This window comes from Triturus cristatus, chromosome 1_2 (assembly GCF_964204655.1).
Source record: "Triturus cristatus chromosome 1_2, aTriCri1.1, whole genome shotgun sequence".
Classification (NCBI taxonomy): domain Eukaryota; kingdom Metazoa; phylum Chordata; class Amphibia; order Caudata; family Salamandridae; genus Triturus; species Triturus cristatus.
Window position 1 is genome coordinate 575,728,960 of NC_140580.1, and position 144,179 is coordinate 575,873,138.

The window sequence follows — 144,179 nt, forward strand, 5'->3', positions numbered from 1 at the left end:
TGATAAGATAAATAAGAGCATGCCTATGTCACAAGTTCCCCAGACTACTTGCACAAAATCCTTATAATATGTGAATTTAACAAAGAACCTTTAGAACTGTCCCTGCTGAGTACTCAATGTCATATAATCTCATGAACTGCAGTAAACGCTCACTATTACTAACATGAACATAAACACTTAGGGGCCCATTTCGATGTTGGGCGGAATTGGTTGCATTACGTCTGTAAACCGGCCGTAATACATGTTCCCATAGGGAAATTGGAGGTGTGATTTATTCCCTCCCCCCACCCACGGGGGAGGGGCAGGGATCAACAGGGGGCACCATAGGTGCTCCCTCGGCCCACAATTGGAGGCAGCATGCCCAAAGGGGTCCTGCTGGGGGCCACCAAACACTCTTTCCGACATGGTTTCAATGTCAGACAGGTCGGCATGGAAACTATGCCGGAAACCGAGCATCGTAATCCCAAGGGCGGAAAGGCCCGCCCGTTGGGATTATGAGCCGGTTCCGACTGGCTGACGGGCTCCTTGAGCCCGTCAGAAGCCAGCCAGAATGACCGAACAGTTTCAATTACGACCCGCTGCATCATTATCAGCCGGTTGGAATTGAAACTGACGATGGCAGTCAGAAAACCTCCGACCGCCATCATAATAGGCTCCTTTATAGAAATTTTATCAGAAAGCTGATAAAAAACTGGTAGGAAATGAACTGATGTTGTGCACAGACCCTAATTAAATTAATAGAACTGAACACTCATTGTCATTAACGTGAACATAAAAGCACTTGTTGGACTTGTCAAATCACGAAGTAGATTAAAAAAAAGAGGAAGGAATACTGTTGTGCACGGATCCCCCAAATCCATGACTCGGGCCTATTACTGATACGTGTGTGTGTGTGTGTGTTAGTGTTATATACTAGGTGGTCAATATATGCCTCAGACGCCCAAGAATCTTAGTAAAAACTAGAAAGTGCAAAAATAACCAGAATTCAAATCTGCGCAGAGTTGAGCCCGAAACTCCAGGACATGGCCAAGTGAAATTTCAAGAAAACAATAAACATGGATTACTGACAAATTATTACTAGACTACACAACCAGGTCTAAAGAAAGGAAGGTGCTGGATGGTACTTATTGAGTACAGCAACCAGTTGGAGGTACAAACCGTAATTTGGAGAGTGCATGATTTCTGCCCTTATGAGTCCAGAGGCCCCTGGGACTCACCCTCACTTGCATACTAATAGGAATCGAAGTCTTTGTTCTGATTATCATATCTCGAAGCTTTTAGGAGAGCGCTTCCTACATTGGAAGAGTATACAATATCTTAGGACATTAAAGACATTCCACAAACTACTGAAGAAATAAAGCACCTTAATCAAAAAAACACCAGATATCTTGTTTTATTAGTATGGGCACCCACAGGTTCCAGGGACCAGAAGCGATTCCATTGGACAAACTGAGCTTGAGCAATTTTATTAAATCAGGTATTGATAAATCACTAAGGGTCGTAATCATTGCCCCGGTCTATCTGGGGCATGGCAAGATACCCCTAGAACCACTTTATTGATCTTCATAGGTCAACAAGGGCCAGGTGGTGCATTGGAACGGAGGCCCAGAAGTGGGAGGAGCGTGCTGCCCTCATTGGTTCCTTCCTGTTTCAGGAGAGCAGAAAAGACATTGTATTTCCCCAGGGCAGTGGTGAGTGCTATTTTACTACTGTGTCTGAAGAGTGTGCATGTCTCTTAGTAGGGGTACAGGTAAGGGGAGGATACATCAAAGACAGTAGAGGGACCACAGAGCAACCATTAACCAGCTACGGGAGGGTGCCTGCTGGTGTGAGCTTTCCTCCAAGATAAGGTGCGATGGTGAAGCCTTAGATGGTTCAGAACGGTCCTTGAGTGATGTTGGCCTTTTAAGGTACCAACACTGGGATAATAGCTTGGGGAGTGACGTAGTTGGCACCTTGCAAGATGACACAAGGACAGGAGATGCTGATCTGTAGCTTGGGCTGAAATTGATTCCACTGCACCCAACCTGCAGTGAGGGGATCTTTACAGATCTGGGTGACCTTTCTAGCCATTTGAGACAGCTGTGCTACGTCATGCTACCACCCCAACTACAGTCACTTCTGGATCAAACAGGTAAAAAGGTTTCAGCAGTGCGCTGTTTCATAGGAGTACATACGCAGCGGATAATTTAAGTTTCTTCTAATTGGCTCTGCACTGAGGTCTAAGTCTTCACCAGTCCTTCTCGAGAAACCGCATAGAAGGTGCTGGAGGAGAGTCCTGCTTGTAGCAGCCTTCGCATCTGTGGCTATTCCGTGCTATTTGAGCTGAATAAGAGTTTATTTTGATTAAATTTGAGTTTGTAATCTGGGAGCCTGCGCAGTGAGCATCAGTCGAGGATCGGGAGATGAGAGAGACGGAGCGGACGCAGCGCCAGGTAAGTCGTAATTTTTCATTATTTTTTATATAGTGAATTTTTTAATGTATTAATGTTTGTCCCTCTCTTGCCGCCCTACCTAGTCGCATTGAGAGTTGCCGCCACTGTAGCATTGTCTTTCTGGGGGTGACTAGGCAGCCACTGTATGGACTCCTAAACACCCTGGGTAGAGCAAGGGCATGTAAGGACCAACTCCCATGCCGCCTTAGAATTGTGAACACTTTACAGGCATTACCACAGGAATATTAACAGTGTTGATCAGCCGCTCACCACCTTCCTGCCTTCAGCACATAATTCACGTCTTACAGACCATTCTGTGTAGTAAGCTGGATATAGGACGCTGATAGGCGGGGACTGAAGCATTAACTGCCTGCGGCATGGCTTTTCCCCCATCTTGTCCAAGACCCCAAAAGGCTTAATGGTTCCTCTCAGATCCTTCCTGCCTCCGGCCTCAGGTACATATCCTGTTCTCAGCATCAGCATCGCAGACAGCATGCATCTGTTGCATCTGTGAGCCAGGCAGTGTGTGAGATGCACCGATCCCTTCCGTCTGCATGTGCGTAGACAGCTGGCGATATCTGCTACATGACTTTCAGCCTGCCTTGCTGCAGGGCCCTTTTTAGGTCTCACCTACAAACTGATTTTAGCTGTGTGTTGCCAATGACCTATTGTATATAATACCCAGTGGCGACCGCTCCCGCCACGACCAGCAAATAAAACGATAATAAAACAGGTTTTAAACCCGTTTTATTTTAATCTCCTGGACCTGCCCCCAGGATTCTGATGAGTTTTTAGGGTAGGTCCAGGGGATGACACTGCTGGTGGGGGAGTGGTAGGCACTCCCTTCACTGCGCATGAGGTGTTTGGCCGGCAGTCTCAGGCCAGCCAAACCCTCAATGTCAGTAAAGCTCTCTCCAGCCCCAGCTGCGTTGCTGGGACTTGAGGGAGCAGGCACAGGCTCCCAGTCTGCCTGGGAGCACAAGTTGCTGGTGCTAAGGCCAATCCTGACTCTGCTTTCATGCAGCATCAGGATTGGCCGCAGTGCATTCTGGGACCCTGTGCCAAGAATCAGGAAGAGCGCGATGCGGCGGTGGCATTAAGGCGCGTTTTTAAAAATTTATTTTTTTGTCCCCTGACCTCCCCCCACTCCCTACCTCCCTCCTCCAGCCCACCCCGCCCACCACTTTGGCAGGGGACAGGCCGCTACTGATAATACCAATACTTACAGTGGGCATTGGTCCAACCCATTGTTTACCATTGGTTAGCTTTCTTGTTAATCTCATTGCTTCTACTTATGTTCATGTCATTCCTTCCTCCTCCCCTGTTTGTTCTTCACCTGGACCACAGCTTGTGATTGAATGGTTTGTATCCAGTCACGGCTCATATTCTGAAAACAATTTTTTTCTTTTTATTTCAGCATTCCATAGAAGTGGATATATTTTCTTGCTCTCTCCCTCATGTAATGATTCTCCCTTGATTAGCTGAAAACATGCATGTTCCATGTTGCTCGCCCCTTCCCATTCACAGCTCATTCATTGCGTCCCCCACCCGTCCCTCACGTTCCTTTCCTTTTTATTATTTTTGCCTCCTCACCCTCATCTAAAGCCCTCTCTTCCCCCACTCTCCTCTGCTTCCCCCCACATTGATTTCTCCCCACAGCTGCTCCATCTATGATGCTGTGACCTTGCTGTCATGGTCTGTTTTTTAACATAATCATTTTTGGGAGTGCCAGACAGCTGCCTGCAATTTGCTGCTGGGCTGCTGAATTGTCTAAACATACTTTTGTGTCTAAATTCAGTTTTTTATTTACTGCTTCATGGCTGCCGTCTCCCATTTTGAAACCGACAATAAAAAACATGGCATCCACGTGAAGCATGAGCATGGTTACATCATCACGCTGGCTGCCGGAGCTTAATAACGCACATTCCCACGTGTGCCTACCTCATCACATTTTTCCCCCTTTTTGCTGATGCTGAACAGAATAATAGGTCTGCATTAACAGCTAAAATGCACGAACTCTAGGCTTTGCCAATACTTGTAGTAGCAAGGCTGTCACACTGGCCAGTCACCAAATGAAGCGTACGCATCCATCCTTCAGGAGTCTCTCCACTGTAAGATAATTCAGCTGGCTCTTTTCTCTGAGTTACCCAATTGGACCTTCTCTACGTGTTAGTTACTCAGTAAGTTTCTTTACGTTGTCCAGTGGTTACCAAGCACATGCCTCTGTCCATGAGGTTCAGCTACTCTTGCAACCATTCGTCTGACTGTTCGTTACCTCGGAATTGCTAAATCTGAGCAAGAGGTGACATCTGCATTAGAATTCACTCCTCATGGTTTCATAGTCGACAATTTAGAGGTATAATCACATCTTCTCCCTTCCCACTCAATGGTTGCCCAGAAAACCAATATGTAAAAGCCCTCAATTAGTTGCTTAGATTAATATTTTCAGTCAGTGAAGATACAAATATACATTTTGGCATCAATAAATATTTTCCCAAAAGATTAAATACTTCTTTACAGTAAAATAGCATGGGTTATCGAATTTTTATTTGTAAACAGAGGGATACAAAGTAATCTTTTCTTTCATATACATATAGATCAAATGCGGATTGAAATTCCTGTAAAGGTTTGCCGGACAGATTACTCACAACACTTCACTTGCAGGTTAAAACATCAAAAACTGCAATAATCTGGGCACAACTACGTGTCTCGATAGAAATGGTGGACAAAATATAATGCTGGAAAATAGGTCAACTTGTCCCGAGTGTGTTGCACAGTACAGGTCAATCTAGAATAACGCTGGAAAATAGGTCTACTTCTCCTGAGTGTGCTGCGCGGTACAGATCAATACATAATAACACTGGAGAATAGGTCTACTTATCCTAAGTGTGCTGCGCGGTACAGATCAATACAGAATAACACTGGAGAATAGGTCGACTTCTCCTGAGTGTGCTGCGCGGTACAGATCAATCTAGAATAACGCTGGAAAATAGGTCGACTTATCCTGAGTGTGCTGCGCGGTACAGATCAATACATAATAACACTGGAGAATAGGTCTACTTATCCTAAGTATGCTGCGCGGTACATATCAATACAGAATAACACTGGAGAATAGGTCGACTTATCCTGAGGGTGCTGCGCGCTACAGATCAATACAGAATAACACTGGAAAATAGGTCGTCTTATCCTGAGTGTGCTGCGCGGTACAGATCAATACAGAATAACACTGGAAAATAGGTCTACTTATCCTAAGTGTGCTGCGCGGTACAGATCAATCTAGAATAACGCTGGAAAATAGGTCGACTTATCCTGAGTGTGCTGCGCGGTACAGATCAATACATAATAACACTGGAGAATAGGTCTACTTATCCTAAGTGTGCTGCGCGGTACAGATCAATACAGAATAACACTGGAGAATAGGTCGACTTATCCTGAGGGTGCTGCGCGCTACAGATCAATACAGAATAACACTGGAAAATAGGTCATCTTATCCTGAGTGTGCTGCGCGGTACAGATTAATACAGAAGAACACTGGAAAATAGGTCGTCTTATCCTGAGTGTGCTGCGCGGTACAGATTAATACAGAAGAACACTGGAAAATAGGTCATCTTATCCTGAGTGTGCTGCGCGGTACAGATTAATACAGAAGAACACTGGAAAATAGGTTGTCTTATCCTGAGTGTGTTTTGCGGTACAGGTCAATATAGAGTAATACTGGAAAATAGGTCGTTCTAACATGGTCCAGTTGTGCGGAACAGAATGTTCTGTCATTGAGATATACATTTTAATTTACTGATCTTTGCTGATGTGACTCTGCTGTCAGTCTGTGAAGCTATATTTTATTAGTAAGTGCCCATCTTTTTTTCAGAAATGTACCCGTGTAAGCAGGATTATGAGCACAATCTGACACCATGCTTACATTCCTTTATTTTTAACCAATGTAAATAGTTCCATATTTTACAAAAGTCTTTGAATATGCAAACATTCGAAAGTAAGTGTTGTCTACTATTACTGGTAAGTGCTTTTCAACAAATGCAATAGAACACTGTCTTCTTTTTAGACAGCATAGTTTGGAGGGTATATTGCAAATAGCCTGGATCAGTTGCAGCATTTTGATCGAATGTCGTCATTTACAGCAAAGGCTGTGCTGTTTGGTACTAAAGAAAAGGTTTTCTAGAATCCTTCAGCAATACCAAATTTGTAGGTGCAGTTCAGTTTATCACATTTTTGAGTAGATCACCCCACATAAATAAGGGGATATCCAACTATTTGTATAGCACACTGTTGGCCACCAATAGGGTATCCAGGCACTAGAAGCTAGAACTGATATTCGGCGTATTATTTGGGAAATAGGCAAGTCTTTTTTAGAAACAATACATGGTTAGATAAGAGTTGAAGGTTCTGTAGCACAGAGGTCTAGCTGTTAGCAGCCAAAAAATAAATGATTGACCACCAAGTTAGGACCGTTTGATCTTAGGGTTTTCCAGGAAATTGCAAGAGGTCAGGCACAGTGCTTGATGGGTGTCCACGGCCTAAAAAGAGTGAAGCAGATCTTCATTTTCCACCCTACCTTGGGAAGGGGCAAAGAGAGTTCCCATTCAAGGCGTAGCCGGGGATTGGCTGGGTGTTCCACGTGAGGAGAGAGACAATCAAGCAGGGCTACCACCTCTGCTCCCACCCACTGATGTAATGACGCTGACGATGGTGGGCCCACCTTCTGACACCTTCTTGATGGGCATGGGCACTCTCCTCCCCGCCTTCACAAATGAGCTGGTGGCTCCACTGATCTGAGAGGGTCCACTGGGCACTAATGGAAAATGGCTTCAGCAATAGATCCCTCCTGAATGCCTTGCTAGTAATAACAATGGACATTTGTAGAGGGACGGCTTTGAATGTAGCAATAAGACGCAGATACAAGGCTTAGTCTTACTAAACTCAAAGATACTCAATTATACATTTTAGAAAGATGATGGTCCAGTTTCCCCTGCTGGGAATGAATCAATCCCGCACACCTCAGGTTACAGCTAAGCCCTTTCAGCAGGTGGATTCACTCACTGATCTCTTATACTGGTAATTAAGAACAGATAAGCTCTTGTGAAAGGTTTCGCTTGACTTGTGGAAGGCCAGATCAGGTTGGCCCCTGAGCAAATCTTGTAGTTAGGCCCAGCCCGCCTTGCTCTTAAAAGTCCTCAGTAATATCAAATGATAATACAGTTTTGCTTACTACGTCTATGCAAACACAGCGCTTTGTGAACATATGCAAAGTCATGCGCAATCAATCAATTAACTCTGACAGAAAACAGCGGGACAAGATATTCGTGAAGAAATGTAAATATCCAATCAGCCTTCCCTGGCGGATGAATCTTCGCTGTGAAAGAAACCTGTCACGCCTGATTAGGTCGAAGGTTTGGGGCCAAGACTGTGGTGAAGTCCTCCCACAAAAGCGCCTTGAGATGGGTCTGTTTGTAGTAACGGGGTTAGATGTTTGAAAAGGACCAGTACTCATAATAATAATCTCTGTATAAACAGAACACGCCGCAAAATGAAATGCTGTAGTAACTGGTGTTTTTTTATCCGGCTCAATAGTTCTATGTGTAATTGACATCAGAAGGGTGGGGCACTTACTTGCCCTCACCAGATTAAGAAAAAACTTTTACCATGTAGGTCTTGCCATGCCCAGGTTACCTGTCATAAGGTGCTCCAATACAACAATACATCATCCATTATATTCCACCAGGAATCTCCAAGGACTTTGCACTGAGAGATCGCATAGAATATTTTTATATTTGATAATTGTGTCTTAAATTATAGAGGGGAGCTACATGTATGTAGGTTTTATTTTTTCATTTCCTAACAGCGAATATTTGAATTTCGTTATTAGGAAATCGCAAACACCTATGTACTAACGTCTCTTTGACACATTTTGCGATTCCTAATGGGGTCGCAATTGACCTGCCTTATTAATATTTATGAGGCAGGTCACATTATGCAACGCATTGGAAGTAGCTAAAAATAAAGGCATGGTGGCCTGCTGGGAACAGCAGACCACCATGTCTGTGTTTGCTTTAAAAAAAAACTGTTTGAAAAAAAAATGCAGCTCGTTTCGCTTAAAGGAAAACGTGATGCGTTTCAATAAGAAAAATGAAACTTTTCAGTTTCATTTTTGAGAGTAGGCAGTCGTCCATAGGAGCACTGCCTGCTCTAAACAAACATTTTTGCAGGTATTCACAAAGGGAAAGTGGTCCCCTGGGGACCCCTTCTCATTTGCGAAAGGGTTACCACCTACTTGAAGTAGGCGGTAAAATACAAATGTTTAGCAACTGCATTTCGGTCGCAAAACATTCGTACATAGCACTACGAGTCGCTGTTAGGAAAGGACACCCTTAACACGTCCCTTCCTAATACCGACTTGCTAACTCATTTTGCAATTCGCTAATAGGTTACTGAAACACAAAATGGGTTTGGTACATAGGAAAATTCTTTTTTATGGTCGCAAACAGCCCAATTCGCAGAACCAGGCCACTTGTGACTGGAAAAAACCTACATACATGTGGTCCTTAGACTTTAACTAGCTGCATTGACAAAGGGAATTGGTCAAGTAGTATGTTCCCCAGGAGGGCAATGTTTCTCTTGACGGATGTCTTGGAACAGTCTATTGCTTGTTAAGCTGGAGGCGCCCACCTATTGTCAGTGTCAAGAATTTTAAGGGTCTCGGATTACCACAACCGCCCAGCAGGGTAAGTTATAGCTATCATTTCATCAGGAGGGATTCTAGTTACCTATATAAAGGCCCATACAACTCCATCCTCTCTGAGGCAGCTTTTAGTGTGGGGCAGCAGCGTTTGAGGTGTGAAAGCCAGGACACCTTATTGGCTGTGTTTGGGGAATCACCAGCCCCAGAGCAAACAGAACAAGGTGTGCTAAAATCATTTTTTAGTTTGAAAAGGTTTTTATTTGATGAAAAGATAAAACAATACAATCAGAGAAAAAATATATCTTAAGCATAGAAAAACAATGTTAGATCATATGAGGGGGAATGGGAAAAAGGGGGGTAAGGAGGGAAGAGAAGGGAAGGGAAGGGAAAGGTAAGTAAGAAAATATACTAATACTATAAGCAAAAACATGAATGCATAAATGTTCCTAATGCATTATATTAACATATAACTATAGTATATAGTTATTTAAAAACAACAGTATTTATAATGTCGGTGGGCTTGGACACTTCTTCAGTGTATGGGTTATGTGAAGATGTCTTTTTAGCTGATACATTTAAGAAATCAGTGACAGGTAACCAAAGCGTGATGGGGTGTACATAGGCTCTATCTAATCTATGGTTGAAGCAGACCCCATACCACCATGCCTGAAAAGATACAGCAGATATATCCTTCCAAGACTTAGTAATTTGTTGAAAAGCAACAGCAAGGAGTAGATCAACAATACATATATCAGAAGAATGAGATGACTAACCTCGGAGATGCTTCCTAGAAAAATATGGGAGAAAGAGAAAGGAATATATGTGTGACAAATAGTATTGATTTGTTGCCAGACACGGGTCCAAAAAATATGAATGATCGGGCATTCAGATAACATATGTTTGAGGTCTGCTGGAGAGGCAGTGCAAGACCAAAAAGTAAAGGGGATATCAGGGTCAATGTTGTGTAGTTTAGCTGGGGTGATTAGGAGTCTATAATAAATAAAAAATAAAGTTTGAGTGGTATTTGCTGCTCTAGAAGACCTTTTTATTTTAGACCAGATTTTATTCCATACTGGAATAGGAAAAGATTCCCCCAGATCGGTGTCCCAACTACATTCTGCCTCTAATTTAGTAAGGGGGATATCCGTTAAATTTGTATAGATTTGAGACGATGAAGGAGAGTTACATAAAATCGATCTTCTGGTAGGAGTTGAAGGAGTAAGTGTAGGGTTAAAGGACAGAGCATTATAAGAGATCCGAGCCAACGCAGTTAAGGACATATATTTAGGCTGACATGAAGAGGGAAGAGAAAAGCGGGATTGATTTATTGAAAAGGAAATACAAATGCCATCTTGAAAAAGCTGATGAGTCCATTTAAGGCCGTAAGCTAACCAATCTTTCCAGAAAATAAATTTATTGTTAATTTTGATATGTTTGTTATACCAAATCGGTGAATATAAAAACTGTGTACGATCATCCTGAGCAGATAAGAAAAGTGGCTGGAAGTCTTTACGAGCATTTATAAGAATAGGAAGAGACAATGTTAAAGGAATATGAGAAAGGGAGATATATATTCTTCAAAGGAAAATGGATGAAAAAAGGACTTTTCAACGTCTAACCACAAGGGGCATAGTATAGAGTCATTCCCATTATCAGACAACAGAAAGGAAGACTGTTTAAGAAAAAAACGCAGCGTGATAGGAGTGAAAGTCAGGAAAATTAACTCCTCCCATGTGTTTAGGTTTTTTAAGTTTACAAAGAGACATTCTAGTCTTTTTATTATGCCATAAAAACTTCAATAGAATACTGTATAGCTTCTTGTAGTAAGACTTAGGAATATTAATCAGAATATTGGATAAATAAAACAATATTGCAGGGACTAACATCATTTTTATAGTATCCAGTCTACCCCAACATGATAAATATAGGGGGTGCCATCGCAACGTAGATGCAGTTAATGTTGATTGTAATTCCTCCAGATTAGAAGCGACAGTGTCTTTAATAGAAGCATTGAACCACAGCCCAAGATATTTAATTTTATTTGGGTTCCAGTGAAAAGACGAAAAATCAGCATGAAAACATAGTTTGTTCAATGGAAGGATTTCGCATTTATCAGCATTTATTTTATAACCTGAGACAAGAGCAAAATCGTTCACCTCCAACAGAAACACCGGTAAGGAAGCTTGTGGATTTTAAATAACTAAAAATATGGCATCCGCATATACTGAAAGTTTTAAATGATTGTCACCATATGGGAATCCTTTAATATTTATATTCAGACTAATTTTTATTAAAAAAGGTTCCAGGGCAAGGGCAAGAATAAATAGTAGTGGAGATAACGGGCAACCTTGCCGAACTCTATGAAGGGGAAATGAAGGGGATAGAAGTCCATTGGCTAAAATAAAGGATCTGGGAGAGGAATATAATAGAGAGACATGTTTAATAAATTTTGGGCCCAAACCAAGCAAGCGTTGAGAAAATAAAAGGCCAACTGACTCTATCAAACGCTTTTTATGCATCTAGTGAAATTGATGCCAATGACTTTTTATATGACTTAGATTTATTTAAAACATTGAAAAACAGTCAAGTGTTATCAGATAAATGCCAACCCTTTATGAAGCCACATTGTTCTTTCCCAATCAATTGGGGCAAAAGAGAGTCCAAACGAATGGCAAGTATGTTCGCAAATATTTTATAATCTAAATTGATTAAAGAAATGGGTCTATAATTTTTGCATAATGTATGATCTTTGTTTTCTTTAGGGAGAAGACATATTAGAGCTTCCTGAAAAGATCCCCCCGATTTCTGAGTTGAGTTAAAGTATGAGAATAATCGATGCAATTTGGGAACAAGGATCTTGAAAAAATGTGCATAAAATTCGATAGTGGAGCCATCAGGCCCTGGAGCTTTTCCTTTTTTAATGGATTGAATGGCAGTGAAAATATCACTAATTTGAATATCGTCTTCTAAGGAGGAGAAATCTACATCAGGAGAAGAAGGAGGAGCAATAGAGGATAAATAATGTGTAATATCATACTGTTGAGGAGGAGATTCAGGAGTATAAAGGGTTTGGTAAAAATTTGTAAATTCCAAGAGAATATCTTCATTTTTATGAACTGTAGAATTGGCTGAAGTTAGAATTGAATCCATTTTAGTGCATTCTTTTTTAATCTTAAGATAGTTGGCAAGAGGTTTCCCAGCCTTATTTTGAGCACCATAATATTTAGCACTAGATTTATGCAGATATAAATTAGCGGATTCAGGTGAATTTGGCTTTGGTAAGTTTATCCAAGTCAGATTGGGCTTTAGAAGAATAAAAGGAAAGTTCTAATTGTTTAATATGTGAATTAAGTGATTGTATGTTTTTAAAGGAAGATTTCCGTTTCTGAGCTACAAAAGAAATAATGAGGTCTCTAGAGGCAGCTTTAAAGGTGTCCCAAATAAGTTGAGGAGAGGCATGTGGGGATTTATTTTCTAGAAAGAAAGTGTCTGCAATTTTTTGAAAAGCAGAGGTAAACTTAGGATCCAATAAAAGGGAGTTATTAAATCTCCATCTCCTAACTCCATCAATGGGGGGGGGAGGGGGGAGTAAATCTAAATCCAAGGAGACAGGAGCATGATCTGAAATTAGTATAGACCCTATGTCAGAATGAGAAATAAGTTGTGTAAGGGCTTTGGAAATAAACAAATATTCTACACGAGATTGAGAGGAATGAACAGGAGCGAAATAAGTATATTCTTGAAGAGTAGGGTGACACAGTCTCCAGGCATCAACAAAGGGATCTTTGGGCAATAGTAGATGTAAATTGAGAGTGTATAGAAGAAGGAATACATTTTGAATTAGAGCGTCTAGCAATAAAGAGGTCAACAGCCATATTACAGTCTCCACCAACTATCAGATAATCATCACTATATACCATTAATTTAGATAAAATCTGAGGCCAAAAGAGCTTATTAGGATTAGTGGGTGCATATAAATTAAAACTAGTTAAAGGAATCTTGTTGACTAGTAAAGAAACTGAAACCTATCTACCTTCAGTATCAGCATCTTGATGTACAAGTTGAATATCCAAACGTTTATGACGGAGAACAGCCACACCATTTTGTTTCCCGGAACCAGGAGAGGCAAAAACATGGCCCATCCATTGACGCTGAAGTTTGGATATCTCCTTATGTGTCACATGAATTTCTTGCAATAAGACTATATCACCTTTCAACCCAGCAATGTGCGATAAAACCCGCTGACATTTTATGGGTGAACCCAGACCCTTAACAATCCAAGATATAACTTTTAACAACATCTAAATATGCAAAGCAATTAATAAAACTTGATATGAATAAATGCAGTCAGCAAAATACATTAATGCAATATAAGTAACATTTTCCAATAAGAGGAAAACAATAAAGCAACAGTATAGATAGATAGGATATGAAAAAGAAAAATAACTACAAAAAAATCAAGAAATGGCTGGTACAAGAGGGAAAGGGTGAGGCCAACAAGAGGAAAAGGAAGAGGGAATGGTAGAAAACTTAGAGTAAATGTGAAGAAAAGCGTAAAAAAAATCAGATGAGAAGTATATGATGGAAATTAAGCTCCAAAAGGACAGGACAGAAAGAAAATGAGAGAAAAACAAAAAGACATACCACAAACATATAATGAAAATGGGGGTGTAGCCACATAGGGAAGATGGCACAGCCAAGCGGGAAACCCCAGGACGAAAACGGGAAAGGAGACATCATCTAGGCGAGGTGAGAAATCACATATCGGGGGACCATGAACAATGGCACCTGACAGTAAAAAGAGAATTTGTTATGTATAGGTACAACAAGGCAACTGTAAAACATGACAATATAAGGAGAGTGCAAGTAACGACAACATTAAAAGAGCAGTCAAAATGTCAAAGAACGAGGAACTTCCATATTTTCTTCTTTATAGGTATCCAAGAAACGTTGCAGAAGAACAGGATGCTCATAGTTAGTGTTTTTATTGTTATAAGTCACCCTGAAGAGGCAAGGATGAAACAGACCATATCTAGCATTCAAACTTCGAAGAGTAGGTCTCATGTTCAAACACTTCTTCCGTCGATCTGCTGTCGCTTTGGCATAGTTTTGAGCAAAGATAAGATTGGATCCTTGCCAAGAGACTTTTCCTTTATGTTTGGCAGCTGGTAGGACTTTTAGCAAATTTGTGTATTCCAAAAAAGATAAAATAACACCTTTTGGTTTAGTTGAAGAAGTTAAGGATCGTGCACTTTGCCCCAAGCGATGAGCTCTTTGAATATTCAATGGTGGACATTAAGGAAAACCAAGAAGACTCGAAAGAAAAGACTGAAAGAAGGAGAGAGGGTTTGCACCTTCAAGACCCTTCGCAAGACCATAAATGCGTAAGTTGTTACGTCTATTACGATTTTCCAGGTTTTCCACTTGTTGTTTAAGATGTGAAATCTCCATATGCATAGAGGGCACCTGGCTGGTGACAGCTTGAACAGAGTCAACTCATTTTTCCAAATGGTTAACTTTTTGCTCCATATGTGATCATTTGTCATCGAGACTCTGGAGGCGAATATTTGTTTCTTCCATGTAAGGTTTGAGAGAGCGTATTTCCTCAAGGATTAACTCCAGAGATATTGATGATGGAGAGGTGGTAGGAGAAGGTGGGTCTTTCTTGACTCGTTTACCTGACACAGACGGCAAGACAGCAGTTAAAGGAGAACATATATAGCATCACCAGCTCAGCTATAGCTAATTGCAAGTAGAATCTTTTTACAATTGCGTACAAAGTGTAGCAAGATGGTATAAAAAATGCATAGCATGTAGCAAAAGAACTACATTACTAATTGAAAGGCGCATATTAGTTATAACAAATTAAAAGAGAATCTATAATGTCAATTTACATTACTCAAGCTGGCCACTAAGGACCTGCTGTTGGGCTCACAAATGCTGCATTTTATCCACTCATGGGTGACATCCAGGCATAATGGGGCAGAGTGGGGGCTGCCCATTTATATGTGCAATGCAGACACACTTTTTTGTACAATCTCCAAGCACAAAGCAGGTAACATTCTCTGCCAAAACCATTTATCAAGCTTTCCGTTTCTCTGACAAATTTAGAGATCGCACCGCAGATATCACACTGTGTTCTTTTTTGGATTATTTCCAGTTGAAGAAGCTTTATTCAATATTAATCTTCAAGGGCATCCGCATATTTCAATGTCAATAACTATATTTAAGACAGTCTTACAGAAATCAGATATCAAGGAATGCCACAGCAATATATTTAATCATATTAAATACATAAAATTCCACTTTCATTCAGATACTAATTAGATACGTAAAATGTAATGCGTTAAATATGCAGGTAGCTTGTTCCTAAAATAAAAAAGCAAAGGATCCAAATGTTCTAACCACATATTTGTATGAAGATAACATTAAACAGCACAGTGGTAATAAATAAGATTAAAAACGGTGGTCTGATTTTCAATATTTATATTATTTATTCTGTCCATCACAGTGGCGGAGGACAATGCATCCACCACCCTGACGGACAGAGGACCTCCATATTTAGAGATCACCGCTGGCCCTGCGGTGACGTCTGTGCGTCCACAGGTGCCACTGCCACAGCAACTCCTGCGAAGGCACTGAAAGTTCGGTGAACGGCTATGTTTCAGTCAGCCACTAACCAAATGTTTTTAATTTTTAAAAACAAACTCCTAAAGCAGGAGTTTGTTCCTGAAAATACAATTTACTAATGACTCTGGGACCCTAGGATTTTCCCCTAGAGTGTGGAGATTATTAGTATTTTTTTCTGTTCAGGACAACCAGATTATAAAAAGAAATAGACAGACCGCTTAAATAGGGTAGAAAGTCTAATAGGAGATATAACACTGACGGGCCCTACTTTGCCTGTTCTGACAGTCTGCCTGACTCATAACAGAGCAGAGAATTAAGGGTTTGACGTACAGGGTACTCTACCACGTTTGTGGCAGAGTACCCTGTCCATCAAACTCTAAATTGGGGCCTATATGTCAAAAATATGATATATCTCAAAAAACAGAATGTCAATAATTATTAATGTGCAGGTATGTTTCTGAAGATGATTTCAGGACATCATCATTGCTAGACATGCACCCTATGCCCTTGGGCTCCAATTAGCGTAGGATGATTACCCTGATTCCATCAACATTTTAACCCCCTTTGCAAGTGGTATGCTTCCAGAGATATGGCTGATTAAGTATGCCATAGTACTTTAATCCTAAACACTAGTGTTCGCCACTTGCTGGTGCAAACAAATGTATCTTTAGTTTATCATCGGTCCCACAAGTATCTCGGTCATAAAGAAATTACAAAGACGATCATTCATTTACAGTATGGGTGCCCAACTTGCTTCTTGCGTATGACGTTTATTTCAAGACCAGCAACTTGTCTATTAGAACATCAAGCATCAGTTGAAGCTACGACAAATGGTACCATCTTGTTCCGTGTCTGTTGTTCTCTTTCTCCTCAAATGACAAGATCCTCAGGGACTAAGATAACTGGACCCTGGAAATTCGAGTGGGACTAGTTTCTTCTTTTCTTACCGGAACACCCTTCTTTGCAAGTGTCAATCCAAATGAACTGGAGTTTGATTTATTGAGATGCAGCTTGGACTCAAAAATACTTCCTCCTCTCTTCAAAACAAGAACTAAAGATTAAACTTGGATAAGGGTCAGATCTTAGTGCTCCCAGTAACTCTATAAGAAGCCATACAGATTGATATGATTTAACTTTCAACTTCAACTTTCAACTTTATTTCGGCCACTCGGGCCATAAAAGAATATTATAAAATAAGCATACAAAATAAAATACATATTGCACACCACTTGTTAAAATACATCAGTTAAAAATTACAGTATTGCAATAGGAAAAACTGTTCATTCACCGTGTTTAGATTTTATACACCGATTACGATTTATCCACATAGATGTTAAAAATTTCGCAACTGCAAACACTGTGGGTGCAGATAGATCAGTTTTTAAAATTCTATAGGCTGGTGTATACTGCCTAAAGCCCAGATTTTTTAAGAGTGGAAGGATCCAATATCTCCTTGATCTATGATAAGCTCGACAAAAGAAAATTATGTGCAAGTCAGACTCAGATGGATGGCCAAATGCTGGGCATTGTGATGTTGAATTTGATTGCGACCAAGTGGCAGTATGAGCTCCTAGAGGCAAAGTGCCATAGCGCCATTGTAGGTAAAGTTTCCTAGTTAGCGTTGATTCAATATTATCTAGGACTGATTCCCAGTAATATGTGTCTTTAATTCCAGAAAATGCGCAGTTAAACACCCCGCACTAGCCTTCGTAGATGAAACACGTAAATTGTGCTCATAGTAGGCCTGAGAAATGGATTTGCGGGAGATCATTCGACATGCATTAGCTGGGTCAGACCACAGATCGGGTCTTCCTATTAACTCACAGGAATGTTTGACGTAGAGAAGCCATGGTACTTGGTCAGCTCTTATGAGGCGCAGAATCTCTTGTAACTCCATTCTATAGATCTCAAGCTCTGGGGAACACCATAATTTACGCCAGAACATTAAGGGTTTAAGACCAAGTTCCACCGTTATTGGTCTTAAGCCCATATCCAATCTTTTTTTTTTTTTTTTTTTTTTTTTTGAAACCGTTTATTGCAATCTCAAGAATATACAGGTATGGGCCTACAACCTTCCGGCCGGCCGCTAGAATGACAGGAGCATATGACATACATACAAAAACACTTGGCGTTGCAGAGGAGCAAAATCAGGAGGTATCAGCGTCGTGGGCCACATCACTCTGACCCCACAATACGGTTTCATTTTAAACAAACAACACAAAAAACCACACCCGCAAGGCAACCTGCAATCGACAGTAACAGCACGTGCTCCCCGAATGGGGGACCCCAGCCATCCACAGGAGTCTAAAGAGGGGAAGGGGAACAAATCGAGGACTGTGGGAATTCCGTGCTCGGGGCTAGGAAAGGAGTCAACTAAGGGGACGGGGCTGGTGAGGCCGCAGGCAGCAATGGTGGCGCGCAGATACCCCCGCGGTAGGCGTTCCAGGGGCCCCATACCTTCACCCATGCCCCAGGCTTACCCCTCGCCACATACACCACCTTTTCTCGGAACATGCACCAATCCATGTGTTCTTTCCAGGCCGACACCGCCGGGGGCCTCTGGGATCCCCACAGTTGAGCAATGTCACGCTTAGCTATCATATATCCCAGAGTCACCCATCGCGTCTGCGGAACCGAGTAGTCAGTTGGTTCCCACACATTCAGCAGGCATCTCCTCGCTTCTGGCAGCAGCGCGACATGCGTAACCACTCGCAGGACCTCATGCACACCACGCCGGAATCGCTCCACCTTCGGGCATTCCCACAAAATATGCAAAAAAGTCGCCAAAGCACCACACCCACGCTTACACAACCCATCCTCAGCATAGCCCATACGCAGAAGCCTTGGCCCCATCATGTAAACCCGGTGGAGTATCTTAAGCTGGACGAAGCGGAGGCGAGCCGGTATGGCCACCTCCTTCGGAGAGGCCACCGCGGAGATCCAGTCTTCGTCGTCCAACTCCAGCCCGTCGGCAACCCAAGCCTCGCGGAGGCCAGTCAGCAGGCCCGAGCGGTCATTAATCAATTTTTTGTAAATAAGGGAGATCGTGCTGTCCGGAACGTGGCCATCCAGCACTCTATCCTCCAGGGGGGAAGACTCCGGGATGGAGGCGACGTCTGGGAAGACTGAGCCCGGCGCGTGACGGACCTGCAAGTACCGAAAGTATTCACTGCCCTGCAGCTGAAACTCCGTCTGCAGCGTCTCGAATGCTTTAAATCCCCCTCTCGTCCAGAGGTCCCCCACTTTACTGATGCCGATCGTGTCCCACTTCTCGAAGCCCTTCGAGGTCCACAGGGAGCCCAATCTCTCAGACGCGTACAACGGTGATGCCCGGGTCAAACGGTCCTTCCACCCCATAGCTGCGTTAGCCGCGTGCCATACTCGTACCATGACACGCGTAGGTCCCGTCAGGCGGGGGCCAGGCGCGCCAGAGTAGAGCGCTCGATTATAATCGCCACCAGGCAGGAGCATCTTGTCCATTTCAAATGCCGGGTTTAAGGCGGGCCCGTAAAGGCCATGATTAATTGCAGCCAGCTGGGAGGCCCAGTAATACCGTTTAATATCCGGGAGGGCAATCCCCCCGTCGTACCATGGGAGCGTCAACTTCGCCAGGGCAATACGCGGCCTCCCGTCCCAGAACAGGCGGCGCTGTAGACTCTCCACCTCACGGAAGTAGCGCGCCGGGACTAAATCCATAGTATTCTGGAGAGCGTACAGGAAGCGTGGCAACGACATCATCTTAAACAATGCCGCCCGGCCGAGTGGCGAAAGCGGCAGGCGCCGCCAGCGCGCGACGTCCTCCTTCAAGCGCTGGAGGGGGGGAAGCAAATTCCGCTCGTAGCGGGCCTCCGGGTCCAGAGTAATGTAAACCCCCAGGTACCGAAACCCCTGTGAGGCAATCTGGATCGGACAGCCCCGCGGGAGGACGGGAGCCTCCCCGGAAAGCACATACACACATGATTTAGCCCAGTTGATGACAAGGCCTGAATTGCGGCCGAATGAGCGCAAAACATCAACCAGGACAATCAATGATTTACGCGGGGAGGCTAGGTACAAAAGGATATCGTCAGCGTATAGGGACACGCGGTCCTCATATTCGGGGGTCCAACGGAGACCATGGATGGAAGGGTGCCACCGCAGCCACTCCGCCAGGGGTTCCAAGGCCAGCGCGAACAGGAGCGGCGACAAGGGACAGCCCTGTCGTGTGCCCCGTCCCAGCTCGAATGGGACCGATACTCTTCCATTCACCACCACCTGCGCCAATGGGCCCGAATACAACAATTTGACCCAGCTGATGAACCCCGGGCCAAATCCAAACTTCGCCAGCATGGCCCAGATGTATGGCCACTCGAGCGTGTCAAACGCCATGGTGGCGTCCAAGGACGCCAATATGGCCGGCTCCCGCACAAACGGGACACGCGCGAGCACCCCGTGCAAGCGCCGCAGATTAAGGGCCGTGTTGCGATGGGGAATAAAGCCGGACTGGTCTTGGTGGACCAGGTCGCCCACCACGCCGACCAGCCGGTTGGCTAGCACCTTGGCGAGGATTTTGGGCTCCGCATTCAAGAGCGAGATAGGCCGGTAGGATGTAACCCGGTCTCGAGGTCTCCCCTCCTTGTGGATCACCACGATTGTAGCCAGACGTTGGTCCGGCGGGAGGGAGCCCAGCGAGTGGGCCGCCAGGAACATCGCACGGAGGTGGGGTGCCAGTACATCCGGTCGCAGCTTATACAACTCGATAGGGATGCCGTTCGGGCCCATGGCCTTGCCGGATGCGACCGAGCGTATGGCAAGGGCAATTTCGTCGGCGGTAGGAGCGGCATCTAACGACACCCTATCCTCCACCGAAAGGGAAGGCAGCACGATATCCCTAAGCAGGGCATGGGAATCATCCTCCGAGCAGGGAGAAACCGGGGAATACACCTCGCGAAAATAATCCGCGAAACAAGAGACAATGTCTTCTGGCTCGGTGACACGCACACCATCCATCCTCTCAATCAGCGGGACCACACGACTCGCTCTCTCCTTTTTGTCCAACCATGCAAGCAGTTTACCAGCCTTATCACCCACATCATACAGTCGCCCCTGTTGCTCTCTATAGAGGCCCCTGGCCGCCTCCGTGACGAGGGCCCTGTAGGCCGCCTGCTTAAGTTGTAGGACATGTAGTGCAGCATCCGTCACCCCACCCTCTAGATCACCCTCCAATTCAGCGATTTCGGCCTCCACCCGGGTCACCTCCTCCTGCTCGCGCCTCCGGGCATGGGAAATAAAGGAGAGGGCCTCCCCTCTAAGAACTGTTTTGAAAGCTTCCCACAGGGAGATAGCCGAAGGGACGGACCCCACATTCTCATCGAAATACCGCTGCAAGGATTTAATCAAATCAGCGCGAATGGTGGGGTCGCGCAGGTACCAGGCATTGATTGTAGCTACTCTGCCCTCCCCCCTCGGGAAGACATCAACGTGCAACAGGAGCGGGGAGTGATCTGAAATACCCCGCGCCAAATGGCGCACCTCTCCTACCCTCCCAACATAGGCCGCAGGGACAAGGACATAATCAAGCCGTGAGAGGCTACCATGGGCACCCGAGTGGAAAGTGTACTGCAGCTGCGTGGGATGTTTTAAGCGCCAGCAGTCCACCAATCCCAGTGTATCTAAGAAGCCGGACAGCCACGCCTGCGCCCGGGGGAGGTCCCTAGGGGGGTGACGATCCACGGTCCCAGAAACCACCGCATTGAAGTCCCCCCCAACCACCAGAAGCCCCCCCGGAAGGTCAAGGAGGAGGCGCCCTAGGTCTGCAAAAGTCGTGGACTGTAACCCCGGTGGGACGTACACTGATACAAAGACAACTACTTTACCCTCCATTCTCCCCACTAAGACAGTGTAGCGTCCCCTCTCATCATGGCGCACCTCGTCTATTTCCAACGGGAGCGAGTTCTTCACCATGATGCCCACCCCCCGTGAGCCCGACGTGAAGCCCGAGTGGGCCACCAAACGATAGCCACGCCGATTCATGGCACGAAAGGAATTACCAATAAGGTGTGTCTCCTGCAGAAAGACCACATCTGGCGAAAGTCGTTTCAAATACTGCAGGACCACACCTCGCTTAATCCTATCCCCCAGTCCGTTAACGTTCCAGGACAATAAAGTCAGGTCCCTACCCCCATCACATACAGAAGCCATCATTCGTCCCCCCGAGAGCACCTTAAAAACACAAATACAATAAAGGGTTTGCCTTGCGGTAAAAACAAACAACACCCCACCCCAACCCACCCATCCCAACAGAACTCCCCCCTCCCTGCACCCCTGCATGAGCCCAAATAGCCCCCCCAAAGTGCAGTGTGCCTGTCGCCCCATGAATGATTAAACTAACTAGTCCCCCAGAGGAGGAGGGAGAGCCCCCAAGAGACCCCGTACCACCTCCACAGGAGGGAGACTTAACGAACAGTCAAAAATGACAATGTTGTCCAGAGCAAGGCCTACTATTAATCCCTCAGTCCTGATCCGGCGAGCCCTCCCCTCCAACCGCGCCCCCCCCACCCCCCCGGCCCCGATCCCCGGGCAAGGAGTCCAACCAGTCCCCGGCTGCCTCGGGACGATCAAAAAAGTGCGTGCGGCCACATATCCAATCTTAAGGGTAGTAATGGTGGATATGATTTAAACTAACTGTTCTGTCTGGAACAGTTTCAGGGTTTCCTGGAGACAAGTATGTTTATTTATAGCAGAGTCACTCGGATTTCTCATCATGAAAGTGCACAGGGTACAATATGCCGGATGCAACACCTCCACGGTGGGTGTGACTGAAAGCAGCCACCGTACCATGGTTATATATAAAGTCCATACTAAACTTTATTCATGCATACCAGATACAAGCTGGGAGCAAATGCAAGCTTACAAAGGTGCATAAACAGTCTTCCAGGTTTATATTTCTGCCTCTTAATTGTGGTCATGTAGTCTGACAGTAGGGTATGGATGGGCCAAAGTATTTACATTCAGAGTGAGAGCTAGAAGCAGTAGGATCTGACCTTTATAGACCACTGAGTCTACCATAATGGCCTGCAATACCGAGCATGTCAGGTTCACCACATGATGTGGACAATTGAGATTCTCAACAATTACTCAAACTTTCCTACCTTTTGGGTGGTTAAGACTTTGCCACTACTTCCAGCCTCCTTTCTTTAGATGTCAGGTTTTCAATTGTCTTGCAGATTCTAGACCTCCTAAATAAAGAACATTTCCGTCACTAGCACACAAATTTTATTTTCAGCGATAGGAGGCATCCAAAGTTTCAGCACTCACCAACCTATAACCTACAGAGTCCTGGTCATGTCCAGGTACTTCTTTTCTACTCAAGCCTATTGGCTCCAACTTTTGGAAAGTTTTGACCTATTTTCTCCACCAGAACCTTTGCGTACCCATTCTCAGCCTATCTCTATTTGATTTTTGCAAAGAAAAGTCTCTGGAACAGGGGAAGCTTCTTCTTGTATTGTAATGTACTGCAACGGTATTCCACAGGCCATCTACAAACTAAATTCTGAGTAATGGGCAAGACCGCAATCTGGCATTTATAAGGAGCTTGAGCTCTTAGGTAACATCCCGACGAGTTGGAGAGGATCTATAATCAATCCCACCTTCAAAGATGGGGACTGCACTAATTCGGAAAATTACACGTTAATAGCACTAATAGATGCAAAAGCAAAGTACTAAGCCTTGCTAATCCTGGCTGAAGTTGTGGAGTGGTCCAACAGACACAATCTGGTTCCTGCAAATCAGGCTGGATTTAGAAAAGGATACGGTACGACTACAAACATCCTAACACTCTCCCTGTTTGCGGATAATTGCCAAAAACTGCACTTCTGCTTTGTAGATCTGAAAGCAGCTTTTGACCAAGTTGATTGAGGCATTTTGTTGATAAAACTAAGGAAATGGAACATCCCAGATAAGACACTCCATTCCAAAGAATTATTATATTGGCAAACATGGACACGAGTCAAACTGTGCGATAGCACAAGGATCTCCAGGAAGATTGCCACAAACAAAGGCCTGAAGCAGGGGTGCGTCTTGGCGCCACGTCTTTTAATCTGTTTATGTCAGACTTATCGCCAAGACTAGACCTGCTAAATTCGCACTCACTGAACTTGGACCGCTAATTAGGTCACATCTAGCAAATGCGGATTATGTCATCTACTCAGTTTAACAAAAGCGGGGCTGCAAAGATTAGTGATTGAGGTGACCTACTACACAAATGATAATCAGCTTGAAATCAACACAGTAAAAACAAAAACATTGACTATAATGAACCTATCGGGTCCACAACTCAAAATCATGCTAGACACAACAACATTAGAGGAAGTCAAAGCATAAAGTATTTGGGCATCCACATTGATAGCAAAGCAAATCTTTAGGATCAAAGGCAACAAATGACAGCAAAAGGGAGAGTTCTGACCTTTGCATTCAGAACCCTCGCCAAGAAGCTGGATGGCCCATCTTTTAGGCCATGACTATCAGTAATGGCGGCCAAACTGCTACCGACTGTGGCATATGGAAGGTTCCTCTACACGGATGCCACCCTTTTGAATAGTCTGCAAGTGAGGGCTTTCAAGCAGGCCTTTGGGCTTCCACAAAATGCCTCCCCTGCACAAGTCCATATTTAGGCCAAATGTACCCGGTGTACTTAAAAAGAAAACTGATGGTGATTTGCCTCGGCCAACGCCATTCATTGGCTGATCAACAGCCATGGCAAAACAGGGGCTCCACAGCATGCAGGCTCTGCAGCTCAATGAAGGGGGATTCTTTCATATGGCTTGCCTATGCCCAAACCTGCTAGACGCACGCGTCACTAGCTAACAAGCACTGCAAACGTGAAGGCAGACAAACAATAATAAAAAGCCTGGACCTGTCAAATACTGACAGCATTATGAATAGCAATACAAACTACCACGACCTGACAACCAGAGGGAAATTGCTTGGTTGTGATGACGAATTGACGGCACTTAAACCGTGGATTTGATCTTTCTCATTATGTCACACATCACTTTACAGGATTACTTGTTATGACCTATCTGTGTTTGTACTCCTACAGTATTATTGTCTTAAAATATACCAGGTGGTTTTACTGTTTTTATCATACCTTGGCAGTATTGGACCGCATTCAAATCGTGGCTTTTATCCTTCTTATTACCTCACGAGTCACGGTACAGAATCAATGTTTTTTATCCACCAATGTTTTTATACCTTTATATTATTAACATTTGTACGGTTTTAATTAACTGAACAATAAACTTAAACTGGAAATCTTTGTGCACAAGAGCCAGCAAACACCTCTCTTAGGCCTTCATTACGAGTTGCCCATAGCTGTATTCCAGGGGAAGAAATGGCTCTGAAATAATAGAAGTTTTTGGTTTCTCTGGGCCTAGAATTATCGGGTCTGCAAACTCCAGGTAATTCTAAACCCGGAGGCACATGAGTTTGCTGAAGCATGAGTCGCAGCTGCAGGCAGCAGTACAGCCTGGCCCCTGTCTGATGGCCGCCCCTTGCAGCATCACAGGGACACAGGCAGGCAGAAGCTTGTTGAGAGCCAGCAGCCCTCCTGCCACCGGCCCTCGCTCACACCTCACAGATCTCTTAGTAGGAATACAGGTAAGGAGAGAAGAAATCAGAGACTGCAGAGGGACCACAGAGCAACCACTAACCAGCAACGGGAGGGTTCTGCTGGTGTGAGCCTTCTTCCAATAAGATGAGGGGTGATGGTGAAGCCTTAGATGGTTCAGAACGGTCCTGGAGTGATGTTGGCCTTTTAAGGTACCAACAGTGGGACAGCAGCTTGGGGAGAGACGTAGTTGCCACCTTGCAGGATGACACAAGGACAGGAGATGCTGATCTGTAGCTTGGGCTGAAACTGACTCCACTGCGGCCAACCTGCAGTGACTGGATCTTCACGGATCTGGAGGACCTTTCTTGCCATTAGAGTCAACTGCACTACATCATGCTGCCACCCCCAACTACAGTCACTTCGGGATCGAACGGGTAAAGCGGTTTCAGCAATGCACAAGCTCTTAGGAGTACATACGCAGAGGATAATTTAAGTTTCTTCTAATTGGCTCTGCACTGAGGTCTAAGTCTTCATCAGTCCTTCTCGAGAAACCGCATAGAAGGTGCTGGAGGAGAGTCCTGCTCCGCATAGAAGGTGCTGGAGGAGAGTCCTGCTCCGCATAGAAGGTGCTGGAGGAGAGTCATGCTCCGCATAGAAGGTGCTGGAGGAGAGTCCTGCTCCGCATAGAAGGTGCTGGAGGAGAGTCCTGCTCCGCATAGAAGGTGCTGGAGGAGGGTCCTGCTCCGCATAGAAGGTGCTGGAGGAGAGTCCTGCTCCGCATAGAAGGTGCTGGAGGAGAGTCCTGCTCCGCATAGAAGGTGCTGGAGGAGAGTCCTGCTCCGCATAGAAGGTGCTGGAGGAGAGTCATGCTCCGCATAGAAGGTGCTGGAGGAGAGTCATGCTCCGCATAGAAGGTGCTGGAGGAGAGTCCTGCTCTGCATAGAAGGTGCTGGAGGGGAGGAGAGTCCTGCTCCGCATAGAAGGTGCTGGAGGAGAGTCCTGCTCCGCATAGAAGGTGCTGGAGGAGAGTCCTGCTCCGCATAGAAGGTGCTGTAGGAGAGTCCTGCTCCGCATAGAAGGTGCTGGAGGAGAGTCCTGCTCCGCATAGAAGGTGCTGGAGGAGAGTCATGCTCCGCATAGAAGGTGCTGGAGGAGAGTCCTGCTCCGCATAGAAGGTGCTGGAGGGGAGGAGAGTCCTGCTCCGCAGAGAAGGTGCTGGAGGAGAGTCATGCTCCGCATAGAAGGTGCTGGAGGAGAGTCGTGCTTGAAGCCGCCTACAGACATCTCAGGCTATTCGGTGCTACTTGGGCTGAAAAAGAGTTTACTTCGATGGAATTTGAGTTTGTAGTATCGCTGCCAGCAACAGGTCGACAGTGATGCAAGCTCACGCAGGCTGATAGGGTGGTGCTTTCAGGGACCTTATCAGAGTGTTGAGGTGTGCTCCTCACACAACAGGTGGCAAACCCTAAACACAACGCATGCGAAAATAAAGGCCATATTGCCAATATAACCTCCAGGCCCATACTACCGTATTTGGGTGTTTCCTTTTAATACAAAAGTGCTGCTTGCAAACAAAAGCGGGACAGGGCTAGCCAATCATGTCTCAAGCTGACGCTTCATTTCAGCTTTGGTCGCTGGGTACCACAGCAACACCACTGCAAGGTGGAAACCAGGGGACAAAACCAAAGCAGCTTTTCCACTCAGAATACAGGGCCTGGTGGCCATGGTTCATCACATTCAAACCCAGACCAGGAGCGTGTGCAGACACAAATCTTTAAAACAGGCCAAAAATGTTTTGACCAACGTCAGTTCTTCGGTACCACTTACTGTCTGTGCATAACACCCCAGAAGTAATCAATAGGATGTTTACACCATAACCCATCACTGTGCTCTGTAATCTGCATCAGCAGCTTCAAAGACTTACACAGCTGCTAAGTGGAGAAGTCATACTGTTGACACCAGTACCTGAAATGGAAAAATAAAAGTACAGGTACTCTGTAGCAGAGCACCTGCTTGTTTCTGAGAAGAGCCGGTACTCTCCAATTAGGACCCGGGCCGGGTAGGCAAAGCCGGACCCATTAGAGGCCCGGGCAAAACGCCATCCGGTGGCGGAGGCCCTCCCCCGTCCGCCCTCCTCCTACATTAGCATATGGACTAGGCCAACGGGGGCCAGGATTGGCCCCCATCGGCGTGAACAAGCCCCCCCCCAATCAGGGGGCGAGCATAGGGGCCAGGGGGGGGGATAAAAGGGGGACGCAGGGCCCTATTGGAGTCACACATCCCCCCCCGGGCTTAGGACAAAGGAAGAAGAAATGGCTGGGCATACCTGGAGGCGACCGTCGGGCTTTTTGTTTGGCGCCTAAAACCAGCGCGGCAAGGACTCTGCAGGCTCCAGCGAATTTCCAGCCCACACTTGCCAAGCGACGGCGACTCCAGAGCGCGGGGGGAACCCGTGAGCGAGCACGGACCGGCGACGGCGATCCTTCAGCGGCGGAAGAATGGGGCAGCGTGCACAGGAGGCCACCACCCCCGCCAGCGTGGTCCAAGCTAAAGGGGGCCGAGGCATCTGGTTTCCCTCCAGCGGCAGCGCCTGCAGCGGGCGTCCACAGTGCTTCACAGGGAACCCCCCCACCTTCGCCTTTCCCAGGGGAGCGAGGCATCCGGCCGCCAAGTACCTTCGGCTGCGCACGACGACGCGGTGCCGGAAAAGCACGAGAGGAGTGGAGCTGCCACCGCCGTAGGCAGCTCAAACCGGGAGGCACAAGCTGGGGGCCTACACGTGGCTACATGCACTGTCTGCATTCCGGCAGAAAGAATTCGTTATCGGGTGTGCAGACGCTGAGAGGAAACTTTGTATCCACATTTGCTTTGTAAACTACTTGGTGGCAGTGAACAGCCCAGCTTAAAGCACAGGGCAGGGTTTCTTACCTTCCCCTTTTAAGGTCGATCTTACCTCCTGCCATTGCGCGGCATCGCTGGGGGCCGTGTTTGGAAAGCACGCTTGAGCCCCTGCAAGAGGAACACGAATACGAGCTGCCCGTGACGAGAGCCAGGAATAGGAGCGGGCATCGACGTGGAGGCGACCTCACCGCCCCCGGCAGGAAAAATTTGGCTGTGTCAACAGGACAACCTGGAGGGTGGCCCTTTCATGTGATCGAGGAGCCGAGCGGGCGTGGCCACGTCCCCTCTACCGGCGAGGATGGATGGAAGAAGCAGGATCACTCGCGTTGAATTTACCAGCACCTGTAGCCAGAACGGCAGTGCTCAGAAGAAGAGGGGGCAGGCTTAACGGGGGCACAAGGAGCCAACAGAGCGGCATTGATGAGGGGACAGGTTAACCTGAGCGGGACCTCCCGCATTACCATAAGATGGCGCCCCTGCGCGTGGCATCGAGCCCGCGCTTTGGAATGTGTTTATCGCAGCTGCCAAGACTCAGCGTGTGGAGAGAAAAAGCGCTCTGGTCTGCAGCACAGAGAGACCCCACTGTTCTCAGAACGGCCTCGCCGTTCACAGATTTTCTGATGTATGTGACACACTGCTGTGGGGCAAGAAATGTGGTTTCAATCAAAAAACGGATGACAAGCTGCGGGTTCGTGAAGGAATCATTTATTGTGTGTCGGTGCGGGCGCTGGTGCCCCCGGAACGAGGGATAACATCACGGAGTGAAGGTAAGCACAATAGCAGTGTAGCCAGGGGGCCAATGCTGCGGCGTACCGGGCATAGAGGGTCGGCATGGGAAGAGTCGTTAGAGCACGAGTTGTAACAGGAGGCTCTAAGATTGAAAACCGGGAGAATCTAGCCTGGCATTATAGGCCTCAACGCGGCTGAGAGGGATTACCTAGGCGCTCCTGCCCCGTTTGCTATGGGGTGGAAACGGCGCCGTTGGGTTAAAATAATCTCTCTAAAGTGGCAGGTGAATAGCTGAGAGAAAGGCGACAGTCGGGTATTGTTAGAAAATGGGAGAATTGGTCACAGTATTCATTTGACTTGGGACTCTGGCGAGGTGTGTGTGGTGCGAGAGGAGGCGTTGTGTTTCATGACCTCAAGCAGCTTTCTGGGTTGGTTTCTAATTCTATCCCAGTTCATTTCAGACCTGAAAAAAGACGACATTTTAAAGGACACTGAATACTTGAATAGAATAATGTCAGGATACACCTTTCGTAACCAGCAGGTCAGCCGTTCCGTAACTGCAGTTTCCAAAGCTGTCACCGGAAGCAGAAACACCTACACCACCTGGTCAAGAGCTGATTTTCAGCCAAAATGGTGGCAGTTTCACCCCAAAGCTTTCAATGGCCAAGATTGTCTCATAAGATTCGACTTGGCTGCTTTAGTCAACAAGCACACAAATTGTGAAATTATTTCTAACAATTCATCACACAACAAGCTTATTAGCTCTTTATCACAAGCATGCAGACAGCGTCAGTCTCTTTAAACACTCAGCACCTTGGCTCCTCTGCGATCAGAGCAGAGGGCATTTCCCCTTGGGGAACAGCTTGCCCATAATTAAACAAGACAGTTATTTGTAGCCCTCCCGGTACAACTTACTACCTAATGGGTTCAGAAGAGTATATGATACATAGTGCTTTATTCTATTTATTCTCCAGTGATTGATGCGCACGGAATGTGTTATACTTCCGAAGCAGTGACATGGTGACCGGTCTCGTGAAAAAAAGCTGTATATCAGTGCGGGGTTTGAGTCAGCATAATGTGGACCACATACTGCTAGATCAAGGCTGCTAGCGGCAGTCACCCCCCTCAGCACCCCGGAGCCCTCCCATCCCAGCTTTAGAAACAGGCACTTACCACGCACAATATCCCCGGCCTTCTGAGGTTTATGGCGCAGGTCTTTGCAGGGAATAAATGAGGATGGCAGGACAGTGAACGCCATTTCAATAGTGAGCAACCTCTGAATACTGTTGTTGATTTATTTTCTTACTGGTGCTTTGCAGAGTTACTATTAAACTATTGGGTACAGTAGAGCCGAACAAATCATCGGAGGCGTTATAGGTTAAGGGCACCAACTAAAGTGGTGAGGCGTAGTGGCCAGAGCAGCTGACTTCTCAGCTGAGATAACATGGCCGAGCATCACGGCTCAACAGCCTGCGAGGCCAACCATTAAAATATGCTCGTGGCATGGAAGGTCAATTGGGTAATGCGAATCCTGCGGGTAATTTGCCTTTAGTTGGGTAGGCCTTTGGTCGCTCTGACCGAGGAGAAGAGTGGGACGAGGAAACGTTTTTATTGTTTTCTGCTGATAGTGATATGGAGTAAGGAAGCTGAGGAACCTCTCAAATATAGTAAAGCTGAGGCAGCTAAGAATTAAATAAACTAAGGTGAAGGGGAAAAGGACCAGGTCAGTTGTTGAGATCACGTTCACTTCAAGGCGCAACTCTCCTCAAGGGACGTAATATTATACACATAGTTAAAGAGACAAAATCCCTGTTTGACCTATACCGCTAAGATGGCGCGCATCAGTTTTAAAAAAATAAATGAAAAATTGTACTGCGTGGTGATAAGAGGGGTGAGAAACATGCACGCAAAACAGAGAATGAGAGATGCATGTTACACAAAGTCCTGAGTACACAGAGGCCTATGAAGGTTATTTTATTTGACTGTTTTTCTAACATTGTCATCAAATCACCGAGGGGCCAGAGAGAATTTTAAGTGAGTGGGTATAAGTGCAGCTCAGTGCAGGCTTACGTAACATGGGAGATTGCCCTGTGTACAACAAGTAGATGGAATGAAAGAGAGACGGCATGGAATCCTGCACAGAAGCATGCACACTGTTGCTCCTAGAATGGCAATCGAAGAGAGGCATTTAACCCTCGGACTAGTAAGCAACCCCGCAGAGACAATAGTCCACAGCGAACTCTTTCGGAGCCGGATAAAAATTATGTACATGACAGTAACAGTGATATTGGCGCGCAGAGATCTGACTACCCAAGTCTCGTGGGTCTGCGGTCGGTGACTTAGTTGGCACGCATAAGAACCAGTTCAACAATTGTAGTGTAGTTTGGAGGAAACTGCCTTTCGCATAGAGGTTGGGAAGTTCTGTTAAGGACTGATGGCTTTGCTAAATGGGAAAAGCGAATGCCACACTTTACCTATTTTACAACCACCAGCCAAAAGCATACTTTGGCACGGAGGAAGCGATGAGTTGTTGCGAAGTAAAGGAGAAACAGGCTAAGGTTACGCAGCAAGAATCGGAAGGGGAAGGGTCACTCCATCTTAGTTCTTACCCAGCACCTGCAGCGTGTGATGTTCTGCTGCAACCATTGACGGTCCAGAAAGAAGTGTAGTTGTGTTAAAACCCCAATTCAGGGCAACGGATCTAACAAATTTATTTATTTATTTGCAAAGTTTTATCTAGCGCTGGCTAGACCCGAAGGGATCAGAGCGCTTTACATAATTATCAGCGAGTTACAGGTTACATAGTTACATCAATTACAGGAACCAAGTATAGGCATGGAATGGATAGGTTATGGTCTGAAATTGGCTAAATGGCAATAACTAAGTCGCTTAAATAGGAAATATTTAACAAAGCTGCACATCCGGGAGTTAACTAGTTCATCAGGGCTAAATAAAGGCCAGGTCAGCTGGCAGAGTCGCGAATAAACACAGTTGGAAAACATCAACTTCATTTATAGATAGGAACAAGGATGCTACTGATAAACCCCAAGCAAGAAATTAAACCGGGTCAGGGGCAGCAGGCTTGCTGACATTAGGCACTTTCCAAGCAAATCTTTTATTCATCCTGGCGTCTGCTGCAGCTTAGCCCCTTCGCCGCGGCGGGAATTCCGCCGCGGCGCTGGGGGGGGGGCTTGGGGGCACAGCGGCGGCGCCGTGGTCGTGGCGGAGCCGCTCCGTCATGGGTCACGGTTGGGCTGTGCTCATGGCGGAGTGGTTCCGTCATGACTCCGCCCGCGGCGCTAGTCGCCCGCACAGGCGGGGGATTGGCGCCGCGTGGGCGGAGCGGGCGACAACGGGCGTGGCGGGGCCACTCCATCGTGGGCGCGCGGCGCCCGTGGCTCGTGGCGGAGTGGTTCCGTCATGAGCAGGGAAGGGGTTGAGTTAGCTGCATGGTCTCAATGGAAGATAAACAGACAGGGAGAGGTTGGCAGTAAAACATGCCTTCACCCATGGACAAAGGAGACCAGCCTCCTGCGTCCACTGCTTAATTTGCAATAATTGTAGGGGTACTGGAGCAGAGGGGTTTCCTATAACGGTAGGGCAAGGCAGGGGTCGTTTGGGGGGGAGCTCCCTCTGATCGAGAAACCATAGGGAGCGTGGCGGAGCTAACCTAACTAAATTAGCAAACGAAAGGGAAGAACTCACTAAAAGATAGATGGGAGGCTCTCACAGTGTCCTTGGGATGCCGCACGGCCGGGGCACTGAGGGAGCCAGAGGGCGGCACGCCGCTAGCAAAGATTAGAGATAATGCTATCCCATGACCCTTGGGATGCCTCACGGCAGGGGTTCAGAAGGAGACAAAAGCAAAGGACCCAGTCGCAAGAAAATAGAGTAGATGCTCAAGAAAGGTCCTTGGGATGCCATCCGGCAGGGACCTCTGGGTGAAGGGAGGGCCCACGAAAGGGTACAGGGCGAGCGGGACGGCGCTTGCGGCCCAGACAGGTCCAAACGGAGACCCGCCAAATCGGTAGCAAGCTGAAGCCTAGACCCGAAATCAGAAAACCCAAAAAGGGTTCCCTCCCAGGTGATTGATAAAGCTGGGTCAAGAATACTAATAATGCAACATGTACAGAACCATGAACAATGTGATACAAATGTATAAATTGTTATTATGCGAATAAACTGCGACCTTTTCAGACACCCAATAAAGTTGTCAGTGGTGGTTTAAGGTAGCAGAGCGCAGTTGGATGGAATGAGGGGGGAAGCGGGGAAGGGAGACTCGCCGCCTGGAGGGGGTTAGGACCCGGGCCGGGTAGGCAAAGCCGGACCCATTAGAGGCCCGGGCAAAACGCCATCCGGTGGCGGAGGCCCTCCCCCGTCCGCCCTCCTCCTACATTAGCATATGGACTAGGCCAACGGGGGCCAGGATTGGCCCCCATGGGCGTGAACAAGCCCCCCCCAATCAGGGGGTGAGCATAGGGGCCAGGGGGGGATAAAAGGGGGACGCAGGGCCCTATTGGAGTCACACATCCCCCCCCCCCCCCGGGCTTAGGACAAAGGAAGAAGATAAATAAAAGTACAGGTACTCTGTAGCAGAGCACCTGCTTGTTTCTGAGAAGAGCCGGTACTCTCCAATTAAAAGTATAGCATTTCTTTTGAGAAGTGCCGGTATTCTCCCACTCAAAATGAAAAAGTGCCGGTACTCCGTATCGGACAGTACTGGCTCATTTAAAACACTGGTTGATACCTAAAAATGAAATCTCAATTAACAGACGTCTTCTTTCTCCAGGAGCAAGATATATTAAACACCAACTGAGCAGTTTGCCCAGGATGTGTCGTCATGCCCATTGAGACAGCAGAGGTAACCTCAAGGGCTGGACCTATCTTGGGTTCATCTGATTAGCCTGGAATCCCTTCACTGCTCCTTCAGCTACTGCAGTTGTTGGCTGCCGTGTTCATACCCCTCAGGGCCATGCACGGGGCTTCCCAAGCTCGCATTTCCGACATACAGTTCTGAAATACAGTAGTGGTCCACGGAGGGAGATGTGGCTCACGGATTGTTGAGCGCACATTTCGCCACATGCAGCTGTCAAGCTTGCCGGGTTTAAATGACTGGGTTCGAGTGGCTTTCCTGTATACACCCAGCACAGGGAGAGTTCTATGAAAACAGGGAAATAAAAAGTAGTTTATTTACAAAAGCATATGCACTGTAGCATTGTCTTTCTGGGGTGACTAGGCTGCCACTGTATGGACTCCAAAACACCCCGGGGAGAGCAGGGGCTTGTAAGGAGCAACACCCACACCGCCTTAGAATTGTGAACACTCTACTGACATTAACACAGGAACAATATTAACAGTGTTAATCAGCCACTCACAACCTTCCTGCCTTCAGCACATACTTCACGTGTAGTAAGCTGGATTTAGGACGCTGAACGGCGGGGACTGAAGCATACACTGCCTGCAGCATGGCTGTTTCCCCATCTTGTCCAAGGCCCCAAAAGGCTCAATGGTTCCTCTCAGATCCTCCCTGCTTCCAGTACATGTCCTGGTCTCAGCATCAGCATTGCAGCCAGCATGCATCTGTTGCATCTGTGGGTCACACAGTGTGCAAGGTGCACTGATCCCTTCCCTACACATGTGCCCGTGGACGGCTGGCGAAATCTGCTGCACGACTTTCAGCCTGCCTCGCAAGGCCTTTTTTTTAGGTCTCGCCTAGAGACTGATTTTAGCTGTGTGTTTTCAATGAGCTTTTGCAAATAATACCTATACTTGCAGTGGACGCTGGTCCAACCCATTGCTTCTCATTGATTAGTTTTCTCTCATTGCTTCTACCGTGCATGTCCCTCTCTTGGACCACAGCTTGTGATTGAATGACTTGTATGCAGTCACCGCTAATATTCTGAAAACACTTTTTTTTATTTTTATTTCAGCACTCCATAGAAGTGGATACATTTTATTGCTCTCTCCCTCATGTGCTGCTTCCCCCTTGATTAGCTGCCGACATGCATGTTCCATGTTGTTTGCTCCTTCCCATTCACAGCTCACTGCTTCCCACACCCGTCCCTCACTTTCCTTTGCTTTTTATTATTTTTTCTCCTCACCCTCCTCCAAAGCTCCCTCGCCCCCACTCTCTTCTGCGTCCCCCCACATTGGCTTCTTACCACAGCTGCTTCATCTTTGATCCTGTGACCTTCCTGTCATGTTTTTTTTTATTAAACATAATCATTTTTGTGAGTGCCAGACAGCAGCCTGCAATTTGCTGCAGGGCTGCTCCATTCTCTAAACACACTTTTGTGTTTAAATTCAGATTTTTATTTACGGCTTCATAGTTGGCGTCCCAGTCTTGAAACGGTCTATAAAAAAAATGGTATCCACGTGAAACATGAGCACGCTTACTGCCTGAGCTTAATAACACATATTCTAACATGTGCTCGCGCCTCATCCAGTTTTCTCCCCTTTTTGCTGATGCTAAACAACATGGACAAAAAGCATTGTCAAAAGCAATAGGTCTGCATTAACAGCCAAAAGGAAAGACCTATTGGCTTTGCCCGTACTTGTTATAGCAAGGCTATCACACTGGCAGTCACAAAATGAAGCTTACGCCACCAACCTTCAGCAGTCCCTCTACTGTAAGATAATTCAGCTGGCTCTTTTCTCTGAGTTATCCAATTGGACCTTCTCCACATGTTAGTTACTCAGTAAGTTCCTTTACGTTATCCAGTGGTTACCAAGCACATGCCTCTGTCCACGAGTTTCATCTGCTCTTGTCACCATTCGTCTGACTGTTCGTTACCTCGGAATTACTAAATCTGAGCAAGAGGTGACATCTGCATTAGAACTCACTCCTCATGGTTTCATAGTCGACAATTTAGAGGTATAATCACATCTTCTCCCTTCCCACTCAATGGTTGCCCAGAAAATCAATATGTAAAAGCCCTCAATTCGTTTCTTAGTTTATTATTTTCAGTCAGTGAAAATATATATTTTGACATCAATAAATATTTTTCCAAAGATTAAATACTTCTTTACAGTAAAATAGAATTGGTTATCGAATTCTGATTTGCATTCAAAGGGATACAAAGTAATCTTTTCTTTCATATACATATAGATCAAAGGCAGATTGAAATTCCTGTACATTTTTGCCGAACACAGTGCTCACAACTCTTCACTAGCAGGTTAAAACATTACAAACTGAAACCATCTGGGCACAATTATGTGTCTCGAGAGAAATGGCGGACAGAATATAACGCTGGAAAATAGGTCGACTTATCCTGAGCGTGTTGTATGGTACAGATCAATACTGAATAACACTGGAAAATAGATCGACTTATCCTGAGTGTGCTGCCCAGTACAGATCAATACAGAATAACACTGGAAAATAGATCGACTTATCCTGAGTGTGCTGCCTGTTACAGATCAATACAGAATAACCCTGGAAAATAGATCTACTTATCCTGAGTGTGCTGTGCAGTACAGATGAATACATAATAACACTGGAGAATAGGTCGACTTATCCTGAGTGTGCTGCGCGGTACAGATCAATACAGAATAACACTGGAGAATAGGTCGACTTATCCTGAGGGTGCTGTGCGGTACAGATCAATACAGAATAACACTGGAAAATAGGTCGACTTATCCTGAGGGTGCTGCGCGGTTCAGATCAATACAGATTAACACTGGAAAATAGATCGACTTATCCTGAGTGTGCTGCGCGGTACAGATCAATACATAATAACACTGGAGAATATGTCGACTTATCCTAAGTGTGCTACGCGGTACAGATCAATACAGAATAACACTGGAGAATAGGTCAAACTTATCCTGAGGGTGCTGCGCGATACAGATCAATATAGAATAACACTGGAAAATAGATCGACTTATCCTGAGTGTGCTGCCTGTTACAGATCAATACAGAATAACTCTGGAAAATAGATCGACTTATCCTGAGTGTGCTGCCTGTTACAGATCAATACGGAATAACTCTGGAAAATAGATCTACTTATCCTGAGTGTGCTGTGCAGTACAGATGAATACAGAATAACACTGGAAAATAGGTCGACTTATCCTGAGTGTCCTGTGGAGTAGAGATCAGAACAGAATAACACTAGAAAATACGGTGACTTATCCTGAGTGTGTTGCACAATACAGATCAATCTAGAATAACGCTGGAAAATAGGTCGACTTATCCTGAGTGTGCTGCGCGGTACAGATCAATACATAATAACACTGGAGAATATGTCGACTTATCCTAAGTGTGCTACGCGGTACAGATCAATACAGAATAACACTGGAGAATAGGTCAAACTTATCCTGAGGGTGCTGCGCGATACAGATCAATATAGAATAACACTGGAAAATAGATCGACTTATCCTGAGTGTGCTGCCTGTTACAGATCAATACAGAATAACTCTGGAAAATAGATCGACTTATCCTGAGTGTGCTGCCTGTTACAGATCAATACAGAATAACTCTGGAAAATAGATCTACTTATCCTGAGTGTGCTGTGCAGTACAGATGAATACAGAATAACACTGGAAAATAGGTCGACTTATCCTGAGTGTCCTGTGGAGTAGAGATCAGAACAGAATAACACTAGAAAATACGGTGACTTATCCTGAGTGTGTTGCACAATACAGATCAATCTAGAATAACGCTGGAAAATAGGTCGACTTATCCTGAGTGTGCTGCGCTTTACAGATCAGTACAGAATAACACTGGAAAATAGGTCTACTTATCCTGAGTGTGCTGCGCTTTACAGATCAGTACAGAATAACACTGGAAAATAGGTCGACTTATCCTGAGTGTGCTGTGGGGTAGAGATCAAAACAGAATAACACTGGAAATAGGTTGACTTAACCGGAGTGTGCTGCGCTTTACAGATCAATACAGAATAGCACTGGAAAATAGGTCGTCCTAACGTGGTCCTGCTGTGCGGAACAGAATTTTAATGACTGCTGTCAGTTCGATGCTGTATGCTATTAATAAGTGCACATCTTTTTTTCAGAAGATTACTTGTGTAAGTAGGATTGTGAGCACAATCTGACACAATGCTTTCATTCCTTTAATTTTAGCCAATGTAAATAGTTACATATTTTTAAAAAGTCTTTGAACATGCAAACATTCGAAAAGTGAGTGTTGTCTACTATCACTTGTAGGTGCTTTCCAACAAATGCAATAGAATACTGTCTCTTTTTAGACATCATCGGGGGTATATTGCATACAGCCTGGAGCAACACGGAGCAGTTGCAGCATTTTAATCGAATTCCGCCATTTACTGCAAAGTCTGTGCAGTTTGGTACTAAAGGAAAGGTTTTCTAGAATCCTTCAGCAACACCGAATTTGTAGGTACAGTTCAGTTTTAGCACATTTTTGAGTAGTACACCCAACATAAATAAGGGGATATCCGTAGGCCAGGAGCATTATCCCATTAAGTGAATTAATAAATACATGACAACCATTTGTATAGCACACTGTTGGCCACCAATAGGGTATATAGGTACTAGAAGCTAGAACAGATATGCAGCTAATTATTTGGGAAATAGGCAAGTCTAAATTCTTTTTTAGAAACAACACATGGTTAGATAAGAGTTGAAGGTTCTATAGAACAGAGCTCCAGAGGTTAGGAGCCAAAAAATGAATGATTGATCACCAAGTTAGGACCGTTTGATCTTCAGGTTTTCCAGGAAAGTGGAAGAGGTCAGACACAGTGCTTGATGGTGGACACTGCCTAAAAACAGGGAAGTATCTCTTCATCTTCCACCCTACCTTGGGAAGGGGCAAAGAGAGTTCCTGTTTGAGGAGAGAGACAATGTGGCTGAGGCTACCACCTCTGCTCCCACCCACTGGTGTAATGACGCTAACGATGGTGGGCCCACCTTCTGGCACCTTTTTGATGGGCGTGGGCACTCTCCTCCCCGCCTTCACAAATGAGCTGGTGGCTCCACTGATCTGAGAGGGTCCACTGGGCACTAATGGAAAATGTCTTCAGCAATAGATCCCTCCTGAATGCCTTGCTTGTAATAACAATGGACATTTGTAGAGGGACGGCTTTGAATGTAGCAATAAGACGCAGATACAAGGCTTAGTCTTACTAAACTCAAAGATACTCAATTATACATTTTAGAATGATGATGGTCCAGTTTCCCCTGCTGGGAATGAATCAATCCCGCAAACCTCAGGTTACAGCTAAGCCCTTCTTTCAGCAGGTGGATTCACTCACTGATCTCTTATACTGGTAATTAAGAACAGATAAGCTCTAGTGAAAGGTTTCGCTTGACTTGTGGAAGGACAGATCAGGTTGGCCCCTGAGCAAATCTTGTAGTTAGGCCCAGCCCGCCTTGCTCTTAAAAAGTCCTCAGTGACGTCAAATGACGATGCAGTTTTAGTTACTTCGTCTGTGCAAACACAACACTTTGTTAACATGTGGAAAGCCACGCACAATCAATCAATGAACTCTGACAGAAAACAGCGGGACAAGATATTCATGAAGAAATGTAAATATCCAATCAGCCTTCGCTGGCGGAGGAATCTTCCGGTGTGAAAAAACCCTGTCACGCCTGATTAGATTGAAGTTCTGGGGCCAAGACTGTGGTGAAATCCTCCTACAAAAGAGGCTTGAGATGGGTCTGTTTGTAGTAACGGGGTTAGATGTTTTAAAAGGACCAATACTCATAATAATATTCTCTATATAAACAAAACACGCCGCAAAATGAAATGCTGAAGGCACTTTAGTGACAGGTGTTTTTTATCCAGCTCAATAGTTCTATTTGTAATTGACATCAGGAGGGTGGGGGAGTTACTCGCCTTCGCCAGATGAAAAAAACCCTTTAAACATGTAGTGTTTGACCATGCCCCAGTTACCCGTCATAGGGTGCTGCAATCCAACAGTAAGCAACCATAATACATTATATTACACCAGGAATCTTCCAGCACTTTACACTGAAAGATCACATAGAATAATTATATTTAGAAATTGTACCTTACATTTTAGTGGGCCACGTGTACGTAGGTTTTAGTTTGTGATTTCCCAATAGCGGACTTTTGCATTTTGCTATTGGGAAATCGCAAACACCTATGTACTAATGTGTCTTTGACACATTTATTGATTCCTATTGGGGTCACAATTGAGCTACCTCATTAATATGCATGAGGTAGGTCGCATTTTGTGACCCATTGAGATTTGCTGAAAATAAAGGGATGGTGGCCTGCTGGGGACAGCAGACTACCATGTCTGTGTTTGCTTTTAAATAAAGCAACTTTTTTTATTTAATGCAGCTTGTTTCCCTTGAAGAAAAACATGATGCATTTCAAAAAGATAAATGAAACGTTTCAATTTCATTTTTTAGGAGTAGGCAGTGGTTCTTGGGACCACTGCCTGTTCTGAAATATTTTTTTTGCATGCATTCACAAAGAGGAAGGTGTCCTCTGGGAACCCCTTCCCATTTGCGAATGGGTTACCACTTACTTGAAGAAGGAATTAAAATAAATGTTTTGCGACTAAATTTCGGTCGCAAAACATTCCTGCATAGCACTGCGAGTCGCTAATAGGAAAGGACGCCCTTAACATGCCCCTTACTAATACCATATCGCTAACCCATTTTGCAATTCACTAATAGGTTACCGAGTCGCAAAATGGGTCTGGTATATAGGAAAATGCATTTTACCGACCGCAAACATACCGATTTGAAGAATTGATTTGTTTGTGACCGGAAAAACCTACGTACATGCGGCCCTAAGACTACAACTAGCTGCACTGACAACGGGAAGCGATCAGGTAGCCTGTTCCACAGCAGGGCAAGATGTCTCTTGACGGCTGTCTTGGAACAGTCTATTGCTTGTTAAGCTGGAGGCGCCTGCCTGTTGTCAGGGTCGTGCATTGTGAGAGGTTCGGATTACCAAAACCGCCCAGCAGGGTGTGCTATAGCTTTGATTTCATCAGGAGGGTTTCTAGTTACCCATGTACAGGTCCATACCCCCTTGCTCCTCTTTGAGGTAGCTTGTAGTGTGGGGCAGCAGCCTTGGTGGTGTAATTGCCAGGACACCTTATTGGCTGTGTTTGAGGAATCATGAGCCCCAGATCAAGCGAAACAAGGTGTGCTAAAATCATCATCTCGCTAGTCAGGAAACTGACTTTAGTGCTTTCACTATTACTCCCTAAATTTTGGGGATTGTATTAAAAACTGCTTATATTTATTGTCCAATTACATTGATCAGACACAGGCTACAGAATTCTGAAGTCAACAGCATGGAATATATTTGTTCAATCAATTAAAAAAAGCCTTGGATATAAGCAGGGTAACAATTAAGCAAGATAAACAAAGTCATTGATTTTCAAAACACACCAAAAATCCATCAAGAAATGGCCATTAGCAAAGACCCTGTCACTAACTTTAGAATCAACAATACCAGGCTTCTTCGATTCCCAACTGCAAGAGAATTTATGATGGTTGGTATATGATCTACTATTAACACGATCACATCTTGAACAATCAGTCTTTCGGATAATCCTAGCCATCTATAAAGACAAACACATAAGGATGAAGCTCTACTTAACTTTAGGAATGCTCTGAAGCCCCCGATCTAACTTCCCAACTTTTTTTAGTTATGTCATTAGGAAAGTCATTTATATAGTGTGCAATTCTCTTACCAGTCAGAAGAGGCATGGTTGTGTTGTCAGATTAGAGGAACGTTAAAAAACAGAGAGGTTTTAAACTTAGCTTAAATAAGTTAAAATTGATTCGCTACTGCCGAGAAATACTGACAGTGCTTAATTTTAGCCAGTGCTCGGCACCGGCACCTAATTGTCAACACCAGCATTTATGACAGTATGCCACATGGTGGCGCTGTTTGTCTAATTTAGAGATGAGCCCGACCACAGTTGTTTATTAATGCAATATACATTAAAAATGACTAATGTCAAGAATTCCTGTCATACAAGGGAAACACGCCCTTATGTAAACAGGAGAGCTGTTACATAACTCAAGGGAAACACGCCCTTATGTAAACAGGAGAGCTGTTACATAACTCAAGGGAAACACGCCCTTATGTAAACAGGAGAGCTGTTACATAACTCAAGGGAAACACGCCCTTATGTAAACAGGAGAGCTGTTACATAACTCAAGGGAAACACGCCCTATAAAGGGAGGAACCGGGAGGTACAAGGCTGTCGGATATTGTGTTTACACCGACGTACCTGCTTCGTGAAGAGCAGTGTTCCGGAGTGGTGCTCCAGTAAGGCAAGAACGGAGGTAGGTCGAGTCGTTACTCCCTGGGCCGTGTCTTGCCCCATCATCACCTGTGAAGGACCCGGAAGCTCTACCGGTCAACCATTGAGCTTCGCTTTTTGACTCGGCTGAGTCCAAGCGCAGTGGCGCTTTTGCTGGTTGGAGTCGTAACTCCCAGCCCGACCAGAGACACAGGGACTGCCAGCTGTAACGCACACCAGGAGGTGTTTGCCGCGTTACAGACTCGGAAGTCCACAGGATCGATCGAGCGGCTGCTCTCGGTTCAGTCTTCTTGCTTGTGATTGGGGTATCGGTGACGCATCACCAGGAGGTGACTCCGCGTCCCGGTGCAGTCTGAGGAAGAGGTTGAGCGGCTGCTCCCTTCAGGTAGAGACCCCGGCTGGGTGTTTCCCTGACTCCTCGATTCTCCCCAACACTCTTCGTGCCCCTCACAGCCTACCGATTGGCATTGTCGGCCATTTCATTTCTGCCCTCTGTTGGCATACGCCGGGATCGGCGTATATGCAGAGGACGGTTAGGACCATCCGTGCTGTGGGCTGGTAACGTACTTAGCCTGGAGGATTCCAGTGACTATAACTTTTGTTTGTTCTTTGTATTTTATTTGCCTTCATTAAAAGAACTAACCCTTCACAAGTGGTTGCGTCCTCATTGTCGTGTCTGTTAAACGATCCTGAGACGTTCAGGGCGTTACACTAATACCTGGGTCGAAGTCATTTTTATAGCTTTGGGGAGCTGCAATAGTCTGAAATGTCACACTTGCTGGAGTGTGATAGTAGTTATGCTGGTAATGTCATTGGCAGCGCTGACAGTGGTAATGGGCGGTGCAAGCTGAAGTGGCCTCCTGACAAGGACACTGGCACTTATTCTTTCTTTTACAAAATAGGCACTGGAAATATGTGTTGGAAAGCCTGCCACACAGCCACCTGGTCTCCTCTTCCTAAATAGATGGAATGCTCTAATGGTACTGGGGTCAAACAAAGGGGCTACGAAGAATACATTCTTATAGTTGGCTGAGTAACAGAAATTGTGGTTGCCAGATAAGCATATTTTACCCATATTTAAGCATCATAAAGAAACTTTTAAAGTGAATTCCGGCTTCCCCTGGAGACTGGGGTTGTGATAGGGCTTGATGGTTATGCTAAGCACAGATCCATACATAGATCTTCCGTCCTGACCCTGCTCAGCTGGAGTAAGCTGCAGCCATGTGTTAGCACATAGATGCCTGCATATGGTTTTACTGTCAGACCGTGAAAGCGTAACTCACTGATGATAGCGCTGGGCAGTCTTTTGCTTCTCGAACTGACGTTTCGATCTTTACAGCTTTTCATGACCAGGCACAATCTTGTGATATACGTGTTGGCAGGACTTTTCCATCCCTGTGTCAGCAGAAGTTTTAAACACTCTGATTGTTGGTGTTCAGTAAGACAAGGATCATGGAACATAGTCAATGAACAGCACTCCCTTTACAAGGGATACTGGTTCAATGAATGGAATGAATAGAATTAGTGTATGGAAATGCAACTGCTTTGCTCTTGTCAAGTGATCCAATGCTTTTCAACCCTTGACTATACTTTCAATGTTGCAGCAAATACCATTGTAAAGGGTGTTAATTACTCGCTAAAAGGAAGTTATATCACAATTTTCACAGGTTACAACCCAGTCCACGTAGGTTTGTGCAATCGCTAGTCTCCCACCAAGGGATTCTCACAACAGAGATAACATACAATCAATCCACAAAAAGAGCAACTAAAACTAACAGGAGTCTAAGATTTCTTTTGTTGCTTGTCTTAGAAGTTGGCAAACAATTACTTTGCACTGGATGTAGACAGATGCCCACCATCTTGTATTGTTATTGGGATTTCTGCAGCTGCCGCCCTATTCAAGACCCTTGGGATCTCTTGCTGGCACTGGTGCTGACAGAGTCTTAAAACTCCTGACAGAGGCTCTTCCCCCTTTCTATCTTTCCCGGTGGCTCTGATGTTACAAACCCTGAAGCGCCAACATTCTGAAAACCCCTGGAGTGTGTAGAGATAGTCTGCAGGGTGACTGTGATGCAGTCACTCATGGGATTATAGAAAGACAACATGCAATTCTTTTCCTCAATCATCTGTTGTACAAATAAGGAAAGCATCCTCTTCATACCCATGAAACAATGCCATCAGATGATGTCTTCAGTATATATATAGCCCTGTATCATTCATTGCTCTCCCAATCTCATATTTTACTCACAAAAGTAACAACAAAAGGGCAAATAAAGAATTGTGCAATGAGTCTTTTGCTGGCAATCAAAGAATATCATGTCCCATGGTAGGTATGGCGTTGGCATGGTCTTGCTAGCGCTTTGACTTCTTTTTATTCTTCTTGTCCCGGACTTCCCTATTGTTGTCTGCATCTGTGTCACTGGGTGTTGGCACCCTGCGAATGACTTTCTTTTCAACGATGTACTCCTGCTCGCCCACCATCGGGTCCCCTTTCACTAGATACTCCCCATTCTGGTAAGTAATCATCACGTGTGTCCTGGGGTAGGTGCCATACACTCTACGGAGATCATCCTTCACAAAGTCTGGGAAATCTCTCCTTTGTCCAAAGATCCGCGCCAGCCTCCCCCAATGAAGTTCCCCCTTCAGGGTGAAGCCTTCCGGCCACGCACCTGGATGTAGTTTCTGGGGCCCTGCATATGTAGGGTTGTTGTAATTCATATATGGATTGTACATAGGTAGTGGATTCGGAGGGGGAGTGTACCAATATTGGGCAGATGGTAAGCTGGGGTTCATGCCGTAGAAATGATGGTACTCCACGTGGGCCTGCTCAGGATCTTGCAGATGTGCATCATCTCTGACAACAAAGGTATAAGGCCTGCTGCTATAGTTATGCATTTGGATAGGAGGTAACATCATAGACCTTTGTGGGCTACCAAATCTACCAGGCCTATGAGGTGAATAGCAGAATGGAGGCTGAAACATCATTGAATAATACTCGGGGGGTACAAAACCATAATGGTACATTGCAAGCACTCAGGCCAATGCAGTGCCCCGGTGTTGAAGTCGATTCATGTCAACTCATGGTCCATTCCATTCACACTGACTCTTCTTAATAAACTGCAAAGAAAATAAAACATATGAATTAGCTCTAAAACCAGACTCTATGTTCAGTTTATTTTTGTTTGCAATGGAAAAAGCAGGTTACATACATATAGAAAAACAAGCCTGTCAATAGCAACAAAGCACCCATCTTTGGTGTTAGCGGCATCCATTTGGCTGGTGGCAGTCTACTATCTGTTGGAACTGCTGTGTCTAGGAACTGACGGGCTTCAGAGGCTTAGCTCCTACAAGTGCATGTGGCTGAAACTAGTGCACCATAGATAACTTGTGGTAGTCACCTACTAAAGGGGCTGAGCAGTGCTTCAAATGGGACAATACTCACCGGTACTAAGTACCAGCACAATTCGCGCTGACTGCAATCAAGACGGAAAAGGTAAGTTTGTTTTTCATTTTATTTTTACCTTCATCGCAAACTGACAAGCACTGTATGAAACTCGCATTGCATTCCGCGTTCATTCCAGTATTCTCAGTCATGGCCCGTTAAAAAATCTGTTAGCGAGCCATGATTGAGAGCTTTGGACAACCCGTTAAAAAATCTGTTAACGAGCCATGATTGAGAGCTTTGGAATGTGACCCTAAAGGCATTGTGATTTATAATTGTGCCTGCCATGGGTTTGGCACTGGCTCGACCACTCTCCACTTTTGAGGGTCACCGACCGCTACTGCTTGGAGAAGGAAAAGCTCCGGTACTCAAGGGGAATAAACTGAATCCTCCCCGAGCCTCAGCCCTCTCCAAATCCCGATGCTGCTTTCATGCTGCAGATGAGCAACATGACAGCAGCGCCAGGATTGGATGGAGCGAGCTGCCTCGTCGATCCAGCAGGCACAGGGGACCTGTGCCTGCTCTCCTCCCAGCTGTCTAAGACAGCTAGGTGAAGAGGTTAGACTGCGCATGCCAGGCTGGCCGCCGCAAGACAGCTGGCCAAATAGATACACCAGTTTAAATTGGAGTGAGCACCACTCCCCTGATGCCAGTCAGCAGCAGCCCCGTCCCCAAACTCTGCAGGGTTGGGAGCAGTGAAAAACAAAATGGTAATTCGTTTTATTACTATTTTATTTTTCTCTTTTGCTGCAGTCGCAGTAGAGGGGGGGGGGGGGCGGATGCTTCTGTGACCTAATGGGCGGGCCGCCGCTGTCGCCAAGGAGTGTACCGGTACTCCGGAACATGATGGCAGGATAAGTGGCATGAGGGCGTGCATCAGTGATGCTCTAAGCTGAGCCACTGATGAATAATTAATCAGCAGGTCACTTGTTTTATCAAGCTACTCAGGGATTTGGACAGCTGCACGGTGATTCACAGTACAGGGTCCGTTAACCCTGCGTAGTTGATCACATTGTATGTGTGTGATGTAGGGCCTGTTGCCTATCCCACGAAAACACGGGACAAAAATATCCACAAATTGTGTAAAGTTCGCATTTTGTTTTTGCAGCAGCACTCAGTTGTTTAGTGTTCCAGTCGAGTTTAGAAGGCAAGAGGTAGTGTGAAAAAACACTCGAGTTCAGTGTGGACACAACTTTATAAAGACAAACAATTAAGCTGCATTCAATTTCCTTCAATGCGCTTCCAGAAAGGGAGAGAAAACGAAAGGAGAAAAACAGGTGGGAGAGGAGAAACACAAAGAAAGCAGGTAGAAAGAAAGAGGGGAGAGTGAAGAGAGGGAGTATGAGATAAAGATATAACTGAAAGGGAGTTAGAAACAAATTTCACATTGACGAGATTTGTGAACACTTAATAAGACTCTATTCAATCAAACAATACATCTCTGTAAGATTTCAATTGAGCCCCTCTCCCAGCACAACTTTTTTATTGTCATCTATTAGGAACTTTATACATGTGACATACTTGTGCCTAAGGTAAGCCACGCTCATGCTTTTAATTGGCTCTGCTACAGCATGGTGCATTCAATTCTGTGCCAGTGGTTCTGTCGAGGCAGCACTGGTGATTTATTTTAGGATTTTGAGCAATACAGGGTTGGAAACCAATGGCATGAAATGCATGCACTAGGTGTTTAACCCCTGTGACAAGGCTAATTTTGTTTGCCACTAGATTCTCTGACAGATAGCTCTTTTTGGTATATTATGATCAGTATTACTGTCAGTCCGTGTGAGGGTAACAATTATTGATTGGTTTTCTGGCTGAATTGTCTAATCCTGAGTTTTGCATGTGCACCTCTAGACCATTTGAAAGGAGATGGAGGTATAAAGAAGAGATATAATACATTTGAATGCACTAAAATACATGGAGCAAATATGGGGGGCGTGGCCAGCCAACCTAACATGGCGGACGCTAGTCGCTAGAGCTCCGCTGGAGAACCCCTAATTATCCTGCCAAATCTGATTCTTCCCCGCTGCCCAGGCACACTCAAGCCTCGGAGCTGGACTTATATTGCGGCGCGTCGCCCATACACCCTGTTTCGTGCGGGCGGGCTGCTGCTGGCCGGAGCTACGGACCTCGCCGGTGAGACGTCCCTCAGGTGGTGTATCTCTGCGGCCCAGGCGGGGCCTCTGATCTGCAACCCCGCGCTGCCGGGCCTCTCTGCTGCGGAGCTGCGCCTGGCTCCTTCAGCGGTGGTGTAGCTGCTGCAACTGTGCGTAGGCCTCCGGCCCTGACTGAGACGAGGTGAACGGGTAGTGCGGCCTGACGGGAGAGGCCTTCTGGAGGTGGCACATTGAGGCCTATTGATGCGTGTCGCGCATCCACGTCCTTTATGAGGTACTGTGCCCCGGACTAGTTGCCCCCCACCCTTTTGAGCCCGCCAACGCTGCGCCCCTCAGCCGGAGTCGCATAGAGACCTGCCGGCGCAACTTACCAGCTGCTGGCAGCCCTACATACTGCTGTGGTTGCCGCCACAACTACGGGAAGACTGACGGACACACCGCTGGATCACAGGCTTTTCCCCCTTTCAGCCTGCCACTGACTGCACGACCTTTTCTGGACGGAGACGCAGTTCCCGGGGACGGTGGACTGGCGGCCGCACTCGTGATGTGCGCTCAGGACCCCCAGTGCTGAGAGGAGCGACGGACGCAGGTGAGGGGGAGTTCACGGTGATTGCTGCCCCAGAGAGCTTCCCCCCTAGATAGACCCTATGTGCGTGAGGGCAGGGGGACTCCGTCTTTGCCGTCTGATGCTGAGGGGGAGCAGGGCGGCCTTGCTGTGTCTCGGGCCCGGGGGCCGGATCGGGCCTAGGCCGTAACTGAGTGAACGGTCGAGCTGGAGACCTTGCCTGCTGCCCGCGGGAGGGATTGGACAGTCACTGCGCCCTGTGGAGACCTTTTCGAAGTTCTGCCTGCTGATTTTCCTCAGCGCTGCTCCGCTTTCAGGGGGTCACTTTGCTCCGCTCTGCTTTACCGCCTCGTTTTCCCCCTAACTGCCGGTGAGGTGCTGGGGCTGCACCCCCTCCCACCCTTCTCCCAACTCAAATTGCTGATGGTGACTGCTCTTCACTGCCTGCGCTACATCAAGGGGGGGGGGGGGACTGAGTCCATACGTGGACAGCGGGTCCTCGCTGGAGGGTGATTGATGAACACGCCAGGCCTCAATATCTATACAGATCGGCAGAAAGTTGCATTACTCGCTACCACGCTGCGGAAGAGGCGCTCAGGGGACGCCCACGGACTACTGGTGCGAGCGGGACTACGTGCACATTTGGACAGTTGGTCCTTCCGCTGCCTGTCGACACGAGGTAACACTACCTGAGATAGTCCCCCCCCTTTTTTGCCCTGTTGCAATCCCAAGCACAGATCGGTACTGTACCTCCGGCCACCCGTGTCAACTGGTCACCTCGCTGCCATACAGCAGAAGTCGCGACCCGGAGTTGTGCCACATGGCAGCCGTATCAGTATTGAGACGCGCACCTCGCCCGTACCTCCCCTCTTCCCTCCTCCTGGGCTGACGCAGCTGGGGTGAAGGTGACTGCGCCAGGCATCAGATACCGGGCTCCTCTGGCCGACACTGCAGACCTGTCCCCCCTCCACACGTCAAACTGCTGGGAACGGTCATCAGTTCAACTTGGGCAGAGCCTGCGTTGTGAGATAGCGAAGAGTTGAGCGCGCTGAATTCACCAGGGACCTGCGGGGGACGCACCCGACCACTAGAAAACACTGAGGTTCACCGCAGAAGATATCGCGCCACACTAGAAGAGTACGTACGCGGGAAAGACGGGCATCTGGGTCTGCCCATACAGCCGCATACCAGATGCCAACAGCGCAACAGCAGGCGATGGGTCGCCTACGAACCACCAACCAGCACCTCAATGTGCGCAACAATAGTGCGGATCAGTCAATGACGCAAGGAGGAACAGCAGCTGAAACGCCGCATGCTGCTCTAGCTACCAAGCTAGACTCGGTGCTGGCTGCAGTAGAAAAGATAGGATCCTCATTGGACCAGACCCGCACCTTGCTTGAGTCCAAAATGAATAAAGTCACCTCAGACTTTAACTTGCTGCGTGCCGACCACCAGAAGCTCGGAGACAGGGTGTGCTCACAGAAGCAGTCAATTGCGGAACTGAAACCAATCACTCAAAGCCATGCATGCGGCCGTCTTACAAGACCTTGTTGACCGGGTACATGATCTGGAAGACAAGGTGGAGGATGCAGAAGGGCGCTCCCGCCGCAATAACATCCGCGTGGTGGGGCTGCCGGAGGGCAAGGAGGGGCGAAACCCAGCATAATTCGCAGAAAACTGGATTAAGGAGCTACTCCCTGATGGTACACTATCGGCCCAATTTGTAATTGAAAGAGCTCACCGAGTCCCTGCAGAGAAACCACCGCCAGGCGCCTGCCCTCGCCGCTTCTTATTCAAAGTCCTCAATTACAGAGACAGAGACTCAATTCTCCGGGAAACCCGTAAGCTGGCAGACATAACAGTAGACAATAGCCGCACCATGTTCTTCCCGGACTTTACGGCACAAGTGCAACGCCGCAGAAGTGCGTACACTGCGGTGAAGAAACAGTTGCGTGAGCTGGGTCTCATCTACTCACTCCTTTTTCCAGCCAAATTGCGGGTGGTCGCGAACGGAACAACGCTCTTCTTTGACTCCCCCTCGGACACCTGGGACTGGCTGGAGGAATCGGGCATACTGTCAGGGCCAAGGCCTCCTGGGGGTGACGAACCAAGGATGTCGGACAGGGGACGACGTCGCCGTGGCAGGCGGACCAGATCCCGGATGGGAGTCATGGCAGCCTCCACCTCCCCCAACATGGCGCAGAGGCAGGTTGAGCGACAGGAGGCAATCCACATGGCGGCGTTGCTGGGACCAGCAAGCTCCAGCCCTGCTTGCCTTCACAGTCCGGCGAGGCTCTCCAACACTTGCGACTCCACGTCATCCAGGATGGACAGACCCGAAGACTGTCCAATGCCAGAGGTCACCCCACAAACGGCGGACGAAATTATATGACTTAATGTATACTTGCAGCTTGGACACATTAACCGCAAGTATCTGCAGCGCCAGCACTGTATTGTTCTATGCTTGACACTCTAGTTGGTCACTTACCCCCTACAGGCAGTGGGGGCCATCACGCGCCCTGTGCACATCGCAGCGAGCGGCTACCTCTGCGGCTCGGGCGACGCGTCGCGAGCACTGCTCACACTGCACCGCGTCACACATTGGCACAGGGTATACTGGGTTACACTCTGACACCAAGGGGAAACTCAACACACACCATATGCGTGCCACCAATACCCACACGAGACGTCACTTGACCATTGCGTTTTTCCTCTCTATCTTTAGCCCCTGGTTGGGCCTCACAGTTTGGACGAGCATCACTTCAGTGCTTGCCCCCACAGCGTAAGTTAGCTTGTTTTCCATCTTCCCCCCTGTTTTTAATGTTGCTGGGTTGGAATAAGCGGACACGCCACACACACCAATATGCCCTGCCCCTCCTGCTCAGTCTTGTCTGCCAAACAATTATATCATGGTACAAGTTAATATAATCACATGGAATGTGCGCGGTATACACACACCCACACGCAGATATTCCATTTACGCTTATTTACGGCGCAGAGCTCCGGACATTGCGTTCCTCCAAGAGACACACATGTCGCATATAGAGCTGGGGCGGTTGCGAGGTAGATGGAGAGGTCAGGTATACGGCACAATCTACTCGGCCCATGCGCGGGGTGTACTTATCTGGGTGAGAGCTGGAGTCCCATTTGTAGGTGAACAGACGCTAGTTGATCCGGAGGGCAGATATGCATTTGTTAGCGGGAGACTCAACGGTCAGCTGATTCTCCTGGGTTCTGTCTATGGCCCCAGTGTCAACCAGCCTGCCTTTTTAGACACCCTCACAGGGAAACCTGCCAACTGGAATGGGGTTCCTTGGCTCGTCGGGGGAGACTTTAACTCAGTGTTAGATGTCGAATTGGATAGATCATTTCTGCCACTCACCAAGACCACCGCAGCCCAATGCGCGGGCCCTCGCAGACTGGCTGACGTACTGGGCCCTAATAGACATATGGCGTGCCATAATCCTGATACCCGGATCTACTCGTATTACTCGGCGGTACACAAGTTGCACGTGCGATTAGATAGGATTGTGGGGTCTCAAACACTGCCCCCGCTGATACACCATATCGAGTACTTAGGCCGCACACACTCAGATCACAACCCCCAACTCTTACAGCTTAACTGGGAATCTGGGCGCCCTCCCGCCCCCATCTGGGGATTGCAAACGGCGTCACTCGAGGACCGGCCCTTTCGCTCGTCGTTGGGCACGGCCATTCTTGATTACATTGAACTTAACGAGGGTACCACTGGGGACGAGTTAGTGGAGTGGGAGGCCTTCAAGGTCACAGTGCGTGGACACTGTCTAGGTACGACCTGGAACATACGAAAGACCCTGCAACATGACCTAACTAAAATAGAAACACAACTACTACGATATGATGCGCACGGCGAGGAAGGGGGTGGAGACCACCATCGATTAGAGTCATTACGCGCACAACACTCCGACCTGCTGGAGCGACTCCGCTGCCATAACTACGCAGCGCACACAGCCCGTATGCATGCCACAGCTGACCGCGCAGGGCGACTCTTAGCCTGGCCCATCAGGCAGGAACATACCCACTCGCCAATAAGCGCCCTACAGGCCGACACTGGCCTATTAGTGCATACACAGCGCGAAATCCACACAGCTCTGGCACAACACTATAAGCAACTATACCAGTCCCACAAGATTCAAGACCCATATGCCCTCTCATCCTTCCTCGACCAGATACGGCTGCCCGAGGTATCGCCAGAACATGCAGAGCTCCTAGATGCTAGGATATCCTTAGAGGAAATCAGAGAGGCAATCTCGTCGCTGGCAACGGGCAAAACCCCGGGACCTGATGGCTTCCCGGCGGAATATTATAAAGCGTACCAAGTAACATTAGTGCCGCGCTTGCATGCTCTTTTTGCAGCCTCTGTAGATGCGGGGCATCTTCCCCACTCACTTTGTGAGGCACACGTCATATCGTTGCCTAAACCTGACAGAGACCACATCGACATGGACTCGTACAGACCCCTCGCCATCCTCACCTCCGATTACAAAATACTGGCTAAAATTCTAGCAGACAGACTTGCTCAAGCAGTCCCCTCTTTAGTGCACGCAGATCAAAACGGCTTTGTACCGTCCCGTAGCACCTCACTTAACTTACGCTGCTTCTTTTGGGTAGCGACCTACTCCACACGCGAATGGCTGCGGGCGGGCTGCCTTGTACTTGACCTTGAAAATGCTTTTGACTCCCTCGAGTGGGACTACATGTTTGCGACCCTTGAGCGGTACCAGTTAGGCCCCACGTTTCTGCAGCTGACCCAGCTACTTTACACGAACCCTGTGATGAGAGTGAGGGTGGGCTCCTACATTTATGAGGCCATCCCAGTGCAACGGGGCACGAGGCTGGGCTGTCCGTTGTCCTCTCTCCTCTTCGCGCGGGCGATGGAGCCGCTTGCAGAGTCCTTAAGAACCCAACTACAAGATGGCATCCCACTAGGCGACGAGGTGCACACAGTGTCGTTATACGCCGACGACCTGTTGATATACTGTAGGGACATCAGTCGGATCCCGGAGGGCCTGGCTCGTGTGCTGGGGGAATTCGCAACTGTATCCGGGCTAAAGGTTAATGCCACTAAATCTAAACTATATGCCTTTGGATCGGAGTCTCCGATCCAGGATTTGTACTCAACGGGGTGCGAGTGCAATGGAGCGCAGACACGTTTCGATACTTAGGAATACGAGTCTATCGGCAACCGCAAGCTCTCTTTGACGGCAATCTAGGCAGGGCACTAACAGCCATTCGCTCTCAGATGCGATTCTGGAGCACACTCCCACTGGCAGTCACAGGCAGAGTGGCGCTGGTGAAAATGGTGGCCTTACCAAGGCTCCTGTACTACTTTGTCAACCTACCTAACTGTGTACCAGCCTCCTTCTTTACCCAGCTAGAACAGACAATCAGGGACTTTATCTGGGGCCCCAGCCGGCACAGGGTAGCGATCAAAAAATTATATTTGCCCACAGATCAGGGGGGTCTAGCGGCTCCCTGCTTTGAACACTACTACCTTGCGGCTCAACTCCAGTGGATCGCCAGGTGGTTTGCAGACCGACACCGCAGTGACACTGCATCCACCCGTCCACCATACACTCTACTACAGATCCTCACGCTCTTTCATCCTGGTACACGCACACGCCCCTCGGAACCCTTATATTTGAATGTGGCCTATAGGTGTTATCGACGAAGCCTCTACCTAACAAGACATGCCACACCCTACGCCCCTGCCCTCCCTTTGGAAGGCACCCCTAGAGGACCGACAGTGTGCACAGCCGCTGACCTGCATCATTGGCACGAAGCTGGGATATGGACCTTGGGTGATCTCTATCACAAGGGCTCACTGATTCCTTATGCGACACTAGCAGCAAACGAGGATCTCCCCACATGAAAATTCCTCCTACATTGCTCACTGGTGGCCACCCTTACAGAGAAGTGGGGAGAGCTAGGCACTGAACCACAAATGCACCTCACTATCCAATATCTCCATGTCATGGGACGAGGCAGACACCTGGTACGTTGGTTTGCTGCTTCACTACGTCATCATGCGGCAATCAGCCTAGCTCCCCTCAGATGCAAGTGGGAGCATGACCTGGGACACCAACTCTCAGACAAAGCCTGAGCACAGATATTGGCCAGCCCGACTCATATCCCACGAAATATGCGACTTACAATACAATAGTTCATTACGCAACGTGCATACTTAACGCCAGCTAACATTAACATTAATAGATATTTCCATCGAGCTGACTCTGCCTGTCCCCGCTGCGCGACTCTTGATGCAGACCTAGTGCATATGCTCTGGGGCTGTCCCAACCTCAGCACCTACTGGAGAGAAGTGGCAGATACACACCGTGCCTGTACGGAAAGAGAGCTACCCTTTGAGTGGCAAACATATCTGCTACATGTCTTTCGTAGGACACGCAATACTAAGGTCACCTCCCGGTTCTTAGATTTGGGCATAGCCACTGCCAAACGACTAATCACAAAAAGATGGAAAGCGTCAAGTTCCCCACAAGCGCAGGCTTGGAAACGCTCCACCATTGCGTGGGCCAGAGCAGAAGGCATAGCGATCAAGCGAGAAGAAATAGTGGGTCTCAGGAAAGTACCTATAGCTGAATACTGGGACGCGATCCTGGCAACGCTACAGCAATCTGCAGAACTGCCAACCCAGTCCCTTCAGACACCTGATCTAGACAGCCAACACCGCGCACGCGACCCTCACTCATAGATCACGTTTCTGCAACAGATCATGTGCCACAAAATAAACGTTACTGCTTTGATGCTCTCGCACATCATAACCTTATGGCAATGACATCACTAAGGGGCGCCCTCGGAGGCATAAATACAGCATTCTACATACTCCCACCTGCTTAACCAATCTATCTGCATTGCATTGACTATTTAAGCATAACCAATGCCGCACCATGCACATGTATACTAGATGTATTAATTGTGGGTAAAGGCTGCATCATAAGTAACCTTAGCTTAAAGTACCATATTGAAAGCAGCTTTTGATACCTCACTGATGGATTAAATGTATATTGATGTCCAGTGACGCACATCACCTAATGTCGCTACACACTGTAGAAAAGATGCAATAACTGCTTATGTATTTGTTTACTAAATGCCAATAAAAACAAATTAAAAAAAAAAAAGAAATACATGGAGCAAATATGACAATTAAATGATTCCTAACGCACATGTATGTTATTGAAAGTAGCCATAAACGTGTAGATAAATTACAACGTAACTAATTTGGCAGCATATACTATAAGTGATATTTCAACAATGCGGGTAACTATAAAACATTAATGGAACTAGCTTACTCTAGAAAAAATTATACCATATATGCAGTGTATTTTACACTTTAAACCAGTAGACAAAATTTATTCAACATCACACCAGTTATGGGGACCTACCAGATACTTATAACATAAAACCATATGTTTATTACATTACATATGGCCAAATATATATTCACCCAGCTGGAGACAAAGGACAGACAGTATCACATTATTTAATTAATGTAGTACACTGCAACCAGATGGCCCAAATCAAATTGGATCATTGGAATACAGGAAGTGATAGAAAATGGCTTATATTATCTGTGCAACTACAAAAATGAGAACTTGATCATCGGGCTTGCATGGTTTAATCAAACTAGCGCTACACTAAAATTATTGGGCGTATACTTGTTTGGTTGTTAACCTTCACGTCTGCACAGACTGCATATTATGGTCAAGTAGAGTGAGGGAATGTCTGGCAATATTTTCCCCATTAGGCCAAACCATTTTAAGGTCCAGTTTACACAGAGAGAAACTATGTTATGAAATTAGATGGATAAATGAGTGTGAAGGTGAATTTTTTAAAACGTCCAACTCAAGGATCCCCTACTTTTAAAAAACTCCCCAAGATACATAAAGGGATGATTCCATCTCCTGAAAGACTCATTGTATCAGGGATTAGTTTAATCCTAGAACCACTTTCAGAATTCTGTGATTCTTTTCTTAGTCCAGGTATGGAAGATGCCTGCCTATCTGCAAGAGAACAAAGATGTCTTCATCTTAGAGATACCAAATGTATGACATTTCAAAGAATGCTCTCATCATCCTTCATGTAGAATTGCTATACACTAGCATTCTGCAGGGAGCTGCTCTGGGTGCAATAGAATAGATACCTTCATATTGACCCTAAATACTCCTGTATAACTTGAATGCGCGGAGCTGGCTTTGACCTAATTTTCTTTTAATATGAAGGACTTTGATGGCCACTACCTTCACCTCCAGTCTAGCAAATTGGTACTACATACTTTCAAACAGACCCCAGCCCTGGAAAACACTAGCCCATTTTATAATCATGTGAACCTCTGGCACCGCTACTTCAATGGTGTTTTCATCACCTGGGAAAACACTGAAAACACAGCCCGTGCCTGTCTTGGTTGGTGGAATACACAGAACGGATATTTAAACTTTACAATAGACAGGCACTGAACTAAGATTACATTCCCTGAATTGATTATGGGCACTGAGAATGGCCAATTAGTCGCCAGGATTCATACAAAAACTCATTACTGATGTTTGATAGCTATCATTCTCAAGGCCTTAAAGGACAACCTACCATTTGGCTAATATCTTAGAGTTAGATGGAACTGCTCTGACATTAACATTTATGTTCAACAATTTGTGGCTTTAAACCACATGTCAGAAGACATATTGTATCCAAAGCAACTTCTCAGGCAATCTTGAAAAAGAGCCCATAACAACAACCAAGAAGCACTTCTGGGGAATTCTGCCAGATCACAAAGTCTGGCAAGTGTCACTGCCTTCACCCCAGTCATAAATAGACTCAACAAGGCAATCCTAACACATTGGCCGCTACTTAACATCATCTGAGGAAACTACACTCAGCCTCTTTGCGCTCTTAAAATTGGTCCATGTATGATCAACAGGACCCAAGCACACTAATGACCCTGTGTGTGCTCCAGAGGGTCAAGGGGCTCTATTCTTCTGGTAACTGCACCATGTGTAGCCAAATGAATACTTCATAGTTTAATACAAGCTTTATTAAAACGTAATACAAATGTACAGAATTATCCTTTTGTTCATAATAATTATCCAGATAATGAGATAAAGTGAGTCCAAACCAAAGGGAAGAAAAACCTACTAAAAACAATACCTAATATATAAAGGAAATAAGTTATACAATAAGCTTGATGATAACGTCACAATTCTGCACTTATAAGATTGCCTGTTTTATATTTTTATAATAAAGAGAAGGGCATAAACATTGTTTAAAAAGGAGGAAGAAGATAGAAAGAGGAAGAAGGAAAGGAGGAAGAGGAAAAGGAAAGATAGAAATAAAAAATAAAAGAATATAGTAAATATCTGTAAATGTATATTATCTTATATTCCTACAGCAACTTCATGTCATATAACAGCATATCTTATACAAAGGCAATGGTAAATAACTATAATATTGAAAAGGGAAAGGAAAAACAGTTACCGAGGATGGAAAACAATCGTAGAATCTTTGGAGGGTTTATGGTTTTTTCTTAAGTATACAACAAGCGGAGACCAAAAGAGGTCTTTACTGATTATCTGTAATGCAGATGTAGCTGATGCTGTATCAAGTCTATGGTGAGAACAGAGAAGATTCCACCAACCAGCAACATTAAACATTTTTGGCATTCTTCCAGTTGGATGTAATGACTTGAAATGCAATGGCAAGCGATAGGTCCAGAAATGTACCTAATTTAGAGTGTGCAGGCCAGGCATGCGAGGAGCTTCCCAGAAAGATACACTGAATATCAAACGGGAAATCAATAGAACAAATAGCAGAAATTCTTCTACATACCTGTATCCAAAAAGCTGCTTTTGGCGGACAGTGGAAAAACATATGTAAATATGTTCCAGGGAGGGCGTTGCAAGACCAACACATCTCCGAAACAGATGAATTATATTTATACATAGAGATTGGGGGAATATAAAGCCTATTATAAAAATAATAAAGAGTTTGTGTAGTGCTGGCATTGCATGAGGTATGAAGTATCTTATTCCAGATTGAGCTCCATATCTTTAAAGAAAATGAGTGTTGAAGATCAGATTCCCACATTAGTTCAGTTTTAGTCTTGGAGCGGTTGGGGATAGTGTAATGTAAATACTTATATATATATATATATATATATATATACATATATATGATGCTTTAAGGGATGACGAAAGCTTAATTGGGTCAGGAGGTGAGGAAGCAGTGGGAGACTTTGATTGATTGATCATGAAAATAGTATGCAGAAGAACACATTTGAGGGACTCGTACTTTTTGGCATTGGCAGAAGAAAGATTACATTTGGTTTGGATCTCTGAAAAAGACAGATGAGTCATATAACACAACAATTGTTTGACTTGTATTACACCTTTGAACACCCATTGCTTCCAGAAAATAGTACGATTTGAAATTTTAATGGGAGTTATTATGCCATATAGAGGATTCTATAAATTCCTATATGGGAGGCATAGGTCTTGCAAAAATACTATAAGATACTGTAATAGCATGTTTAGTAGGCGGAGCAGAAAAATCTTGAGGAGGCTTTGAAAAATGTGCTATAGAGTAAAAAGGAAAAGGTGACATAATTGAATCTTCTAATTTACGCCATATACTAGTAGGTGAAGAATCAGTGTCTCTAATATAAGGTAAGATTTGTTTTAAAGCAAAAGCTGCATGATATTGTTGAAAATTTGGAAAGCTTACACCACCCAGTTCTTTAGGTCTGCAGAGGGATGCTAACGAAATATGTGGCTTTTTCCCATTCTATAAAAATACTCTAAGTAACTTATTTAATAATTTAAAAAATGTTAAAGGAAGTTTCATAGGCAACATGGACAGGTAAAAATTAATGACAGGAAGAAACATCATCTTTATAGTGGCCAACCTTCCCCACCAAGACAAATACAAAGGGGACCACTTCACTAATTCACGCGTCATTTGTGAAACCTTATATTGAACCTCCTGTAAATTTATCTGAATTTTTTTTGCTATGGAAGTAGAATATTTAATGCCCAAACATTTGATAAAGTGTGGAGACCATTTAAGCCCAGTGCCATTAAACATATCTTTCATACAGTACTTTTTCTGGGGAAGTACCTCAGATTTTGAAAAATTCTATTTATATTAAGATAACTTGAAGTAAGTACATAATATTGCATTAAAAGCCGGTATTGATGTTTCTGGCTCGGAAACATAAAGTATTACATCATCAGCATAAGCTGTAAATTTAATCTCAGTGTCTTTATGTCGAAAGCCTCGAAATACAGGGGAGTTACATAGTGTATGTAAAAAAGGTTCTAGGGATAAAATTGAAAGTAAAGGAGATAAAGGACATCCCTGTCTAGTACCTCGTAAAAGAGGAAAATATGAGGACTGAATGCCATTTAAAAAAACAGATGTCATCGGAGACAAGTACAGTATAGCTATGTATGTAGTTCAGAAAAGTTGGACTTAAACCATGCCATTTAAGAGTTCTCATCATAAATTTCCAATATACACGGTCGAAGGCCTTTTCAGCATCCAAGGTTATAACAGCCAAAGGCGTATTGTTGGCAGAGGCTGCATGTATGATGTCTAGAAACACTCTGGAGTTTTCAGTCATGTGTCTTCCCTTGACAAATCCTGTTTGTTCAAAACCAACCATATCTGGAATAAAGGGAGACAGACTAATAGATAAAACCTTGGCAAAAAGTGTGCAATCTAAATGTATGAGAGAAATGGGTCTATAGTTGGTACATAGGGAGATATCCTTATCTCTTTGGGGAATTAAACAGATCATAGTTTCCAAAAAAGTACCTATAGCATCATCCTGTGAAATGAAAAACTGATATAAGGTGAGTAAATGTGGGAGTAAAAGATGTGAAAAACAGGAGTAAAATTCAATAGAAAAACCATCAGGACCGGGTGCTTTGTCTTTGAGTAACGCATTAAGAGCTGACTTTAATTCAGAAATCAAAATAGGCTCGTCTAGAAAATAAAGATCCTGTACCTGTTGCTGTTTAGGTGGGTGAGAGTGAAAATATTCATCTAGTTCTTCTTCCATGGAAAAATTATCTGGTGTATAAAGGTTTGTATAATAATCAGAAAAACATTTCAAATTTTCTGTATTTTTAAAGTGAGGAGTACCGCTTTCATCAATAATTTTTATTATTTTGGACTTTTGGGATTTGACTTTCAAATAATTAGCAAGTAATCTGCCGGCCTTATTTCACCCTCCATAAAATTTAGAATGCATTTTTAACAATCTTCCAGCAGCTTCTTCTGTCAACTTTTTGTTGAATTTAAATTTGGAATTAATTATACGGTGTAACGCATTATCCTTCTTGGTTGCGAAACATTCATGTGCTAGTTGTTTTATACATTCAAGCAGTAATAAGGATTCTTTAGCAGCTTTTTTCCTTTTGGCCGTACTATAATTAATTATATGTACGCGAGCAGAAGCTTTAAAGGCATCCCAAACTATATGAAATGGCATGTCAGGTGTGCTATTATAAAAAAAGAACTCTTGTATAAAACTTTCAAAATTCTTTGTCTTTGCCAAATGAATACTCTAAAACCATAGATCTAGGTTGTAACTACCATAGCACAAAATTGTAACTGTAATTGTAATTGCATTTAAATGAAGATCACAAATTGCAACAATGGCCATGTAGTGTATTTCATAAAATGCCCATGCCATGTAGTATATGTAGGCATGAACACCTGCATGCCTGGACATAAAAGTAGCATCCAATGCAACAAACCCACAACCAAATTGGGGACACATTTCACAACACTGGAACACACACCTGAGGATTTGAGATTGACCATTATTGCAGACACACATATTGACATAGATAAAACTACCCATAAAAAACTAAAGAGAGAGCAACAATGTCATTCCACCTTAATGCTATCATCACAGGTCTTAACAACACTACTGACAATGAATCAGAGCCTTAGTTTCATTTTGAGGATTTCCACTTCTTGCCCAGTGACATGAAGAGAAGCATGCATGTACAATTTGTCTTTGCAATGCCGAAGTAGAGATAACTTTTTGTAAACTAGATTCATTATGGAAAAACGTTTTCCAGTCAAAGGAAAGTATTAGATGAAAACCGAACATCCTTGAAATAACAGATAAGCAGCTGAATGAATGCTGTGGTCTGCTTTGAGCACTGAGTTTCTTTTACAAATGACAAGTTTTTTTCTTTTGGTAACCGTACAGTATTGCACATGTATGCTGTTTAGAAAACAAATTGAAATTCTCAGTATGTGAGAAAGGCGATGTAAACAAGATGTTTGCTCTGTGTTTTTTTCAAATAGTATAATTTTTGTGGCAAGAAGGACCTGCTTGAATGAAGGGCCCTGAAAGGTGAGGGGAAATAGCTCCTACTGCCATGCATCTCGCTATGCATGAAATATTAGAGACTCTGGAATGTCAAGTTAAATAGAAAGCAATCGGTACCTGCCGACTAAGATTACTATGTAGATGTTTTAAGATATCATCTAACTCTCTAGTTTCCTTATGACGTTAGGCTGTCAAAATATGTACAGAAGGGGTAGTACCCATCCATGTAAACAAATATAATACTAATTCAGGTAACTAAAGCCCTATTCCTGGACTCAATGGAAAATAACTTTTGGAAAACCTATTCAGACTTTGATCATAGCTTTGCCAGAAATAGCTGAAAGCCCCCCTAGTCAATAGAGAATTTGCAAAGATTTGGAAGTGTGGAATAAGGCCAGGAATCATGAAGCATGTTTTAGAAGGGTAGAGTTTTATTCTTGTCCTTTTTCAGATGGAACTCTGTATTTGAGAATGCAAGTTAATCTCTACTCACGCAGAGGCTCTGGGCAGTTTATATCATTTGTGCCCTTCACTGAAAAGAGTGAGGATAGAACAGCCAGCTACATTTTATGTATTTAGCTTTATAATCTATATTAATGATATTGCCTCTATACATGGATGCACCACAAATGAATAAAGCTCCCCAGCAGATATTAGTATTCACAAGTGAGAGGGGTGTTCTACTCAGGCTGTATTTTTCTTTTGATTCCATACCTACTGATAACGCCCATTGATTAAATAGGATAGATTTGTAATGTCTGGAGAGTGGGGTGCCTAAATGACATAAGCAGACTGACAGCTGCATCCCTCTATGGTCCAATCAATTCCCCTCTTTGGTGATGTTTCATCTCAGCCTCTGTTAAGGTAAGCATAAGTAAAGCAATTTCTGGATTTCTTTATGATGCAGAATTATGGGGGCCATAGTACTGATTACATAACATAACATAATATAACATGTGATTCTCACTACGGCTGGTGCATTCAAACATTAATCAAGGCGCATACATGTTACCAAGTGATGCTACACACACAAAACTACTTGAGGATGTTGGAGTCACAACTGTACAATTCCAGTTCGGACTCATAAGAAAAGAGGGTAATCAAAAGATTTTTGAGAGGTCGTCCCACCCTTAACTTATAAAGCATGCTTCATCATTTGACGACCTCGCACGTTGGGTTAGTAGTAAAGCCACCCCAGTGGACTCAACCGAGGGATACTAGCCTTGGGAGTTCTTAGAAATCTATTTTCAGGACAATGTCTTGGGTCCTGTTTTTTGGGAAAGATAGAATCGATAAAATATACCTAGGAGTATACTCAAAGAATTACTTTAATAGTGAGTACCCCTGGTTTGGTTTAAAAGCATGAACTGTTCGTCGTAATGTTACAAACAATGGATCACATGACCTTACTCAAATTCTCTACTTGCCAACATGTTTCAACCCTTTAACTGTCTTGAGTCTTTTTCAGGGTGAAGAAATTAAAAGCAATGGAATGCAGTCAAACCATGCAAATAAGGTAACCATTGCAATCCTACCAGTCCCTCACTCGAGTTGGAGAACCCTAGTCATATTATACTACAGGCTTCATGGCAAAGTGTTGGGGATGTCTCCTTCATAGTCACACTTTTGTCAGAAGGACTGGGAGTCCGTCACACCTAGCGGAGCCCAATTCATTGCCCTATGTTGGGACATGATGCTACTCAATCCACTTTTGCAGTCTAGTGGAGGTGGAACATGGCCTCTATTATTAAACAGTAATCCATTAAACTGGCCATGTTGTTGGAAAAGAAGGTACCTACGGAAGTTGTAAAGTTACAGACACATAGCAAAATGACCAGCGCTTATCAAACAGCTTAAATTTCAAGCTGATAAATATTACCAATGGTCTAGAGCAAGGGCTGGGGCAAGGAAAAGGGAGGGGCATAAAACATGTGTAGATGTCTAGCCTTTAGACACCCGTCAGTAAGTCGGGGGTAAATGCACAGTTCCTACCTCTTACCATAAAGGGCAGGCAACTGTAAGTCGGGGGTAAATGCACAGGTCCTACCTCCTACCATAAAATCAACTGCTCCTCTGTATACCACTGCATCATCCATCCATTAAGGTAAAGCAGCAACAATGGAGGTTATCTAAGGAAGTGCAACGTAATGACACAAAGCACAACACCCTGACTCAGACGCGCACTGGAGAGAGTGGAGTGATGCAGGTGAGTGATTTGGGATATTGGCATCTTCAAGCAGGTGTACATAATTTCCATTGTCAACAGGACCAATTTCTATCACCTAGAAACCTTACAAATGCTCAGTGCGTTACTTATAGGTATTTTATATTTGATGAGTTATAGATTCTGTGTCAAAACGTCGCCGTGGGCCGCCAACATGATGACTATCGGCAAGACAGCAGTTAAAGGAGAACGTATAGAGCATCACAAGCTCAGCTATAGCTAATTGCAAGTACAAAAAAATGTTTAAAAATGGTATCAAAAATGCAAAGCATGTAGCAAAAGAACTACATTTCGACGCATCGTCAGGGTTAGGGTTATATAAATGCTATTTCAATTACTATTTGCAAGATGCATATTAAATTAGTTATAACAAATCAAAAGAGGATCTATAATGTCAAGTTAGATTGCTTAAGCTGGCCACTAAGGACCTGCTATTGGGTTCACACATGCGGTGTTTTATCCACTCATGGGTAACATCCAGGCATAATGAGGGGGAGAGGGGAGCCCATTTATATGTGCAATGTGATCCAGCGCAAAAGCCGGGGAAAAAGAAAGAGCAAAAATTATTATTTTACAGTTATCCTCCCTGCGTCACAGACCTGCCGTCACATTAACTCATTCACACACGCATTCATTGGTGGGGCCCATAACACCAACACTCACATGTTCTCTTTTACAGGCCTGCACACAGGAGGGGGAACGATGTGCTGGACATGTGGGTGGGGGGTACCTTATAACCTATAGGCAAAGAAAAGTTACTTTACAAAATATACATTAACATTCGCCACCTATAGATTCCTAATCCTAAACATCAAGGCACTCCGCCCACTTGGTCGACGGACCAATTAGTTGGATTGGTTGATGGTGATTTAGAACCAGCTAAAACACATTTAAGACTCAGAATCCTTTATTCTCTTTAACGAAGAGCCACAAACTCATAATTACTGTTAATCAATATTTGTTTATCTAAAATTTCATTGTAATTAATATTAGCATTTGTCTCTTCAAAAGTTTAGAATTTCTAGATCAATTTATTTAAATCACAGAACATCATATTTACCTATTCTGGCTATCTGGGTTTTCTCTAATTCATTGGCTCTGCATAATCGAAATGTTGTCGTTAAATTGTCCAAATAAGCAGGCCAGAGTTCAGAGCCCGAAAGTCCTTTACTCAGCACGTTACAGTCCCAAAGATCGTCAAAGGGCCAGATGTCGTGCCAGCATCCGTCATCGCCTGTGGGGTCAAAGAGGGTGTGCAGTCACAGTAACCGCCAAATGTGCTAACCCCTCCCTATTCTACTACTCTTTTATAATAAATTTCGGGATAACATAAAACATTTTAGGGCAGAGAATATTCGTGATTGGCTAGTGGTAAATGTCCGATTGTTAGTCAGTATGGTTCACATGGATTTTGCTGATACGTTTTCCGGAGATGATTTAATACTGATGTTGCAAAGTTTCGATTTTCACTTGTATGATTCTTTTGATCATTTATACCAGTTTCTAGTGTCCGGGGTCTTAGCAGTCCACCAATATCCTATCCTTGACAGGGACAGGGTGTCCAGAGGTTGTTTGAAAGTTCACGGAGCCATCCGAGTCTGCTCAGTAGACTTCGCGCTCACGAGATGGTGGTAACTTCTGAACTCGGTTTCTGCCGCCATATTGCGATAGGCCCAAATGTCAACTTAAGCAAAACAAACACAAAAATATAATTAATACAAAGAAATGATGCTTCTAATGTTATGCCCTTACTAATCCCCTTTATGTATTAGTATTTTCCTAGCATATAGCGACATTTAAAGCAATATATTCACCTTTATTGTCCTCCGCGAAGATGCAAATGTCACAAAAGCAACATAAATCATGCGATATCTAATTACCACATATACTACTATTAATATGCGTACGTATTTTAGTTATTAGAGTTATTTTGCCATGCAAATAGCAAGTTCCCACGTGCAATTTTGTGTATGCAAATGGTTAATTTAATATATCACAGCACACAATTAGTAAATTATAATAAGTAGATTATTCAATTAGTATTTTCATGCATAATAGAGGAGGTATACAACATTTTGCTCTACCTGCTCCATCAATCCCCCCTTTGGTGATTTTTAACATCACCACACTACCTTTAAATTTTGAGGAAAAAAAAAATAATAAAAGAAATGAATTCAATTCTCTTAATTATTTTGTTAGTTCACATAATTGTTTCACCTGTCTCTTCTTCTCTTGTTTTTCTATACATATTGTCTTTTCACTCTTCTAATTCTACTTCTTCAAATTCCCTTTCTTTTCTTTCTTTCTCTTTGTTTCTTACAGTTTCTCTTTCTATGTGTTTTCGTAATTTTCTTTTCTTGTTACATAAACATCCTAATCTTAGAATTAATACTAAAATAATCACACATGTTACAGGAAATAATATTTTACCATTAAAGTTTTAGTAAGAAGTTCTTAATAGTAGAAAACTTCTTCCCAATCTTTTCCCAAATTCCTTCAACCTCCAGTGGAACAATTTCCTCATGCAAATCAGTTATATTCTTAATGTATGTCTTTAAATCTTGACTTTCGTCAGGAATGTAAGTACAACAATGTTGAACTTTCAGCATTCCACAGACTCCACCCTCTTTTGCCAAAATTATATCAAGGGCAAGTCGATTTTGCATTACCATGGCACGCATGGCAACCATTTCAGTATTTACCAATAAAAATCCTCCAGCGGTGCTTGTTGACAAGCAATCCACTACTGTTGATAATTTTCTAATTTTGTGTGCATTCAGAGATATTCCCACTGCTGGTATCAATGCTCTGAAAATGTCTCCTACAATTTCTGACCAAGATTCTCTTTTTCTACGTGTTAGTTGACTACCCAACTCATGTGCACCATCTTTTCCTCTTCCCACATGGAATATCTTTTGGCAAATCAGGCCTAGATAACATGTGCCATACCATTGATCTGGCAATCGATAATATTCTTTGTTCCCGCAGATAAAATATAGTCCAGGAAAAACGGGATCATTTCCTCCTTTAAATCCCCATCCACCCATGATTCTATAAGTTTCATGGCAATCACGTGTGCCTACAAAATAGTTATCATATGCAGTTTGATTCCTTCTAATACACAACTTTCCTTTCTGAGGCCAATCCAAAGCCATTGTTGGACTAGCTTCTCCTTTCAAATGTTTTTCTCTTTCAACATCCCAGACTGTCTTTTCTTCTTTTCCCTCAGTTACTTTCCTTTGCATTTGTAATCTCCTTTCTTCACCATATCCAAGAAAACTTTCTCTTCCTTCTTTAAACTGCAAGTTAGATTGTTTCTAAATATTGACTCCTAACACTTTAGCTGGGTTTACTTTATTCAACTTATTAACTACAGGTACTTGTGAAAATACATTATCTACATCTGAAAAATAATATTCTAATTTCCCTATCTTGTAAAACAAACTTGCTAGTACACTACATGTTATTCCATATGTTACTGGGAGGTGATGGTAAGTCACTCCCTCAGATACAGATGCCGGCAACTGCATGTAGACGTAACAATCACTTACGTCCATCGTCTTCACATATTCGTATAGTAATTTTGAAAATACATTGTTAAAAAAATCAGTTATAGACCTGTCTTTATGTAAATAATTTCTATCTATTTTAGTTGGATATACCTTCTGAATCTTTTCTATATTAGTTTTATTCTCACTATTTCCTTCTATTGTTTCTAGTGTAACCTTAAATGAAACCATTAAAGCCAACGCACTCCACAGAAGCATTAGTAATCCTGTACAACAACAACACATTTTGAACCATCTTCTAAGGAACACACATTTAGATTTTCTATTTTCTGTGTTTGCCATTTCGAAAAATGATCAGTGTCTTTTGACTTAGCCTCTTCTACTTCACAACTAGTTTTGTCTAACCCAAGGATCTAAGCACCTACTTGGTTCTTTTCAGTTCATGTCTTTTCCGGTAATTTATTGTTTCTTCATTTTGAACACTTTTTATCTTTTCAGTTTGGCATTTGATCGTCTTTCACTTTTCTTTCGTAATCTTGTTGCAGAATTTCCTGAACATCCATCTCTTCTCCGATGTCGGACAAGATAACTCTCAGGATTTCCGATTCTTCGTCTTCCTCAACCACTCCTGGTACAGTCACCTCTAGATCCCCTTGACTGTCTGCCTCTTCTTTTACTTCAGGCAGTGCCACATATGACCATTCTGGCGACTTATACTTCTGGTTAGGTTTTCTCGTTCTCTTATTTTCTTCTACTGTTGTTTGTTCCACGTCTTTCAATTTCTCTTGGCTAGATACTTCATTCACTTGTTCAGCTGTAGATGAATTTACTCGTGTCAATCTGTATCTTAATCTCTTTATCTTGTTGGGCCAAATTTCATCTCTTGCTGGTGTTTCAACTTACTTCCTTTTTCATTTTTCTCAGTTCTCCATGCTCTCTTTCTCAAGACTCGACCTTCTGGTACTTCTTCATCACTGTCCTCTGATTCAGTTCCAACTTGACTTTTACTTTCAGTAGTCCTTCTTTCCACCACTTTTTATTACCTACTTCTGTCCCTTCTCGTGGTTCTTCCACACAATCTTCCTGCTGACTAACCGTCCCTTCTTCTACCTGGATATGTTAGTTCCCTACAACTCCTCGGGGTCTTCCGCAAAAATCTTTCCCTCACTCTCTGTATCTGGTACCTTACAATCTAATTTTGTTACTTCAGGTGGAATTTCTCTTGAACTTTCATTCGGGACTGTCTTATCAAGAATTTATTTTACAGTCTCTTCACTGTTTTTACTCTCATTCTTATATGCTTGAACAGGTTCGGTGTCTGATTCTGAGCTGGTGTCAGAAATCTGTAACTTTCTTCTTAAAGGAAGGTTCTCTGGTGCAATAACTGGACTTGGTTCTAATTCCCCCCTTTCAGGAGTTTGTCTCGTTCTTGTTTCTTCAGTATCTGATTCAGAGCTTGTAAATGATTCTTCAAAGTATTCTCCTTCCTTGTTATCCACTGGGTTTGGAATTCGCAAGGTGTGACTAGCATGAATCCAGTTCTTCACTTCTGCACATTTTACTGCTGTTGTCGTGGTCAAGAACACCTGACGTGGTTTTCCCCAACGTGGGACCAAACAGTTTAGTCTTCTGTGCACTTTTATTCTCACCCAGTCCCCTGGGCTCAAATCATGAGCTGGCTTCTTTTCAAGAGTGGTGGCATCCGATCCAACCTGATGGAACACAGAATGAACGGAATCAGCCAACCCCTTGCAATAATCCAACACCAAGTTATTAGATATAGGCAATAGCTTGTTGACTGGTATGAAAACATGTTGCATTGCTCTTCCCATGACAATTTCATGGGGACTCAGACCTGTATTCCTATCTGGAATTGACCTAATAGTCATGAGTACCAGAGGCAAGACATCAGGCCATTTCAAACCTGTGGCTAAACATATTTTCCCCAGTCTGTTTTAATGGTGCCATTTACTTGTTCCGCCACACCAGAAGCCTCTGGCCGATAGGCACAATGTAGTTTCTGTTGTACATTCAATGCTTCACAAATTAACTTCATGATTTCATTATGAAAATGTTTTCCTCTATCTGACTCAATCGTGACTGGAAACCCAAACCTAGGAATGAACTCTCTCAATAATAGTTTGGCTACTGTAATTCCATCACTTCTTCTCATTGGGTATGCTTCCACCCACCGTGAGAACAGACAAACCATCACTAAAACATACCTCAACCTGTTACAGGGGGGCATTTCAATGAAGTCAATTCCATTCTGGTGAAAGGCCCTCCTTCTCGACCTATCGTTCCCAGACTTACCACTGTTTTTCTTCCAGGATTGAACTGCTGACATATAAGACATCTCTGACAAAGACTTTCAGCTACAAGTCTAAATTTTGCGTTATACCATGTCTGTTTAAAAAGTCTGATCATTGCATCTCTTCCTACATGTGCTTGTCCATGATACATCCGTGCCATGGAAGAAACCATGCTATCAGGCATAACTGGTCTTCCATCGATTAACCCACACATGATCTGTTTCCCGTGGTGCACATCCTGCCTTTACCCATTGTCTCATTTCCTCATCTCCTGCTTCTTCCTGCAACTGCCTCACTTCTTCCCATGTATTCACAGTGTTAGTAAACAACAAGGGACATGAATTCATTTCCTTTTCTCTTTCCCGATTAATTGAATTCTGATTTTGTGCGCAATATTGAGCCATATCATTGGCAAACTGATTGCCAGCAGATACGTAGTCATTGGACTTCGTGTGAGCTGCACACTTCACAACAGCTAACTGCTTAGGCAGCTGTATCGCCTCAAGGAATTTTCCAACCACTTCAGAATTCCTTACAGGAGTTCCACTCGATGTCAAAAACCCTCTTTGGGACCAAATGTGCCCAAAGTAATGCACTATACCGAAGCCATATTGACTATCGGTTATCACAGTCACTCTCACATTCTTTCCCAACTTACATGCTCTTGTTAAGGCAAATAGTTCAGCAACTTGGGCTGATTTCACTCCTTTTAAGCAAGATGCTTCCAATACAGCTGCTACTGTGCATACTGCATATGCTGCACTCAGAATTCCCTCATCCGTTCTCAAGCATGATCCATCCACAAACATCACATAGTCACTTTCTGTCAAAGGCACATCTTTTATATCAGGTCGTGGTTTGGTACAGAAGTCAAGCACTTCCAAACAGTCATGATCCTCATCATCTCTGACTTCCACATTCTCAGCATCAGGCAATAACGTTGAAGGATTCACATTCAGACATCTCACAAGGCTCACATTCGTAGCACCTAGGATGACTTTCTCATATTTAGTTAGACAACTGTGCGTCATGAATTGAGTGCGGCTCCTTGTTAAAAGGATTGCCACATCATGAGGTACAAACACTCTCACAGGATATCCCATCACAATTCCTTCACTCTGTTCCAAGCTCTTATAAGTGGCTGCTACAGCTTTCAAACAACCAGGCAATGCTACAGCTACAGGGTCTGTTATAGCTGAGAAATATGCAATTGGTCTCCTCAGTTTTCCATGTTTCTGTATTAATACATAAAGTGCACATCCATTTCTTTCGCTGCAATACAGTTCAAACTCGTTCTCATAGTCAGGCACACCAAGTGCTGGTGCTTCACACAAACTGTTTCTCAATTGTTTAAAAGCCGTTAATTCCTCTTTATTTAATTCAATGGGGTCTTTTACATCACTTCTCGTCAAGCGTACCAAAGGTTTTGCATTCAGGGAAAAGTTACTTATCCACTGACGACAATATCCAACCATTCCAAGAAACATTCTCACTTCTCTTTGCGTCATTGGGGCTCTCATTCCTTTTATTATTTTGATTCTATCTGCAGTTACTTTTCTCAGTCCTTTTTCAATTCTGTGGCCTAAATATTGTACTTCTTTCTGACAGAATTGTAATTTCGATGGGGATACTTTAAGTCCTCCATCTCCCAAATGATTCAGCAATGCAATGGTATCCACTACACAAGTTTCTCGAGTTCTTGATGCTACAAGCAGGTCGTCTATGTATTGCCCCAGAACTGAACTTTCGGGCATTTTTAAATCTTCTAGAGACTTTTTCAATATCTGATTGAATATTGAGAGACTCTCTGTGTACCCCTGTAGGATTCGGCACCATGCCAAAATACGTTCGCCAAACCGGAACGCAAAAATCTGTTGACTGTCAGGATGCAATGGGATGGAAAATAAATCATGACACAGATCAATTACTGTGTACCATTCTGCATCGTGAGGAATCTGATACAAAATCACAGATGGATTTGGTACAATGGGACAACATGACACCACGATTTTGTTTATTTTTCTCAGGTCTTGCACTATTCTAAATGTTCCATTAGGCTTTTTCAGGCCCATAATCGGTGAATTACATGGACTGCTCATTATTTCTCTCAGAATATATTGCTTAATCATTCTGTCTATTATAGGAGTAACTCCTGTAATTATCTCTGACGTCAATTTGTACTGTGGAATATTTGTTAACTTGCTCCTTCTTTTACAGCAATTTTTACGGGATCTAAATTTTTCATTAATCCCACATCTTCTCCTGTGAAATCCCATAGCTCTGTCTTCACTGTCTTTTTCAATTCTTGAAACAGCTCTTTGGGGTTAAATACAGCAAATGCCTTGATAATCTCAGGTTCCATATTAGCCATAGTCATTTTATACAGTACATCTTCATCGGGAGTCTCAAATGCTATACCATCGGGAGTACAAAATATGGTGCAATTCATCTTGCACAGCAAATCTCTCCCTAGTAAATTTACAGGGCTTGAATCGCACACAACAAAACGGTGCATTTCAGAAAATTTCCCTATGTTAACTTTAACTGGATCGGTGAGATACGTTTTTATCTGTCTGTTGGATACTCCAACTACTTGGATTGTTTCGTCCAAGAGAGGAAGATTTTTAACATCAGCTGACCTAACAGTTGAACGAGTAGCACCAGTATCTACTAGGAAAGTAATGTTTTTGTCATTTACCTTTCCATCCCCGAATGGGCCTGTCTGGTCTACTTCTAGAGTTGCGCCAAGTGCGCACTCCTCTTCCTCCCCTCGGCACCATCAATAACCTTCTTCTGACTCACTCTCATCGCGTTGTAGTCAATACTGCGAAACAATACTAGCGCGCGGCAGCTTAGTTACCCGTTCTTCGTTGTAGAATCCTGTCTCATTACTGTATTTCTGATGATTTACACTCTGTGGAAAAGGCGGTTTTGGCGCCTGATTCTGTTGGGGAACAACCTGCTGCTGTTGCTGCGGTTGACAGCTCACCTCTTTCTGCACCTGTGAATTCAATGATGCATTATCACCATTAGCACTCGGGGAAATTTACACTCGGATTTCCAATGCCCCATTCTTCCGCAATTATGACATGGCCATTTCTTTTTGGCTTCATCTATATTAAATTGTCCTTTCCCTTTTCCAATATTAAATTTTGGTTTCATACCCGTACCAGTTGCCTGTTCAATTAATTGTGCTTCCTGTCTTTCTGCTACTTTTACTTGAGCCCACATGGCGTTTTCTTTTAATTTACGCTGCTTTGCTTCAATTTCATCACTAAAATATTTTGCATGTCTTAGGACTTCATCTATCTTTTTATTGTGCCAATCTACTGTATGTTGTTTAATCATTTCACTTACTTCAGGTCGCAACCCGTACACAAATAGATATACAAAATGACTCAAATCTTTTTCACTCAAGTTTTCATCACCACTATACTGTTAAAAGGCAAGGATCAACCTTTCATAGTAAGCATGTACTGATTCTTTCGCTTCTTGATGAGTTCTATCAATTTTTACCCAATCTGTTTCTTTAGCAGGTACTTTATTTTTCAGAAAGGTAATTACTTGTTCATATTTTCTCATTACTTCTGGATCTGGGGCACCTATTTTTGGATCTCTAGGGTATTCTTGGGTAAGCCAGCTAATCATTACCTTACATTCTGCCCATACATTTCTGCTGGTACTATTATGTCAAAAAGACTATTCAAATCAATCCATAGGACTTTTGATAATTTTACGAACCTGTCTACCTGCCTATACCACTCGACTGGCTTTTCGCGTAGTCGTGGAAAAGCATTGGTAAATGACAAAATATCTTGTCTAGTCCAGGGGACATGTACATAGCCTCCACCTGGAATCTCTCTCATGGGACATTCAGTTACTACTTTTTCTTTTTCTCTTACTGGGTAAGCTGCAAACGTTTTATCCGTTGCATCGTCTCGTTTTCGAAACCATCTACTTTTCAATTTGTCTACATCGCTCCATTTTCTCAGTAATATGATTAAATCTTTAATCTGAATCATTCGTCCTGTCATATTTAAATTTTCAATGTCTTTTTCAGAAAAATCTACTCTATATGGTTTTTGTAATGACTTTACCTTTTCAAAATCAATTCCCAATTTATTTGCCACTTCTTCAAGTCTTTCATGTAAATTTCTGGCTCTCCATGTTATACTTTTGCATAGAAACATTAATTCTTCATCCTGATAGTTCTTTAATATTTCTGTAGGAATAGTTCCTACTATTAATTCTTCTAATACTATTTTTAATTTGGACACATCTAAAGGTCTAGGTTCAGCATCTTTTTGTTGTAAACTTCTTAGCCATTCACTTAATTCATCAGAAGTAGGACCTACGGGAATCATTTAATTTTGTGACTGTTCAAACCCTTTTTGTGATCTTGGTACTGACTCTGTCGTCATTATTGCTCTATTTGCTAGACTCTGATTTACTGTCAAATTTTTAGGAGTACTCTGTTCGGAAATCCCTACCGTTTGTCCCCATGAATTTTCTCTTGTATCTCTTCTTTGTATTTCATTTTCTCTGTTACCGTTATAAGGAATCGTCAGACAATGCTCACTATCCTTTTGTTTGTCAAAAATCGGCATTACAGGTCCTATTGTTACTGGAACAGTCACAGCTTCCATATTTTTAGTTAATTCTCTAATCTTCTCAGTTAATTCTAAAGTAGTTCTAGCTAATACAGCTGAGTTTTCATTTGCCATTTTACTAGTTTGAGTATTTTCTGTTTCTCTGAAAGGATTATTTCTTCCTACCTCATTTGGTACTGTTTCAAATTTTATATTCTGTTGCGATTCTTTTATTGGGGCACTTGGTGTTAATAATATAGAATTTGGTTGATACGGGGGTGGATTTTTATAAAACATGTCCTCAAGAACATCATCCTCCGACTCATGCACACCATACTTATAACCTTCTGATCCTGTATTATTTCTCTTTTCTGTACATTTTCTACTAGTAGTCTCTTCAACATTTCTCATAGGAATCAACCGATCAGTCATATTTGCACTTCGCTATCTCTTCATTCAATCATCATGATTCTCTTGTCCATATGATCTACCAAACATATATCTGTACCTTCCGCCACTCTGTTGCCGTTCTCTGTCATACATCTCATCTTCCCATTCTGTCAATGCTTCAAACTGTGTAGGTCTAGGTCTCGGTTCTAATTTCATAATTCTTTCTCTCAAATTTCTCAATACCGCTAAATTAAATGAACCATGTTCTGGAAATGCCAAAACTCCATCATCTTCTGTATACTTTGCCCAATTGTCTAACCAAATACATGTATGATAACCATATTTCGTAATCATAAAAGATGCAGGTGATTTCGCTGGAGGAAGCAACTGTCCCTCTCTAGTCACAATCGGTTTGTCCTTTTTAAATAAGTTCTTGATTTTACCGAACCAGGACTTTTTCTCCTTCTCTGGTGGATCGTAATACATCATTTTCTCTTTTCTGTATCGCTAGATTTCTTCTACGACTGTTTTGTTTGTTCTATCCAATCGTAGCGCGACTCTCACTAACGCACCAATCTGGGGCGTCTACGTCACCCTGTAATTCTCCACTCCTAGCGCGGCGCACACTAACGCACCAATCCGGAGCGTCTACGTCTCTTACTGACTGTCCAATCCCAGCGCGGTCTTTCTGACGTCAGCTCTTCTCGCTACTCCTCCTCCTGCTGACCCCTCCTTTACAAAATTTATCTGCAAACTTTCACATTCACTTTTTACTAAAATTCTGTTAGTAACGACATAAAAACGCCACCATTATCTGTTTCGCTAACAAAAGGATAGTACTGACCTTTTTCACAAGAATTCCGTCTTTCCCGAGAGCAGCGCTTACCTCTGCCCTACTATGGAATCATTACATCCGTTGATAAAGTAGAACTTCCCTCTACTTCACCCTTCTAGCAAGCATTAACTAACCGTTTCTCCAGAAATAAAACACCTGTTAGAGACCCAATGCTCCTGAGAATTAAAACCAGAGTTTCACAATTAACCTGAATGCTATTTCATTTACACACATACATACGGAAAATGTAGTTCACTCACACAGAATCCTGTCTTTCCTGAGAGCAGCGCTTACCTCTGCCCTACTACAGAATTATTTCATTTGTTAATAAAGTAGCACTTCCCTCTACTTTATCCTTCTAACAAGCTTTGGGAACACCTATTACCTTTCCAGTGATAAGCGTACTCAGAGTGCCTTTTGGACTCCTGGTACTTAAGACCAAAATTTCACAGATAACCTTCGCTACCATACACTTCTCTCATACAGAAAATGTCCCTAATGGCAACACACGACGATGTTACCGAAACGAATCCAGACAATGCGTCGTGCAACTTCAATCGTCACACATTTTCCCGTGTACCTACAGGGCAACAACAATTCCGTCTTTCCCGAGAGCAGCGCTTACCTCTGCCCTACTACGGAATCGTTACAAACTTCCGACTTCCAACATCCCAGAAGTCGTCAAACAACATGGAACGCAACACGACTCAACATAGAGTGTTAATACATAAACCAATTCTTATCCAACATCCACAATCAATAATCAATATTCTAAATCAATAAGCGATAAGCAGTCTATAAACAATAATCACCAAACCAATGCAATAAAACCATCATTCTGCTACCAGAAAAACTGATCCAGCGCAAAAGCCGGGGAAAAAGAAAGAGCAAAAATTATTATTTTACAGTTATCCTCCCTGCGTCACAGGCCCGCCGTCACATTAACTCATTCACACACACATTCATTGGTGGGGCCCATAACACCAACACTCACCCGTTCTCTTTTACAGGTCTGCACACAGGAGGGGGAACGATGTGCTGGACATGTGGATGGGGGTACCTTATAACCTATAGGGAAAGAAAAGTTACTTTACAAAATATACATTAACATTCGCCACCTATAGATTTCTAATCCTAAACATCAAAGCACTCCGCTCACTTGGTCGACGGACCAATTAGTTGGATTGGTTGATGGTGATTTAGAACCAGCTAAAACACATTTAAGACTCGGAATCCTCTATTCTCTTTAACGAAGAACCACAAACTCATAATTTCTGTTAATCAATATTTGTTTATCTAAAATTTCATTGTAATTAATATTAGTATTTGTCTCTTCAAAAGTTTAGAATTTCTAGATCAATTTATTTAAATCACAGAACATCATATTTACCTATTCTGGCTATCTGGGTTTTCTCTAATTCATTGACTCTGCATGATCGAAATTTTGTCGTTAAATTGTCCAAATAAGCAGGCCAGAGCTCAGAGTCCGAAAGTCCTTTGCTCAGCACGTTACAGTCCCAAAGATCGTCAAAGGACCAGAAGTCGTGCCAGCATCCGTCATCGCCTGTGGGGTCAAAGAGGGTGTGCAGTCATAGTAACCGCCGAATGTGCTAACCCCTCCCTATTCTACTACTCTTTTATAATAAATTTCGGGATAACATGAAACATTTTTGGGCGGAGAATATTCGTGATTGGCTAGTGGTAAACGTCCAATTCTTAGTCAGTAGGGTTCACATGGATTTTGCTGATACGTTTTCCGGAGATGATTTAATACTGATGTTGCAAAGTTTCGATTTTCACTTGTATGATTCTTTTGTTCATTTATACCAGTTTCTAGTGTCCGGGGTCTTGGCAGTCCACCAATATCCTGTCCTTGACAGGGTGTCCAGAGGTTGTTTGAAAGTTCACGGAGCCATCCGAGTCTGCTCAGTAGACTTCGTGCTCACGAGACGGTGGCCAATTCTGAACTCGGTTTCTGCCGCCATATTGCGATAGGCCCAAATGTCAACTTAAGCAAAACAAACACAACAATATAATTAATACAAAGAAATGATGCTTCTAATGTTATACCCTTACTAATCCCCTTTATGTATTTGTATTTTCCTAGCATATAGCGACATTTAAAACAATATATTCACCTTTATGGTCCTCCACAAAGATGCAAACGTCACAAAAGCAACATAAATCATGCGAAATCTAATTACCGCATATACTACAATTAATATGCGTACGTATTTTAGTTATTAGAGTTATTTTGCCATGCAAATAGCAAGTTCCCACGTATAATTTTGTGTATGCAAATGGTTAGATTTAATATATCACAGCACACAATTAATACATTATAATAAGTAGGTTATTCAATTAGTATTTTCCTGCATAATAGAGGAGGTATACAACATTTTGCTCTACCTGCTCCATCAGGGTTAGTAAGTGTTATATAAATGCTATTTCAATTACTATTTGGAAGATGCATATTAAATTAGTTATAACAAATCAAAAGAGGATCTATAATGTCAAGTTAGATTGCTTAAGCTGGCCACTAAGGACCTGCTATTGGGTTCACACATGCAGTGTTTTATCCACTCATGGGTAACATCCAGGCATAATGAGGGGGAGGGGGGAGCCCATTTATATGTGCAATGCAGACACACTCTTATGTACAATCTCCAAGCACAAAGCAGGTAACATTGTCTGCCTTGACCAGTTGCCAGACTTTCAGTTTCTGTGACACATATTAGGATCGTACCACTGATATCACACTGCGTTCTTTTTTGGGATCCTTTCCAGTTGAAGAAGCTTTATTCAACATTAATCTTTGAAGGCATCAACATGTTGCAATGTCAATTACTATATTTATGACAGTAATTATCATCATCATAAATCTCATCTCGGTCATACATTGACCATAAAAGAACACAATAAAAAGTTACAGAATGCACAATAGCATTTATATAATGTACAGTTCACTTTGAAAAAAATCACAAGAAAGAATCGTAAAACAGACATATGAATGAAAGGAGTTAATAATTTATAATACATTAGTTGCCCTTATGCTTATAGCACAGTGTATGAAAATTGCAGTAAAAAACATAGCCTCGCTACTAACAATAACTGAAAATTTGCATAATGTACAGTATACTTTTAAAAACATAAAAAGGAATCGTAAGACAGGCATATTAATAAAAAAAGAAAAATAATTCATAACACATTTGCTATCCTTGTGCGTATAGCACGCTATATCAAAATTACAGTTAAAAAACATATCCTCCGCGTTAACATGAACTGTAAAAAATCCATAGCACCCTGCACTGTCTAAGGTTTGCCTGTTTTAAAAAAAGGTAAAATAAACAGCTTTCTTAATGAAGAATAAAACTTACAAAAGAGCATATAGTGCAAAGTTCTTTGTGCAGAATGTCCATTGCATGTTCAAGCAGGTAAACTAGCAACATACATACCCTGTGTGGGTTAAGCCCCAAGAAAATGTACAGTGTTCAACCATAGTCTGGTTAACAAGAATCTATGGTGTGTATCGCTGATACAGGTTAGATAGGGTTCAATGCCAGGACAAATACAAATTTGAGCATTGGCCAAAACAGTGGTCCTGCCAGCATTATTACGCATTCTCTCATCAATACACTTAGCTAAATACATTCCTGTCAATGAGTTTGGAGAATCTGGTCAAGTAATTGCCCAGGTTCTCAAATAGATCGGTTAATTCCAAGATGGTACAGATCTTATCTATATACGAAATCCAAGGTACTTTTAAGCCTTGTTCCAACTTCAGACAATCAGCTATTATTGCCCGATTAAATGAGGTTTCATCCTGGGACCATATCTTCAACCATAGCAGGAGCGGTGGTAGCTTCACCAGATCATTTATGTACTGTAGTCCAACTTCAGTGTGGCAAATATAGTTCCCCATAGGTGGTGATTAGGCAGCACTTTGAATTATAGATAGTCATTAATTCTTGAATAGGTTTGCTGCCCAACCTAGTCGCAAAGCTAAGGACCACCTCTGTGCTTATTGTCAACGCATCTGCTCTTGTGGCTTTCAAAGGGTCCCAGGTGAGTCTGTCATGAAACAGTAACCCCAGATAAGGATACGAAGGAACTTTACTAATTTGTGTGCTATTCATACTAAAATCCTTATCTTTCTTGTTCCAAGATCCAAAGACCATTATTCGAATTTTTGCCTGATTAACCTTCAAATCCAAACTGGTCATAAAAGCACAAAACTGATAGAGCAATCGCTTCAAACCAGTCAAGGTTCTAGCCAATAAAACTGTATCATCAGTACAGATCAGTGCTGGCACACTGCGATTGCCTACCCGCGGCCAGTCAACATTAAGATCTAGCAAACATTTCTCCAGACTGTTGATATATAATGAAAAAAGAAAAGGGGCCAGAACGCAGCTCTATCAAGCTTAAAGGCTTCAGTTGTCTCCCCAGCTGAACCGAATCTCACGCTAGCGGTCACTTAAGACATTCTTACAGAAATCATATATCCAAGAATGCCACAGCAATATATTTAATAATAATAAGTATATAAAATTCCACTTTCTTTAAGATGTTAATTACATACATAAAACGTAGTGTGCTAAATATGCACATAGCATGTTCCTTAAATGAAACAGCGAGGACTCCAGTCTTCTAAACATACATGTGAATGCAGATTGCCAGCCAGCCAAGAAAACTTTATTTCGGCAATTATTGCCATAAAAGCACAATAAAATAGATTTAAAAATACAGCATCATAATATAGCTAGACTATTAAAAATTAAAAAGAAATAAAATAATAGCATTTTAAAATCATGGTAGCAAAATCAATTAAAATGGCACCGTCCAAATCTCAGCCCTGACTTTTCACTAGACATCTGCGTTTACACCACAAAGCAAAAAGAAATTTGGATATAGCAGCGACAAGAACCGGATGTGTATCATATTTTAATATCCTAAAAACCTCTCTAAAATTTGTAATTCCCAAATCCCTACAGAGCTGGAAAACCCATTTAGATCTGGCGGCCTTATATGCGGGACAAATAAAGATCACATGGGTCTCAGTCTCATCTGTCTCGTTAAACCCAGGACATAATAGTTTGTTGGCCCCCGCCCAGTTGTTAGTAAATGCATAGAGAGGGAGCGTCCCGTGTCGGAATTGGAGAAAAAGTTTCTTGGCTAAAAAGGGTTGAATGAGATCAAGAGCTGGCTCCAATTTATAGTCCATTTTAACATCTAGAAACATAGAGGTTAAACTAGATGTCCCTAACACCCTACTGGTACACATCAGTCGGAATTCTTTTAAAGCGGAGGTTAGTGACTGTTTAGAGATGTCAAGACAAGATTCCTCGGGAGAAGACCACAAATCACTCCTCCCAATTTGACGAAAGGTATCCCAAATATAGGACAGCCAAGGGATTTTTTCCGCCCCCCGGATGTGCATAACTGATTCTAGTTCCTCTCTATATACAACCAGCTCAGGGGTACTCCATAGCCTTCGCCAATACAAAAGTGGGCGAGAGGCTATCACTTCAGTGATGGGGAGAATGCCCAGATCCATCCTTAGAGGGACTAAAGGGGTACTTTGAGGGAGACCCAAAAGTTGCCTTAAGAAGCTATTTTCGGTCAGTGCCAGGGTTTTAGTCTGGCAGTGACCCCATAATTCAGCTCCATAAAGGGTGGCACCCCTTGCTTGAACTTTATACATTTCTACAGGGGGGCCAATAACCCTTTCGGCACATCTCCTATGGACTTTTAAAATCCCCCCACTAACTTGAATAAGTTTTAAGTTTGCCTTGGCAATCTGCGGCCCCCAGTCCATTTTATCGTTTATAGTAAGCCCTAAATAATCAAAGACTGGGACCCTCTCTAAAGGCCTTTCGTCCATTTTGGGGTGTGGGCAATTCATGGTATTGGCATGAAACACCATATACTTTGTTTTCTTTATATTTACCTCGAGATTTCTTTTCTTACAAAACAAGCCAAACTTCTCTAGGACACGTTGCATCCCCATAGGTGTTTTAGATAGGAGTGTCATCTGCAAACATTAATGCAGGAATTTTACGATTGGCAAGTTTAGGGGAGTCTATATCCTTAACTGATAAGAGATCTTCAATTACCCCATTTTGAAAAAGAGAGAAGAGAGTTGGTGCGAGGACGCAACCTTGTCTCACGCCCTTCTCTACAGGGATCCGAGCAGAAAGTTCCCCTCTATTTCCAAATCTAATTTTGGCAAACTTACCTTCGTGGCGGAGTTTTATCTGTTGACAGAGATAAACTGGAGCCCCCATCTCTAACAACAGGTCCCACAGCTGATCTCGGTCTACCAAATCAAAAGCTGATTTGAGATCCACAAAAGTAAGGTAGAGGGAACCACCCTCCAACATGATGGTTTTCCAATAGATTAATTGTAATCTAAACAACTGATCTATAGTTGAAGTTTTAGATCTAAAACCAGCTTGGAGAGGGGTAAGTATGTTATGGTCTTCTATCCAAATCTGGAATCTTCCCAAGAGAACACGTGCAAAGATCTCTTGAGATACATCAATTAGGCTGATAGGCCTATAATTTGCCGGATCTATTTGAGAACCTTTCTTGAAGATGGGAATAATCTCAGCACCCACCCACGTTTTGGGAGGAGACAGGCCAAGAAGAATTGCATTAAAAAGAGACCACATGTATGGAATCCAGACTACCTGGTCAGTTTTGAATAGATCTCCTGGGACCCTGTCCAAACCAGGTGCCTTATTGGGCAAGACTTTGGCCAGGGCCATTCTCACCTCAGACAAGGAGCAAAGAGGAATGTCTGTAGGTGGAACATAAGTAGAATGAATTACTGGCAGCCCAATTACAGCTGTTCCTTTTTGGGACTTTGAGTATAACACTTGGAAATGATCTTGTCAGATTTCCTCCCATAGCATGTTCCTTAAATGAAACAGTGAGGACTCCAGTCTTCTAAACATACATGTGAATGCAGATTGCATTAAACAGACAGTGGTAATAAATAAGATTAAAAACTCTGGCCTGCTTCTGAATATTTATTTATATTATTTATTCTGTCCATCACAGTGGTGGAGGACATTACATCCATCACCCTGACGGACAGAGGACCTCCATATTTAGAGATCACCGATGGCCCTGCAGTGATTTCTGTGCGCCCACAGGTGCATCTCTGCCACAGCAAGTCCTGTGATGGCACTGAAAGTTCGGTGAACAACTATGTTTCAGTCAGCCGCTCCCAAATCTTTTTGATTCTTAAAAAGCAAACTCCCGAAGCAGGAGTTTGTTTTTGAAAAAACAACTTACTAATGACTCTGGGACCCCAGAAGTTGTCCCCCAGAGTGTGGAGTTCATTAGTATTTTTTTCTGTTCAGGACCACCAAATTTTCCATGGCGGTCCCAAATAGAAAAATAAAAGACAGACCGCTCTAAATAGGGTGGGTGGTCTAATGGGCGATCTGACACCGACAGCCCCTACTCCACCAGTTCTGGCAGTCTGCCTGACTCCTAACAGAGCAGAGGTTTGAGGTTTTGACGTCCCGGGTACTCTGCCATGTTTGGAGCAGAGTGCCCTGTCCACCAAACTCTAAATTGGGCCCTATATCTCAAAGATATGATATTTCCAAAAAACAGATGTCAATAATTATTAATGTGCAGGTATATTTCTTAAGGAGATTTCAGGACATCATCATTGCTAGACATGCACCCTATGCCCTTGGGTACCCATTAGCGGAGGCTGATTACCATGATTTCGTAAACATTTTAACCCCCTTTGTAAGTGGTATAATTCCAGAGATATGACTATTTAGGCATGCAGGAGGACTTTAATCTTAAACACCAGTGTTCACCAATTGCTGGTGCGAACAAGTGTATCCTTTGTTTAACTTTGGTCCCACAGGTGTCTGTCATGGGGAAATTACAAACCCAATCATTAATTTGCAATATAGGTGTCCGACTTGTTGTCCCCTGCATGTGAAGTTTATGTCAAGGCCAGTAACTCGCCTATTAGAACATCGAAGGCCAGTTTAAGCTACTACAACTATTAGCTGTGTCCGCCGTTCTCCTTCTTCACAAATCACCAGATCCTCAGTGACTCAGATAACTGGACACTGGAAATTTTACTTGAACTAGTTTCTTCTTTTCTTACTGGAACACCCTTCTCTGCGAGTGTCAATCCAAATTTACTGGAGGCTGATTTTTTTAGATGAGCTTGGACTCAAAAATACTTAGTTCGCTCTTCAAAATAAGAGCTAAGGATGAAACTAGGATAAGGGTCAGATATTAGCGCTCCCAGTAACTCTATAAGAAACAATACAGATTTAGAGGTTTTAAACTAACGGGTCTGTCTGGAACAGTTTCAGGGTTTCCTGGAGACAAGTATGTTTACTTATAGCAGAGTCACAGTGATTTCTCATCATGAAGGTACACAGAGTACAATATGCTGGATGCAACAACTCTAGGGTGGGTGTGGCTGAAAGCAGCCACCGTACCGTGGTTTACATAAAGTCCATACTAAACTTTATTCATGCATACCAGACACAGGCTGGGAGCAAAGGCACCCTTACAAAGGGGCATAAACAGACTTCCAGGTTTATATTTCTGCCTCCGAATCGTGGTCATATAGTCTGACAGTAGGGTATGGATGGGCCAAAGTATTTACTTTCATAGTGAGTGCTAGAAGCAAGAGGATCTGACCTTTATAGACCACAGAGTCTACCATAATGGACTGCAATAAAGAGCATGCCAGGTTCACCGCATGATGTGGACAATTGAGATTCTCAACAATTACTCAAACATTTCTACCCTTTGGGTTGTTGAGAATCTGCACTACTTCCAGCTTCCTTTCTTTAGATATCAGATTTTCAATTGTCTTGCAGATTTTAGATCTCCTAAATAAAGAACATTTCCGTCACTAGCATACAAATATTATTTTCTGTGATAGGAGGCATCCAAAGTTTCAGCACTCACCAACCGATAATCTGCAGAGTCCTGGTCACGTCCAGGTACTTATTTTTTACTCAAGCCAATTGGCTCCCAGTATTGGAAAGTTGTGACCCATTTTCTCCACAAAGAACTTTTGCGTAACCGTTCTCAGTCTAGCTCTGTTTGATTTTTGTGAAGACAAGACTCTGGGACAGGGTTAGCTTCTTTCTGTATTGTAATGCATCGCATTGATATTTGTAGCAAATTCGTATTGCTTGTGAAGCCCAAAACTCTTTCCTGGTGGATGAATAAGTACCTACTCCGTTTGTGTCCTTTAAATAGAACTTCAAACCTCTGGTGAGGTCATGTAGCAATTCCGATTTGCACTGCGATCTTGAAAGCCCTTCAAAGTGCATATTTGAAAGGGTGTTGGGTGTATTTAGGTCTATAAAGTGCTTGTTTGGTGGAGTGTGTGAGGTTAGAGCTGTGGTACATGCATGAAGTTTCAGGCATTACTTTACTATGCAGTATTATCATAACAGAGTAGCGGAAAAGAGTGCGATAAGTAGAATCACAGCTTGCATGTATGATCTGTTTTTGCTGTGTTTAGTGAAGTTGGAATAATGTTTCAGGAAAAAGCCAGACCTTTAGGGCCCTTCTAAAAACTCAAGGTGGTTGCAGATAATCTTTATTTTCTTTGGGAGTAAAATCCAAAGGTTTTTTTTAATAAGTGGGGATGATCATAAGAGGAGGCATTCTGGATCTGAGAGCCTTTTGAGAATGGTGCCTGTGTTTTGACAGAGAAAAGATGGGTCCGGTTCTGAGTTTTGACGAAGGGGCACAGGGTGAGGCAAAGGTCTTTGAACAAGATACATCTAACCAGGTGAAGCTAGTTCAAGACCTTGAGAGCAGGAGAGATGTGGTTGCTCCCACTCAAATTTTAGGACTTGCCTTGTTGCCGAATTCTGGACCTGTTCTAGTTGGTTGATTTGGTGTATCTTGAATCCGATGTAAAGCCTGTTGCCACAGTTGTTGTGTGGCTACACTAACTCTAGAGGCCAAGTCCCAGAAGACCTTGCATAACATTCCCATGGTGAAGAATGCATTTTGGTCACTTGGGTAGCCTGTGGTTGGAGCCCTAAAATTCCTCATTGTGTAAAGGTATTTAGGCCAATCAAACTTAGGCTATATTGCTGCAGGTTTTTATTTCTGTCCCCCACTTTAGATGAGAATTTCTGTTTTTGGGGAGTTCAGCTTCAGGCAACTCTGCGACATTCAAGTGTCTATTGTCCTCACGCATTGGCTGCGTAGTGACTTGTAGTGACTCTGATGTTTTTTCCAGCTTTAAGATGATCTGGGTTTTTTCAGCATAGTAGTAGCATTGCCGGCATCTATAACGTGGGGGGAGTGAGCAAAGTTCTATATTAAAAGAAGAGGCAATTGTTAAGCCTTGTTGAACACCTAACAATTAACGGAGGAGCACCGAACTATAATCTCAAGCAATAAAAATAAACACAAATAATACAGATTTATACCCATGTTATGTGTTAATTTGTTTTCAATTACTATTTTATGAATTGCATTGCAACAAAATGCTTCCACGTTCAGTTTCTTAAAATGACTGGACAGTGTATTTATGTAAGAGACGGTTTATTTATGTAAGAGAATGGTGGAAAGACGAGTAAAGGGAAGTTTGATTTTAAAGTTAATGATGTGATGATCTATCTAGGTTGCATGGACATTTCCAATCACTGGGATCAATTATTTAGGGGCTATAATTGAATTAAGGGTATTCCCTGCCAAACAAATTGGCCCAAAATTAGTTGAAGGTGACCTTAGACACGTAGGCCCTGATTACAAGTAGGTCGGTATATCCGCCCCGTGCATAAGCCTCTGTTTACGCATGGTCGGAATTACATGTTGGTAAGTATTTAACCCATCTGATAATTATCAGATGCGTTAAATGCCTCAATCTTCATTAAATTTCAGCAGGTCAAACCTGACGAAGTTCAATGGGGGAATTGCATGCAGTATATACTGTATCATGCGGATTTTAGTACGTTAAGCACCAAAATCCGCATGTTCTTCTCGACCAACTCGTAATAGGTGTTATTTATCGCACCCAATAAATAACGTACCTGGTGGTATCATTATTTATCAGGCGCGATAAATATCACTTCAACTCGTAATGAGGGCCCTAGACTTTCTTCAACAAAAATGTTCAGGAGGGCGTCTTGAAAGGTCTTGTTAGGGACTGTTCTGTAGATTAGTAGGAGTAAGGTGACAAAAGATCAATCAGGTAAACAACGACTCAATAAAAGCTGGAAGTGTTTGTACACTTTTACCGTGAGCTGCATCTTACTATTCACATAAGTGCTCCGGGTCTTTCACCATAACATACTTTTTGAACCTGGTGAAAATTTAAGCTGACCAGATACAAATTGTTTCCACAGGGTCTAACTGTGGCACATGGCTTTTTGGACACTGGTCTTATTGCTCTTATATACACGTAGGGCCTGATTCACGAAAGTAATCTGAGAAAAATCCTACCTTTACGACTTTCGGTATTCACAAAAGGCATTTAGTAGTAGTAAAGTTAGAAATCCTAACTTTACTACTCCTAAATGCCTTTTGTGAATAGCGAAAGTCATAAAGTTAGGATTTTGTCTCAGTTTAGTAGTAGCTTTTTTAGGAATCCCTACTTTTCTCATATTACTTTTGTGAATCAGGCCCATAGCTGCTAACTGTTCCGTTTTTGCAGGGAAAGTCCCAGCAGGTTGGAGACTGTCCAGGGTAATTCACTATCCCGGGAGAGTACCAGCATGCCTGCGTTGGCGCATAATTGGTGAATCACTTCGCTTTGCACGACCTGCAGATTTCTCACTTTAATACATTAAAATAAAATGTGATATCAGTCCTGTGGGTATCCAAAACCTCTAGGGGAGTATTTTTGTCAGGAATCCAGCAGATGGCACCCCTGTATTTGCTTTGAAATGTTATCAACATTTTGTTGTACTTTTCTTAATCTTGTTATCACAAGATCGAAATGTGAACGGTAAATGATGCTAATTATGTGGGCTGGGCAGAGTGGGAGGAGCTTTGGGTAGTGGGTGTGGTAAATTTTCAAGTAAGTAACTGATACCTGTCCTGCAAAGAGTCCCTGGAATTTTTTTTCAAATGTTGGCAACTATGTAGACTTGTCATAAAAGCGCATCCAAGACGTTCCACTAATTGAGAGGATTAATTTTGCAAAACAGAAACTCAATTCCATAAACTGTCATGCAGTTATCAAGCAAAAAGAAGAAAATAAAGACCATGCAAAGTACACATAAAAATAAAAAACACACAATCAGGCCCCAAAGATTAAAATATGAAGCATGAACCCAGAGGCATTCACATGTAGATAGTAGCGCACCAACATAGCACCACCTAGTAAGAAAGAAACTACAACAAAGAAGACATTACAAAGGCAAAGCCCAAGTTGAAGACACACATTCACAAAAAGAATACACTGAAACAAATGATTCCAAAATAATGCTGCCCAGCACAGCCACACTAGCACAAAGTGAACTCACAACCAAAGTTGATTCCTCCCGCGCGTGCCAGCCCAAAATGCTGTTGATCAAGAAACATGCTGTAAGTAACATTCCTCACACATCTGAGCAGTCAAGGCCACAATAACATTTATTTCCCAATATGTCAAACAATCCACCATCTTTCAGTAATAACAATAGTAAATTGCAGGAGTAAAACTCCACAACACATTGCCTCCAGATCCAAGCCAGAGCTCAGTACAGAAGCAAACACGACCAACACGAGACATACAGAAAAGCAGAAGGCACGCACAAAGTAACACAAAGGGAACAAACCAGCTACTACTATTCACACACATTATTGTGCATATCACACTAACATTGTTAGCACCAGTCCTACAGATTACAGCACTATGGGCCTCATGTAGGTAAATAAATTTTACCGGTTCTTAAATACCGAGCCGTACCGAATCGGTAAATTAGAATCGGTAAGTTACATGTAGGTAAAAATTCGGTAACAGTTACCGATTCGGTAACAGTCGGTAAATACGAATCGGAATTCACCGATTCGGTAAATACCGAGGTGATAATTACCGAATCGGAAAATACCGAGGTGGTATCTACCGAATCGGAAAATACCGAGGTGGTATCTACCGAATCGGAAAATACCGAATCGGTACGTACGGATTCGGTAAATAACATCACATGACTTGACGAAACAGCTAATCCTGTGCAACGACAGCCCACCCAACCAGGAACTGCCCACACCCAGGCAGGTGTACACAATTAGCCGAAGTGGCCACACCCAGGCAGGTGTACATAATTAGCCGACCCTGGAGAGGCTCGGAGTGCAGAGGAGAGGCAGGGAGCAGTTGCATGTGCGAGCGGGAAACGAACAGCATGTCCAGCCAGAGCACACAGAAAGACGGAGGGGAAAGGAGGAGGAAGCTCAAATTCAGCCCCAAGGAACTCCAGGTGCTGGTGGAGGAGGTGGTGAAGCAGCACCAGAAGCTGTTTGGGAGGCAATCCCTGCAAGTGCCTGAGGCCGAAAAGCGCAACATATGGCTGGCCATCCAGGCGCAGGTCAATGCTGTGGGAGTGACCCACAGGGAAATTGAGGTCCTCAAAAAGCGCTGGTATGACCTGAGGATTGTGACCAAGAGGAAGATGGGCGACATCCAGAAGGAGGCCAGCCAGACCGGAGGTGGAACCAACAGGGCACCTGCCCTCACCGAACTGGAGGAGCTGGTGGCGGCCACACTCGAGCAAGAGAGCGTCGTGGGTCTTGGGGACGCCGACAGCTCTGCCAGAGCCGCAACACACCAAGGTAAGACGAAAGCACAGCAATGTAGCCGCCCCTACCCCTATCCCACATCCCCCATTGTGACACGAGAATCACACTGCAGTCCACACGTGTCAGTGCAGACAGGCAATGCATTCCGGGAGATGTAGTCAGGGCAACACTAACCATGACGTAAATGTCACAGGGCAACAAGGCATGTCACGCACTCGAGGCACAAGGAGACAGAGGACAGATTGGAATGTGAAATGATTTATTGTGACGCTTGCAATGCAGCCCTTCGGGGACACTGAGCCAATGTTGTTTTTCTGTCCACAGATGTGACATCATGCAGTACAGGGCATGCTGCAGGGGAGACGGCACACCGGCCACAAAAATCACCTCTAGCCAGCACGAGTGCAGACCAGGGAGCAGGCCCACTTGCAGCCGCACCACCTACGCAGCCAGCCTCGCCGCACACAGAGCCAGCATCACCTCACCGAGAGCCAGCATCACCACCACCAGAGCCAGCATCGCCACTCATGTTCGATTCACCGGCCACATCTCCGCTTGCAGGTGTGAGAATGAGGAGGCGTCCAGCAGCCAGGCTACGAGCCTTAGACACCTCGTCAGACGACAGCATGGGCCCAGAAGACCGCACCGGGCCCCAGGAAGGGAGCCATCCCACTGTGCCCCAAACATCACAGGCAGCACAGACGGGAGCAAGAGGGCGCCGCAGGTCGCGTGTCCAGAGTCCACCAGCACCCACTGACGGCCATGGTGTCTTCTTGGGGCTCGAGGGCCAAATGTTGAAGCAACAGCGCCTGCAATCAAAGGCAGTAATGTCAGTCCAGAGGCACATGCGGGTGATGAGGACAAGCTTAGTCAACATGGACACAAACATTGGCGGCATGGCTGCCGGCATTCGGGACATGTCCCAGTCAATCCAGCAGTTGTGCAGCAAATTAGATGCTGACATCGAAGCACGGCGCCGGGAACGCCAGAGAAGGGACACTACCAGCAGGGCACTCAACCGTCTGGCAACTGCGACTTCCCTACTTTGCCGGCGCTCTGTGACGATGCAGGAGGGCCTAACACAGTGCTGCAGCGACCTGTCACGGGGGATGGTGCAGGTGACAAGTGCACTAGGGGTGCTATTGACAAGTCAGGCGTCGACAACTGCTGCAGGGGATGCTGCGGAGAGCATCGACACCAGCAGCAGCATCACACCCCCCGTCCCCGAAGCACGCAGGAGCAGCAGGCGGCTTGGGGTTGGCTCTAGTGAGGATGCACAGGCCGTGCAATCCACCACTGCAGCGCGTATGCGCAAACATTGATGTGGCCCTGCTTATCCACTTGCCATTGGGTGACGTAACCCTGGACATACTCATTGTATAGATGGCATATTGCCAGATTGGCCTGTTCATGTGTTCATGGCGTGGTGCCACATTAAACTACGTCATGACTTCTCACGACTCGCTGTGTCCCCTCACTTACTCAGAAATAGTTGCATGTGATCTCTGCCCGTCTCTCTCTCCCATCGATTGCAGTTGGCACTCTAGCTGCGCTGCCCTCTGGCTGGCCTGACTCATCCTCGTTGTCCTCAAAATATGTTAGTTTCACATCTGTACCTTTTTTCGTGGCAAGGTTGTGCAGCATTGCACAAGTGGCAATTATCTTGCAGCAGGTGATGGGTTTGTACTGGCGTGCGCCTCCGCTCTTGTGGAGGCAGCGGAACCTGCTCTTCAGCAGTCCAAACGTGCGCTCCACCACATTGCGTGTAGATTTGTGGGCCACGTTGTATCGTCTCTCACTCTGGGTTGCTGGGTGTAGGTAGGGAGTGAGGATGAATGAACGGCATGCATATGCACTGTCGCCTGGATGAGTAAAAGGGAACCATCAGTTACATGCCTCTATACACTCTGATTTGCAGGTTTCAAGGGGCGTCACTGTTACTTACCCAGCAGGTATCCCTCTCCGAATTCTCCGGCTCTCAGTCGTGTGTAGATCCCACTATTCTGGAAGATGTAAGAGTCGTGGGTGCTCCCAGGAAACTTTGCAACAATATCTGTGATGATGTTCCCTGCATCACAGATCACCTGCACATTGATGGAGTGGGTGGACTTCCTGTTCCTGTAGATGTGCTCTGTGTCAGCTGGAGGACAGATTGGGATGTGTGTACCATCAATACAGCCGATGACATGGGGGAACTGTGCCATGTGATAAAAGTCTGTTTTTGTTTTCTGCAGTGCAGCCTGTGTGTTTGGGAAGCTGATGTAGTGGTGCATTCTCTGCATCATGGCATCCAGGAACTTCCTGAAGAAACGTGACAGGCAACTCTGGGATACCCCACCCACCGCAGCTATCACCACCTGATAACTGCCGGATGCCAACAGATGTAGGCTGCAGAGCACCTGCACATGTGGGGGTATGGCGTGCGCCCTTCTTATTGGCTGGTCCAGGAGTGGGTGAAGGTCCCTGATTAAGTCCATGATGGTTTCGGGGTGTAGCCTGTACCTCTCATGTATCTCTGCATCAGTCAGCTGGAATAGTGTGATGCGCTGTCTGTAGATTTGTTCCTCCCGTCGCCACACCCTCAGTCCTGCTGCCTGTAGACGTAGGCGCCTTGCAATGACGTACATGGCGGCCATGTTGTCCACGCTGTTGCATTTTGGGATTGCTTATGTGCATTGTTGATGGTTACCACCTGCTTTCCATCCGTGTTAATTACCGACTCTTATTTACCGATTTTCCTGGATTTCTTAATTACCGACTGCTCCTACATGTCATTTTCAATTTTTACCACTTCATATTTACCACTTCATATTTACCGATTCGTTAATAATGTATTCGGTAAATATGAATCGGTATTTTAGAATTCGGTAAATATGATTCGGTATTTACCGCCTCATATTTACCGAAAAGTGGTTTTTGGACTCCTACATCTCACTTGTCTGAATACCGGTCGGTAACGGCATATTTACCGAAAATCGGCCGTTACCGACCGGTATTTGGCTACCTACATGAGGCCCTAAGTGTATAAATACCAGTGATCACATATCCATCAATATGCAGACTGAGACTTGGATTGAAACCCTGCAAATAATTGTAACCCCACATCATGAACGTAGCAGGCGTCATAACAATGAAGTGTGCTAACTACCACAGTGAGTGACTCTGCACCATTCAAGCACTGGAGTTTGATCACTTGAACCAAGGTCTGTTCCCACCCACAACTGCAAGCTACAAACCAAGGGAACAAGTCCTTAAAAAAAAAGTGTGGGGACTAACCCAGTAAGGCAGAAAGCAAGTGGAATTACGGTGTGTGACATCACATGTGGCATCACAAGAAGTGACATCACAGGAGGTTGCAACACAAACTCACAAGAAGAGACATCAAAAGAAGTGACATCAGATCTTAAGGCTTCACATATATGTTTAGCAGGTCTACCATGATGAGTACATTTGAGAGCATTAGAAGATTTAACAAATGAAAACTGATCACACAGCCTGCGACTTGAGTTTCCTTGTCAGAAGAAATTAACAGTGCAGATGTGGATGAAGTTTGGTATCTGACTAAGTGCAGAAACAAGCCATTAAATTCTACAAGCTAAGCACAGAAAGCTTGGCACCAAGAACAAGGCACAGTTCGTGCATTGCATTAAAAATGCTAGAAACTGCAATTGTGAGTATCTAAACGATAACATTTATTAACCTACCAAACATACCACCATTACATACACTCACAATTGTAGTACTTTAACCATTCTAAAAAAAAATGCAAGTTACATACTGCATTTGATATTCCGAGAATGGCAAAATGCGTTTTCTATGAAAGATACCATTATAACTGGATATTGTGCACATATAATAATTCAGACATCATAGATCATGGTGCAATGCCACATGATGTTAAACCATAACAAATGAGTAATTAGTGAGACCTTCAACAAATCTGAATCTCTAACATGTGGGTAACAAAATCAATTTAAAAAATCCCGTGCTTCTGGTATCTTTTGTTGTGATGGGCAGTAAAATCTACCTTCCTAGACTGAGTATCATCCGCATGGCAATGAGCAGTCAGTCATCTTTTAACATATGACAATAGATTTTAAACAGGCAGAAGAGGGTCCATGAGATCTATGAACATTAATGAAGCAAGACGTGGGGTACCAAGACAATTTTTTATGGCTGACATTATCGCATTCATGGTGCTGAACCCACTTTCACAGTCATTTGAAGTCAATTGTAGTGTGTATATGGCCCTCAAAACAGGTTGCAGTTGTTCTCATTCCCACCATTGTCAATTTAGTCTCTGAAACCTTCTGATATGAGTTTATAATTAAGAGAGAATCTCCTGCACAGGTTTGTACACTAATACAAACTACAGACCCTCAAAGTTGCTCTCTTGTGCATTTGTTTGAGGGGCCTGCTTGGAAGGTGTTTCTGCAGTTATTAGTATAGGCTGTGATGATAAGCACATGGAAAGCCAGCATTTGTCAAGCATAAATAGGTTGCCCGTGCATGTTCTGCTTGTAAGACTCCTTCAGCTTCAACCCCACACCTTAAAATGTTCTAAGATAAAAGTGTACAAGAATACCGAAAGAACATTTCTGCATCCTAGAATCAAGTGGTCCACATCAGTAAAGAAAAAATATAAACCGTAAGGGGGATTTTTAAATCTCTACAAGGCTTAAAGATATAACATACAATATTTAACAAATTGGTGAAATGATTGATCATTTAGCTGTTTGAGTTAAGAGTTTACTACTGCAGAGAACTATGTGTAGCATTCAGATGCACTTGAATCATAGCAACACCACCTGAAACTTTCACCATTGTAGAACACTGATGTAATTAAAACCACAGAGTTGAATTAGAAACATGTTAAGTTATTAGGTAGGTACATTGACTGAGGGAGACCCTAGTAACAGAAGAAAACTGTGCTGAAACTTGTCAGGCAGATCATTGGCCAATACAGGGGACAGTAAGTGAGCGCCATTCCTGCCATGTTTGGAAACCATCCAGCATGCTTGCAGAGATTGTGAAGTGGATTATGAAGCCAAGGGACAAAAAGTACATATGCCAACATTCCTGGTTTAGGCAAAAACTCATGCTTTAGTAAGCAACACGTAAAACAGTGTTGGCTTTTGTCAGCGTAAAACTTCCTTTACCCAAGGATTGAACAAACTAACTCAGTCGCCAGCCCAATCCACCAGGAGTAATATTCCATGTGCAGCACATTTCTATGCAGATGTGATTTATTTAGCTGCCTGAGCATCTGTACTCATTTTAGGAGATTGGGACTCATTGAGAAAGAAAGAAAGAGAAGAAAGAAGGTGAAAGAGAAATAGGAACCCAATGATGAAGAGGGAAAAGTGGATGAAAAAACTTGCAAGAATAAGATCAAGTCAAAGCAAGTAGAGGGAAAAGATAATGACAACCCTGGCATTCAGCAATGCAGGGGTGTGGAATTCCTATAGCCCGAAGCCCAGGACAAATTGTTTGGGATCAAGGACCACAGGTTTTCATGTGCAGTATGTCAGTGGGTCTGAAATTGGTGGGCAGCCTTTTGGTTTTGTCAATGCATGTCTTGTTTTGGCATGGTTTTTGTAAAACCTTATTGGATTGGAAGCTGCTGGGCCCCCACCATGATGACAAGCATTGGTAAAAAGCAAAAAAAATGTTGGTCTCAAAAAGAACACATTGCCACATTAGTTCCTGGCACTGAACAAAACTAATTTGTGTGCCAATTTGCTTATTGTGAAAGAGCAGAATGCTACCACTCATAATGAAGCCAGATGAGTGACAGACAAAGAGAGAGATAGAATTTTAATAAACACAAAAGGTCATGGTTAACACCAGACCTAGTTAAGGGCCCAATTATTAAAGAAATCTCAAAAGTGCACCCATCAATCAATCAATCATTATTTATAACACGCTGCAAATCACCCTAAACGGTATCCAGGTGCTTGCAGGTCCCAGAGGCTTATTAGAACAGCCAGATCTTGAAGGCCATTCGGAATTCCAGAAGTGAGGTGATGGTCCGGAGGTGCATGGGGAGGCTGTTCCAGATCTTTTCTGTTATGTGAGAGAAGGAACGTCCTCCACTTCTGCTTCAGGAGATGCGGAGAGTATGGGCAAGTGAAAAGGGAGGCGAATGTAGTCTTCTCTGCGGTTGGTGGAAGTTTAGGCGGTGGTTAATGTATGCAGGTCCTTGGTTGTCTAGAGCCTTGTGTGCGTGTGTCAGCAGCTTGAATTGTCATCTCTTCTGCACGGGGAACCAGTGGAGTTGCCTGAGGTGGGGTGTAATGTGGGTTTGTCGGGAAAGGCTGAGGATGAATCTGGCTGCGGCGTTCTGTATGGCCTGAAGTCTCTGTAGGAGGTGTCCAGTGATTCCTACATAGAGGGCGTTGCCATAGTCCAGTCAGCTGGTGATGAGGGCCTGTGTCATGGTGCATCTCGTGAGTAGGGGTAGCCACTTGAAGATCTTACATAGCATGCATAGAGTGAGGAAGCAGATGGAAGAGATGATGTTGATCTGTGATTTCATAGTGAGCTTGCTGTCAATGATGATTCCAAGGTTTCAGGCATGGCCGGAGGAAGTGGGTGCCGGTCCTAGGTCTGATGGTCACCAGGAGGCGTTCCATGTGTTGCTGCTGTTGCCAAAGATCGGTACTTCCCTCTTGTCTGTGTTCAGCCCATGGTATATGACCTTGCATTAGTACAGAACTACAGCTTTCATGAATTTACAAGGATTTACAGAAGTAGGTCAAGAAATAGTACTCCTAGAAAATATTTGTGAACTGCATTTAGCACGAGCAAACATGCGTAGATTTGCTCATGCAAAAATCTGCTGAGCGTTTGCAAGTTCACTTTTCCTCCAACAACTTTAAACATAACTGAGTCAACCCTGCCACATAATTTGGTCCAGCCCTACTGCCTAATTTCAGTGGCCCTGCCTTCATTGTCTTATGCAACACATCCTGTACATTAATATACACACTTGTAATATTATTTGACAATGTATAATGTGTGCAAGTGATGTAAATCGCTCTGGCACCCTACATTGGGAGGAGTTGCACTATAAAAGTATTAAATGAAAAAGAATGTGGCATTTACATAGTTATTCATGTAATACTCGTACAGACTGGTACAACTGACATTCCAGCGCATTTGTATCTATTTCAAATTGAACTGAACAACGTCAAAAGCTTGTAAATAGTAGTTTCTCTTGAGTACTTGTGAAGAAATAAGAATCTGTGTGCCTTTGTTTCCCATACATAGCTCTGGAACCTAGGTATGAGACTGCAGGTACTTTCCAGCCAGGTTGCTACTCGAACAAAAGGAGGGCTGATGACTGTTTACATCAGGTGTTTGTCTGTGGCCCAGCTGGAGGTGAAGCTAAGAAAGCCCCCTCACTGCCTCTACGTTGTTGCTTAGAACAGAAAGCTGACAACCTGCAGGTGCTGCTAAATGTGTTCTGGATTACACCGGGACAAGTTCAGCATATTTCACTGTGGCCCAAGTTCTTGGCTAGGGGCACGGCGTCCACTATGTGAAAATAGCGCATGCCCCCAACTCGAACGAACCATTCAAAAAAGAGACACTACAAAACGGCCATTCCGCAGTGCTCTGAAAAACACATCTCAATAAAACACTGTTGGGTTGTCAGCCACACATCCAGCTGTGATCAGGGCCGGTCTGAGAGCCAAAAGCAGTTCTGGCAAATTTTGTCAAACGAACCCTCACATTGCAAGTAGGGAGCAAATGTAGTGAGTGCAGCCAACCAATGCAAGGTAGGGTTTGGGAGGTTCTCCCTCTGGGAAATGTTTTTAAAAAACCGAAATATAGTGGGCTTACAACACACTTTTCATTATAGAACCTTGTTCAATCATTGAATGGATGGGTGGAGATTGGAGGCATGGCTGCATGGCTCAATGAAGAAAATAAATAGATGGATGGGTGAAGAGTGGGTAGATGAATTAATTTGAGAATGGGTGACAATGAATAAAGACTTTTAGCTACATGGAGCAAATGGTGGATGCTCTGGTTTTTATTGTAGGTTCTGCATTAAAATATCACCCACTCCAAACACTAACACCAGCAACCCTTGAGAAATATTCATAGCCCGGATGTATTTAACTCAGTGCACTGATGAATCGCCTAAATAAATTAAACACAAAGCATTAAGCTTTAAACCAAAAGGGGAGAAAGAGAGAAACATGTTGTTGGCCGAATCACACATTGTGACACTAGGAAACCTTGCATCAATCCTGGTTTCTACTTGTCCACATTGTGTGATCCCAGGCAATTACTTTTTTTTCACAGCGCTTTAATTTTCTTCATCATCACATAAGGGCACCTTGAAATCTCCCACATTGCCCCAGTCCAGGGAGGACCTCAAGACCTGGCTCTTCGGATGACCCCAGCACACTATGGAGACACCCCACTCAACCCCCCAGCGCCTGAGACCCTCACAGGTGAGTATTTGCGTTTTACCAACCCTGATTGATTGGTTGATTGAAACACATCAGTTCAGGGTATGTGTTGCACACAAACAAAAAACGACTCCATCTATAGTAACACCCTAGGCCACATATAGAGGGCAAGAGACAACTAACTTCCCTTTTAGTTCGCTAATAACATCATCATCAGGGCAGTGCTGAAGAGACATAAATGTTTATATGTTCATGTTTAGAATCATTTTGAAAAATTGTCACTCTATGTAATGGTATAATTTGATATACTAAACTAAACAGTGTTGTAACAGTCATGTTATAACGAAATACACTTTTCTGAATTTTGAAGAGCCTTCATCATATACGGACTGGACTCTCTGAGCCAAGCAACAGCAGAATCTCAGCCGAAAGCCCTGAAGGTCAATTCTGCTACTGGCGACCCTGTAGGAGGAAGGAATAAAGCAAATCCAAAAACATATGATTCTGAAGCGAGCAATGTCTGACCGACACGCGTTAAAATTATGTGTTTTGCATTGTTTGTTTGGGGAGCGCCAAAGCACAGCAGGCAAGAAATGCGGCTGCCTGGCCCCTAGGACAGAAACAGGCCCCCACCAGCAGTAAAACTGACCCTCACCCTGCCAGCCCACTGGGGAAATGCTAGTCTTGGCATGACCGTGATTCCGTCAACCTATAGCATCCATAGACATCACCAGACAGCTAAATCATTGTCTCATAAAATATTTTAAAAAACAGAGCAATCCCAACACTACCTCCACACAGTACACTGTTTTGACTTACTTCAACCACTAGATACTATGAATGACATGAAAACAAAAACAGCAAAATGCCTAACTCCATCAAAAACTAAACATTCATCCTTGTATAGGAAAGAGGGTCTAATATCAACATAGCTGATTCGTCATTATGACAAGAATCTAGAAAGCACCATGGTACCCATCTTTAGGTGATTCTGAACTCAGGCACAACTAAATGGCACAAATAACACCAAATGAGACTCCTTGTCAAGAAGTACACAGTATAGAGACAGTCTCAGACTAAAAACACAGCCACTGCACGACAAAACACCAGACACATGGTACAAATTGAATAGTGGTGGATTATGCACCCACAAAGGAATAAACAGGAGGACTCACGACGGCTGACAGGGACCAATTTGGGAGTACAGGCATGGCATAAGAAAATGGTGAAATGTAGATGTCTAGGGGCAAAGCAAGAGGCCATAGGACCAGTGGGTGGGTTATTAATTCCATCTACAGGCCACGCCATAGTAGCATGACACACACATGATCAAAATCCCTGCAGTGAAACTGTTATGCAATGTGTTGGACCTGGATCTTTCTGCAGGGTCACCCCAGATGTTTGCCTGTCGCTGCTGAAACCGGTTTTTGTTGGCTTTTAGGACTGTGCGCAGTTTACTCCTGCTAACCAGTGGTAACGTGCTTCTTGTGCTCTATCTTTTAAACATGGTAGAATTGGTATGTACCTGATTGGTACATTTAATTTACTTATAGGCCCCTAGAATATAGTACTAAATGTGCCCAGGGCCTGTTAATTAAATGTGAATAGTGGGCTGCAGTACTCGTTGTGCAGCCCATTAAAGTAGTACAGTAAAATATGTCTCCGGCCTGACTGTAGTGCAGTTTTAAACTGCCATTTTGACCTAGCAAAACATACCTTTTACCAGGCCTAACCCTTTCTTTTCAATACTTAAAAGTTACCGTTAAGGTAGGCCCTAAAGGCCTATATGGCAGGGTGCATGGTATTTAAAAAGTAGGACATGTGTGCTTATATTTTACATATCCTGGCCAAAGTTGTTTTTGTAGTAAGGCTACCTCTTCCACAGACCAATTGTATTACCTTTATTAAAATAAATAATAACTGAAGTTTGGGAGAAGATAGAGAAATATGTCTTCCGCTCATTTGAATTGTGATTTAAAATCCTCTTTAATGGTAAGGTCAGATTTTAAGGTACCGTTCGGAAAATTAGACTTTTAGAAAGCTGACATTTTCTGCCTACATCTAATCTGCCTTTCTGCCAGCGTCCAGGTTCACATGACTGTAATAGCTCTCCTGTGGTGTGATGTGTATTCTTTCCAGACATTGGGAAAAAAAGGGCCTGGGTGTAGACTGGGTAGGTCTTCCTGACAGGATGGCTGGGTAGGAGATGTGTTCAGCCCTGATTACACTACACTTCAAATAGCCCTGTCTGCAGCCCACACAAAGGAACCTGACACCTGGGCTGCCCTGCCTTTATCCCCTTATCCAGGTTGGAGCCAAACCAAGGGAAGATGGAGCTGGCTAGAACTAGTTTGGGAGTAACCTAGGGTTTGCCCCTGAACAAATGCTGGCAGTAGAGAGTAAAGTGGCACTCTCAGAACCTCTAATCAGAACACACCTGGACCTATGGAAGATTCGGAAGAAGGACTGCCCTGCTCTTTGAAGAAGAAAGACTAGACCTGCTTGTCTTGAATCCAGAATCCTCGGAAGTGATTCCAAGGGTCAGCTGACTGACCTCCTGTTTGAGCTACAAGGACACAACAAGCTTCCAGAGGCCTTCCCTGTGACTGCCCAGCTGACCAGCACCAACTGGACCTGCCTGAGCCCTGCTGCTGGCATCTGCCTGGAGTGAGTCCTAATCTCCAGAGATGCCCCCAGGTACTGGGCTCTTGGCTAGCATCAGAGTGAACTCATCCTGCCTTGAAAGCAAGTTCAGATGAAAATCCAGAAGTGTGCGGCTCCTCGTGTCAGCAGCGGCATCTCTCACCAATATGAAGTTCCGACAGCAACGTGCTCTTTGCGCCAAACAGCGCTTGACTTCTCCCGCCAATGCATAGCTCCAGTGGCGAGTTATCTGCAGCCTACATACTATAATCCTGATAACATACCTGAGTCAGTTATGCAATAACTTCAAAAGGCTACTTGTAACCTGAATAGGCATAAGGTCATAAGCTTTTAGGTTTTTTTCTCAATTTTAAATCTGGATATTCTTAAAACAAGTTTCTTTGGGCAGTAATAAATCCTTAATCGTAAATACCATACATTACATGGGATTATGAAACCCCTCTATAACAGCTCATCTCTAATTTCCTTATTACAGGCGATTTGTGATGTATCTCATTGCCTGTCATAAATGACACAACTGCTCAACTGTAGTAACTTATTGCAGTTGAGTTCTGACGTCACAATGCCTGCTGACAGAGCCAGCAGCAGAGGACAGGCAGGTCACAGAGCATAATTAAAGCTGTGGTTTGAAAAACAAAAACGAAACATGTCTTTTCCTTCATTTGCTCTGTTTTTCTAGATGAACAGTAAAGGAGATATCCATGGTAATTGTTTTACGTTTAGTTAACTGTAGGAAAGAGACTCTTTCTGCATGTTACTACACATTATGAGCTACAGCCTTTATTTTATCTGACATATTAAATTGATTCTAATATATCTTTGCATTAATATCCAACTACTTTTTTGGAGTGTTTAATTTTGTGCTATCGATTCTACTTTTATTCTTCGTGTTTGCAAACATCCTATCACTTTCATATGAAAAAACATCCCAAGTATTTAGGAGCTTTATGGGAAGGGCGACGGTGTGACCATTAATTATAAGGAATAAAGTACCTCCCTGTCTCTTTCCGCTAGATTTTCACTGAACATCTCAGTGACTTGCAGTATCCTTATAATGTACTGCAGGGCTATTTTATCCCACATGTAATAGATGAAAGCCTGCATTCCGCATATAAAATCAGGCCTCTAATCATGTCTTCTATTTTATTACAATATGCTTGTGCCTTATGTAGTGCCTATAATAAAGCATTACATAGCTGCTCAACTGTAATAGGTTGAGTTCTGCTGTCACAATGCCAGAGCCAGCAAATGTGAAGAGCAAAACAAGCAGCAGATTTTTTTAAAAAAAAGCCATTTAAACAGTTAAAAGAAGAACTGGCGTTTCCCCTCCACCTCTTCTGAGCAGTTTTCTGTGATCAACAGTCATTAGCAGAAAGGAGCCGTTTATCGAAGCATATTTATGTTTTGCACAACAAGTAGAATCTCTCTCACTGTTACCACACATTATGAGCTGTTTCTGAAATTGGCTTACATTTAACTTCAGACAATATGATCTTGCAACAAATTACTAGTTGAATATTCTCACTATATTTATTTGACATATTTGCAAATATGGCCATTCGCATACTATAGTAAGACTAAAACTTTTGGAATTGGTGTGATTACAAACAGACAAAGATGTACCTGATTTTATTTTGCAGCATGCATGAACATACATAGTTTGAGAAAGTCAAGTTGCCAGTTTATCTCTTAGTAAACTTGTGCAAAGTGCTAGTTTGCTTAGATGGGCTTCTGTCTGAGACTCCAGAAAGGTGTTTTGATTGAGCATTCAACATTTCGCGTCAACTGTTCCCAGGCAGGACAGGGCTAGCACTGAAGGAGTTGCTGATTGAATTTGCATTGACTCAAGCTGAAAAGTACTGTCCCTCTCTCACCCAGTGCATATAGCTAACTCTGCAAATAAAGCCTTCTGCAAGTGTGGGGCCGCTCCAAGACACAGTCAGTATGGTTGCCCGAGTCCTGCCCCACAGTCAGTATGATTGCCTGGTTCCTGCCCTGATCTGGTTCAATAATAGCTGCTGTATCCTGAGCCTGGTTTTATCACCCTCTATCCCGACATTTGGAGGGAGCTCACTTGACGTTGAAGGCAAAGCCGGACAAGGCTTTGAACCAGACACTGAAGGCCGAACCCAACAACCTGTGCTTCAGGTCCTTCAGACGATTAGACTGCTGCTAACCCACAATCATTGCTTCTAACTTCCATACTATGCATTCTCTGAGGTAAACACAAGCTGACATACAGAGCTATTTAAAACTTCTAAAGAAATAACAAAAGGAAATCCCAGGGTGAGAAAGGCGCCCTTGCAAGACACCAAAACTTAGGACCTTATTATGAGTCTGGCATTCCACGGACCACCAAACTCACAGTGGCGCAGAGGTGGCGGTCCAGCCACCACCGCACAGGCGGTCAGACCACCCTATTACAACTTGGACTATCGGACTGCCATTGCACCACCGCAACCACCAGGGATCAGAAAACCCTGGCGGTGGCGAGGCAGTCTTGAGGCAGCAATATGCTTGGCAGGACCCCCGCGGTCCCACCAAGCATATTATGAGTTTCCTCTGCAGCTCAGTTTTCATGGCAGTTCCAACTCCATGAAAACCGTGGCAGAGAGGAAACAAAGGGGGCCATACAACAAGACCCCCCTATTGCCTCAGGGCCATGAGGTGCATGCAAGAGGGCACATGTTGAGCCCCTCTGTGTGCATGAACCCCAGTACCTGCATGGCCTGGACTGCACCCGTCCATACCGTGCAGGTACTTGCCTTTGACGTTCCCATTGCGAAGCCCATTTCATACACACCGCTGTGGGACCGCCTGCCAGTGACTGTAAAAGTCGTAATCTGGTAGGTGGTGCGCACATGGGTTTAGCGGCGCTCCCGCTCCAACACCGCAAAAATCCTAATCGGGCCCTTAGTAATCGTACTCAGTAGCCTACTTCAATGGTGTTTAGTTCTAACCAAACACAAAAAGCCAGGATAGGCTGAATTTGCTACAGATGACATGGGGCCAACTAGCAGCAATGCACAGTTGTTGGAAAAACACTGTCTTTTCAAAGTATGTGTTTGTAGAAACAAAAGCTGAAAATCAAAACATGACAGTATGATAGGAATTATTAAGATTGCGTTTTAGGTTTTTTGCCATTAGGTGGAGGTGGACTGTACAGACACCTCAGCTGTGCTTTACAGTTTATCGATCCTACCAGCCATTCAAAGCAGAATGAACCACTCAAACCACAGGCGACCCTCCTACGAACAGAGTCTCTGTGGTTGGGATTCAGTAATGCTATACATTACACAATTACTTTATTGGGTCTATGGAGTTAAAAAACACTTAACCCACAACTTGAATCTAAACAAGTACAATAAAATTTGGAGCTCCACAATGCGTTATAAAGTGTTATTTAAATGGTACAATACAATAATGCACTTTACAACCCCAGAATGAAGTATGAAGTGCTACAGTAACTGTATTGTAATAATAGCATTTATGTAGCGCTTATTATCCCTGATCAGGCACTGAAGCGCTTTATGATGAGTAGCACACTACTCCGGAACCCATGATTAGTGGTTTATCGATCGGATATAGGTTATTGTTGGTCACTGGGATTAGCCTTGTGCTTTCAAGGAACCCATTCCATGCATTATTTGTGATAGGTTAAATAGAAGTTTGGCGTAAGTATAAGTGAGGGCTATGTGGTTTGTGCAAATGGCTGGTGAGATGAATAGACAGGCTGGAGGAGATTGCATACTGTTAGGCTGCACTGGAATGGCTGCAAAGTAGGAGAAGCTTTGATCTATGAAATGAGGAGCTAGCAATTTTCACAAATGTACTAATAAAATGTAAGACAAACATTCATACTGCTTAGAGTAGGCAATACTCTGCAAGAGGAGGCGTGAAAAGGATGGAAGGTGAGGAAAGGGTTATGCGAAAGAGAGAGAGGAAAGAGAAAAAACAGAAAGTTTTAAGTCAAGGACAATTTTCAAGCAGGGTTTTTGGTATGTGGTGGGGGAATGGTTTTTGAGGTAGCTTCCATCTGAGGATGTAAAAGGGTAGAGTGAATATACATTATTTGTATATTGTAGCATTTGCATAGCACGTACGGCCCCTATGTGGGACATTTAAGTGCTTATTCACATGGACAGCACACTGCGCCAAGCAGGTGTTTGGTTGGAAGTGTGTTGTCTTTGATTTGAGCATATGAGGGAAGTGTTTTCATGTCTGGTGTGATGACCACCATTCAATTTATGAGAGTGTTTGGATAAACACGTTGTTTCTTTTTTAGCGCCACTTTATTACAATTAACTACACTCCTTTATATTGCTCGTGTAAACATTTGTCCCTCACGTACAACACAACCCAGCAGACAGGTGGTAAAGCATACACCGACCCAGACAGGTGGTAAAGCATACACCGACCAAACACAACTGAGTGGGGTGCCTGAACTCAGCAGACTCCGCGCTGTTTGTTACTCCTGGGCCACGGAACCAAAATAGGCCGACGAAGTGAACTAGAAAGAGCGACGAAAAGCCAACCATAGAGATGAAATTGCCGACTGTTACCTTTTAATCCGGAAGTCGGGTCGTTTTGCTTTTGCAGATCAAATGTCAGTCCTTTAATTTAGGCGCAGAGCGAAAAATGACTTCATTCATATCCGTGTCAAACAAATTTCCCAGAAAAGAAGCAGTAAAAAAATAAGAAAGCTCCAGAGAAGAGACCGAGCGTCTCGCGCTGCCTACGAGAGCCCTTTGATGCCAGTAGCCGGGATTAAGTCTGCCCACACGCGGGCACTGCACCTCTTAACCGCCCTGCGCCACGCCTGGCTCCTCCCCGCTTATCTGCTGGACTTCATTCACCTGCCAACCCTCGACACGTCTAGGGAGATACGGTTACCAGGCGGAGGGAAACAGTCAAGGAAGCAAAGGGGAAAGGCGTGCCAACTTTGCCACCGAATAATAGAGGCCAGGCGCGCAACACCCATTGGACTCACAGGGCTTCAGCCCCCCCCCCGTCGTGTGTGGCTGCCCGGGAGGAGACTAGCTTCCCGGGCAAAAAAGCAGCCGCACCGAGCAATTCACAGGTCTTTAAAAGACCATTTGCATGTTAACGAGGCCTTGCTGTTTCACCCCTTCTAAGAGCCCCTGCAGCTCCACTCTGCCTATTGCTTCAAGTTCAGCCCCCCCCGAAATTTTTACTCAGCCCCCCCCCCCGAAATTTTTGCTCAGCCCCCCCCGAAATTTGACTCTAGGGCCGCCTCTGATAGAGGCTGTGGCTCCGAGTCAGAGAGCGACCCCTTATGATCGAGGCTAGTCTGCTTAAGAAAAATACTCTGGGAAACCACAAATTTGGGTTCAAGCTGCTGCAGTAGAAAGGGGGATACAGGCACGTGGGCGGAGCTATGACGAGTATATTCTGACACTCAAATAAAAAATAAACTTTAAAACTATGCTGCAAAGAAATTGGCAGCAAGGAGAAATGTGACCGTAAACCTGCTCTGACCTACACACTTTAGTAACACAGAAGCTCCGTTTTAGAATATCATAATGTGGTCAAGGCACTATTACAGATATCTTTGTGTCCAGCTATCTTCAGGGGATAAGCAAGATAACTCAGGTGGTAAATACACTACTTGCAGATATCTATTTTAGCCCAGTCGCAGTTTTGATGTAGCGTATAGCGTTAATGTACCTGCTGTAAAGCACATTATGTAACATGCAGATCTCATATTTGTATTTTAGGTAGGTAGGTAAGTGGGTCACTGCTTTTGACGCAGAGATCCTTGTGTTACTTGTAGTTCAGCAATGCATTGCTTCTAATATGGCACTGTGAGCTATGACCCTGCTTCAATGACCTGCCTGCCTACTGCAAGGTATGGGCTTATAATGTGTTTTCTCAAACTGTCCTTATTCGAAGGTTGCTTAAAAGCGTTCCTTTGGGTAGTAAAGACCTATTAGTACAGACAACCCCAAACACTGCATTACATTTTAAATCATGACTTTGTTTCTTCCCACATGCACTCTCAATATATAATGCTTACCAGAATGGGCGAAATGTGACACCTACACTTTGTAACCCTCTTGTTTTATGTTACGTTTACTGCCCGTTAATTTACACTCTTGTAAGATGTATTTCCTCTGTATAATGTGTGTGTGTGATGTAAAATATTCTGACACTCCAAAGTGGGATGAGTATTGCTATAAACAATAAAAAAATAAATCAGTAAGTAATATTTAAATCATTATTTGTGTAATTACTCATACAGACAGATACATCTGCTTACGGTGATAAATATCTCTGACATGCAGCGGTTGAACAACGTCAAAAAACGTGCCTCCAAATCATAGTTTCTCTTAAATATTTTTTAAATGAAAATAAGCTGTGTGCCTTTGATTCCCTCCATTCCATCTAGGTTATAGACTCCAGATATCGCCCAGCCAAGATGATAATGGTACAAAAGTAGGGCTGATGGCCCTTAGAGTCAGGCCTGTGTTTTGGGGCCTGCTGCAAACGAAAATAAGAAACCCCTTTCAGAAAGTCTGCTGGTTGCTGCTCTGAATGGAGAGTAGACAACATGCGGGTGCTACTGAATATACTGGTTTTGGCAATTTACACCAGGACTAATTCAGTATATTTCACTGGGTGCAGCCCACACCCAGCGAAATAATAGCATCCAGATGGACCTGGGTCTCCCTCATTTTCTGCACTGGGCGACTCGCATAGTAAAAAGCAGTCTCCTAGGCAGGTACCCTTCAGAGATCGGACAGTAGAGGCTGGGAATCAAAAACATTTACCCAGGAATCCATAGTTCAGCGGTAAGGGGGTGTTGACCAAACGGGTTAGGGGTCATAAAGAACAGAATTATGAGGAACAGAGTCATAAGAGTCAGGCAGCTTATACATTAGTTTTCAATAATTTTACCCTCAAAGAAAATAGGAACAGGGACCAATGTGATAGGCAGTTCTGCTTTGCCTAATTGGTTGGTAGGTAATAGATTGCACTTTAAGAAACGTTACAGGCAATGCCTCAAATGGGATGCAGAAGGTAGGTGTGTCTCTAAAAGGTGTGTTGCCAAAGAAGCGTAACTAGGAATCCTTCCTAATAGGCGCCGAGATTATGCCCCGGATCTGAAAATAGCATATAAAAATTCTCAGAAAATCTATCATGATCTGTGCAAATCCACGCGAGCTGCATACACTTGCAACACTATCAACACTGCTACTAATTGTCCAAAGACAATTTTTAGCTTAGTGAAAAATCTTGCTGGCGCTCAGACAATAGCAAAGCCTTTGCCTCTTGACAAGCAGTCATGTGATGATCTTGCAAATTTTTTCTCTGATAAAATAAAGCTTATCTTATCCACTCAGAAATAGCTAACTCCTTTCTGACTTGTTTGAAGTCCCTTTCAACTCCGGCTAATACCTCTCAGGAATATTTTAGTGCCCCCTCCAATCTGACCTCCTGGCCTCTTTTGGAATTGGAGTCTTTTATTTCTATTCTTGGTACAATTAAATCTGGTTCTCCAAATGACCCTTTACCTATTTCCATCATGAAACAACTGGATCCTGTCCATCTCCAAGTTATTATGGAAGTTCTCAATTCTTCCTTAAAATCATCTATTGTTCCGCCGGTCTGGAAGCATTCTATGGTAGTTCCTTTGTTAAAAAAGCCTGCTGCCGATCCCAAAGTTCTGTCTAATTTTCGACCCATTTCTCTTATTTCTATCTTTTCTAAACTCTTGGAAAGGCATATCCACACTCATCTCGCAAAGTTCGTGGATACAAATAAGCTTCTCCACTCCTCACAGTCTGTTTTTCGTGTTGGTTTCTCGACTGAGACCACACTTTTAGGCGTTACAGAAAGACTGCGTTACTTATTGGATTCTGGTGATACAGTCGCGCTCATACTATTAGATCTGAGCGCGGCTTTTGACGCCATCTCTCACCCCATTCTGATTAGCACTCTTAAATCTTTTGGTATTTGCGGTTCGGCCTTGGAGTGGTTCTCCTCCTTCCTTACCGACCGCACTTTTCAAGTCTTTTCTGCGTCGGACAGTTCCAACGTCCTTCCTTCACCTTTCGGAGTTCCTCAGGGCTCTATTTTGAGCCCTTTGCTCTTCAATTTGTATGTCAGGCCTCTTGCGGACATTGCTGTTAACGCAGGACTTTCTCTTTTTACTTACGCCGATGACTCCCAAGTCATTTTTTCGCTCTCCAAATCAGATTCCTCTTCTTCCCTTTCTGCTCTCCAGACGGGCCTACGCCAAATTGCTGTTTGGATGAACAACAATTATCTAAAGCTAAACGCAAATAAAACGGAAGTCCTTATTCTGGGTAAGCAGAAGAATCTTTGGGGCACATGTCACTGGCCGAACGAGTTGGGTACTCTTCCTCGTCCAGTTGACCATGTTCTTAATTTGGGTTTCTACATTGATGACTCCTTGAAAATGCACCATCAAGCCATCAAAGTTGCAGGCACCTGTTTTACCATCTTGAAATGGTTGCGTAAAATTATTTGGATGCTGCCTAAAGACACCCAAAAAACCGTAGTCCATGCTCTTATTACGTCACGGGTGTACTACGGAAACGTTCTGTTTTTGGGTGCAAATAAGGCGGTATCCCGCAGGCTTCAACTTGTGCAAAACTCTGCTGCCCGACTCCTCTGTGGGGTTCCTAGATGCTCTTCTATCTCCCATCATCTCCGTGATCTGCACTGGCTTCGAATTGACAAGCGGATTGAGTTCAAAGCTCTGACCTTTATGTACAAAATCAAATGGGGCTTAGCACCTGACTATTTACAGACTCTTGTCTGTCCGTATGTTCCTACTCGTCATCTTCACTCTACCTCACTTAAAAAATTCCATGTTCCTAGGTTCAGACTTTCTACAATGGGAGGCAGATCCTTTTCCGTCTTGGGTCTCTCTCTTTGGAACTCAATTCCTCTTGCCCTACGTAGGGAGCCTTCGTATCCCCTCTTTCGTCGTTCACTGAAGACCTGGCTTTTTGTTCAATGATTTCTTCCCTTTTTCCAGTTTTTGCGTCTAGGCGCCGGGAAACCCTTGTTGGGTAGCTGTTGCGCCATATAAATTAAATAAATAAATAAATCCTTCCTAATAGTTGTGGCCGTTGTAATTAAAGGTGTGGTTTAAAACATGTTAACTGAAATGGTGTGCTGCACTCAACTTGCCCCTCACCAGTAGATTGATAACTTTTTCTGAGTTTCCTGTTATTGCATTCAGAAATATATAACAACAAACTAACACAAGCCAGATGTTTATTAGCAAATTTGAAGCTGCAAGGTGGGTGGTGACGTAGGGTAATGGTGCTCCTAGGCAGTACGCAGGTAGTGTACTCGTGTCTGTATTATGTGAGCGGTGCAAAAAGGGGTAAGGAGAACCACCCTTCTACCTTAATTGTGGCAAAACCACTAAGCAAAACAACAGCACAATCCCCTGCACACGCTGAACAGTATATATAGCACATAGGTAATACAGTAAGAGCAATCTTGATCCAAGGCTCGATCTCGTAACACAAATTGTTTATTCTTCACGTGGTCAACTTAAATAAAGTCGGCTAAGACTTTATTTCATTTGACCACGTGAAGAATAAGCAATTTGTGTTACGAGATTGAGCCTTGGATCAAGATTGCTCTTACTTTATTACCTATGTGTTATATACACTGTTCAGCGTGTGCAAGGGATTGTGTTGTTGTAATGTTTGTTACCAATATCAGATAAATGAAAAGAACAAGTATTTAGTTGTGAATAATTAGAACAGAAATTGTTTCAATTCTGAAAATATGAGACTGTGAATGAAACATTATTAATGTCTTTGGAAGGGGAGGTGATCTTTGTGGTGTCTCAATCACTCCCATTCTCCCCATCACACAGTTGTCCTCTGCAATATCTCTCTTTTAGACACATACACATTTTTTCCCCTGATATCTTTCTGAAATCCTTCATCTACATAGTCATCTCCTTCCTGTGCTTCACTGTCTTTACTGTCTATACCTCTGCAAGTACTACCTTGCATCTCCATTCCGCACCGCGCCCCTGCTCCCTCTCCTCACCTGTACACACAACATTAACCTACATGGATTTTTAGGTCTGGCTTGACAGTGCACATTTCACGTGGCCTTTTAACCTAAATCAATATTATTAGACAGTTATTTGCTTCCACACAAATACATATCTATCCCATGCTATGTAACTGTAATGCTTCACATTGCCATACAACATTCCTTTAGGGTCGGACCATTGGCATTGGAAATGCTTGTTTAATTAGCTGCCATAGTCTTCTCACTTTCTTTCTCATCATTAGGGTCATTTGATTGGCCTGGGAAGGCAGCTCTAAACCGTTTAATTGTTACCCTATGCATTTATGCAAACTGATTACTTGTGTATGAGAAGGTGTTCACCTTTGTGTCATTCTTTCAACGGAAACCACATGGACGGGCAGATCAGACAGAGCTACAACCTGAGGGGCACAGGAGCCAGCACACAAGCCAGCAGCGTTAATCAACCATTCATTCTGTTAGCAGCTCGACTGTCAGCACCCGTATTTGCTCAGGGCTCAGCTTCTCCCACTGAACCTTTCTGTAGACCCCTTAAACGCAGAAAAGTGGGCACTGTTTGCCTCTAAAGTCTTACAAGCTATATACACTGAAGGGGAACACTTAGCTTAGCCCTAACTCTCCCCTACTCCTGGGCCAGCAGGGTTACCACCTCCGCCCATACAGCAAATCTCTACACAGCTACCCTTACGGGTGGCTCATCTAACGGAGGTGTTAAAGGAGCCAGCCAATGTACAGGAAACAAACAGTTCTCTTTAACCAGTTCTGAATCTCCAATTATCACCAACAATAAGCATCTAGAATATTTGTTTGTTTGTTGATGTATTGTGACAACATGCACTAGATGACCCCTTTAATATTAATACAGGAAATCCTCCAATTCCCTGTTATAAAAGCTTTTCTTTAATTTCCTTATTATAGTCGAGTTGTCAATAGTCACCTGTAATAACAGAAAGACGTAGCTGTTCAACTGTAATACCTTATTACAGTTGAGTTATGGCACCATAATGCCCATTGTCAGCAACCAAGGTAAAAGGTAGACCCCAGAGCATCATTACAGCTGCATTTTAAACAATGAAAATGCAAAATGTATTTTTGACCTTATGACTGGTTTTCCCAGAACAAACAGTGATCACCAGAAAGGAGATATTTATGATAACATGTTTACTTTTATACATGCCATTGGTCTTCTCCTCTTTTACAACTTTTGCTTCTCTGAGTGTTTATAACACTCTCCTTTTTGGCAGTGAGGATGGAACACGTACCCATGCGTGCAATGCACAATGGATTCCTAGTCCATTGTGCATGGGACATGTGGGTTCATGTGACGTCACCGTTGCCAAAATGGCGACTATTATAAACATGCTGAATGTAGAAAACATAACATCTCACTGTATGTTTCTACTCATTCTGAGCTACAACACTTATTTAATCCTATTTACTTTAAATTGGTAATAGTCTTTTTGCAGCAAACATTTAGATGTGTTTAATTTTGCACTACAGATTCCTCTTTAATTCTTCATCTCTGCAGCCATACTATCTGTTTCATATGAATGAGCAAGACACCAAGGATTGGCCATATTTTATCGGGGCTAAAATACCCCTATCATATTTTAAAAGGATATTGCAAGTCAACTCAGAGTTCCTCCGTCTTCAGCCTCTATATCGTCACAGAATGCCTCAGTGACTTGCAATATCCTTAGAATGCCTATCCTTTCTACTCCCCTCCTTTTCCTGTGTGGCACTTCAGCACCCATATGAGACTCTTTCAGGCACACGTGAGACGGGGTTCTGTCTCCAGTATTCATTACAGTAGGACGTTTTCTTTTCTAGATTGGGGTGTAGGGGCTAGACACCTGTGTTTACGAGACTCTGGGCACTGGCCCGTCATTTATTGAGCCCTAACGTATGTTTTTATCTATTTTGGATGTATAACGTATACACTGTGGGCGGACGATATATTTGTGACAGCATTACATCAACTCGTCATGATTCTGCATCTTTGTCTACAAGTTTTTAACTCACAGGTTCAAATCCTATCCACTGGGATTCTGATATCAGACAAACGCGCACTCTATGTAGAGATTTCATTTATGACAATACATTTGCGAGAATGTGGTTATACAGGTGTGCATACTTTATTGAACCTCAGTGTATCTATGTTACAGGCAACAGAATTGATGTGTATTTTACATAAATTTGTCTTTTGTTCGAGTGGCTGTACACTGGATACCGATAAAGTTTTTGTTGAAACAACACTCAGTCATTACCTGCTTGGTTCTCGCATTAATTCGGCCTAGAAATAATCACGCTTGACCAATGAGATGTCATTTATACATGATGTGGGCTTTTTGAGTCGTATTGCAGAATCCATGCGCAACATTATGTTGTACTCGTTTTACTCTATGTGCCACTGCAAGTTGTCTGACATGTATTTTTCGTTTGGTCCTTCTTTACTTTCTATGTGACCTGATAAGTTGTCTCCTGATTGGGTGTAACCTTCACGTGATCAAGGTTCCCTGGAATCGAAACGAGTTGTGGAATAAATGGTGGATTAATCAATTTCACGGAGTTCTTGTATTTCTGAGAGCACGTTTACGAACAGTGGATTTGTGAAGATTAGGTGCCGGTGCCGGTGTGCTCCGCCGGCGTGCATGCCACTCTCTGAGGGGCCCAGACATATATATATATATATATATATATATATATATATATATATATATATATATATATACATACACACACACACACATATAATTCAGGTTTTATACTGATTATCACACTTGGGATCACTTCTTGACCCAGGGCCAGATGTACGACGTATTTTTGCATGCGCAAACCGGTTTGCAACCCGTTTATATATATTATATGTGTGTATATATATATTCACTTAAAAAACCATAGGTTTCACACATGTTATAGTTAGGAATTAGCATTTAAAAAGCCTTGCAAATTCACTTAAAAAACCATAGGTTTCACACATGTTATAGTTAGGTGGACATTTCACTCGTAAAAAACCAATGAAATTCACCCGTTATAGTTAGGTCAGATAACTATAACTCGCGCGCCCGCAATCCAGTGCTCATGACGTCACATATTTCATCACTCATGACATGGTCAGTGGCATCACTCATGACATCACTCATGACATCATCCTTGTGATAGAGTGGCGGTCGCGCGAGTTATAGTTATCTGACATAACTATAACGGGTGAATTTCATTGGTTTTTTACGAGTGAAATGTCCACCTAACTATAACATGTGTGAAACCTATGGTTTTTTAAGTGAAATTACAAGGTTTTTTAAATGCTAATTCCTAACTATAACGTGTGTGAAACCTATGGTTTTTTAAGTGAATTTGTACGGTTTTTTAAATGCTAAGTTATGTATGTTTTTGTGGGGGGGTTTTTAAGGTTTTTTTACCGTGCGCGCACCGTGCGCGCAGCCCGCGATTTAAAAAAAAAAAAAAATGTTTTTTCACCCTTTGGGGTCCTTTAGGGACCCCCTGACAAAGGCTAGGGGGTCAGGAACTCTCTACCCTGCCCCCTTTTCACGTTCGCCACCTCTCTTTTTCACTCTCGCACCCACAACAAACAAAATGGCGGCCGACACTTCCTGATTTCGACCGATTCGAACGTTGACTGACATGTAACCACCAATCAGAATTACGCTCGCGCACGTTAGGGTGCGCGCACGGTGCGCGGCTATAGATATGTATGTGCTTTTAAATGCAATTTTCTCAGGAACTACTGAACAGATTGACTCCATATATGCAAAAGGCACTTCCCTGACCTGAGGACCACCTCTCTGCCAAATTTCAAGTAATTCTGTTCAGCCGTTCGGGCTGTACCTTCGACTAAAGGTCCTATGGGAAAATGCATGGGGAAAACGCGTTTTGGGACCCCCCTTTTTTCTCGGCCCCCGCTTGACTTTCAGGGTAGGAGCTGAGCGGAGCGCCCCATTAGTTTTGAAAATTTCGCGAGGATTCGTCAACCGGCGCCAAAGTTATTCAAAATAGAATTTTCAGATTTCCTATGGAAACACGGTTCTAACTATAATTATCTACTGGCGACCGCCAGTAGATAATATATATCAAAAGAAAATCCTAGGGCTGGTCCAGTAACACCGGCGCAACACCAAGGCACAGACTCCACAAGCGAAGATGAATCAAGTGTCTTTATTCCACCATAAAGATATCCAAAAGTGACGCGTTTCGGCGGCCAGACATGCGGCCTTGTTCCAATATACACACATATACATAAACACACATATAATTCAGGTTTTATGTTGATTATCACACTTGGGATCACTTCTTGACCCAGGGCCAGATGTACAACGTAGTTTTGCATGCGCAAATGGGTTTGCGGCCCATTTGCACATGCAAAAATACCTAAGGGCCATGTACAAACCCTAATTAGCGAGTCACAATTTATTTGCGACTCACTAATTAGGATTTGCGACTCGGTATTAGGAAGGGGCATTTTAAGGGCGTCCCTTCCTAATAGCGAGTCTGAGCCCAATGTATGACTGTTCTGCGACCGCAATTGCGGTCGCAAAACAGTCGCAATTTACCACCTACTTCAAGTAGGTGGTAAAGCATTCGCAAACAGGAAGGGGACCCTTTCCCCTTTGGGAATGCATGGGAACATATTTTTTAAGGGCATGCAGTGGTCCCAGGGAAATGAAACAAATTATTATTATTATTTTTTTTTAAATGCATCCCGTTTTCCTTTAAGGAAAACGGGCCGCATATAAAATAAAAACCTACTTTATTTAAAAGCAGTCCCAGACATGGAGGTCTGCTGAGCCCAGCAGGCCACTATCCCTGGGAGGGCCAGCCATTCCCAATGGGCTCGCAAATTGCGAGTGGCTCATTAATATTCATGAGCCTTGCATTATGCAACCTCATTGGGAATCGCTAAGTGTTTCTGACACTGTTGTACATTTGCTTTTGCGACTCGCAACTTTTTGCATTTTTCGAGTCGCAAAAGCAAATGGTCATACATCTGGCCCGAAGAGTGGCTCAGATTCAAAGACTTTATGATGCTGGTTCAGCTCTTTACGGTTATGAGTATTAGCAGATCCTCAGTGCAAACATACGGCTTCTCCACTGCGCCTTGCACCACTACAGTACCACAGAGAGTCAGCCAATGACTTGTCCAGACCTGGCTGACCCCTTCACAGCATTAGCCCAACATTTCCTGGATTTACTCTACACTGTGGCTTGCTTCATCCGCTTCCTGGTCCTAGTACATTCCATCTTCTTACTTCTTTAGGAGCTGTATATTTTATTTTCAAACCTTTATAATCGACCAAATCCCTCTAGTTCATTGTGGTTAAAAAACATTAAATGTGCAATTTAATATTTATTTATTTTAACAGTTTTATATCGTAGAAACACGACCTATATTTGTGAAAGAGCATTATTATGAGAGCTGCAATTATTACAGTGCAAATTACGGCAGTTACAAACATCAAAAATACCATGCAAACAGCAAATGCACTGCAAAGTGCAATATAAACGCGCAATGGTATACATAATATAACAGGGCAATAACAGTACAACTTTATGTAACTTGAGATTCAAAGAGAAATTCATTCAGGTGGGTCAATCACAGGAAGAGGCTGTCACAATGAAGGAGGTCAGGGGAGAGTAGCTGTGGGAAGAAGGGGAAGAGGTAACAAGAGGGGGAGGACACAAATGAGAGTGGAGTCTGGGGCCCATAATATCAGCTGAAATGTGTGCCATGGCCACCCCATACCATTTAAATAGCTCGTACTGTGTTAACCATTGCACACTCAGTTAAGCAAAGCCTGTAATGTTACAGGCCGAGGGGTGTTACTTTCAGCAACTGCCCCCAGCCTCAAAATGATAATGGTTCTGCCCATGGGTAATGCAACCGCAGTAAAAAAAGTATCGGGCGGGTCGGAGTTCGGAAGCTATGCCCCAGACGCAATTCTGTTGTGCGGGCTCTTTATTCTGGAGGGTCTCCTCCTGGCGCGCTGTGTCCATATATCGCCTAGCTACGCGGTCGCACCCTAGGACACAACAGGGCCCACAGATTCATCGAGTATGTTCATTAAATGTAATAGTAAACTTATGTGCAGCCAGGGACCCTTTCATAGACCTGAGAGGCACAGACTCTCCCTCACTGGGTGCCTTATGCCTCTTAACAGGGGGATGCTCAGTGTCACATTGAGGTAACACTTGAACCCCATCACAGTCTGAAATTTTCTGCAGTTGCCACAAAGTTGTCAATGGGGAGTGTGAACACAAACAGTGCTGGTTTATCTGCTGTAATGTGGCCATGGACATCAATTAGGAGTCACTACAGTGACCCCTAAGCCACCCGTTGCGACCCCTGCCACCTTCTTTGCGACCCCTGGTTGTTTTTCAGCCTTGACAAGCGCTCTGGTGGCATAAAATCAGCTGCAGTGTGAGCAGCGCTTGATTGCACTGCTGTGCTGAAGCTCTGCCTGCAGAGACATCATGATTGTGTGCAAGCTGAGCCTGCTGGGGGGGAAAGAAATCATCTCACTCGTTGCTATGGTGAACCCAGGCTAGCGGGCGTAGTCCTTGATTTGATATATTGTATGTAACTTCTGTGGGCCTTGGCAGGAAGCTGAGTGAATGAGCATGAAGCACGCTCAGCATGGCTCGGCATGATTGGACAGTGAGTAACTACACGTGGTGCAGCTAGCAGAACGTGTGTGTAAGTGCAAGCGCGCACCTGCTGCACCCTACCCTAGCTGAGGACATGGTACCTGGTGCGGTATGTGTGCCTGCTGTGGGCCGGGTCCAGGAAGCTGAGCGAATGAGCACGAAGCACGCTCAGCATGGCTCAGCATGATTGGACAGTGACTAACTACATGTGGTGCAGCTAGCAGCACGTGTGTGTAAGTGCAAGCGCGCACCTGCTGCACCCTACCCTAGCTGAGGTTATGGTACCTGGTGCAGTATGTTTACCTGCTGTGGGCGTGGGCCAGGAAACTGAGCGAATGACCACGAAGCATGCTCAGCATGATTGGACAGTGACTAACTACACGTGGTGCATCTAGCAGAATGTGTGTGTAAGTTCAAGCGCGCACCTGCTGTACCCTACCCTAGTTGAGGACATGGTACCTGGTGCAGTATGTGTACTATTGTATTTGGGACTGCTGACCGGGTCCCAGGACCGTCAATCTGGTAGTGCAAAAGCCCCACCAATGATGATGACCCAGGCAAAAATTATTGCCAGTCCCAGCGTGGCAGTAAAAGCCGTGCTGATACGGCCTCGAAGTCAGAGTCGAGTTGGACTCGTGCCCACTGTGTGGGTACTGGGTGTCAAGACTCTAGAGTGACTGACTGGAATCAAGGATCAATGAGTGGATGGATGGATGGACTGAGTGAAAGGGTGGATGGATGTGTGAATGGGTGGATGGATGGATGAGTGAGAGGATGGATGAGTGAAGGAATGGATGGATGAGTGAAAGGGAGGGTACATAAATGGCTGGATGAAAGGATGGATGGATGAGTGAAAGGGTGAATGGATGGACGAATAAGTGGAAGTGTAAATGGTTGGATGAGTGAGTGAAAGGATGGATGAGTGAAAGGGTGAATGGATGGGTGAGTTGATGGATGGATGGGTCGAAGGGTGGATGGATGAGTGAAAGGATAGATGGCTGAGTGAAAGGATGGATGGATGAAGTGGATGGATGAATGAAAGGTGGGTGGATGAGCGAAAAGGATGGATGGATAACTGAAAAGATGGATGGATCGATGTATGATGAAAGGGGGTGGATAAGTGAAAGGATGAATGACTGTGTGAAAGGATGGATATGTGTGATGGATAGGTTTAAAGATAGATGGAGAGGTTTGGATATGAATGGATGGGTGGACTGATGGACAGAATGGTGATAGACTGAATGTTGGGTGAAAGATTGAGTAGATGACAGAATGTAAAGATGAAGTGGTGGATATCAGTGGGTGGTTGGAAGGATGAAAAGATGAATGGATAGATGCCTGGATGGCAGAGATAAGTCAGCTCTTACGGGGAGGGTTACATTGACTTGCTTCGCTCGCTTGGTGCCATGGGAGCTTTGGTTTCAAAGTGGGGGCTATTTTATTTTTCTGGCTACTCCCTTGGCTGTGAGAGGAGGAAGGAAAGCTCATGAATGAAGAAAAAAGCACCTGAAACTTCCTACGATCTAACAGCATAGAAGTAGCATGCATTACATGGACGTCAATTAGAAGTTGCTAGGGGTCGCAACCCCCCTAAGCCACCAGTTACGACTCCTGCCACCTTACTTGCGACCTCTGGCTTTAAATCACTCAGCCAGTGTGAGCAGCGCGTGGTGGCACTGCTAAAGGAGGCTCTGAGTGAATGCATCAGGATTGCAGATTGCCTGCAAGCTGGCTGGGCCCACTGGCTCATCCTCTCTATCGTTGCTATGGTGTCCCCGGGCCGTCTTAGACTTCTTGATACATGCGATGCGTATGTATCTGCTGCGCTGCTTGCCTGGGCCTCGCCTCAGTCACTTACAGGGCCATCAATCTAGTAGCGTGCAAAAGCGCTGCTACCAATGACGAACCTGCCAAGATTTATTGGCCAGCCCCCCACAGGTCTCTCTCTTGGAGTCGGGTTCCTGTGATGGCGCGTGTCTCAGACTCCTGTGAGTGACCAACAGTGACCAAGTTACGGCTGGATATATAACCTCTGTGCACCTCTCTAATTACATAGGGCCGCCGTGTTTTCCCGTTATATGATATGCGAAATGATCGGTTAAAAAGCAATGTCCAAAGGTTGAATTGGTGCCTGTTTCCTTACATTGTAATCAGGGAAATTCCAGCTTTAATTTCCTACATTTGAAGAGGCATTTCACATTTGAAGCTTTCTGGGCCTCAAAACAAATGCAATGCAATGGATATGAAAAAGTGCACTCATACCATTGTTTGATGCACACAATAGAATGTACAGATGCATTATTCACGTGCTGCTGTTTCCCTAACCGAGAATGAATGTTGTCAATAGCATGTTCCGGCAGCCGTTCACATTTTTCCAAAACTGCAGAGAGTAACATGTAAACCCTATGCTCATTTTTAAAGATCAGTCTGGAGAAAACAACTAATTGAGTTGGAAAGTCTCAGGGTAAAGCGTATTTAAACTTGGTTTATGTCGGCCGCTCTTGCCGTTACCCACATCTTCTACTGCCGCGCGGGAAACACATGCCACTAATCAGAGACGGCCTTTGCTAAGATAGCGCCCTGCTGGGCTGAGAGAAATTTGGCACCCTTTCAGGTGCTATTGAATTAAATGAGGCGGAAGGGGCCCGTTTTGCGTTCACTGCTCAGTTCCTGGTTGAGCGGTGACTGGGCCATGAACACAAACATCTCTGGACCTCCCCCAGCTCACCTAAATCACAATAGCTTTGCTGCCTCACATTGATGAGGGTGTTGTTGGTGTGTGTCAGCAGGGGTGAGAGGAAGACGGGGCGGCAAGGAAGGGGGCTAATGGGGTGTTAAAAACATTGCCCACAGTATAATGAAGGATTAAAACCGGTTTAAACCTGCAAACTGCCTTAAACATGCAAATTAGACAGAAACAAGCACGCAGGGGCACGGCAAGACTGGAGCAAGATGATAGAGGTGATGCTTTTGAAATAACCTTAATGCACCTAGCTCCATGCCCACCTCAGAATATTGGCTCCCTGGGCCTGGGCACAGCTGCTCACCCATGCTAAAGGTTGAACCTGCCGTTAATCCAGCATAAAGCGCTGTTCAGCTTTATTGCTTACTTGCTGCTTGATAAACTTGTTGATAAACTAGTTTTAGCTGTATTCAGTTCATAAATAAAAATTGCCGGCGCTTTGTGGTGGTATAGAATTGGAAAGGGCTTGTTGCTCTAAATTGAATGATTCCCACTGGCTCGATACTTGGGTATTTCAATCTGCCATATGATATGGGTCCATCACACACTTTTTGAACCTGTACACTATGTCTCTCGAGCATGTGTGCTACTACTAACCCACCTTTACGCTCTTGTGGTACTTCCTCATCCTCAAGCCTGTGTGCTGCTTGCTCCCTCTCAAACCTGTGTGCTACTTGCCTACCTGTCTGGAGCCTGTGTACTACGTGCCTCCTCTCCAAGCCTGAGGACTACTTGCCCACTCTTAAGCTTGTGAACTTGCCTATCCCTGAGCCTGTGAGCTATCCACCCATTCCTGTGTCTGCTTGTTTTTTGCTCACCAATAGACACCCGTGAATCCAATGCCAGTGTTGAAAAACTAAAGCAATAATCAGGGTTCAGTGGGCCCCTCAGGCATCTTGGCCCTAGTGCCACTGCACCTGCTGCACCAATGGAAGCTAGGCCCACTAAACCCTAATTATTGCTGGATTTTTTCATTCAAACAGCAGCCGGGGGCCATTTCCTGCCTTGCACTTGGGTGCATGAATGGTGCTTTAAATGGGCTGGTGCTGTCAGGTTATTTTCAGAGGAAGAGAACCTGCACTGCTCAGCAGAGGTGCGATATTTTTAATTGAAGAGTAATGGCATTTTTGAGAAACAAGCAGGCACACTGGCATAGGATACCTGCCATTGCCAGTGTTTAATTTGAGCCTGTGGTTGCAGGTGGGGCCCAACGCCACCCATTTTTGGGGACCAGCACTTATATTTCTTCATCAGACCTTGACCCAGAACAAGAGAGTGAAATTTACACAAGGGGGGAAGAAGCAGGAGGAGAACGATAGAAAAAATGCAACAGTGAGAGAAAGCAGGGGTGAAAAAGAGCACGCAAGAGTAAGATAAAGAGTCAGGGAGCAGGGCCGGACTGGCCATAGCAGGCACCGCTCGTTTCCCCGGTAGGGCACTAGGGTGGGGGCTAGTTTTGGGCCCCTGGGGGGTCGTTTTTGTTACCGGGGGTCGGCAATATCGGCCCCCGTAACAAAATTGGCCGAAACCGGCCCTTGCAAACTGCTCGGCTGCACTCCTCCTCACCCCAGGGGGGGATGGCTGAGCAGTTTGGCAGGGCCGGTTTCTGTTCCCAGTCTGGCCCTGGCAGGGAGTGTCTGGCGGTGAATTAAAGAGGCCTGAGAGGTGGAAGCAAGACTAGGCAGACTTGGTATTCGACATACTGACATACAATAGCCTCTGTTCAAAAGGCTCCCTTGAACCAGCAAGCTGACGAGCTTTGGAGATGCACCTGTGTGCCTGTGAGTGGTACTGTGACCTGAGAGGAATTTGGCAGCATTTCCAGCAACCCCAGATGCCTTTTCTTTTACTTTCTACTACTGCTGCTCTCTACTGAGCAAGGACTGAACCCAGAAACACGTGTGTAGAGATATACAGCAACGTCTGCACCAACGTTGGTGAAAAACTACAGCTAAATTTCAAGTAAGCACTAATTTTGTTCTGCATTTACCAGGATGCAAAGGGGCGAACTGTGCGGGGATGTGAGGCAGTGTACTCCCAACCCCCTTTCTGTTCAAAAGGCTCCCTTGAGCCAGCAAGCTGACGAGCTTTGGAGATGCACCTGTGTGCCTGTGAGTGGTACTGTGACCTGAGAGGAATTTGGCAGCATTTCCTGCAACCCCAGATGACGTTTCTTTTACTTTCTACTACTGCTGCTCTCTACTGATGAAGGGCTGAACCCAGAAACACATGTCTAGAGATATACAGCAATGTCTGTACCAACGTTGGTGAAAAACTACAGCTACATTTCAAATAAGCATCAATTTTGTACTACATTTACCAGGATGCAAAGGGGCGAACTGTGCTGGGATGTGAGGCAGTGTGCTTCCAACCCCCTTTCTATACAATAGCACTAGCCGCAGGCTTCTCACGGGAAAAGTTGGGGCCCGCCACTTATTTCTTTACAAATTAAGCACTGGTACCTGCACTTCTATTTTTGCATTTCAAGCACTGCCAATGACACACTAGCTACGCTACAAATTGATCCTGTTCCCGTGAATATGATTTGAAGTATTTCTGTTTATAGAGTACTTCTTATGTATCTGTAGAGATTTTCACTCTGTGTGTGATGTAAGTAACAAAAAGTTAGATGCATCACTTCCTGTGATAGCACCAAGTCAAAGGTCATGCAGTGTCGCTTTCTTTGATTTAATTGGGGTCCAAAGGGCAGGTGATGTCACTTTGTGTGATGTCACCTGGACACAGTTTGTGTGATGTCACTTCCTGTGACATCATCTGGGTGAGTCAAAGGGCAGGTGATGTCACTAGGTCAAAGTTTGTGTGAGGTCGCTTCCTGTGACATCATTGGAGTGGGTCACCTGGCATGTGATGTCACTTCCGCTACCACAGGCATTTTGATAAATCGACATCCATGGTGCATTAGCAGCAGCGTTAGTGCCCTGGCAGATCCTAGATGGAGCACAGAAACATACTCACAGCAGCAGCGGGAGTGCATTTTTAAAGGCTTCTCCCATGCAGCTGAAAGACTCAGCAACAACTGGGCCAGCTCAAAGCAGCAGCCTCAATTGGTGCATCATTTGCAAAGTTAGAGAATAAAGTCACCGCCAAGGCAGCAGGAGGTATCCATAATTTCAGTGAGATCATTAGAATAGAACAAGGACTTACCTCCCGCTATTGAGAACTGGACACCTACCATAAACCTCACACATATAAACACAGATGTGACCATATTGGGTACAGGGTCGTTAGCCTTAATCAGGAAGTGACACAAGAAAAGCTTTATTACACCGGGAGGATGTTCAAGTGTGTGAGGGGAAACTATGATGCAACTTCAAAAGGCTTTAACATAATGACTACTACTCCTCACAATTAGATGACAATTCTTGCCTGATATAAGTGGAGCAGATTTAATAAGCATAGGCACACTAATACAATATCGAGGGAACAGGCAACCTTAGAAGTGAAACCATAAAAATTGGATCTAAAGCACAAGAGCAATAGAGTTCACCAAGGTCACAAGTACTATACCTATGACACAACACATTACATAAAGACCGTCGTATTTGCTGCAAATGTCCTATGAAACATAGAAACTCAGCGATGAAGATGATTGCTCAGTGGAATCGGTTCATAATGGGTATTCTCAATATATACAGACTATTAATATTAACATATTAATAACATAAAACAGGAATAAATTGTTGCGAATACTTATATAGTAGTGTTTAAAAGGGTCTGTCACACAAACATAAAGGGTAATTGTTTCTGGTGGAACAGACATATACTCGTTTATTACGTTCCCAAATGGTATTTTCCATTTAAGGAGGGGATTACGTATATTTTTGGATTATGACCACAAATGCTGAATTACAATCATTAATCTGATTTACCAGTTCTTATCTGCACATAGACCTAACTTCCCATATTTACAAGTGTTACAATGGCATTAGGATCCCAATCTCTTATTCTTAAATAGTATTCAGTTATTGTTGATCTCCCATGGTCCCCTTTTAGTTTTACTCCCGTTGTACATACTAAAAAAATCCTTCCCTCCCATATTCCCATACCCCATGCCCATGTTTTAAAGGGGGCACCCACTTGCGATAGCCACGCCCCTCCAGGAATGTGGTGGGAGCCAGTAGCGCTCCTTTTTTGGCCTAGACTGGGTGGGGTTGTTGCTGAGGTATCTCATGTACCAACACCTTTCTACTCCTCGCCACAGAAAGTCCTGCTGAAACTGTTCTGCTTGCATCCGGGTCCACTTTTCTCATGGTTTCCTGCTCTGGTCTGCTCTTCAAGGCTGGGCAGATCCAAGGCTCTTCTTCCTCCACATCCAGTTCTTCTTCCTCCACATCCAGTTCCTCTTCCTCCACCTCCTCACCTTCTGTTTCTTTTTCTTCTGGTTTTAAAGCCTAGAGAAGAAACTGGAGTCTTTCTTTACTGCCTATTTTTGTTGTTTTGGTGTTTGCAACGTTTTCTCCTTTAACTCTGTTCTTTATTCCACAGGAAGTGGTGCATCTTGGAGAGTCATCCGGACTGGTTTGCCAGGTAAGTGGCAATTCTCGTGACAGTATTGACAATAGTGGGTAGGGGTGAGAGAACTTCTCTAGAGAGAGCTTTGATGAAGGATGAGTGTAAGATACCATCTCCATAGCAGGTGGTTTTGAAGGAGCTGAGCATGTTGACGACATCTGCAAATAGGTCCTTGAAGGAAGACCATTACTGAATGCTACAAGAAGTGGTGGGTGTAAGAGGAAGAGATGGCATGGTGTTGACGATAATCCATTCAAACCATCAGCATTTTGTCACTGGAGAAGACCTTAGTGGGATTGCATCTGTTTGTGGAGTGTGAGATACGAGGGTCAGGTGGAGTTGACGAAGGGATTGATTGTTTTGAAGAGCATTGTACATCTGTTGGCAGCATCACTGATGCTATTAGTATTGTACTTTGGTTTGACTGATGTTATGAGTTGTCTGCTTGTGGTGTGGAGGGAACTCTGTAGCGTAAAATCATTGAGGATTCTGCTTTTCATTTATTTCCTTTACTGACTGAGATGGAGCATGTGTTGGCGGTCAGTTCTTTTGAGTTCCAGAGCCCTGACGTTATTGGCTAGTACTTGTGCCCTTTAGTTGGAGCATGTCTGTGAGCATGGATTCTCAGAAAAGTGTTGAAGTCATTTTGAAGGGTGTTGACTTTGGACCATGCAGTGAGGCCATGACTGGATATTCTTCTGGCACAAGGAGTCAGGCTATGACTGACATAGAAGTTGGCCTGCCTATTTAAGAATAGGAGATTGGGATCCTAATGCCATTGTAACACTTGTAAATATGGGCAGTTAGGTCTATGTGCAGATAAGAACTGGTAAATCAGATTAATGATTGTAATTCAGCATTTGTGGTCATGACTCATTATCCAAAAATATACGTAATCCCCTCCTTAAATGGAAAATACCATTTGTGAACGTAATAAACAAGTATATGTCTGTTCCACCAGAAACAATTACCCTTTATGTTTGTGTGACAGACCCTTTTAAACACTACTATATAAGTATTCGCAACAATTTATTCCTGTTTTATGTTTGTGACCCCACACAAAGAAGGAGAATGTCCCCTATTATAAAGGGAGTCATGCTGATTTGAAGAATGGGCAATACATGTCATGAGGTGTTAAATCAGGTTAAAAGTTTCCATTTGCTTTTTATAAACATGAAGGTTTTTAGTGCAAAAACATCGAAATAGGCTTGAGTTTCTTTGTTTGGTAAAGTTCCTTCTGAAATTAAAGACAGTGCTCTTGAACTTATAAACAGAACGGATTCACTCCTAACACCCACCCACTGGTTCTCTACAGCATCTGACAAGTCGTCCAGCCCTGACATAACTAACATGGAACTTAAAGTGGACACTATTCCAATGCGAACACTGCTATGTCACACATCTCCTTTCCCATGGAGGAATAAGGTGGACTGAACTAAACACAAAGGGAAGCAAGAAAGGAGAGGAAAATTAGGCAAATTAAAAATGTGAAATACATACAATGTTTTCAAATAAGTATACTATAAAGATGCACAAATTAGTGAAGAAGCAAAAATTACATCACTAAAAGAAAGTCACGATATTATGTAATGTCAGCACATATTGTTTAAGATGGGCAGGTTTCTTCACAACTCTCTCCTCATCCTCTGTTTGTAGCTTGGTTCTGCACCCCACAGGATTGTCTCTACTCAGAGAGCCAGCGCCGCTGCTGGTTTCCATACATGTAGGTCTACTGTGCAAAAGACACATACGACCATCATCGGTCTTCACCATATTAGTGAACAACCTAATGACTGATAAGAATTAGACCACTTCTTGCTTCCCATAGGAACCGAACCATGACCACAGCAACCACCTCAAGGTTTGTAATGGCCACTGCTTTTCTCCTCTCAAAGTCTACTTTGTCTTATTTTGTCTAACTCTTTCATGCACCACTCCCCTTCCTTGCTCATGCACACCAAGCCTCTAAAGCATATTATCCATAGTGGTTCGCACTGGAATTAGATCTTCTTCCATTAAATAGTCAAAATGGAGCTTCTCCTGTTGTCATATGCAGTGTCATTCTAAAGGAAACAAATACAATATTTAGGGATATTAGGCAGATTATCGAAGCTCGGGGGGGGGGGGGGGGTAGAGTACTCATCCAAGGTTCCAATTTGGTTTTGGAGAGTCATCCGCTGCTAGCCTGAATGGGTCCCCCTTCGTCACTCAGAGATATTTTTAACTGTAGTAATTCACCTCAGATCACATATATGCACAACACCAGCTCCGCTGTAATCAGGCGTTGTAGCACAACCGGGGGGCACTCGGCCGCCCGGTTCGGGACCCAAATGATGAAGCATGACACCAACCAGGTTGGTGTGTGTGGGGTCTTTTAAGAATACCTAATGGGTCCATGTTCATACTACATACAGTGATTAAATTACATACACATAGTGGGTCCGTCCACATTGTTTAAGTTTAGTATCCATTTGGGGAATGGGGCGCACCCCTCGTCTTATCTCTTGCTCTCCCCTTGATTTTTTCCCGTCTATAAAGTATCACTACACCTATTGCACATTATCTTATCCACATTGTCAGTTAGAATACGTGGAACAAAGATCTACCTTTTAAAACTCCTATCACTGAATTTAACGACACCCCTCTTTCTGATGGCACCCTCAACTCCGGGCCATCTTTAGTACATGTCAACCAGTTCCAATATGAAAAAAAATAAAAAAAAGTACCAAGACCTGCATTTTTAGCATCGGTAATTGCAAAACTGTCTTAGGTTGAATTAAAACAATGCCAGTTACAAAAGTTGTCTAAGCTGACAGCATCTTGACTAATCTTATTATTGACGTGAAATTAAATTATCTGGGCCTCTGTTTTTGCATTTTTGATCTAGAAGTGACACAACCATAGAAATATAAGAGAGTAAACCCTGGTTGTCGTTTTGTAAGCTGCAGCCTTGAAATCTTGACTTATGATATATACTGTTGCCCAACCTTTGCCAATGAGCACAAGACGTTTTTATCACCTCCTTTCGATTGTTTGGCCCTTCTAAGGATACTGTTTACCAATGCTTTAACTGCTGTTTGCTAAGTGAGCTCATCAAGTAGATGAAGGTTACAATGAACAACCTGAACCTCCTGCATGAATTAAACTAATGAGTAATTGACAAGCTCAATGGAAGCTGGTGCACAAGCCAAAGTTAACTCAAAATATGCAAATGATTTATCGTACCTATAATTTTATCGTATTTATCTACTGCACTACTATTGTTTTTTTAATTTCATTTATTGATACGATTTAACTGCCAATAAGAATACTGAGAGCACAACCAACTCTATACCTCTACACTCCTCTCACAATCATCATCCACACACAGTTCTGCCATTTTCTTTAACAACCTTCATAACAATACAGTCTAACTAGCAAAACTATTTATAAAATTAGGGCCTGATTTAGAGTGGGGTGGACAGGTTACTCCATCACAAAAGTGATGGATTTCCTGTCCATCGCTTTACAAGTGTCATTGGATATAATGTATTTGCAATACGGTGGACGAGATATCCATCACATTGTGACGGAGTAGCTTGTCCACCGAACTCTAATTCAGGCCCCTACTCTAAAACTTAGCTTACCCAAAAAAGGTGAGGAGTTCCTCTTTACTCTTTGAAACAGAAACCTGAGCTATTCTTTTTACTAATTCATCCTTACATCTTATTCCTTTACCTGTGATCTGATCACCCAGATAATTTATCTCTACTTTGCCAAACTTGCATTTCTCTTCCATCAATGTTAATCAATGACATTGCACACCTTACACCTGTGCTACCCTCTTATTATGCTCTTGCTAATTTTTCCAATACTGGAAAAACTGTAACCTTCTAAGTCACCTAGCATTCCTGTCAGTTGCTTCTGAAAGGCTGAAGCAGCCGATACTAGACCAAATGGCATACGAAGAAACATACACAGACCTATTGGTTTTATGGCCATCATGCATTGTTTCTTCCTAGAATTTTATCTGGTGATACGGTGAGGTGAGATCAATAGTTGCAAAAACTTATCAGCAGGCAACAAGTGCACAATTTCTCATATTAAAAGCTGAAAACATATCAAACAAAATACACTTGTTGTTTGGGATCGATGTATGTCTCCCTCTTGTATCCTGGCCACTGCTGCACTAACTAAGCCCTCAGGTCAGCAGCTCTTCCACTCATGGGTTGCTTTCTAACCTTGCTTTCTACATGTTTTGAAGTTGCTCTGTAGTTTAATTTATGAATATGGTTCTCATGGCAACCAGCGGCGTAATGCAAAATGTTGCCCTCCCTGCCAAATGTGAAGAAGAGACCCTGAGTCTCCTATATCTCACAAATATTCATTAGCCTTGGGTGAATGGAGCCCCCTGAAGGAGCTATAAAGCGCAACAAGACTTGGGGGCCTGTCTGCATCGCAGGGGTTGCAGGACCTGGTATTACGCCCCTGATGACAACCCATTTTGCTGTTAAAAACTATGGGGTATTGGCTTTCTCCTGGGGTATGACATGTTGAGTCTTACCCGTCAAGTATGTCTCACTTGAAGAACAAACAGACAGAACTGGAATGGGTGAGTTTATCCTACCACTAGGCAGTAAGTCCACGCAGTGTTGTGGCATTTTAGATCCTGTCCAAATCGTTGCAACTTTGAGATCATGGCAATACTCCTAAATTTGTAAGCAGAACAGATTTCTTTAATAGGTCCATTTGTGGTGTAGAATTCATTGTGCTATATAGGGCAGAATTGATGCCCCTGATTGACTCATATGTGGAAAACAATTTATCAAACCAGCGTGAATGTGGACAGGAATGAAGCCAACCGAGTTGTCCCGGTGAGTGAATTCCACAGGTACATCATGGAGCGTATAATGTCTGATACATATGCCACTTTAGGCCTGGCCTGTTTGGGGAGCCATAAAAGGTCCCATAGGGACCCGCCCAAGAGACATCTCTCCGTTGCAGACCAGTGCTTTTCAGTCTCTCATTATGGCCACTCGAATGCAATCCACATCTGAGCCGCTGCGTAGTGGGCTTTTAAAAGTTGGGTACGCCCATTAACCAACTTCTCTCTAGTACTCAGTAGGACCTTCCTATTTAAACTGGGTTAACTATTTTGCCATATAAACTTAGAGCATGCTGATTGAAGCTGGAGAAATCCTGAGCTGGAAGAGCTATGGGCAGAGGGTATTAAGATAAAGGATATAAATAGGGGGAGGCGTGGCGTTTGGTGGCAGCCGGGGGCAGGACTCTAAGCCCCAGGAGACAGCAGGGCCCGTGAACGGACCGGCGGCCCCTCCCCTTGACTTCCAGGGGAATATTTCTACTTCTTGCGCCTCCCGCTTCGCGGGAGACACGGCGTTTGGTGGCGGCAGGATCACAGGCAGCCGGGGGCAGGACTCTAAGCCCCAGGAGACAGCGGGGCCCGTGACCGGACCGGCGGCCCCTCCCCTTGACTTCCAGGGGATTATTTCTACTCCTTGCGCCTCCCGCTTCGCGGGAGATGCGGCGTTTGGTGGCGGCAGGATCACAGGCAGCCGGGGGCAGGACTCTAAGCTCCAGGAGACAGCGGAGCCCGTGACCGGACTGGCGGCCCCTCCCCTTGACTTCCAGGGGATTATCTACTCCTTGCACCTCCCGCTTCGCGGGAGACGCGGCGTTTGGTGGCGGCAGGATCACAGGCAGCCGGGGGCAGGACTCTAAGCCCCAGGAGACAGCGGGGCCCGTGACCGGACCGGCGGCCCCTCTCCTTGATTTCCAGGGGATTATTTCTACTCCTTGCGCCTCCCGCTTCGCGGGAGACGCGGCGTTTGGTGGCGGCAGGATCACAGGCAGCCGGGGGCAGGACTCTAAGCCCCAGGAGACAGCGGGGCCCGTGACCGAACCGGCGGCCCCTCCCCTTGGCTTCTAGGAGATTATTTCTACTCCTTGCGCCTCCCGCTTCGCGGGAGACACGGCGTTTGGTGGCGGCAGGATCACAGGCAGCCGGGGGCAGGACTCTTAGCCCCAGGAGACAGCGGGGCCCGTGACCGGACCGGCGGCCCCTCCCCTTGGCTTCCAGGGGATTATTTCTACTCCTTGCGCCTCCCGCTTCGCGGGAGATGCGGCGTTTGGTGGCGGCAGGATCACAGGCAGCCGGGGGCAGGACTCTAAGCCCCAGGAGACAGCGGGGCCCGTGACCAGACCGGCGGCCCCTCCCCTTGACTTCCAGGGAATTATTTCGACTCCTTGCGCCTCCCGCTTTGCGGGAGACGCGGCGTTTGGTGGCGGCAGGATCACAGGCAGCCGGGGGCAGGACTCTAAGCCCCAGGAGACAGCGGGGCCCGTGACCGGACCGGCGGCCCCTCCCCTTGCACGTCCAGGGGTATTTAACCAACTACCGAGTCCCGCGTCACGGGCGGACGCCGGGCGAAGCCCGGGCCAAGGGCGGGCCCGTCCAAGCCCGTCACAGCCAGGAGGAGCCAGGCCAGGGCCCCCCCCTTAACGTTTTGTCCGCTATTAGCAATTGAGAGGATTGAAAAGAGACCTGCAACAAAGAATCCCTGATTGTGCTTAAAGGTACTTTTTCTTTTGTAAACTTTGAAGGACTTTGGACTTGCTATATTGCCTCTCTGGTTGCATTGTTATGGGTAAAAGGAAAGCCATGGAGGGGGCAGGGGGTGCTCAGGAATGAATATAACGCAGGGCCCTAGGAAAGCTAAAAAAGTAAAGAAAAGTAGTAAGAAGATGTCCAAATTTGATACGATGGACCGTATAGAAACTCTGGTCGAAGACTGTGAAAATATTCTGTTAGGGGATTCAGCTGTAGATCTGGAAACAAATATACCACAGAAGGACGAACAGAGTAAATCCTCTAAGGCAGCTTCTATACATATATCGGAGATATTTCACAAACCTCCTGGTCCAAGTAGTACACAGAATATTCTTCCTCCGGAAATTTTTTCACCTCCCCAGATACCAGCCCAGTCTCTGGTACAGCACAGGCCAAGCCATTTGGAGCCTACTGTTATAGTGTGCTCCAATAGGTTTGCGGCCTTGGCAAATGAACCAGTTCCCCTAGACAATTCGACAACTTATGGCCCAGTGGAAGTTACTAATGGTGCCCGAATAGAGAGTGTACTGGACATAAATAGCGGCACTTCGGCTTTGATATCGACTATTAACTCATTATCAGTAGAAGTGAGGGATCTAAAAGCCTTAGTTAAAGACTTAAAAGCCTCCCTGGAAATATTAGCATTGCACCACACTCCACAAAATCCAGCCGCCCTTCAGTCCCCAAAACAAAATTTAAATTTGTTATCAAAAAATTCCAAACAAATTGGTAGGACACGTCCCGCATCTAATCAACCAGTGTGTATTATTCCAAATTATAAGGTAGGGTTGCCTAGTGAGTCTGTGGCGATAACACAGTGTAGGAAGCCAATTGGCGCTTTACCTGCCTTAGCTCTTCCTAGACCCCAGGTAAACACATGCGATAGACTAGCGCCAGGAGTTCCGTCTGCTAGACGCTCTCCCTGCTCTATATCTCCAAAGCGGACAGTTCTTATGGTCAATGTTCCCAAGGTGCTGGGTCGCAAACATGAGGATTTGTTAATCAATAAGGTCACACACTGGATTAGATATGTTAGAGGCTGCTACTCATTGATAAGAGAGGATATTGTGAAGGCTACTAGACATTCTCATCCAGCCCAACGATTAGACACTATAGAGCTCACCCTGATATCCCCACATTTAGCAGAGGGACTTTTGGCTTTAGAGTATAGGTCCTGCCCTCCTGCTACCTCGGACATCCAATTCAGATGTCCTCCACTGGCAGGTATTGCAATTATGAGGGATGAAGCCATTGAGCCTCCTAGAGGGTCGCCTCTTGATAATGATTGACTGACAGAAATTCCCCAATCCTCAATCTCTTACATATGCGACCCTGTACCACCACCCATGCATGGTGTCTCTATCACCACCTCTGCCCCACAGTGCATAAATAACCAGGTTCTTGATTTCGGGCAGGCAACAATAAGCCCCAGTACCACAATTTCCTCTTTAGAATCTAATCGCGTCCATACCCAACCATCTGGTGAAAAGGGGCCTGTAAAAGTGGATAGTGCAGGCTTGAAGATCCTCTCTTGGAATATAGCCGGCCTCTCTAGGAAACTTTCTTTCCCAGACTGGAACAGGTTTATCGAAGGCTATTACATTTGTATATTCCAAGAGACGTGGAGCAAGATTGCACATCATAAAGTAGGATTTGTGTCTTAATATATTCCAGCGGTACCGGCGCAAACAGGGAAGGGGCGTCCATCGGGTGGGTTATTGGTATGGATTAGCATATCCCTGGATTGGTCAATTAAACAGATCCAATGTATCTCTCCTGATATTTTAAGATTGACCATCCGGGAGAACCAAGGAGGTAGAACTCTGGAAATGTTTCATGTCTATGTCCGGGGAACAAAGGGAGGAGTAGAATCACCTATAATTGCATCCTTGGAAACTGAGCTCTCTATCTGCCCCTATGACTCGCACATCCTAGTAGCGGGAGACTTCAATTGTACTTTTGAGCCTCTTGCTGCCGAGGATGTGCTAGACATCGAAGAGGACGATGTAAAGCGAGGAATTCCTCTGTTGAGTATCCTGCCGATAAAAAGATGAACCGAGCTGGCTGTCCAATTGAACTCTTCAGCCGTAGAATACGGGCTAAGGTCAACAAATGGCAGGTCACTATCTGATGTAAAAGGGGCCCATACCTATAACAGGGTAGGTTGCTCCTCGCGAATCGACTACATTTTATTAAATTATAAATTGTGGCAGCACCTAATAGATATGGTGATAACATCGACAGTCGATAGGGATCATAATCCATTATCTTTAATTTTAAAAACTTCATGGTTGCCTAATCCTGGTTATTTGGCTTTAGAATATCCAATGCCAACAAGGGAAGTAATTCCCTCTAATTGTAATAGGTATCTGAAACGGCACAGAGTCCTTCTGAATAAAAAGAAGCTATGTGGCATTAAAGAAACTGTGGCAGAGGCACTAGATGAATTAAGAGGGGCCTCCACGGATCCTGATGTTATCGAGAAAATTCCTAAAATTTATGAAAAAACTCTTCGGAATTTCTTCTGTTCAACTACTAGAGTAGGTTACCGTCCAATGTGCGAGAAGTCTAATAGTAATAATACATGGTATACGAAAATCTGTAGACGAAAAAAAACGGCCCTGGTTTTGGCAGTTAAAAGTAAATCGCTCCCCACGATCAAGCAAGCAAGAAGGGACTATAAGGAGGCAGTGTCTAGTGCCAAAAAAGAGTGGGAAGAGCAGTACTGGCAAGATTTAAAAACAGCCAGTCTGGAGAAGGACGCTAGCCGGTTTTGGAACTTCATTAGAATTAAGACACGGCCCGATAGTGAATCAATCACCTGTAACATCTCAAGTTGTATTTGGTATGACCACTTTCTGAAACGTTATTCTGTCTCTGAGGATCTTTCATTGAAAGACACATTAATAGATCCCAGAATAGGCACAGGGGACTTAAACAGCTATCCCTTTTCTGAATTGGAAGTGGAAACTGCCATTCGGCGCATAGTCCCAGCTAAGGCAGCAGGCCCAGATGGCATTCCCGGAGATCTTCTTCGGGCAGATCCCGCTAAATGGGCGAAATTTATTACCATTCTTATTAATGCCATCGACACCGGCTCTCCGATACCAGACTTCTGGAAAGGAGCAGAGGTGGTCCCTATTTATAAAAAAGGCGCTAGGGACGACCCTGCTAACTATCGCCCAAAAAGCCTAATTGATTCTGTGCAAAAGGTCATTGGGAGGGTGGTGTTGGAGAGAATCCTGGAATGGGCAGATGAAAATAGGATCCTCTCCGACTACCAAGCAGGCTTTAGGGCAGGTACAGGGACAATTGAGCAGGTGTTCAGGTTAATTCTCCTTTACTGGAAGGTGGTCAAAATAGGCAAAGGCAGTCTTTATATCGCATTTATAGACTTGAAGACTGCCTTTGACCTAGTCCCTCGAGGGCACCTGTGGAAGGTCCTAGCTGACCAGGGGGTTCCCAAGTATATTCTAAATCTCCTGGTGCGTCTCCACGAAGGAAATTATGCCCAGGTTAGATGGGGCTCCAAGGGGCAGAAGACGGATAGAATACCGGTGAACAGGGGTGTTTGCCAGGGCTGTGTTTTAACTCCCACCCTATTCTCCTTGTTTGTGAATGGGGTGGTGGAGCATTTGCAGCAAATACCATCAGACGCACCAGCCCTGGCGGACGAAAAAATTCCTACTCTCCTGTTCGCCAATGACACCCTCCTTATCTCCAAGACCCCGAGGGGCTTGCAGGGTTTGTTGGACAGTTTCCAGTCATTTTGTGCTAATAGAGGATTGATTATCAATTCTGAGAAAACCAAGTACTTGGTGTTGAATCCTCCTAAGAATCTTAGAATTCCACCTGTTTTAAATTCTGTCCCGCTAGAGAGGGTCACCACGTTCGACTACCTGGGTATCCGTATTTGTGACTCCATGCTTTGGAGTACCCATATACAAAAAATGCTTTTGAACCACAAAAGGGTAGCGGGGGCAATACTTAAAGAGCATCGCACTTCAACAAGTAGGCCTATAGCTCCCGCAATTGATATATATAAGGCTAGAGGAGTGAGTTCAGCCCTTTATGGTGCTGAACTCTGTGGTTTTTCTAACCTAGATCAAATTGTGAGGTCAGAAAACAAATTTTTAAAAGATCTCATGATGCTGCCCCCGAGGACCCCCACTAGGCCCCTACTGCAAGATCTAGGGTGTCATTCATTTAGAGATCTGGCTAGACTCCGCCCCCTTTTGCTGTGGGCTCGCTTGTGGCGGACCCCAGAATTAGCAAGGTATGCAGCGGGGTTAAGTGAAATCATGAACATGGATGGTTGGTATAAAATCAAATGGCTTAAGGACCTAAAAACATTGCTGTACGATCTTTGCCTTAAAGAGGCGTGCATAAATAGAACTTCTCCACCAAAGGCAGAACTCAAGATAGCTTATTGGTCCTGGGTCCGCAATAAGGGTTTTCTAGATTGCAAACTAGGTAGGCTATCTGAGGAGTTTATGCAGCATAAATATACCACCTATTATGAACCATCTTATCTTATCTTATCTTAGGTGAGATTTGTAAAGCGCACTATCGCCGAGGCTTCCTGGCGCTGACAGACAGAGTGAATGAAGGGGAGACAAGAAAAAAACGGGATTCTAACTGAGAAGAGGGAAAAGATGAGTCTTAAGAAGTTTCCTGAAGTTCATAAGAGAAGAGGAGGATTTAATGGGGAGTGGGAGGGGATTCCAAAGTCCAGGGGCAAGATGGGAAAACCGGCGACCACCGAAGTTCTTGGTTCTGATTTTGGGGGTGGCTAGCAGATGGCTGTGGGCAGAACGGAGATCACGCTGAGGATGGTAGGGACAAATAAGAGATTTTACAAACGCGGGACCAGGGCAATGAAGGGTTTTGAATGTGAGGCAAGCCACCTTGAAAGCTGCCCTTTGGTCGATCGGGAGCCAGTGAAGACTATGGACCATACCTAGATGTCATACAAAAACCTTATGACAGAGCTCTGTATTTTGAGTTCAGGGTTGGCTCACTTCTCACCCGTGCAATGACCACTCGATGGAAGGCTCCCCACAAGACATTAGCCTCTTGCCCGAATTGCGAAGCAAACCTTGAGACAATAGCTCATGTCATGTTCGTGTGCCCAGCCTATAAAGTGGCAAGGGAACTTTGGCTTAAACCGCTCTGCAGGGAGTTGGGTACTCGCAGCCACCTCGTGGCATTGCGCATCCTAAGATCTGATGCACGAGTCCTACACGTGTGTGGCATGGCTACATTCTTGAGCTGGGCATGGAAGATCAGACTGAGAACCCTGAAAGCTAATCCTTAAATATTGTTGCCGCTAAGAGCTACTTGCACCTTGTGAATGTATTTCTCATATATTTTTATCTTGTAAATATTATCCTCAGTGCTATTGCTAATTATCTCATCATAAGGATCCTCTGATGAATTATGTTACTCAGTCACTTAGGGTATTTTTGATATTTGATGAAATGTTTTGTACCTTGTATAATGTAGTTTTTTAACCTGTGTTTCACAGCTTTTAAGATATGTTTGTATCAAAATAAAGCTAATATGACTGACTGACTGAAATAGGGGGCTCCACCTCACCAGACCTGCCTTCATTTCCCGAATCAGAGTGTATAGTTCATTTTATAGAGGTCCCCTAGTGCTGGACTCAAGTGTACTTCCAGGTACTGGGTCGTTTTTTTTACCCATTTAAAGAGGGGAGAGTTCTGTTATTTCGCCCTAAGTGGCCTGTCTTAATTTCATTCCCAGCACCTCTGGTTTTGACAAATCAATGTTTAAACCTTAGACTTGTTCTCAAAATGCAGTTGGGGCATTAGAGCCTCAATGGAGTTGAGTGGGTCCATCAGAGTAAACAGCAAATCATCAGCAAAGGGACGAATTTTGTGTTGGATTCCCCCAGAAAGGCATCTCCTGGACTGACTCCAATTGTTGTATCAGCTGAGCTAGTAGCTCCACCGAGAGTGGTGATAGCGGAATCCCTGATGTCTTCCGCGGGATTGAGGGAAACCAGCTGTTAGTTTGGATCTTTGCTGTTGGGTATTTATAACTTGCCCAAATGAAATTTGCATGCAGGGATATATTCCCCTTTTTTGTAGCACCTGTCATATGAAGGGCCAGTCTGCATGATCAAGGGCTTTTTCTGTGTCAATCTCTAGGATAAACGTGGTATAGTTCTTGTATTTGCTTTCTCAATTAGATTATTATTGAAGGTTTGGTGGTGTTTAATAAAGCCAGATTGATATGCATTTATGAGATATGGCAGCTACGCCTCTAGCCTATTTTCCAGGATTTTATAACATTTGTTTGGTCTGAGCTAAGGAGTGAGTTCGATCTGTATTCCATGCGTTGTTTATAAGAGTGATGACTCCTTCTATCATGGAGTCTGCCACCTCTCCTGTATCCTGTAAAGAGTTAAAAAGTCTGGTTAAATAAGAGATCAAGTTGGCTTCAAAAGCTTTATAGAAGTCATTAGTTAGGCCGTCCAGGTGAGCCGCTACATTTTTGATCACTCTTCCAACCTCTGGAGATCTTCTTTTCAATTTCTAACATGTTAACTCTAGGAAGGGTAGGTAGCTGAATGAGCTAGAGAAAATCTGTAATTGCCAGTGTAGGTGGATGTTGACACTGGTACAATCTCATATAGAAGCCTAGAAACGATTTTGCCTCTTCTTGTTCTTTCTCTGTCAGAGACCCATTCAATAGTCTGAAGTTTGGGATGTATGTTGCATCTTTCACCAGTCGCAGTCTTGTTGTCAACAACGTGTCTGCTTTGTTAGCCTGTTCATAGAGTTTTTGTTTTAGCTTCAATAATACTATTTCGGATTTTTTAGTCAGAAGTAGGATCAACTATCCACTTAAATTTATAATTGTCCTCAGCAGTTTGAATATTTTCCTTTCTTTACATTGCCTCTCCTTGCCACTTAGGTCTTGTTCTAATTTGGCTCTCGTAAAGACCCACATTTCTCATTTCTATCACCTTCTCCCTAATAACCACATTGAAGGCCTCCCATACTACTGCCACCAATACTGTATTATGCCTGTGAATTGTGAAATATTCTTCAATTTGATCTTTAAGCTTTTTAACCTATAGTTTATCTTTCAGCACACTACACCCGAATCTACAGAGCTTCCCCCATTAGCTTCCATCCCCCCATTCAAAATGTGTGGTCCGAGATGGTTATATAAGGCCTATATCTATCCTAACTGTTTGAGCGGACATCGGAGCCACACAACATATATTGTCTATCTAGAGAATTTTCTATGGCATGTTAACTACCTTTCCACGGAGTGTCTCTCCCTGCATATGCCAATCAAGGACACAAAGAATTGTGTGGGATAGAGCCTATGGGTCAAGAGTCTGGTGTCCTTGGCACTAAGTGTGCCTCCTCCAGGCATACAATAACAGGTGACTTATTGTGGATCATTAGATATTTGTGGAATGCTATCATCACTTCTCTTGATTTTTGTCAATCAAGGACACAAAGAATTGCGTGGGACAGAGCCTATTTACTCATGAGTCTAGTGTCCTTGGCCAGTAAGTGTGTCTTTGAAGGTTTACAATATCAAGTGACTCGTTTCGCATGGCTGTCCATATTTTATTGCGCTTGACCAGATTGTTGAGATGTCCCATGTTATGAGTCTAACCATTCCTTAAACTAGCATGACTGTAGGACCCCTTCACCTCCCCCTCCCCAGATCGCCTTACATAATGTGTCTGCATGTAGGCATTCCTGTTGGGTGTGGCACATGAGTGGTGTCCCCAGCCTCCTCCATTGAAGTTGCAACCTCTCATTAAGAAAAAACTCAAAACAGTAAAGCAAACATGCACCATACATCTGATAACATGTGAATGTCATAATTAAGCTGTGTCAGAGAGTCCCGCACATGGCCTGCTGGCAAATTGACGATGTTTCCGTACCTTCAGCCCTCTTGTAATCTCTCTTCTTTCTTTGGCTGGGCACATAGAGTTTCAACATTACTTCAGCTTGACCAGAAGCTTTCTCATTTCGTCAATGACTTACCTCTCCCACTCTTGCCGGATTTCCTTGTTCTTTCCTCTCAACGGTCAGGCAATATAAGCTGTTCCTGTGAGGTGTGGGATGCCTCCAAATCTCTTGATGATCCTAACAGGTCCAGCAACTCTTTCTCCTCTTCCAGAGATCCGCAATTGCTCTAACGTTTCCACCTATTTCACATATCAATGCAAAATGGGAAGGCTCATCTGTACTTAATTTATCGATTTCAAAGATCCATTGTGATTTCAGTGAGGGCCCGCTGTCTCTGGAATGTGGCTTGTCCTGGTGTAGCTGGATCTTGCATTCCACAAATTCTATAGTCTCTTATGTTTTCCCAGCCAATGGATATGAAAAGCAGACTGCACAGCAGTGATAAGGTGCCGCTACATTGCTCCTGAGATTTCACTGAATCTACAAAGGAACATGATCCATATTCCACTAATGTTATTGAAGCAGGTTACCTGCACTACCGAGCCGTATTGTCCTTGTCCCTGTTACAGCCCTAATTCTCTAACCAACCCTAACGAAAAAGAAACCTGGAAGATCTTGCTTTGGAAAAGGGACAATATAATTACACAAAGAGGACCGTTCATAAAGGAAAATATCAGCTTCACAGAAATCTGGTAAAGTAAAAAAGTCAATACCTCTAGCCTCTAAGCGGTTTAACCGCTACATAGTCTGAGCATATGGTTTACAGGGGTGCCATACCATACCAGTGGCTCATTAGAGGAAGCCCTATCAACCAAAGACTCCGCTATTGGGAAGGCACAGACTGGAATGGAAAAATGAAGACAAAAATGGGATCTCCTAGGTTACTAGAGTCAGGCAAAACTAGAAAACTCGAGGATCTGAATCCCATCATGGCTGAAAATTTGTGAAAGGAGACCAGTCTCTAGGGAAAGATTCTCAGCAGAAGGGTCCACATCTAAATGGACACCCAGACCATTCACAAATGTAAATATACCTGTGTATATTTGCTCCTACACTTGGGTGTAACTCCACTTTTTTGCTAATCACAATTTCCAAGTAAAGATTTACACCTAGGTGCAGACTCACCTGACTCCAAACCTTCAAACGAGGGGGGTAAAGCCTCCTTCAACAGAATTAACAAGTGTAAAGTTACTACTAGCAGCTTTTCACTTGTTGATGGAGATCTCTACCACTGGGGTGGAGACCTACCTCTGGGAAATTCTAGGCAAATTTAATAAAGCTTGTTATTTAAAAAATAAATAGGTGGAAATAATGAAATAATGTTTTATACACAATAACTCAGCAAATTAAATGTTTATTAAACAATAAATTAATGCCAATATATTAATATTAACAATAATTCAAAATGTTTTTATTTAATATTTAGGAAAATCAGTTAATAGGTGCATATTTAATCAAGAGAATTTTGTAACTTTTTTTTAAAACAATTGAAAAGTTAATTTTTTTTAAAGTGCTTAATAATTATATGTAATACTCTATCATTTAAAAAAGTATGTATGATTTTACATGTTGAACTAATTTAATTTATTTAACATCAGTTCCTGTGAAGTGCTATTTTAATTGCCTGTCCGTTTTGCTTCTTGCTTTTTGTGTACTTTTGTGGCTACTTTACAGGCGAAGCTTGAATACACTTGAGCCTTTGTTGACACCTTTAGGGCTATAGTAACTTTAGAAGTGCAATTACAATTCGCTTATTATTTTGTGTTTTGTGCATATCGCTCCCAAACACTTCCTTAAATTGTTCTTAACCCCTTCCATAACTGGTTTGGTTGATCATATCTCTCTACCTCGAACGGAGCCTAAATGAGGTGGTTCCAGAGCTACGGTGCTTGAAACCAACACAGAGCGCAAGTAATCGTAAGACGAGGGTCGGCTGCTTCCGTGAACGCAAATGTTGGTGAATTTGGAATGCGTGTTCGGCTGTGATCTTTAAAGCATTCCTGCTTCGGAACGTAAAGGAATACACAAAATGGCAGATCACGAGTGCTCCCGCTCCAGACCTCCGAGCGCGCTGGTATGCCACTAAAGTTCTGGGATTGCAACTGCATGGATACCTACATTCTTTGTTCTGTCTGCAGCAAGGTATTTACATTGTGAAATCGATTCCTTTGCGGAAGCGGAGCTTTTTCTCCCGAACGCTGCCTGACTTTAAAATGGCGGTTCGGGCACGCTGTGAATATTAAACCTCATGAACGCCTGCAACTGCATAGCGTATCTTTTCTTTTTTGAGGTTAGCTTCTTGGAACCCCATCTGACTTCCAGCTATTATTGGGGTGTCGTTACTCTGCCCTTTATGTATGGGTTGACCCAGACTTGGTTGATGCCTGACACTGTGATGGCAGCGCTTGTTATCATGCGCTGATCGTTAGTCTGATGGAACTATGCAATGCAAGGAAAGGGGGTCACGAGAATCCTGCTGAGCTTCCTAGATGCAAGCAATGTGAGGATCCTAAAGACTGTGTTTCTTGGTCTGTTTTGCGGTTGTCCGTGGATCCTAATATCTTTGCTTCGTGCTTCAAATTATGGCTACAAATCGATGTGAGACAGCGCCAAGTATGCTACATGGTGCAATCTGGGAGTGGTAGTACGAACTCTCAGGTCAGCACCTGTTTCTAAAACGAGATCTCCTTATCAACCATCAGTCCCTATAGCCTGTGTCGGGGTAACATCTGCTGCCTTGGGATTGAGTCAGCGCTCATTTCTGCAAGGGAGCTACTGATACACAGGACTTTCTATGAATGCTCCTCAAGGTCAGGTCTGTAATGAGGGGCATGAGGGCCACCATGATTTTTTTGGCAAGCAAGTTTTTAAGCCCTCCCTCTTACTACCTGTTAATCCATTGCCTGACCCCAACATGGCTGCCACAATGTTCCCTACCACGTCGTGCTACTCCTCTGAGAAAAAAACGGAGACCTCGGACACATACCCCATCCGGCCTACACTACAGGATACCGAATCTTGAACCTATCTCTGACCGTGGTGAACTAGCTTTTTGGCCGATGCCCGATGCTACTTGATAGCTATAGAGGAGATGGGCTGTGGGATACCCCTTCGACCGTCACCTACCCAGCCGGATATTGGGCAGACCTTACTTTGTCTCTCCGTCGTACTCTCCCTCTTACCCCTTTACTCCACCCACTTTCTCCTTTACACTCAATTAATCCCTCCTCTTTGCTCTCTAATTGTTTTCTCATTGAGACCTAGCCCCTTGACTGATGCCCGGTGGAGCTACCTAATAGCTATAGAGGCGATAGGCTGTGGACTTCCCCCTCGGTCGTCCTCTACCCATCCGGACTTTGGGCAGACTTTCCTTCGTCTCTCCATCCAACCTATCTCCCTCCTTTCTCCCTCCTACACCTTTACCCCACCCCCATTCCCTTCTAAGCTCCATTTATTTTGTCTTCCGATGCTCTTGAAATGTTTTTCTTGTAACTGATGTAACTTGTAACTGATGTAATTCTTTAATTTTGTGGATCCTTATGTAAAGCGCTCTGATACCTCTGGGTCTAACACTATATAAAACTCAAATAAATAAAAATAAATAAATAAATAAATATAGTAGAAATGAATCCCCATTTTCACACCATCTGCAGTCCTGCCCACATTTACTACTAATTCATATACCTACTCTACCGTGGCAATATCTCTGCCCAAAAACTAAAGGAAAGGAGGAGGCAGAGGTCTCCAGCAGTAGGATTGTGAATTGCACGTTATGTTACATGAGTAGTATAACTGTAGTACTGCTTTATGTACAAATTTCAGTTTGTGAATCAGAGCCTCAGAGTACATGTAGAATACAATAAAACTAGAGAGTTGCATCTTACTCCAACCAATTGCTATCAATCACGTCAGGAACACTAACGATCACAAGTCACTAAGACATGGGTGATGGTTGAACATACAAGCCAGTTTGTGTCCTCTCAAAAGTTAACTCAAGGAGGATCTTTTCATTCTATTTCATTCTTTCACGCTCCTTGACATATACATCACCAATCAGAGGGCACTTAAGAGCACCTTGAAGGGATTTTGGCTTTGATATAACAATGCCGTTTGGGAATCAGTCTCAAGAGAATGAGGGAGAAAATCAAACTGAGAATTTATGCTATTTGCATTTCACTGTTTTGTATTTATATCATTAAAGGCCCACGTGGACTTTTATATATGGGTAAGACATGTAGGAAAAATAAAAATACGATTTTTTAGAGCAGAAACATAAAACACCATAATGAAAAGCCTCTGGTAACGAACTACTTCAATGAGTTTCACCACAACACCAGCCAATGTATTTTCAAGTAATGGATTTCATCAATAAACAAAATAAATCCAAGGCGATAGAAAGAAAGCATTCCTGCGGGAAGAAAGTTATTGGCTTAGCGGGCAAACTAGAGCCTCCAAAGAGTTGAATTAAAAATGGGACTTCAATTATTTTCTTTAAATTTATATCTACCTTGATTTCAAACATATTATATTTTAAATTGCATTTTCTATCGAATGATTGAACTCCTGTCATTGTACTTTCAATAGGCTGTTGTTCTGACAGGAAAAAGAAGTAAATCCCAATGGTTTTCACAAATGATGAGTATTGTGCAACCAGTACATGGAATTCTAGGTAATTTAGTGTTCTTGTGTGGTAAGTAGTATGACATAAAAAATTGATGCAAACACAATTGGAAGAGGAAAGGAGAATTGGCTGCTTAAGAAATATAGGTAAGATAGGGTTATCATTTTGGCTCTTGTACGCAAGTGTCAATGGTTTTAGGCCCTCCGTGGTGAACTACTTTAAAGAAAACACAAATTCTAATCAATTGGCATAAGTTCAGATATTTCACAGTAGCGGTATTAAAGGATGACAATTTTTGTTTATTACTATTATACTTTCGGGGGTATGATACTGTATTACCTTTGTGTTTTCAATTCTACATTTGTGATATTAAAAGTGATTGTATTTCTCCTGAAGAAGGGTTTTGTTGTAATGTAAAGCAAGCTGATACCACTTGGCAAAGTGTACTAAGGAATAAAGAATATAGATAATTACCTTCTTTAATTAAACAATTTCACCAAACATTTTTGTGGCTTTGATAAAATGACTGGGTTTTGTTTATTACTGAATCATGTATTT

At 44.0% G+C, this 144,179-nt stretch overlaps 1 protein-coding gene across 1 annotated transcript; it reads right to left on the reverse strand.

Moving 5' to 3' along the window:
* Window positions 1-44,425: 44,425 nt before the first annotated feature.
* On the reverse strand, window positions 44,426-105,115 carry C1_2H10orf95 (chromosome 1_2 C10orf95 homolog). The gene is made up of 2 exons (XM_085606524.1): window positions 104,982-105,115; window positions 44,426-45,321 (listed from the first exon to the last, which is right to left on the reverse strand). The coding sequence occupies exon 2, from the start codon at window positions 45,226-45,228 to the stop codon at window positions 44,557-44,559; it is 672 nt and encodes a 223-aa protein (XP_085462650.1). The 5' UTR covers window positions 45,229-45,321; window positions 104,982-105,115; the 3' UTR covers window positions 44,426-44,556.
* Between the last annotated feature and the right edge of the window lie 39,064 nt (window positions 105,116-144,179).

Excerpts from the sequence above, each read along its gene's own strand:
- C1_2H10orf95 (XM_085606524.1), bottom strand. The coding sequence starts at position 45,228 with ATGTACCATTATGGTTTTGTACCCCCCGAGTATTATTCAATGATGTTT.